At 36.4% G+C, this 132,666-nt stretch overlaps 2 protein-coding genes and 3 long non-coding RNA genes across 5 annotated transcripts; 2 read left to right on the forward strand and 3 right to left on the reverse strand.

The window, feature by feature from the left end:
• Nucleotides 1-13,170: 13,170 nt before the first annotated feature.
• On the reverse strand, nucleotides 13,171-16,452 carry LOC148253337 (uncharacterized). The gene is made up of 2 exons (XR_015821575.1): nucleotides 15,850-16,452; nucleotides 13,171-15,094 (listed from the first exon to the last, which is right to left on the reverse strand). It is a non-coding gene; the product is annotated as an uncharacterized LOC148253337 (long non-coding RNA).
• A 12,927-nt stretch (nucleotides 16,453-29,379) lies between these two features.
• On the reverse strand, nucleotides 29,380-46,215 carry SAMTL (mitochondrial substrate carrier family protein). The gene is made up of 7 exons (XM_022041118.2): nucleotides 44,387-46,215; nucleotides 39,388-39,805; nucleotides 39,004-39,148; nucleotides 38,040-38,158; nucleotides 37,859-37,937; nucleotides 30,817-31,050; nucleotides 29,380-30,130 (listed from the first exon to the last, which is right to left on the reverse strand). The coding sequence occupies exons 1-7, from the start codon at nucleotides 45,549-45,551 to the stop codon at nucleotides 29,780-29,782; spliced, it is 2,511 nt and encodes an 836-aa protein (XP_021896810.2). The 5' UTR covers nucleotides 45,552-46,215; the 3' UTR covers nucleotides 29,380-29,779.
• A 20,101-nt stretch (nucleotides 46,216-66,316) lies between these two features.
• LOC148253338 (uncharacterized) lies at nucleotides 66,317-69,627 on the forward strand. Its single transcript, XM_088206280.1, has 2 exons — nucleotides 66,317-66,489; nucleotides 67,534-69,627. The coding sequence occupies exon 2, from the start codon at nucleotides 67,887-67,889 to the stop codon at nucleotides 69,606-69,608; it is 1,722 nt and encodes a 573-aa protein (XP_088062406.1). The 5' UTR covers nucleotides 66,317-66,489; nucleotides 67,534-67,886; the 3' UTR covers nucleotides 69,609-69,627.
• A 3,331-nt stretch (nucleotides 69,628-72,958) lies between these two features.
• On the forward strand, nucleotides 72,959-74,369 carry LOC148253339 (uncharacterized). The gene is made up of 2 exons (XR_015812860.1): nucleotides 72,959-73,100; nucleotides 74,145-74,369. It is a non-coding gene; the product is annotated as an uncharacterized LOC148253339 (long non-coding RNA).
• Nucleotides 74,370-102,276: 27,907 nt separating this feature from the next.
• LOC148253340 (uncharacterized) lies at nucleotides 102,277-104,083 on the reverse strand. The gene is made up of 2 exons (XR_015821638.1): nucleotides 103,748-104,083; nucleotides 102,277-102,505 (listed from the first exon to the last, which is right to left on the reverse strand). It is a non-coding gene; the product is annotated as an uncharacterized LOC148253340 (long non-coding RNA).
• Nucleotides 104,084-132,666: the final 28,583 nt, after the last annotated feature.

Consider the following 132,666-nt stretch of genomic DNA (forward strand, 5'->3'; position numbering starts at 1 on the left):
CTTTTGTTTTCATTCTGAAACATTATCCATATTTAATTTTTGAATCGCATTTTGTAATCTGCATCAACATTGCATAAAGAAACTTGACTAGCCGTAGAGCGTAGCTGATAAATTAGAGATAGTATAGGAAGATACACCTACCGATTATATCCATCGTGATTGATCGGATCCCTATGCATTAGTTCGAATTGTCGTTCTTTGTGATCTATTTTCCATTCTTTATTTTATACTTGTTCCATTGTGTAATTAAACGACTAATTATTACTAGTTGCTTAACACACAAAGGGCACACCATTTTTTTTTTCTGTGTGCTTATTTATGAGCTTCAATAAAAATCAGAATCCTTTAGGGTTCTTTGTTGTGTCATAAGGACTAACATACAAAGCCGATTCAAGCGATTCCGATTCTTAACACTCAACTCGACAAATGAAACTATCAATTGAGGGATTGCAAGGTAAACACGAGCAAAGGTGAGGGAGAGAATGTATTTTTTTCACTAACCTTTCTTGCAGGTACTACACTATGTCTCAATCCATCGAAGATACTCCACTTGGGAGTAATGTCTTTGTTGTCTGAAGAGCTCTCAACATGCAAGTTAGGAGTGAAGACAAGAAGTAGAGGGAGAACATTTTCCACAGTGATGTCTTATCAATGATAAGGTATATGGAATGATCATTGACAGTGGTAGCAGTGCTAATGTGATAAGCACTCTATTTCGTGGAAAGAGTAAGGTTGACATGCATCAAGCATCTAAATCGCTACTAGTTATAGTGGTTGAATTAGTGTGGTGAAGTCCAAGTTATTGAACAGGTCATAGTACCATTCTCAATTAGAAAATATCATGACGAGGTATGTTGTGATATCGTACCTATGCATGCTAGTCACCTGATACTTGGGAGACCTAGGCAGTTTGATAGACAGGTATAACATTTCAACCGCACCAATTGATATTCATTGTAAAAGGACGATCTGAATCATGTCCTTACCCCTTTATCACCAAAAGAGGCACATGAAGATCAGGTCAAAATTAAACGGTCTTTTGATGAACATTCAAGAAGGGTAGAAGAGAGAAAAAAGGCTGTAGAAAAAGTTAATGGCCCATTGAGCATAAAGGATGCTCAACAGATAGCTAAAGATCGTCCATTGCAAGAAAAACCAAGAGAGAAAAAAAGGGAGTATCCTGTAGACAGAGACAAAATGTTAAGGAATTTCTCTTATGAAAAGGGAAGTTTGATTATCCTTACCTACAGGGAGATTCATTTTGACCTTAACTACTCTTTTCATAATCGTCCTGTTTTTCTCTTACAGATAATTACCATGGCAAGTGGGCAACAAAGATTTGATCCAGATTCTGGAGGAATTGTGAATCAAGTCATGACATGCATCAACAACAAAGCGAACATGTCAGGGAGGTATGACGCATTTCCTATTGTAAGCACTAATCATTTCCTTGATGATGAAGGAGTAGCTTTGAGGACGAATCTTTTTGAAGCCAGATGATGTGATATTGGATAGCCCAAATTTTGTGTCAAGGATGCCAATTTGCATCAAGGAGGAATCTAGCAGATCTCGACTCAAACAGGAAAGTAAGTTCCAATTTCCTATTCAAGAATACCCAAAATAGGAAAGTAATTTCATCGTTAACTACTTTTCTAATTAGGATTATTCCAAGAGATGGACCAAATTTGTCCAAGACAAAAGGCTTACAACCCAAGTAAGATTAATGGTCTTAAATAATCAAAAGAGCTTCGACTTTTCTTTATTTTAGCATTTTTGCTCAAATTAACTTCTTTAAATTCTTCGAGAAGTAGGAGTCTTCAGAAGTCTTGTTGAGCCAAGGAGCGGGGATCAACTTTTCAGTAAGTCCGTGGTGGGAGGTGTTAAAACCAGAGCATTCAGGAAATGAGAGACTGCGAGTGAGCGTTCGTGGACATGTTAGTAATTATTCTAAGAGAGGGGCCACGACCCAAAGATATCGCACCCATGGGCAGCCCACACCTGAGGAAGACGGCCCACATGCGCACACTAAGTGCATATGCGCTACAAGGCCCGCAAGCATACAGGTTCAGGCCGGGCAGTAGCCCTACCCGCATGACCAAGAGACCCGCAGGTCCCACACACAAAATCAGCCGCATGCGCAAGCCCAAGAGGCCAAACATGCGCCCCGTGCAAACAGAAAAGTAATTTCATCCCTGACTACTTTTTTAATTTGGATTATTCCAAGAGATGGGGCACGACCAAGGATGTCGCACCCATGGGCAGCCCATACCCGAGGAAGATGGCCAACATGCACACACCATACATTCAGGAATGCGTGCACCACCTGCTCGCCCTCTTGGGCCTACATGCGCGGCTGATTTCGCATTTAGATGGCCTAAACGGTCCAAGCCCACCAGCTCGCGTTTCGTGCGAGCTCTCTCTCTCGCACCATTCGTACGGCCCGACCCAATCCGGGTAGCCTAACCGGCCGGCCCCTCTTCTCCTTATTTTAAATTATTATTTTTATTTAAATTACTTTCAAAATGGCTTGGGACCGATTTTTTGAAACCCACGTGTTAAAATTAATTTTTACATGTTTTTTTAATGAATTTCACATGGAATAAATATGAATTTAAATTAAATATTATTTTAATTATAACTCTATCTGTTAGAATTATTTAATTAATTAATTTAGGATAAGATAATTATTTTATTTTGTATTTATTCTAGATTAAGATAGAATTTTATCTAGGTTAATATTTTATTATTTATCTCAAGATTTTTGTACTCATCTAGATTACGCGAGAAATGCTATAAATAAACCTTTGCCCCTATGATGTAAAACATACCTTTGAGAATAAATTTGAGAGGATTCTTGAGAGCTTCGACTTTTTTTATTTTAGTATTTTTGCTAAAATTAGCTTTTTCAAGTTCTTCGAGAAGTAGGAGTCTTCAAAAATCTTATTGAGCCAAGGAACAGGGATCAACTAATCGGTAAGTTCATACCATTTTTTCTTTCGTTGTTTTATTTCCCTAATCTTTGTTTTTGCTTTCTTTTTAGAATTGTGGATTTAATTAGAGTGAGAGATTTTATTCTAGATGGTTAATGTTTTGATGTTGTATATGTTGAGTGGGTTTCAGGAGTAGATTCGATCCTCCCCAGACCCTCCTGCGTCATCTGGTATCAGAGCTTTGGCTCCTAAAAATTGTGACATCCCCAATGCAAATTAAGGTATAAGGGTGCCAGATACAAAAACGGATTACGAGTGCATGATAAAAATTGCATGCAACGGAGAAAATTATTACAAATCCTTTACCAAAATATATGAGTTCCAATTACACATATATAAAATTGAGGGCAAAAGTTCAACAAAATATCAAAATACAAAAGGGCTACTTCTTTCATTATGCAATTGGACTTATCAAAGTGCGAGACAAGTCATACACTTAAGGTTTGTGGATCCACAGGATCCTCATAGACTTCAAGTGGTAGGTCAGCGATCAATTCTTCACTATCTTCCTCATTTGGGAGGGCAATAGAAATGGTGAGTTCTATATACTCAGTAAGAAAAACAGTATTTAAATAACATCATAAGATTTTAAAAGTGAATAATTATGTCATTAATACTTACCATTAGGTCATATCAAGGTCCTTTCTTACTTTATGAAAATAATTTTATTTATTAAAAGAAACATCAGATCCATCATATCATAATTACAACAATCAAATTAAAATCGTACTTAATAATAGAGAAAATTAAATAAATCATGAAATGCTCAGATTTTCGTGTCATGCTTTGCGAAGTCGTTCCGACTTCCATCTTTAAGGGCAGAAATGGATTTCTAACTACCCATGTAGAATGACCAAATCAGATATATAATGCCAATTTGTTCAGGCATATTTCTGACTTGCCAAATCATGGTACGATCTATGACCATGGTCGTACCAACCACAGTAGTCCTATCATATATTCTATAGCCATGGCGGTACTTAGCCAAAGGTGACCTCTAATAGATATTCGCATCACCGCTCTCGTCAGAGGATACATCATCATCCATAGGGAGCGGTCCTCTCACAACTACCCATGTGGAATGACCAAATTAGATATATAATGCCAATTTGTTCAGGCACATTTCTGACTTGGCAAATCATGGTACGATCTATGACCATGGTTGTACCAATCACAATGGTCCTATCATATATTCTATAGCCACGGCAGTACTTAACCAAAGGTGACCTCTAATAGATATTCGCATCACCGCTCTCATCAAAGGATACACCATCATCCACAGGGAGCGGTCCTCTCACATCTTTTAAGACCAAATGGGGGAGGAAAAAATAGAAATCCCTTAGAGATAAAAAGTCTAACGAAACACTTGATTGAATCTCCTTGGATATTTGTGTAGAACTTGAAGTCTTATTTTTCTAGCTTACTTACTGCTATGGGAATGTAGAATCCTTCATATTTTTGAATTTCTAAAAGAGGCATGGCAGGTGATTCCTCTTTGACACTCAAGTCTTCCAACCTAGTCTCCTTAGGATTCCCGAATCTGGATTATTTTAAGATTCCATTGGTTGTGTTCTCAAAGGGGTCTTCTTCTTGATTTTTCCTCTCAAAATCATATTACTCATCTTCTTTATCCTCTTTGGAGTAAAAAACCACAAAACAACTCCTCTTGCGGCCAAGTTACTCCTTTCTTGGTGGAGTGCAAGTTCATCTTCTGGGTGGTTGAACCATTGGTGGCCAGTCTTCTTTAGCCTCTTTGGGCAGCGGCCTTGCTATCTTAGGGTCCTTGAGGTTGGACCTTGGGCTCAAGGCTCTTTTCTCCTCTCGAGTTGGGTATTGCAAGCCCATTTGGGCTATTTCTAGATGGGCCACTTCATGGGCCTCTAGGATTCGGCCTTTGGGTGCTTGAACAGCTTTCTTGGGTCCCCATGGTCTCCTCTTGATTACGGCCTGTGAGTTGGGCCTTGGAGAGGCCCCAACTGCTCGACTTTGAGCCCACAAAGCCTTGGCTTTGGACTTGGACCAATACGGCGTGGGACATACAAACGGGTACCCGCATGGGCAGGTCCATAGATGTGCAGGTAAGTGACCTGTAATTTGGTTGCTTTCTGTGGGTTTCCCTCTTGTCTTGGACTGGGATGCGATGCTTCCATATATCACATCAGATTGCTAGTTCATTCTGCATCTCACTTGAATTCATTCTCTTTATTGTATTCAACTGATTGTGTTTATCCCATTAAGAAAAAAAAAAGAAGCCAAAATAAAAAATCCAAAAATATCTCAATTGCACACCGTAAGACAATTGATATGTTGCTTGCATTCCAACCCAACAAAAGAAGAGTAATCGCCTTTTAATGTTAAGGAAAACCTTTAAAGTGTCAAATGAAGAGTAAATCACCTACTAGGTATGTGACGTTGTTTTAATTATTCAAAAGCAATGAGGTAAATATATATAATTACATAACTATAAACATGATTTGTATAAACTAGATCATCCATACAACTTAAAACTGTAATTACAATTGAATAATATAAAATGTACATGTAATCAATACTATATGTGTAGATAATTAAAAACACATGGTTATGTTACTTAAGAGAATTATTCAAAAAGCAATGAGGTTATAACATTCCACAATTCTAAGTCCTGATTTTATTTATTAAACCCAAAAGAAAACTTATAAAAATAAGAATAAACTAAAAAGAATAGTAAAATATTAAAAATACATTAATAAAAATTAATTAATAAGAAAAATATAAATTAACAGCTTAATTAATGGGCTTTATTTCAAGAAAATAGCGAGAAATAAACCGAAAAAAAATTAAAAATGAATTTAAAACCCTTAAAAATATAAAATAAATATTTAGGAGCTTAAACGAGGGAAATCAGTATGTTTGGGGGCCTTTTGGACATGAAAAGGGGCTTAGGTACCTAAATGCAAGAATTTTTAGGGAGCTGCTCTCTGCAATTTCTCAAAAGTGGGCCACGTCAGCATGTGACCTATTTGTAGCTATAGTGGGCATTAGACACATGTAGACACACCAGCATGCTTGACACATGACGCGTGCATGTGGAGGGAGTTGTTGGTATGGCAATCACGTGAGGGGACGATCAGATGGTTCAAGTTGTTTTTTGCCTTGCCCGATCCCGCAGTCAAGATTTGTTCCCACCTGAAATTTGAATGGACATCTCTGATTCCATCACGTATGGTCGATTGAACGGATGAGATCCATTTCCGCCCAAGGCATGATCTGATGGTCACGATGGATTCTTTCTCAAATGTGATCAATGGCTCATATTGATTCTCGTTAGAAATTCGAACGGATAGTCAGATCTGCCTTCTGTCCAAACTGATCGAACAGCTCATGAACAACCCATGTAACACGCCAAAACCTTTTCGTTTAACCATGTGCCAAACTCTATTATTTTGGTTCTCATGGCCATTTAAAATTCAGTTTGCATTTAAAATTATCAGTGTTTTTGCTTTACATTAACTATCGTTATTTTAATAGTTCTTATTTATTTCAATTATTTTCAAATTATATTTATGGAATTTTCAAGAAAAATTGGAAAATGAAAAGACAGAGATAAACCCCCAAGGCCCCAGGAAAGCAGCCTAAGAGCTGACAGCTTGCACGTCCACGTGTCCACGTGCTCCCACGCGCGCTCGTGAAGGTGCTGTGCACGCACTTGTGAGCACGCCCCTGTGCGGTCACATTGCGTAGGTGGCTTGTGTTAGGTGCCTATGAATGACACTATGTGTGTGTGTGTGTGCCAGCATGCCAATGCCTACATGCAGCACTGCACATCTACTGTGTGCCCTCTGTGTGCGCTAGCAGAGTGCAGGCGCGCCTTACCGCGTATGGCCCGCGTACCGCACGGACATGTCCTCCCTACTGTGGCAGCCACCTAACCACCAAGTGTCCCACTTAGATGTCTACCACGTGATGCACATCTAAGCTGCCTTCCTTTCCTATTTAAGGCCCCTTTTCCACTTCTTCCCACATTTCATTTTTTTCTTCCACTTTCACCTTCTAAAGAGATATTTTGAAGAAAAAAATAGAGGAATTTTAGAAAGAAAAAGAGAAAATTTCAGAGAGTACAGGAGGAAATTTTACACCTATGGCCAATGGCTAATAACTAAATAGAAGTGACATCTTAATTACCTAATGGGTAAAAAGGACCCCGATAACAGAAACATATACGAGTGTTAATAACTAGATTAACATTGAAGCGAAAAAATAAAAATCCATTACACAAAAATTAAGGTTCATTTTACACCCAAGGCTAATGGTTGGCTACCAAAATATGAATGTACAAATAAGAGTCATTTAAAGGTTTATAAAAGAGTGCAGACAATATAAAACACTCGTAACCATCCTAAGGATCCGAGAAGGGATCCAGACGGCTTCAAGAGGCAACAGAGTGAACGCGTCATTGCTTTCATCATCTGGTGGGGCACAAATTAGGGATGAGTTTTATATAAACTCACTAAGGGAACCAATATTTAGATTACACTCCTAAGGTTTAAAGAGTGAGTAACCTTGAAGAAGAAATGTTAAAATTCATAAATACAAGGTTTACCTCATAAGCTCCCACGAGCACATTTTAAATACTTATAAAAGATTGTTATTTGACTTATGAAAACAAATAACCATATCAATTTAGTAAAGATAGAGAAAGCATAAAACAATTCATGAACAAGTAATTCAACAAAAACTATTTGAACACTAAGATTTTAATAAAAGTACAATTCATAATTAACCTCAACTATATTCGTATTTTATTAAATCTTTTACTGACCTTTACGCGAAGCCATTTTAATATATATCCGCTGAGGATACAGGGGGTCCCTAACTACCATTGTGAATAACCAAATCATTTAAATTTCCCCATTAGGACTAGTTCATTTTCCATTTTTGGATAGTTTCATAACGATATTGGGTTAGTTCCATAACGATGTTAGGTATAATCTACAACTATGGTCGTACTTTGCCATTGTGGCCCTACATATCATTCTATGAATCCACTCTCGTCTGATGGAGACACCAATCATTCACAAGGAGTGGTTCACCAATATTTGTTCAAAGTAGGGGAAAGTAGAAAATCCTTATAGATAATAGTTAAATGGATTTTCATTCTTCTTTCATATTCAGTATCCACTTATGACTATCATGTTGTTATATCCATCATATACCCATAATTATTTCACATCCAAAACCCGGTAGGGCTCAACAAAATATTTGGCCAAAGACCCATTATACCCGGATTTGACCATCAGGATATTCTTTGAAGCTGAAGCTCCTTAGAGCAACCCTTTTTTCCATTACCAAAGGTAAGACAAAGGGTCAATCCCATATGTATCCCAAATCATCATTATAACACATTCATCAAGATTAAATATCATAAATTTAACAACCAAAATAAGCATAGCAATTAATTTAAATAAATCTCTAATTTTACTAAATTAATGAACTAAAAAGAGCACTTACAAATGTAAATGAAAATACTAAGGATCCCTTACTTTAACTGTAACATATCTAGATCCATTTCTCGGGTGAAGAAGTAAAGGGTCTTATGAGCTTCCTACTTCCTTCCACTTCTTTCTCTCTCTAAAATTCTTCTCTTTCTCTCTCTAATTTGTTAAACTTAAAAGAAGAAAATGGTGAAGAAATAAAAAGGAGAAGGCGGCCAAATTCATGCCACTTGGTGGAGATCAGAGAGGCTAAGTGGAGCAAAGTGGGCGGTTTGGGACTCACACGACAAGGGGAGTCACCTGACGTGACAGTCGGTCACATCACCATGGTGGCCTGCGACTGGCAGCAAGCAAGTTGCCCAGCCACCCGCACAGCCGGCCATGTCGTGTGCTATGCGCGGCGTGTGCGCACGCAGGCCGTTGAAGCGCGAGCCCATGGGTTTTAAATTTTGTTTTGTTTTGTTTTGTTTTTCTTTTCCTTCTCCTTTCCTTTTTCTAATTTTTTATAAATTAAGCTCAGATAGCTTAAATAAATTAAGAACAATTTTTTTGAAATACTTAACAAAAATAAAATTAAAGTAAAAATAAAATTTAAAGCAAAATACTGATGAAATTCAAATGGCGATGAGGCCCAAAAATAATAGAGTCTGATATCTTGGTTTGGTAGAAGGTTTGGGGTGTTATAGTGTTAATTATCGTTATTTAATAGTTTTTATTTATTTCAATTATTTTCAAATTATATTTACAGAATTTTCAAGAAAAATTAGAAGAAAAATTAAAAAATGGAAAAATAAGGACAAACCCCTTGGCCGCAAGAAAGTAGTCCGCAACCCGCATGCTCGCGTACCCGCACGCAAATGAAGGCGCTGTGCACGCACCTACGCACGGTGCTATGCCTACGTGCAAGCATGTCAGCGCCTGCGTGTAGCACTGAACACGCATTGTGTGCATTCTGTGCATGTACAGTGCGACACTGTGCTTGCTAGCGTGCACACTAGCACCTGACTGTGTGTTGTGCGTGCAAGTCATGCACGCTAGCAGTGCACATGTGCACCTTACCGCTCATGGCTCACCTACAGTGCGCATGTGCACCTTACCGCGCATGGCTCATCTACCCTGCGAACATGCTCTCTTATCGTGGCAACAACTTAACCGTCACGTGTCCCACTTGGATGTCTGCCATGTGGCGTACATCTAAGTCACCTCCTTTCCCTATTTAAGGTCTTTTTTCTGCTTCCTCCCACGTTTCATTTTTTCCTTTCATTTTCACCTTCTATAGAGAGATTTTGAATAAAGAAATATAAGAATTTTAGAAAGAGAAAGAGGAAATTTTAGAGAGAGTAAGAGGAAATTTTAGAGAGAGAAAAAAACAAGAAAAAAGAAGAAGAAATAGGAGTTTTAAGAGTTTGTTCGAGGATTACTAAAGTCCTTTTTGCCCCTTTTAAAAGACTAAATTGACTCAGTTTTGGTAAGGAATTCTTTAATATTTTTTCTTATATTTCTAATTGCACTTTCTTGTTAAATTAATTTGGGATATCAATGGTTTTGATGCATGGGCTTCTATGCTTGATTGGTGGTTGAGTATTTGAATATGATTATGTGAGATATTATGCAAGATGGTTGAGCTATATATAATGCATGAATTTCTATGAAGACTAACATTTGTTTGTTTAGATAGGTGACACGATCTTATTGAGTATGATGACTTGATGCATACATCCTTAGGGTGATGGATTATTGCTTATTGAGGAGGTATTGAGCATGATACATGAAAAATGAGCATGATACATGAAAAATAAAATGATTGAAAATTGCATACGGGTTTAACCCTTCACCTTTCCTTGGTGATGGCGAAGAGTAGTGGGCCTTTGCTCAAGATGATGACCCGAAGGTCAAAGACCAGGTAAATATGGGCCTTCAGGGTAGATAAGTGAAATAGGTCTTTGGGCTAGATATGTGGTTGAATTCCCGATGGATTCGAAATATGGAAATTGTTGTGTTGAACACAAAATATATAAATAAAAAGAATATGGAATTTGTTGTGAACATGGAGTAGATAAGTGAAAAGAATGGAAAAATCAGTCTGATTATTATCTTTAAGGAATTTTTGTTTCTCCCTCATCTGAATAAATATTGATGAACCACTCCCTGTGATGATCAACATTCCCTTTAAAGATAGTGGATTCGTGTTAGGATATGTAGGGCCATAGTGACGATATACGGCTGTGGTCATAGTTTAGATATGAAAATGGAATTGGCTTGATATGGGGGTCGATGATTCACAGTGGTAGTCGGGGATTCCCTCTACCCTCATGCATATATGTCGAAACGGTTTCCTACGGAGGTTGCTAAAAGACATAATAAAACATAAACATGACTTGAATACTTATTTAAAACTCTATAGTGATTTCATATAATGGTTCTTCCACTTATCTTAAGATTACTGATATACCATTCATTTGATTTCTGTGGAACATTTGACATGCTCGAATATGCTTGCTGTAATGTAATACACCTGTTTATGATATTGATTTATTGCTCTCTTTACTATGCTATATAACTGGTTCACTGGATTTTTTTAAGAATGACAAAGGGTTTTCTAAATATTTGAATGTATCCATCCTGCAACAGCTCTCTGAAGTAAGAAGTTTATATAAAAATATTAGTTTTTTAATTACCTTTTAAACTTTAGTTGTATGATTTTAAATACTATTTTTCTTACTGAGTTTATATGGAACTCACTCCTAATCCATGCTCCCCCAAATGATGTGGAAGTTGAGGATTTAGCTCGTTGAGTTGTCTCTTGAAACTTGTATGGACCCATTAACAGATCCTTGGTAATTCTTCAGGACATAATTCGAATGCAATAATTTATTCCACACTCTGATGTAGTAATTTACAAGGACTCTACTTTTTGTATCTAATACTTAGGAACTGCTAATTTATGGCCTCTATTGTAAGATTTAAACTTAGATTACTTATAAGGGATTTTTAATTTTTACTTCAATGTTAAACTTGTTTTTAGCAATCGTAACTACTTGGTAGTTGGCTTCATTCTACCCATTAGGTATTTGGGATGTTACATCCCGAATCGAAGATTTGATTGACGGTCTAGATCGATTGGAAATTGATCCAATAGTCAGAATTTTCAAAAATGCAAAAAGACCAAAATATCTTTAATGAAAGCCTTGATCTAACGATCACGATTTAAGGGATCATGGTGGGATGGTCGAGATTCACTCTCACATGTGAAAAATCAAATTGCCCCTGGACATTCTGATGACCTGGATCTTGTGGTGGAGATTTGACGACTGAGTGTGGGCTCATTTAAGGGGCCAATTAGGGTTTCCCCTCATTTGTTAGAGTGGCACGCAGTGGAAAGGATGACGGGAGAGAGATCGTGAGGTAGCAATCTCAACCTGATGAGTGAGGAATCGAGATTGCATGGTGGCGATCTCGACTAGAAGAAAGGAAAAACAATATCACATGATGGCAATCTCGATCAAGAAAGGGGAAGAAGAAGATCGTACAGTGGTGATTTCGATCGGAGAAGGTTTGCATGCGCACTATGATTGCGAGTACAGGTGGCATAGGTGTGAATCCACAATTCGGTCGCGAGATCTATAATTGCATTTGCAGGTTTGAGTGAAGGAGCAGGTCATGCGATTTCGGCCGCAGGTGTGGGTCGAGAGAGGAAGTTGATCCTCGGCTTCCACCGCAGGTGCATGCATGAAAAAGGGAAGTGAGGTGCGGTTTTGATCGCAGAAAAAGGTGGTGGCGAGTTCAAATGCCTCCAGCATGTGGGGGGTCCCTATGCTGCCATGAGGGTTCGTGTTTGTGTCAGAAAGGGGAGGGCCGCACCAAACAGGTCGCGGGACGGACTGAATGTGTGGTGGATCTACCAACCAAGGCTTCTTTGCCGTGGTGTGAGGTAACAATCTCCTCTCTAGTTTTTTCGCTTGAACTGACAGGTTCTAATCGGTTTTTGGAATTACAAGTGTCGAACCGAAACGATTCAACCTTTATGTCACAAACTGAGTGGCATTTTGGGAAACCCAAACCTTCAACCCATTATAAGTACGTAGATCTTGTGTTTTTAGATTTTGTGATACCAATTAAACGTACATCTGTACTGTTAGTTAGTTTAAACATTATAATTAGTTTGGTTTTAGGAAAAACATTATAATTAGTTTGGTTATAGGAAATATATATGTAAGAAATCAATTTTAAATACATGTTTGGATTTAGATCTCGGTTCATCCACTAACCGAGATGAGATATGTTACTATAGGGTTATTTTCCGTTACTGTGAGGCTTGATGAATGAAACATATTCAAAAATGGGAGTCGGTAAGTGTTAGATTTCCTAGTTTTGATTTCGGTAAAAGGATTCTATTAACGATCAATTATAGATTTGTTTAGGTAAATTTGGAGTGGGGAATATGACTGGGGTTAAATCTTTAGATTTAGTACAGAACCTTGCCATGGTTGAGGTAAGAACAATTAACGTATATAGGTGTGTTTTATAGATTTGCATGTGATCAGTAATTATTTTAGAATAGCTAGCATGCATTTACTTTGTTGGTTAGTGATTGATAGGTGTGTGTGTACTTACACATTTTAAATTGAATGGTAATTTGATATTCTTGATTGTGTGTAATGTTTTTTGATGTCCCAATGCCCACGAGGCAACGACATCCTACTAAATAATCAAAATCTATGCGTTTGATTATAAAATGCATAATTATATATATCCGTTACAAAATACATAGATTATATATTGAGCTAACATGATATCAGTTCTTATTTACAATGTGATAGATAACCTATTTTTTTTACATTTAATTTAGCCTCACAAAATACAAAAGAGTCTTCTCCTCTCTCCTAGTCATCCTGTAAGGGATCCAGACTAGGGTCAGCTGGAAGATTTATAAAATCATATGAGGGGATTAAATTTGGGTGAGTTCTAATAACTCAATAAGATAAACAGTAATAAAGCAATACAACCAATATTTTAAAATATATATTTAAATCAACAATGAAAAACATAACCTCTAATTTTACATTAGCCAGATCATTTTATCACACTGTTTTAACAATAAGCCACATAGCGCATAACACACATATCAATTACGCTCAATGTCATATTCGATCAAATTGTTGATTCACGCGCACAGGATTTAGACTTTGACTCATCTTTGAAAGTGTTAATACAAGTTATTAATCTTAGTGTCATTTCATTGTTTACGTTCCTACATGTGCAGTCGCTTAAACCTGTACCAAGGAGGATAAAAGGGACACCAAATATCAATGTGAATGGGTACCGTAATCATTCATAACATTACATAGCATAACTCGTAAAACAGTTATAAATCATTCGGTCACTCAGGGTGTTGTCCCATATAATTCACTCTAGTTGCCTGGTCCAACTCTTTTTAGAGTATGAATAACATAGATCCAGCTCAACCATCAAAGCTGTAACCAACATCCAACCAATGGCACATCACCCATTCACAGGATGAAGGCTTTGACATAAACATGCATTACAAAACCCCTCCAAGGTAGCAAGGTGAATAAATTTAATTAGACAACTTTGTTTGTTGTGTTTTATTATACACGAGGGTTTATTAACTTTTTGAACATTTTTAAAAAATGTAGACCTAATCCTAGACTTGCTTCCCATCCCTCATTTCCTTTTCTTTTTAATTCCCTTTATCATTATATTTCCTTTTTAGTTAACTTCAATTCTCATTTTCTTAAATTATTTAAACCATGCATTTGAATTAACTTAGCCAATTCAATCCACTTAGCTTTCCCATTTTCTTTTCTTAATTTCATTTAATCATAATTACATAAAATAAACCAAACCTTTTATCATCATAGCCAATTAATTTCAAAATTTTTCATTTTTAAGCATTTTCCTCATTTTTCCCATTTTGATTTTAAATTTTCTTCTTATTAATTTTAATCTAAAATTCTTTTTTTTTTTTTTTTCCAAGTTGTCTTTCTTATTAATTTTCATTAAAAAGTCTATTCTTTTTTGTTTTCCAAATTGTCTTTCTTATTAATTTTCATCCAAAGTCCACTCTTTTATTTTTCATAATTTTATTTCTTTTATTTTGTAAGTCAGCCTGTGGATGTGGGATTTTCGCATGCCTGCACTTGTGGCATAACGTTCCAGACCTGTGAGGCCCTCTCGGCATGCGTACGCCTGACAGAGCTTGCTACGCGTAACAGCATGTCAGTGAAGCATGTGCCTCGGCACAGTGGGCACCCAAACACACGTCCCTGTGCGTATGTGCGTGCACCTCACATGCGGTACATAGTGCCCGAATGCAAACCCTCTTGGCGCAGCAGGGGCGCCTAACAAAGCCTCACGCCTACGGCAGCGTGCAACGCTAACGTAGCCTGTCAGTGGACCTATCCTGATGCTTTGGGTTGCCTAGAAAGTGTCCTGCTTGCGCCTTACACATGACCATGCCATGTCAGCCTATTTTTATTAACATTTTGGTGCCTAGACAATGCAGACAGAGGCAACGGGCCTCTTATGCCCTTTTTCTTCTGTTCCTTTCGTTTTATCATTTTTTCAATCATTAAAATCATCCTTAAGCTTTTACAAACATAATCCAACCTAAATCATCAACGAAAACACATTTTAATCATCAAAATAAAGCATGAACATACAAACTTCTACTTCAAGTTAAAACAGTAAATATGCATGATTTTTTAGAAATTGTTCAAAGTAAATGCATTAAAAAACTCAAGTGCTTGTATTGAACTGATTGCCACAAATCTTACCTCACCATAGACAGCTAAAGAAGTTCAAACACATGAGAAATTAGATCCCTAAATAAAGAAAACAATCTGTAACATGCCTGTGCGGCAATTCCAGTGTTAGACGCGGTTTAGGAAGAATCCACGGATTTCTACAACTAAAACCAACTTAATCTTAACCTAGAAATTGAAAAAAACTAAAAAAATTTTGAAAGAGGGTCGGTTACCTAAAACAATCCCTTAAGTTTGTTTGTAGCAGATTTGAGCTTATGTTGAAGGTACTAGAATGATTTGCTTAGTTTAGCCGTAATGGACAATATGAGAAGCTAAAGGAGAAATTGTAATAGATAATGTGATCACATAGGTCTTTAGGGGTTAAGTCTTTATCTAACTTAATTAAATAATAAAAAATAATTAAAATAGATAATAAAATAATCTTCTCTCTGTATCTAAATTCCCAAGTGGCTTGATCTTCCTTGAACTTCTAATTTAAGTAGAAATTCTCCTCCAATTTTGTGTTTTAAATACATGAAAATTTTTGTAGAAGTTCTTTATTGTAGAATCCTTGGAAAATTAGGAAAAATGGGAGAAAATGAGTAAAAAAAGACTCACACAGTTGTTGCCCATTCAAGTAGCCTGCAATTGGTGCGTGGGTTGCTGGTTGCAGGCTTGCGGGTTACGTGCTTCTTACGCATGGGCGCATTGTTCTTCCTCGTGCGCGTTGGGTTTTCTAGGCGTGCACTTGGATGTGTTCATAAATACGCAGGGGCTGCACATGTGGCTTACTATGTGCGCACTTATACCCGCGTATTATGGCGTGCGACTATTGCTGCTCATATGTCCCGCGTGCTACTTCATGTGGGAAATGGTCCTGCATGTGCGGGTTAGTTTTCTTGCACATGTTGTTGTCCCACCACATGTGCCAAAAGATGGTCACATGTAGGGCACATGTTATCTGCGGGTCTTTTGGGTCGGATGTCACTCTTAGGCTTTCTTTTAGGCTTCCTAATTGAGCTCCTCTTTTTGAGCCAAGGCTTTGCTTTGCCTCCTTTTTAGGTATGCACCATTTTTCTCTCTTTTTCTTCTCTTCTTTTCACTGTTCTTTCTCTCTCTAACTTTCCTCTCCTTCACTCCAGAATGCACTTCCATCTTCCCACCCCTATTTATAGGGGAGGGAAGCCAAAAAAGTCAGCCAAGAGGGGTTTAGGTGGCAAATTGTGCAGTTGCCACCTCAATTCCTCATGCTTATCATTTTTCCCTCTTTTTGCCTTCCTTCACCCTTAAGTAATTTTAGAGTCTTCCATCCTTATTCAAACTTGATACACCATCCTATTCTCCTTCCACGAGCTTCCATACCAAATTTAGATTACACTAAAGCTATTTTGCGTCACCTTTGGCATACATAAACCCATAAGGACCAAAACCTCACTCCATGCAAATGTTGTCACTTCAAACAACCATAACTCTATTGATTCTTATGAGTTTTTGACCCCCTTTACCTTCACTTGCTCGTCACTTACTAAATAAATTTAGGCTCAAAATGACCACAACTGTACCATCTAAGGTTCACTAAAGGCCCAAAAGTCCAAAGAGTAAACAAAGTTAGGCCCATGCCTATACCTTTACTTCAAAGCTCCATAATTTGCTCAGTACTTTATCTTTTTGCCAAAATTTGTGCTTTAATGTCCCTCAAGTAGGCAGCTATCATGTGGTTTTAGTTTGGGCTTCATCCAAGTCTGTTTGGCCCATTTATGGCCCAAACAAGCCTTGAAGGTCAAAATTGTTCTCCATGTGTATGCCTCTCGAGTTTGGCCTTATTTCTCCCCAATATTCTTCTATGGACATTTTTCCTTTTCTGTAAAATTCTTCTTTAATGTCTTGGCTAGTCCTCAGCCAAATTTGAGCCTCCAATTAAGGCTTTCTAGGGGATTTTGTCCCTCACTTGAGGCATTTTCTCCTGCACATAGGGGATTCTCTCTTGATTCTTAATATGATAACTACCTCATGTTCCTGAACCATTTTCTCATATTCTCTGATGTCTTTTGGCCTTGAAAGGCATTCTCGGGTGTAAAAAATTTGATTTTCTATTTGAGAGAGAGTTCTTTTTCTAAAGGGTTCCTTTTACGTAAGTTCACTATTTTTTGCTCTATTTGGCTCGAAACTTAGTCCTTAACCTTATTACATCTTCCTTCATATATATACATGCTTAATTAACCACACCAAACACAAAGAGTCCAGACCGGAGAAATTTTGGGTTATTAAAGTGCATTTTTTAAAAGAGAAGTTAGATGCCTTTGAAGTATTCAAAACATTTAAAGTCATCATGGAAAATCAAAGTGATTGTAAAATTAAAATTTTACAAAGTGATCGAGATGATGAGTTTACCTCAAAAAAACTTCGATCGTTTTTGTAAAGAACGCAGTATTCGGCAACAGTTGACAATAGTATAGACGTCTCACTAAATATTATCGTTGAGAGAAGGAATTGCACGATTGTTGAGATGGCTAGATTGATACTCAAGGAGAAAAATATGCTTATCACTTTTTAGGCAGAAACCATTAATATAACAGTTTATATCTTGAATAGCATTCCAACAAAATCAATTCTAAATTGAACTTCAATTGAAGTATGAAGCAGTATCAAACCAGTGATTAATCACATGAAGACTTTTAGTTGTGTATATTATAATTATATACCAACCAAAAATAGATCAAAATTTAATAATAAAAGTGGAAGATGTATTTTTGCTAGTTATGCTAATGGTACAAAAGAGTACATGGTGTACATTTTGGAGAAGAAAAATCTAATGATCAACAGAGATGTCATGTTCAATGAGAATGCTTCTTGGAACCGTAAAGAAGAGAAGATTCAAGAAAAATAGTCATCACCAACTATTATTTATTGAAATTCAAATTCTCGTACTAAATTAATGAGAAATATAAGCAGAAGTGTACCTGAATCCATTGTAGAAGATTTGTTCACATTTGGCTGCAGGATCTTCTGAATCAACACGGTGCCTCGAAATTAGATTTTTTTGGTGATAGAATTTCAGAAAAATAAAAATAATAACCTTATGATTTGGGGGCCATCACTTTTTATATCGACAAATGTTTGCAATTTTTATTTCACCCATCATAAAATGAGAATATTACAAAAATAGTATCTGCACGTTACAAGCTCGTACTTAAACCTAATGCATTAAGGCCCAATATTATTTAATCATATTTGATCACTTTTAAACAAACTCATTAAATTGATAACCTGATACTCATACCAAAATCCACATTAAGATCACACGTTAGAAAAAATCCAACAATCTCCCACTTGGGATTTATGTGACACCTTAACTATGTATTAAATAACCATATGAGTACTTAAAATTATGCTATCAATACCTAAATGCACCACTAAACAATCTCGTCCATCGATCATAAAGACATAGGATCGAAGCAGCTTTTGCTACAGCTAACATAGCTAAACCCATCAATGATCACGTATATCAGTATAACCGAACGACATGAATCAAGCATGGATGTGCAGTATGAAAATTACATGTTATGTGATCTAAGCATACCTATTTTCAACTAGTCCTACCTTAATTTTAGTGATCAACTACAAGAAAATTCAGAGATAATAATATATATAAACATAAACACAAAAAACTGAAATAAAATCATATATACATAAACCAAACCAAAGTACAAAGTTTATGATTTGTCTTACAAAATAAATGCAACTATGGTACAAGACTCCTATTGAAACTACACATCATCTATGGATACAACACCCATATGAGCAATGTGCTCATGAAAAACCTTAGGTGGTAATCCCTTAGTGAGCGGATCCGCAATAATGGAGTTTGTTCCAATGTGCTCTATCGATATCTCCTTACTCTAAACTCTTTCTTTAACAACGAGGAACTTGATATCTATATGCTTTAACTTCGTTGAGCTCATGTTGTTATTGGAATATATAACTGCAGATTTATTATCACAAAATAACTTTAATGTTCTTTCTATGCCACCAACAATATGCGACCTAGTGACAAACTTTCGCAGCCATATTCTATGATTGGATACCTCATAACAAGGTACAAACTTTTCTGCCATAGTAGAAGAGACTATAAGTGTTTGTTTAGCACTCTTCTAGGAAATAACTCCCCAGCAAACAAGAAAATATAGCTTGATGTAGATTTTCTACTATCTTGACATCCAGTAAAATCAAAATTAGAATAACTAATGATCTCCAACTGATCTGACCTTCTATATGTGAGCATATAACCTTTTGTTCTCTGTAAATACTGCATGACACATTTGACTGCTTTCCAATTATCCATGTACCCAATATCTGGATGTGTACAATCCTGTGCATACATAAGACTCCCTACAATAGAAGCATTAGGAATCTTTTGCATCTCCATAGTCTCTAAATCATTCTTGGGGCATTGACTTAAAGTAAACTTGTCTCCTTTAGAAACATGGGAGTCACCTGGTTTACTAACTTGCATGCCAAATCTTTTAAGAACCTTTTCGACATAACTATTTTGTGATAATCTAAGAATACCCCTTAAGCGATCCCAGTGTATCTAGATCCTTAATATGGAAAAGGCGTCATCAAGATCTTTCATTTCAATTTTTTTTTGTTAGAAATCTCTTAGTTTCATGCAATAAGCCTATATCACTACTGACAAACAGTATGTCATCGACATATAAAACCAGAAAAATATACTTACTCCCACTAAACTTATGGTATACACAATCTTCTACTAAATTCATTTTAAAACAAAACGAGATGATGACTTTAAAAAATTGTGATACCATTGACGGGAAGCCTACTTAAGTCCATAGATAAATTTCTTTAGTTTGCAAATCATTTGTTGTGCATCTCCGAATAAAAAATTTTCTAATTGCACCATATAAATCATCTCATCAATGTCACCATTGAGAAATAATGTCTTAACATCCATCTGATGTAACTCAAGATCAAAATATACCACTAGAGCTATTATAGTCCTAAAAAAGTCTTTCGACGAAATTGGAGAGAAAGTCTCTTTATAATCGATACCTTCTTTCTGTGTAAAGCCTTTAGCAACAAGACGACCTTTTTACCTCTTCACATTACCTTTCGAATCCCTCTTACTCTTAAATATCCATTTGTAACCAATAGGTTTCACATCCTTAGGCAATGGGACAAGATCCCAAATGTCATTATCCTTCATGGAATTTATTTTTTCATCATGGCATTAATCCACTTTTGAGAGTTACAACTTTCCATGACTTAACAGAAGTTGATAGGATCATCTGCTAATGTGCCAGTGTCAAACTCATGTTCTTTGAGATATACAATATAATTATTTTGACATAAGTTCTTGAGGGTGTAAAGTTTGTGTTTCAAGAACAGTTTCCTAAACAAGAACAGGAGATACTATGACATTGTCTTGATCTGGAGTTGCTTCTTGAACAATGCAAGGTATAATAACCTGATCTTGATCATTGTGAAGAGAAACTGAGGGAATAGGAATATCGACCCATTTCTCTTCAAAAAACAAAGTCGGGAACTCTTTCTCCCTCTAAAAACTCAGCATCTTCAAAGAACTGGACATTTCTCGTCTCAAAAATTATCTTAATAGTGGGATTATAAAACTTGTAACCGTTGGATTCCTCAGAATAACAAATAAAATAACAACTAATAGTCCTAGAGTTCAGTTTCTTTTCTTGTGATCTATAAGGTCTAGTCTCAGCTGGGTATCCCCAAAAATGTCTCAAATTAGGCTTCTTACCCATCCAAAACTCATAAGGGGTCTTTGTAATTGCTTTAGTTGGAACTCTATTGAGTAAATATGTTACGGTTTTTAATGCTTCTCCTAAGAGTGATTAAGGTAAGATAGAATGACTAATCATACTTCTCACCATATCATTAAGTGTTCTGTTTCACCTTTCAGCAACACCATTCATGCTAGGAGAACCCGCCATGGTGTACTGTAGAACGATACTGCATTCTTCTAGGAATCAAGCAAACAACCCTGGATGTTGCTCACCTGATCCATCATATCTACCATAGTATTCACCACCACAATCAGATCTAACAATTTTAATCCTTTTGTTGAATTGATTTTTAATTTTTGCTTTAAAATTCTTAAACACATCTAGGGATTGGGACTTCTCATGAATGAGATATAGATAGTCATATCTTGAATAATAATCTATGAACATTATGACATATTGTTGACCATTCCAAGAAGCCGTAGGGAATGGTCCACTATGAATGAGTTCTAATACATTTATAGCCCTGTTGGCACCAATTAGTGTTTGTCTATTTTTCTTTGATACAATAGGCACATCATTAAAATATAAAAAATCAAGGGGATCTAGAATTTCTTCTAACACAAGTCTCTCAATTCTCCTTTGGGAGATGTGACATAATCTCTTGTGCCATAAAGAAGTGAAATCCTCCTTAGTTAATTTTTTTTTATGTCTCTTGTACCAACATGCAAGGATTTATTATAAGAAGCAATTGTATTAAGTAAATAAAGATTATCATGTGTTGATAAAGAACCAGAACCAACCAAATTTGAATTAAGAAAAAGACTAAATTTTTTATTTTCAAATGAACATGAATAACCATATTTGTCCAATACAAAAACAAAAATCACATTCCATCTAAACAATAATACAATAAAACTCTCATCTAAATCCAAATAAAATCAAGTCCTTAACAACAATTTAAATTTATCAATTGCTTCCACATCGACTGGTTTGCCATCACCCACATAAATGAATCTGGCACCATCACTTGGCTTGCGGTAATAGAGGCAACCCTGCATAGACTCATTGATGTGAGTTGTGGCACCAGAATCTATCCACTAGGTATGTGTAGGCACAGAAGTTAAATTAACCTCAGAACAAATAAAATTAAGAAGCATACTTTTCTTTGCGCGTTATATATGATAATTAGCGTATTGCTTTTTCTAGTGTCTCGAAGCTTTACAGAAGAAACAAACATTTTCGGTTTGAACCTTCTGTTGCTTCTTTTATTGTACTGGAGCCACAATAGATTTATCTATTTTTTTCTTGTTCTTCTTATCCTTTGATATCACTACGAAATGAGCATTCTCAGTCCTCTCAATTTTGAGCCTTTTCTTATCTTGAACACAATGTGCAATGAGTTTATTTAGATTTCAGAATTCTTTTTGATTGTTATACGTCACCTTAAAATGATTAAACTGTGGTGGAAGAGAAATCAAAATAAAGTACACAAATACTTCTTTTGATAATTCCACTCTTAGTGCCTTGAGTTTTGCATGCATATGTGACATCTCAATTATGTGTTCTCTAATGTTTCCATTTTCTTTATATCTCATGCAAACAAGAGTCGACAAAAGTGTACATGCCTAGACCTTATCACTTATGGTGAAACGTTGTTCTAGAGAATAAACAAAATTTCTATATATTGTGATCTCATTGGATATAGTGCCCCGAAAATCCTCTAGAATGGCTTGTTCCATAACCAACATACTCATACAGTTTGACCGATCCCATCTTTCAAACTTCTTCTTTTCCTCAGGAGTACTGTCAGGAGTAATCAAATCAGGTTGATCAACTTGTAAAGCCCAATCCAGATCTATAACTCCAAGCACAAGTCGAACACTGTTATTCCATTACTTGAAATTTGTGTCGTTCAACATTGGGATGGAATTAACATTCGCGGTAATACTTCCAATAGAAAAGGAAGTTGAACAAAGAACGTACAAAAAATATAAATTAATTAATACTCAAATAAAACTGTAAATAATAAAATTTAATAATGAATTTTAAATAAAGTTATATTCTCATATCAAGATACCGAGCACTCCATAACACTTTATCTTTGAATAGAATATTAACTTGCAAATGGTACCCTATAGCAGTAATTAAATACAGATAGTAGAAACACATCAAACAATAAACCTTCTTTCTTTGGGCCGATTTAAAGTTTACATGTTATACTAAATAACTGTCATGCATTCATTACTATAAAAATAGAATGCAATAATATTAAATATTAACATTCATTTGTGCCAATTAACATTCATATAAATTATACTCATACAACTGTTTATATTATGAAATAAATAAATTATCCATAAGAGAGGTCACTTTGGTGACATGTTGCGTAAATTAATTTATTTTAATATGTATATGCACATACCAATATTAAAATTTAAAATTAATACTAAATTTAAATTGAATTAAAAAGAAAATCAACTACAAAATTACCAGAATTTCCAGTTGTTACACATAAAATTTGACAGTCATTTTGGCTGCCAAACGATTGCATAACCGCCGAACTTTCTTCCTCATACAATGACAGTCAGCCACTGCTCTTCCTTCTTGTTTTTCTGCTTCGTATACATAAATATATATATATGTATATATACATCCTTAAAATATATATATATATATATATATATATATAAAGCTAAACTTCTAAATACGTATACATATATATTTCTTAATTTTCTGCATATATATATATATATAAATATGAATTCAAATAAATAAAAATAAAAACCAAAATCTAATATTCTGCATCGGGTTTAAGTATGGGCTTGTAATGTACAGATACCATTTTTGTAATATTCTCATTTTATGATTGGTGAGATAGAAATTACAAAAGTTTGTCGATATAAAAAGGGGTTATGGTCCCAAATCACAAGATTGTCATTTTTATTTTTTGAAATCCCGTCACCAGAAAAAACTAATTTCAAATCACTGTGTTGATTTGGAAGAAAATCCTACCACCGAACATGAACAAATGTTCTGTGATAGATTCAGGTATGCTTTCTACTTATATTTTTCACTAATTCAGTATGAGAATGTATGTTTAATTTTTACAGATCTACGGATCTGAAAAGAATTTTTATTTCAAATATGAATTCAAATAAATAAAAATGAAAACCAAAGTCTAAAATTCTGAATTTAAAATCCAAAATTACATAACAAAAAAAAAACTCTCAAAAATTCAATACGAGAAATGACTCTGATACCAATTGTTAAAATAAAAATTCTTTTCAGATCCGTAGATCTGTAAAAATTAAACATACATTCTCGTACTGAATTAATGAAAAATATAAGTAGAAAGCATACCTGAATCTATCACAGAAGATTTGTTCACGTTCAGTGGTAGGATTTTTTTCCAAATCAACACGGTGATTTGAAATTAATTTTTTCTGGTGACGGGATTTCAAAAAATAAAAATGACAATCTTTTGATTTGGGACCATAACCCCTTTTTATATCGACAAACTTTTGTAATTTCTATCTCACCCATCATAAAATGAGAATATTACAAAAATGATATCTATACATTACAAGCCTATACTTAAACCCGATGCATTAAGGTCCAATATTGTTTAATTATATTTGATTATTTTTAAATGAGTCCATTAAATTGATAGCCTGATACGCATACCAAGGTTTACATTAAGTCCACACATTAGAAAAAATCCAACATTATCTCATTAGGCCAACCAACTAATTAGATGATCGAGCCACATGATCATGTTAGTACTCTAAGACAAGATTAATCTAACTCAAGCTCAACTTCTAGTCGAAGTTCAAACCCTAGTTTTAGTAGAAATGTTAGAGAAGAATAAATTACTCCAGAGTTAGCTCCAAGATGAGTAATAAATTTAGTAGAAATTTATGAGTCATATAATATCTCGCTAGCTGAGCCACATAGCTTTGAAGAAGCTAAGAGACAATATAATTAGGTACCTTTAGCTAGTTGATATCTTTATAAAAGAATTGGCCAAAGAAAAGTTCATACACAATCAGAAACTAATCGATGTATCAAAGAAAAAAATAGAATTAAAGGGGGAGATTGTTATAGTTAATTAATTTTCTTTATGAGAAATCATAAATTGTTGATTACGAGTGAAAATTGTAAATAGGCTGTTATAAGAAAATTAAAATAAAATAAAAGTAAATTAAATAGTAGTTCAATAGAATAAAATGACAATTATGAAGATGAAGATTAATGGGCAGTTATAACCACTTATATATAGGTAACGTATTGTTGTGTACTAGCATCCCATTTTGATTAAATAGGAGTTTTGTATTCTTTGCTCTTAATATCTTTAAACAATTAGCATTAATAAGAACTTGTAGTCTCCATTTTATTTCTAACAATATATACAGTATTGGTATATATATATATATATATATATATCTATATATATATAATATAAACAAATTCACCTCTTAACCTCCTCATATCTCTCTCCCCCTCTATATATAAAATATATCCCCTTTTCCCACTCTTTAGATAAGTTTATTTATCTCTTAACTGAAAGAAGGACTATAAAAGATGAGCTTCCAAGATCATGACAATAACGATTTCCTCAAGCAACCTTCAAGGCCATATGTTACCTCAGCAGGACGCACACACATGTTGTAAAGGAAATCAAGCCTCTCTTTGAAGAAGGGAAGTTACACGCAAGAACACAAAATTTGGAGTTCTTTAATTTTTTATCTTTGCCAATTTGGCAATCATATGTCTATCATGTTAGCAATTCTTTTCACACATCATGTCCATATAAACACACTGTCTATCTCATGGACATAACATTAATAAAAAAAAAGTGCATGAGCCAATATAGATTAATTTTGAAGAACTAATTCAGACCAATTATGAAGAAGAACTAATTTAGACTAATTTTAAAACTTTAGTAGTTTATTTCATTTAAAAAAAGTACTATTATTTAAATAGTACAAACACTTTTTAATTATTATTCCCATTATATTTCATCTGCTTTGACTCAAACAGAAAAATGTATCATTTTTTAGATTTACTTGTTTTAATGCTTATTCACTTTATTTATTATCATTTATTCATTTAAAGGGTCATTCACTGTTTGATCATCATTATTATTGTCTTCCATTAAGGCAAGAAAATATGCATTTAACTTATTTGGTCATTGTGACGCCCCGTACCTTTGTGCTTCATGTGGTATTAAGACTCCATTTTATTTGAGCCTCTGGCCATTAAATTTCTGTATTGTAATATTTTTTATTTTATTTTATTTTAAATTTCTACCGTTTTTCGTTAAATTATAAAAATTTATTTTAATTTTCATATCATCATTTTATTTTGTTTTCAAAATTTAAAGATTTCAAATTAACTGACAAAAGAAAAAAAAAATGGAGAAAAGCCGCGAGGGAAAAATACTCCAGCTCGCGCGAGAGTGCCCCGCGCGCACGCGCACAAGACAGGCTGGGCATGCGCACGACTCATCCGCCTACGTGTCGTACCACACGCGCATCTCGTGCAGAACAAGCTGTCGCGTCAGGCACACGACAAGTGTAAGAGGAGAGGGCTTAACCTTGCACGTGTGTCAGCGCGCCATCCAAGCGCGCAGGCTAGCTACGTGTGCGCTAGGCCTAACCTATTGCGTGCGGCAGACTTGGACCACGTGCGGCTCATTAGGCCCGGTGCCGTCGGTCTACTGCTATTGGCCTACTACCACCAGCCTACTGCCGCCGACCTACCGCCCCCGTCACCACTGCCGCCATCGCCGCCTTAGGAGTCCTGCCTCCATTGACCATTTGACATCGATGATGTCATGATGACATCATCATTTTCTCTTTCTTCACGTTTTCGCAACATGTGTCGCAAATTCGATGGTTCTCTCCTTTTATAAATTGGACCTCTTCTCCCAGTCTTCCTCACCCATTTTTAGCTTTAAAGACCAAATTCTAGAGATAGAGAGTTAGAGAAGAAAGAAAGTTTGAAGGAAAAGGGAACTAGCTTATAAAGAGTTTAATATTGGTAAAGAATTTAATATTTTCTTATGCATTCTAATATGTGTTTTTAGAAAAATAAAGAAAAGTCAATTTTGATTTTATTGCATGATTGTGGCATGATTTTTAAAGAAAAGAATGTTGATTTTATTGCATGATTGTAGCATGATTTTGAGTGTGTGATGAGTTATTAATTATGATGATTATTTAATTATATATGCGTCGTGTAAAGGCTTAATTATTAGTCATGAACGAAGTTGAGATGCACTTGATATAAAACGAGATTACATGAAATTGTTGCATGACATGAAAGATATGAAGGAATATATGAAACATGAATTAATCCGTTAGACTATTTTATCTACTTCTGTTGTTACCATCTTGCCTGAAAAAATGTGAGATGACAACTCCTTATAAATGATGATGCGAAAGCTTGTAGGATATTTTATGACCACTATAACGAAGTACGTCTGTAGTCATAGTCTTTACGAACATAGTGGTTAACACAGTCGTTATCATAATCATGTTATGGTGTTATGAGCCGCAAATCAACTATGGTGTGGCGAGTTACAAATCAGCTATAGTATAACGAGCTGTAAATCTGTTGTAGTTGAGCAAGCCGTAAGTTACCATTAGAGTCACCACAATGGTAGTTAGGAGTTCGTATTAGCCGATAGATAAAAAGTCATAACGGGTTTCGCGTGAAGTATGGTAAAAGACTTAATAACAATATCTGTCTAATTTGTTTGATTTTCTCTTTTGATGCACTATCTTTATATTATTTGTTGATCTTAATATTAAATGTTTTTTCTTATATCTATAGATCGTTAAAAAATGGTAATCAGAAAAAAATATTTTCTTAAATGCTTTTAATTTCACAAAAAAATTTTGAGTTGTCATTTTAATACTGTATGTCTTACTGAGTTTCATAGAACTCACTGTTTCTATGTTAGGCCCTCCCAGATGACATCGAAGATGATGTTTGCAATGAGCTGTCCAAGTTACCCCTTGAAGCTTATTTGGATCCCGTGGATCCTTGATCGTTGACGAATGCATGTCTTGTTTCGCACTCTGATGATTCCATTTACATAATGATAGACGTGACCATCTTTTGTATATTTTTATTTTTTGTATTTTATTATCATTTCTGACCTCAGTTGTATATGTAATTAGAAACTCATATATTTTGTAAGGAATTTTGAAAAATAAAATTTTTTACTGCATATATTATATTTAATGCATTCGTATTCTGTATTGATATCTGACACTCTTATGTTATAATTAGTATTGTTGATGTCACAGTGATGCTCCTACATTGCTTCTTGTTATCTTGAAAATGATGAGATCAATATTATATTCTGGATTAATAAGATACAATATTTTTATTTTAGCTTAGTGAAGAGATAATATCATTTGAATTCATAAAATAAAGGAACATATACTTCTTTTATTCAAATGTAAATCATTAATTATTTAAAATAATATTTACTAGATTGTTTGAAAGAGGCTTCTCAACGTTGTTCCTTGGAGCCCATTGAGCTTGAGTGTTAGCTAAAGATATTATGTTGTCAAGAGGTCCATCAAATTTTATAAAAATTAAAATGCTTTTAATAAACCCTAATTTCAAGTATGATATTCTACACCCTTTAATCTAGGGTTTTGAACAACCATCTGTCACAAAAGACCTGGAGACGATGAATATCATTCGCTTTAGATTCCACAATATAAGGATCTGGATTAGGTATGCAATCAGTCCATGCTTTTGGTCCTTCTTCATAGTCCTAAGTAGAATAGATAATGGTCGCGTTCTCCCTAGGCACAGCATCACAGTATATACGAGTGATTATCAGTTTGTTAGTGGAACCTTGTGGGACTCATCTATACCTGCTAGCAAAATGAAATGTTGAAAATAAAAGTTTTTATGTAAGTGTGTCTAACCATCTGACAACATCAATCCTTAGCAACTAAATTTGCAAATAATTATAGTTAAATCTATTAAACAACCATGAAATGCCCCAATCTTCAGTAATTATTTTTAAAAAATAAAAATGAAAGGAAAAAAACTTTAAGAGAGACAGAGGGCTTATGGAATAGACTTTGTTCAAATAAGATCTTAACCTTCATTTCTCCTTGTCATATTGTACAAATACTTATTTTACTCGATGTAACAATTAATCTAAAACTCTAAAGTTCCTCCTCTTGATTTAATTTAATGGTCACTTCACCAACTATGTTATCTCCTTATAAGTTACATATCAATTTAACATGGGTTTGTCTTTGGTAACTAATGACCATTTCTATTCAAGAGAGAAGGGACTACTTGTGTATAAAAAAATAAAAAAAAAATTCTCAGTAACTGAAAATCTCTCCAAAAAAAAATTTTTACTGCAATTTCTCTTGGACTCGAAGTCTTCATGACACTGGACAAGGCCACTGATTTGTTTGTTTCTCTCTTGCCCTAAAGATGACTGTACAAATGTACACAAATGGAAATCAATTTGTAAAATACAAAAATTAAGCCAATTAAGATATTTGAACAAACCATTCCCGGAAGAAAAGACAGTATAGAGAAAGGAAAATTTTGAGGAAAAGAAAACGAGGAAGAAATTGTAAATGTCTTTAATCAAGGTAGATTTGTCGACAGATAAAATCTTGAACTTCATGCAGCTTTGAGTTTCAGAAAAAAGCACCAGCAGAATTTTGTTGCCATCACCAAAAAACAGCATAGCTCGAAGGCTGTAGTTGAAGGCAACATCTTTTTTTCTATCTAGAACTAACCAGTTTTCTCTGGGACAACTGGTCCCCAAGAAGATCCTCGTTTTTAACCATAGCTTTCCTTGCAAGCTCATACCCTGCAAAGTTCATCGCACCTAGCGGAGCAATCCAGAAAAACCTTGGCACTGCTCCCTTGAATAAGCCAAGGGGTCCCTCATGGCGAAGTATGGAGAAAGCTACCATCGACATTGATACAGGTCGGCCCTGTGGAGCAGTCATCATCCTAGTTTTCATAACATCAAAAGGTGTGGTTATAACAGCTGCTAGCCCTCCAGACAAAGCGCCAACCACAATTGTTTCCCACGGCTCCAGTTCCCGACCTAGAAGTTTCTGGGCAACCTAGAAACACCACATGCAAACCCATAAAATTATTATTATCAATCAATTTAGTAGAACCATGAACGTTAATTGAGAATAGATAATAAATTAACTGAATTGTTGTTGGGGAAACAACACATTTGATGTATTAGCAATAATTTCAATAATCTAGAAGCTGTTAAACCAATTTCAGCCAGGTTTATACCACAGTTCAAGAGTGGAACTCAAAGGGGATAGAACCGATTCCTGGCTGATACCTCTATAGAGGAATATTTTCTCTTTTTCATCAGATTAGGGTAAATGAATATATAGAAACCCGTACTATCTATCTACTTAAGAGAAGTTACTCTTGGCCTTTTCTATGAAAAATTATCTTTTACTTCTCTTACAGGATTAACGAGTCACCCTGTTCTTGTATTTATGTAATTCTATTAGATGCATCTCCTTTCTTAATAATGCACAAATTCTATTTCACTGATCAATTTATGAAGTTCAGAAATGCAAATCATAAGGAAAAAAACACCGCATAACTGAGATTTATCAGGAGAATGAAATCCCTTTTTATATGTTGTAATGATCAATACATGTGGAAGGGATGGGAGTGACAACAGAGAGAAACTAAAACTGGCACCTGCATCAATGCACTCAAAATTTTTTGCAAGTTGGAGTAATATATTGTAAGTCTTGTTCTAGAGAAAATTGATTACCTTCTTAGATTCGGCATAGAGCCCCATGCCAGCAACATAAAATGGAACCTCACGGCAAAGCGTCGCTCCAGTCCCACGGAAGAAACCCTTTAAGCCATCTTGATGCCAGGTGCCAACAATAGCCTCCTGAACATTGTCAAAAATACCAGCCTGCAACCTCTGCTTGAGTACCTCACATGGAATCCGTACTGCTGTCCCCAAAAATGTGCTGCATAATGATGCTAAAGATTGAACCTACATGAAATGCACTTGCACATAAGATTTCATAGTACTCTAAGGTCAGATTGAAACCTAAGAAACGCCAGAAGGAAAACAAAAGGACTAAAAGAGGAGTCAAGTTGTGGATTTAAAGTTAGAACTTCGAACTTTTGCCAATGGTGTTGGATAAAAAAGCACTCAGAGCCTAGAATTCTCAAGTGTTACACCTCCATATCTTTTTTGCATTCTCTAAGTGGCAACCCTAATATCCATATCAATTATTTATTCCAGAATTTTTGGAAGGTGAAAGTTCCCACTAAGGTTGGAGTTTTGCTTGGACCGATGTTCTGAAAAGGATAATACCAAATTATGTTCTCCAAAATTGGATACTGCCTAGAGCTCTTTCTCCAGTCATTAGTTTGATGTGTTTCCATGGTTTGTAGAACAGTTGTCACATTTATCTCCATTTTTTTCTAGTTTGGATATAGAACTTATTATTTTATTTAGTTGTGGTTTAATGGGTGCATCTCCCTAGTGTGGAGATTTATCTCTACTACCTTGTGGGGTATAGGGACAACAAAGGAGAATAAGGTGTTGCTATGAGGGATTATTTTAGCTGGTTTTTGGGTTCTTTAGTTGGAAGGGTTGCAAGAATCTTCAAGCATCAACTACAACCGCATCAGAGGGCTTGGGACAGTATAACTTACTAAGTGAAACTATGCTTCACTTTGTGTTGAAGCCCACAGTTTCTTTTCAGGGTGCATAGAAACTGAATCTCTATTTGTCTAAAGAATTTTTATTTTTTGTTTTTGTATTCCTTGATTCATTTTCTTTTGTTTGAGGATACCTTAGGTAATCTTAACTCCGTGTGTGTGTGTAGCTGTGCAGCTCCTAGAGAGAAAGCACTCAGGACTCAGTGTGAGGTAAAAATCAAATCTAATGTGATAATAAATGAGGACAAGATTTGTGACAAGCAGGAGACCCATGTGACAACAGAAGGATAAAAACGATCATGCAATAATGTGCTTCCAGGACACATTAGGAAGTACTCCCGAACAGAAAGTGACCACGAAGGATCTATACAGAACCAGGGCAACAAAGAAAGTGAACAGGGACCTCGAAGGAATTAAACCAACATTGAGACAATCTAGAAGAAGAAGAAATATAAGAGGCGACTTAAAACGAGGAAGTTATTGAGCAACACAGCTAAGGAGAGGCTTGGCCCAAGGATTCCACCCCAAAAGCAAGCCCAAAACACCATTTGGGTATGGTACTGATTGGATACACGTGTGGGCACACACGTGTGAGCCAGAGTACCCGCACATGCAGAAAGAACGCCCACGCAAGAGAGCATGCAGAATGCACGAGACAGCCGCACCCATGCGCAGCAAGATCGCGCATACACACACACATGCATCAACCACATGTGCACAGAAAGAGACGAATGCCGATCAGGCTAGTCACATGTCTCAAGAGCGCACATGTGTGTGCATGCCCAGCCAGCCCTGCGCTGGGGCGCACATGCACGAGAAACCCTGCCTCATGCAGCAGACGCATGCCATCTGCAGACGCGCATGCCAAATGCACGTGGACAACCTGTCTGCATCCTTTGAGTCCGATTTGGACTCCTTTTGCTTTTCCTTTTTGCTTTCTAATTCCATTGCAGATTCCTAATTAAACTCCAAGCAATTTCAGCAAAAAAAAGAGCAAGGAGAGGATCGGCCAAGAGAGAATAAGAGTTTTAGTGAAATTTAAATTAGCATATTTTATTAATTTCCTTTGAATTTTATATTAGGATTCTTTTATTTAATTAATTTCCAGCAAGAGTCCTAGTTAAATTAGTGTTTAAGACTTCAAGTAGGAATACGTAATCCTACTACGAGTCAGATTAGACAATAAAGATCTATATAAGGACCTTAATCCTTAAGTTGTAATCGCAATTCAAGAATTCCTAAAATTAATGAAGTGTCAAGTTTTTCCTTGCTTTCTTAAAATTAGTTTTACAATTTTGTGAGTGTTCTTCAAGTTCTTCAAACTAGTAAACTTTCAGAAATCTTGTTGAGTTAGGGAATCAGGATTGACTTATTGGGTAAGTTGTGGTGTCCTTCCTTTTTCGTTTAATTTTTCAATTATCTAGATTATTGTATTCCATATTGGTGAGTGTAGTTTCAAGTAAGGCGAGTGAATTAGGTGGTTAAAATATTCTGATCATACATGGTGTGGGTTCTGGGAGTATTATGATCCTTCCAAATCCGTACTGCGTCAAAATCCCTAACCGAAATGAAAATCTTAGGATTTCTTTACCACTTCATAAGCATTCCTTAGAACTCGATGCGAAGTGTCCTAGATTAATTAAAGGAGATTTGAGAGAAAGATACAATTAGGAGAAATCAAACAGGCCGTAGAATGCTAACATTAAACGTGCATTTTGTTCATATTTGCTGTAGGCTAAACAGAAAAGAAAGCCAGAATTCTAATCCCCATTTTGAAGTAATTTGCAGCCATGTTCAGGTAAGAATTGGGTAGTTTCATTTGCAGACCTTCATATTTTATAAAATTGTTTATGTATTTAAAAATTCTACATATTATTTCATGTTTTGTTTTGGTATATTTTTCTGAAAAATTAGCATTTGAATGTGGACTGTGTGAATGGTTTTCTGTGAATTATATACTGATATACGAATGTATAACTAAATGTTGAATTATATATATGTATGTTAGTCATTGTGGATGTGCAAATATGCGTGTGTATGTGTGAATAATCGTATCGGTATATGTATAAATGGTGAACAATTACGTATAAATTAGGATATATGCATCAGTATGTGTGAGTGTATAACTTGTATACTATATGTATAGAATTCAACTGTGAAATTGTGTGTATGTGTACAGATGGGTGACTGTGTGGAGTATATTGTATGAAATGCATGTAAGTAAATTGCTAAGTGTGTGTGGTAGGTACTGTGTAGGTTGTGTGATTTGTGTTGTTCTGTGTGTTGTATTGTGGGAATACGCAAGATAAGTTGTATCTATATGAATATATGTATTATGTAAGGGAATATGGTGTTTGAACATATGTCAATACATATGAGAGTCGGTATATATGTAAGTATATATGTAAATGAATTTAGTGTATTGGTTGTATGTATATGTGCATAAATTAGGTGTAAAATGTATATGCTACTAAACTGTGCAGTATATGCGTGGGAATGTGTGTATGTTTGTTAGTTGGAGTTAGAGGAAGCAAGCGTTTTAAGTTGTGCATCTAGGTGTTAAGAGTGATGAATTTGATTGACAAAATAGTACAATAAGAACCTTTAAAAGATGAGGAAATCCGTTTAGCAGGAACCAAAGAGCCTTGTGTGAATATGGTGTTTGTGGCAAACCCTACAGTGGATACAGCCTCAGTCGGACGTGACTGAGAAGTTCTATATCGAATGGGGTTGAAAATTTGTTATCTGGTACCCATAGTCCTTTGGGGAATAGGGTTCTGAATATGTTATCTAGTACTTATACCCCTTCGGGAAATGGGGTCTATTATCTATTTGAGTATCCACATATACAAAGGACCCTTATCTGCTCTTGATGGTTCTAGTAAAAACGGCATCGCACAGTGAAACACTACATAATAATAAAAAAAGAATATTTAAATTGTGAAAATTGTGCATAAGTAATCGTGTTTGTGATTTTTTATTAGTGTTATGCAATGATGTTTGTGACTTTGAAAAATGTTATATGAGTTTGGTTTGAAATATTTGTGATTTGGAAAAATGATGTATGAATGTGAAATCTAATTATATAAAAGGAAATTTGATTATGTGAAAGAAAATCTAATCATGTGAAAGAGGATATGGAATTTCGATTTGTGATATTAGTATCTGTTTAAAGAAAAGAGATATTTGGAATGGATAATGAAAACAATGATTGTTTTTCCTATTGGACTTTTGTCAATAAAATTTTTATTTGTTTTATCAAACCTATGTAAATGTTTATTTGCATATCTCTATTTTGGATACTATCTTTTTCTTATTGAGATAGTGGAATTCTCACCTCAAATTTCCACAGTTATTTCAGATTAAGACGGGTTTGAAGTAAGCTTCAAGATTAGTAAGAACTTTGAAGAAAATTTCTAGTTTTGTTTTGTTGTAAAATAAACTAAGATAAGATATTTATTGTAAAGAAATTTTATAGAACCTCATGTATTGTAAATTTGTACAAGGGATGAATAATTTTAAATTTTATCAAATTGTTGTGCAATAGGTGAATTTTACACGTGTGGCAGTATTTTCTTCTGAAAAGAGAAGCTGGCACATTACACATATATGCTTACCAATTCGCAACCAGCAGATGTATTGACTAAAAGCTCAAACAATCTAGCACTCTGAACTCTTATCGACAAGTTAGGAATTGCCGACATCTATTTCCCATCTTGAGGAGTGTTAGAAAAATGGTGAATTAGGTTAAAGGGTACAAGAGTAAATTACATCCTACGTAATTGAAGTAGTTAATTGTATATTTTATTTTTTGTCCTAAAAGGCCTATATGTTAACAGCCATAATAATCAATAGAATACACATAAACTATTCTTTCTTGACAAGTTCATCATTGCATTGAACTTCCATAAAACTTTCTGTAGGTAGTGAAAGATCTTAAATAACAGTTCTTCTAGTTTCTCTACTTCGACTCTTTATCTTTTCCATTGACAGCAGATGCTCTAGGACATTTATATTTATTCATCTCTTCTGTAATTGGAGACTGTAAATTTACATTCTTTATGCCAAGCATAAAATGGTAAATGTTAGTAATGTTATCATGCTGAGCATTTCGATCATAAAGCTAAGGTTGACCTAGAAGAACAAGTGTGAATATCACAGGAACTACATATCACCAGATTGGACCATTGAGGTATGATGTCAAATAGAAACAAGACTTTGTTGAGTTACCAAAATGCTCGAATCCATCCAAGCTAGTCTATATGGTTCTGGACATGGCTGTGTCTAAAGATTGAGTCGTTCAACTGTAGATATTGAAACAAGATTTCTGCAACATTCTTCATGAATAACAAGTTTCTTATATTTATTTCTACAACGAGCTACAGTTTGGAAAATTGGATAACACTTCAGATTTTTTTTTACTTGAACTGCAAAGTTGCGCTTAACCACAGTCAAGAAAGAAAGTTGCACTTAACCACAGTCAAGAAAGAGTTGTCCCTTCTATTATCCTCGAGCAACAACTCATTCTCTTCCTTACAATTTGAAATGTTGAAATCTTTTCCATCACACTAACTTTTGTGAAAGAGACTACAAAATAAGAAGAGTGAACAAGAATACCTCGTTTTGAACTGCTAAAAATGGGCCTGGAACTGGATAAATAGGTCTAGGTAAACCGGTCTGCCCAAACCCAGCACAAAAAGTCAAAGCAGAGCACTATATTTAACTACCCACTAGCCGGTGCACACATGTGGAGTCCATGCACCGACTTCCAGTGACCAGTCAACAACGATATTGGGTCAATCAACTTGAATGAAGGTGGCAATAGTAGATCGGAGGTGGGTGTAAGACATGATTATGCAGAAGTATGGGAATGAGGGAGACAGCGGCTGGGAGAACTTGCACTAGCTATTATAGTGGTATCTGATGGAGTTTCGCAGCGGGGCTTCAGGAGTTTGCAGATCAGAACCTTCTGGAGCTAATGGCGGTGGCAGAGCTGACCACCTTCAGCGATATCTGGTGAATGGTGTTCCAGTGAATTTTTTGTTTAGGTAGCTTTTTTTTCAAATGGATTTGGGATTGTTTGGGTGTAGTGTAATGAAAATTTAGGCGTATTACCAAATTGATGTCGGACAAATAGGATTCATGTGTCAAATTAGGGATTCGGAGATAAAAACACACGTAGGGTTTCTTAACATTGCATCTAAAAAGTTTTAAACATCATATTTAAGGGTTTGATTGCACCACACAATCAAAATTTTGTGAAATTATAAATATATTTTATTAAATAACTTGAATGATGTCCCAAGAAGTAAAATTACAAATATATTTATAGTGCTTCCTAAGTAACTTTTACTAAGTAGGAGTAAACTAAGAAATAATAAATTAATAAGATTAGGAAACAATGGGAAGGTTTTAATCTCAAAAAAAAAAAAGGAGACGAGGAAAACTAATATTAACACAGATGTGGGCTATTAAAACAAATAGGAAATCTAAATATTAAAGAGAATAAAATCCTAAAGTTATACAAACCTATAATATTAGACTTTTAAATAATATAATAGTTTTACATTTAAAAGAATTATATCCCCAATCTATCTAGGTATAACAACTTCTACACAATGTTTCTATTTAGCTTATTTTTCTATTTACTCAATTTTCTATATTTTCTATTTTTAATTGCATTTGGTGCCTGTAAGTAAGGTACCCTAACTTAGTTATTAAGTAAACGATTAATGATTACTATTCAAATGTGGAGATATATTGCTTTTATTTTTAAGATCCGCGATTTCAACATTTTGTTCTTAATAAATTTCTCTAAGTTTTGTATTCAAGCTTTCTTGTCCAACATCAGTAACATTTATGGATAAATCATGAGTTACTCTAAGACTCTCGGATGGAATTGTTAAAACATGAGCTAAAATTGAAATCTTGATGCAGAAAACAACTACTATGATAAGAGACAGAGTACTTGTTTTTCTAGAGTTTAGTTTTTTAGGACTATTGCTTATCCTAAAGACATGAGCATTCACAAACTCCGGGCCAGAAGGCTCCAAAATGCAAACAGAAAAAGAATTTCTATTGCATGAAAAGAAAATTCAAGGAAAACCAAATAGTACAAAAGTAGTAATTACCTGGATTTCCGGGAGTGTTGGAGCAACATTTATCAACACAAGTTTACTTGCCTCAAATATTCCTGTTCGCAGACCATGGCTGCAAAGTCAACAACAATAGCTGTAGGGATAAGTTCATGCCACAAAGCAGTAGCAAAAAGAAAAAAAAAAAAAGAGAGAATTAGGGTAAAAAGAGAGGAACCTTGAAAACTGTCCAAGAATTGCTGGAATTGATCCCCTGTATAATCCTCGAACTCCAATTTGAGGAAGCTTTGAAATTATCTCAGGAAATGTTGATGTTGATGACGCTTGAACCCGTGTCTGGTAAACCCAAAAGAAGTAACTTCATGACATCACCTTACGAAACAAACAAATCTATGCAATCAAAGATTGTACCAAGAAAATCAACAATCACATGCTTGAAGATTTGCATGCATACCAATATCTTAATCCTAAGTGACACAGAACAAAAACTGCTTAACAGAAACTTGCCTTTGTGTCCACTATTCTTGTGTCGCAGAAAGGAACACCAAGCAGCATTCTCTTTTTCAAGTGAATTGACATATGTTTACGTGATTCAAAATCTAGGTTGGCAGCTACCAAAAAAACAAGGACCTTTTTCCACAGCTGATATTTTGAAGTATATCTAGATTGCTTGCACATGCTTTTTTTGTACATAGGTGGCATCCCTAGGTGCTTAGTGAATATCATTTTTTTCTACTAAAGAACATTAACAGGACCATGAGCTATCAGTTACTAAACTGCACCAGCCATCAAATAGGCAAACTATCCAAACCAAACAGAACACATCAAGGAACCTTTTTCTATGATTGTACAGAGTGCTTGCAACTGGGCTCCTTAGCACTACAATTACAATTTCCATGAAAGTATTGCTACCATCCACAGGCTCTGCTATCACATATAGCTGCAACTCAGAAAAGGTCTGATTACATCGGGCAAATGCTCATGTAAGACCTCAATGTGCCAACAAAATTCTGTGACAGCATCCCGTCTAAATAGTTTATCCACAACTAAGAACTTTGAACAAATATCTAACATACTAAAGCTATTGTAACAGATTGATTTAGGGCACATTTCAACAGAAGATTTTGTTATATGAAAATTTCACGTGCATGATTATCCAACTATAAAGCTGTAAGATTTGCCTTAATTGTATCAATCGGGTGCAGTAAAGAAGTGGACAGGCCACTGGCAAGCCCTCCTGCTAATGCTGATTTCAGAACACTTCCAGCAGGTATTTCCACAGGTGGTGCAACAGCAACAACAGTCGCAGCTTCAAACCAGATATTCCTATACAAGTTACAAAGATAAGTGATCACCAAGGAAAAAAAATGATAAGTAATCTGTGTGATGCAAATCCTCTAAAAATATTGGTGAAAGTGGGAGGGACAAGAAACAAGGAAACAAAGATCAAGTTGGTGCAACTATAATTGTTCTGTATTTCCCATCTCAATGCCAAAGACATTTGGCATAAACTATGTATTTAACACTGAAAAAAAAAGTGCTCTCATTAGACAAATTCATCTTACCGAGGATCATCTTGTAGTATCTCAGAAGGCAGCAGGAGCATAAAATTCCGGAAATGTCCATATGAAATAGATTCTTCAGTATCTGCATTTAGAAACCGCATCATAGCAACAGCATTGTCTTCATTGGCAGGAAGCCCAGCATTCTTGAGTGATGCCAGTATCTCACTCTTTTGCAGTGTCCCAGACTTGCTTAAACATAAAGTCGTATAGGCACGGAGAATTGTTGGTTCCTTCTGCTCCATCAAGGATAAAAACTGTTTCCAACCAAATGATTTTGAAAATAAGTGACTCCTTGTGCGGTGCATAAATTCTCTAGCATATCTCCGTGGCAATTTTCTTTTTCTCATTGCAATTTCAAGATCCTCCAAATTCACTTGGCCATCACCATCTCTATCTAGTTCTTCAAAGAATCTCCTACCTGCAAGCACAGACCTTAAGTTTTGGTGATAATTTGCATCACTAATCAAATAAAGAAAATATTGAACTTCCAACTGAAATCAAAAACACAAATCAACCAGGTGATTCCTTTTTCTCTTTTTAATTTCTTTTCTTGCCTTCTTCTTGATAATTCTGTCCTTGTAACAAGAAAAAAAAGGGAGAGAACAACTTCCATGACTGTTAATCAGAGATGGCTACAAGAAATATCATGGGTAATCACAATAACAAGCAGCAAATTATGGTAATTAAAAGAGCAGTACCATAAGAAAGTATGCATTACCAGCAACATATATATTATATTCCAAAAGCACAACCCCAAAATTTTTCAGAAAACAAACTAGTTTCAAGACTGCATAAGTTACCAAACCTAAGTTCTATATGTGGACTTCTGGGTACTGGCTAACATCAATTTCTAACATGGAATATTGCTTAGATGACAAAAAAGCTATGCAACTTTACATTTATGATCATTAACCTCCAAAAACAATTCTCACTATCATTAGCCAGCAAACACTACTTTTAAGATAGCATGACTGTCCAAAGGCATGGGATTTGCAAAAAGACAACTTGGTCACTGAATTTCACTGTTACTACCAAGCATTGACCCACAAGGGATAATCCAGCTGGCAAGGAGATAATCTTAGTCATCTGAATCTGATTCTTGTAAGTAAAACTCGTGAATCTAATAAACCCCAGATTGAAGCAAACTAATATGAAGGACTGCAGTAAACTTCATATTGGCTAGCATCATAGCTTAAGTTTGAAAGCAGTACATGCATCTATTGGTAAATTCCAGTGTAATGTTTCGAATTTATTGCTAATCCATAATTTATGTATATCAATTATATTTAGGCACATATATAACTAATAAGTAACACTATTATTTTAAATTAAAAAACCATATTAAGTATCTTCCCTTCCTTAAAAGTACCAAACAATATAAATAATGTTTACACACTCAAAATACAAATATAATAAATAAGTCAAAGTTATTTATAAAACTTTATCATTGAAGTTGTAATCCTGCAAAAAATTATCAAGGGCGAATTTATTAAAGTATTATCAAGGTTTAGCATAATATACAAAAACATGACTCTTTTGGAATTATACAAAAAGGAGATTTTACCAAATCTGACCCTTAAAACTCCTTAATTTTGTTAATTTTTCTGTCAATCACCCATTATTCCCTAATTTATTTTTCCCTCCAAAAAAAGATTAATAAACCAAAGAAGATTTTCATGAAACATATGTTACCTAGAAACAACATTGATTTGCTTTTCAAAAAAATTTGCCACAAGAAGGAAAGAAAGAAAATTGATTTATTTTCTCTTCATTTTTCGTTAACTTGCTCTCGTTCTTTCTGTGCCTAAGATCATGTCCCATTCACCACAAGCTTATCACCGTCACCAACCTTGTTCTCATCAACACAACTAAAAGCCACAAAAACACAGTCAAAGAAGCAAGATAGCAACAAACAGCAAAAATCACACCAGATAATACCAGTAACAGGCAAGCTCAGCAACCATAAGCAGAAGTTAGCTCTTATTTTTTTGAAATATCAAAGAGAGCGACTTATGTTTTGATTTAAACAGCAACGAATCACACAAAAAATTAAACCGCTAGCGACCATAAAAGAGAGCTTCTTGAAACACCCAAAACGATATCCCTATGTCTTGCATGGCATCATGGAACCACCTCGAGCAGAAGAAACAAAGCAGACTACAAGAACCCCATCCCGCGAACAAAACTAAACTAATGAAAAACACGGGATCTTAAATTTCAACAGAACAGTCTTTAATGCCCAAGATGTCCTAAAGCCAATACTACTCTTATTGAGAAGTAAAGAAATTACATTAATAGACACTGATAATTTGTAATAAGACCCAAATCATCACCTAAGCAACAGTAAAACCTGTAAGCACACATATATCATACCTGGTTGGAATTGGCCTTACAAGATGCAAGCATAACCAAACCAATAAAGCAACAAGACAAAATCCTGTTAGGCCTCCAAGAAAGCAAGGAGAACAATAAAAAAATTCAAAACATCTTGCAATGGTAAAGATTCTTCCTTCCCAGCAGTCTTGGACCCAAGAAAGACAGCCAAAGACAACAACTGATCGCCCAGCAGGAACATGCAGAAACTGACCACAACTTGAACAACAAATCATTGACCTCTCCACCACTAAAAGACAAAAAACTTTCTATTACTGCCACAGCTGAGAAGAACTATCAAAACCAGCAGCCTTATGAACAACAGGTTTACAACAGTGAGTTGAAGTTGAAGCTCAAACAGAAGTACAGCACACACAATTTCAATATGAACCAGAGGACCTAAACCCAATATTTAAACAGTAGCTGCCCAATCTTTCTCCATATATTAAATTTTACATTTGATTTTCCATAAATCCAAGGTTGAGGATGACAAAAGACAAAACGTAGGACCAGCGCAACTTTCTGAAGATCATGAAAACACTTACTAGAGTGCTTACCAAGGAAAGAGATCTTTACATTCAGGGCTTGAACAGGTGTCCAACAAGATCGACTTACAGCTCGAATTACAGTGTGGATTGTAGAGAAGTTTTAGCAATACAGTGGTGAGCTTGTAAAGGGCTAATGATGATGAGGATTACAGGGAGCTTATGAGGCCGGAGTTCAATTTTGGAATCTAGATCACGAGAAAAAGAAGATGGTTTTGGAGCAGCTATCAAGACAGCTGGTTGTCAGATCTCACAAGTTGCATTGTGGGGATGGGGAAGATTGATAAGTGGGAGAATAGAGGTGGTGTATCATACGATGGTGAAGACAAGCATCATGTTTTGATTGCAATCATCTCAAGAGTTTCAGGAATTGAAGAAGAACAAGCAGCAGCAGAAGATTGAAGACAGAGGCAGGGTAGCTGACCATGAAAGAGGGGAGAGGAGAGAGGAGAGAAGAGAGAGAAGAGAGTAAGAGAAGAAGGAACTGCCATGTGTTTTTGCTTAAAAATTAGGAGGTAAAAAATGGACCTCCCATTTTTGGTTTCCTCTTATTTCACCATTAACTTTAACAACTGTGATCTCACTTTTTTTGTAAGACAAATTTAATTTGTGCAATATTAATATTGTTTTTGTTCATTCAAATATGTAATCATGTTTTTGTAGAAGATGATAAACCTTAAAAATATTTGTGTAATTTGCCCTTAATTTAATTTTTTAAACTAACTACACTTTTAGGTTCAATTTTGTATCTTTAAATTACTAATTTTTTTAGTTTCATTTTTTATTTTTAAATAATAATTTACTCATGTTTAATTTTTTGTTTAAAAAACATTTTTGTATTGGTATGTCACTGCTTGCACCGACTAGTGTAATTAGTTTTACTAGTTACTAGGTCTCAACCAATATTTATGTGGTATAGAATTTTATTTACACTATACTGCCATAAATACATCAGTTGGAATGGAACACGACGGCAGGCCTGGTATTAAATACATTAATTTAGTCTCAGTGCAAAAAGGAAAACCTGGAAATACCCTAACCCATAAAACCAAAAAATAAATAAATAAACATATAGCAATGCAATGATGTTACAAACTGTAGCCATCCATCTAAAATAGACTGAAGCTACGCCTTGTAAAACCTACGTTCATAATCCACCAAAATCCAATATGCATTCAGAAACATGCTTCAACAATCTCTAAAGATTTTTATCCAAAACTTTTCTTATTGAAGAACCTTTTTCTCTAAGCTTTATCAAAATTTTGAATAAAAATCCACTCTCAACAGAACTCTGTTCTCAAATATTTAAACAAAGGAATTGAACTAAAATATCAAAAGGATAATGCTCAGTTTCGTAACTTCTAAGATTCTAAAAGCAGTTGCCCAAATATCAGCAACGCAATCTAAACTTCAACTTTGCATAACTACAAGGGAATTATTGATGGAAGTTCATTAATTGGAACCCAGTTAAAAGAAAAATGAATTCCAATCCTAATTCAATTGTAACACAGTAAAGATGTTGTATCAGACAATTGAAACTTCTATAATATAACAAAATCTCTATGTCGTTATCTCATAGTATTCCAGAACAAAATGCTATAGAAGGAACCATATCTTTATCATGAAGCTGACGTCAGGTAAAGTTTACAAGCTAATGAACTTTTGTGTAAATTTTTCCTACATCAGAAGAAAAAAAGAGCAAAAGAAAAGGTATCTCTCTGGATTTATCCCACAAATCAATAAAATCTACCAAAGATTATAATTTTTATAGGAAAAGGATAATGAACGTTCCAAGTAAATACACCATTATCAGAAGAAATGTGCCATTTACAATAGGATCAAACACTTTTCATCACTAACCTAGAGTCCCATTAAGAATAGAAACCTTCTACCATTTCATAATATATCTCATTTACCAGTCAAATATTTTCAATTTAATGGCAACTGATCTCATCAACAGCATAAAGAACTTCTTTTAGCCCAATAAAACAAATAAATACGATATAGAGAATTTAGGTGATTGAAATAATAAACAATAAATAAAATAGATAATTGATCACAGAGCAACTGAGAAACCATACCTTCAGTTTCTGTGTATCTAAAGAAATCCTGAACAGAAATTAGTTTCTTCTTGTCAGGATGATCTTTAGAAGATCGTCCAAGCTGCGGCAACAGCTCAATTAGTTCCGTCAAAGAAACAGTAGATAATGTGGATCTCAGCCGCTCCACATTTGACAGAGGAATACTAAGTATCCCAGTTGCTAGCTTCTGCGGAGAAGTAACCCCAGTTTCTTCCTTAGTTCCAGTACTAACACCATCATCATTTGGTTCATCTACAGAAGTTACTCCAACTATACCTGAAGGTATTCCTCCCACTCTTGCAAACTTCAAATTCCCCAAGAACACATTTACATCTGCTTTTCGACCTTCCCAGATGCTGGTTACAACCTTCAGATGACCAAACCGAGTCGAAGGCGGGGATGAGGACGAGCAAGGACTATCATTGAAATCACTTTGAGGCATAGACCAGTCAAATCTCTGAAGATTTTGAGACAAATGATCAAAAATAAAACCTATAAAGCATTCGAACGGCATCAGCTTCAGTTCCTTATCTTCTACTCCTTCGTTCTTCGAAAAATTAAAAAACTGACCTCTTGTTTCCCTCTGTTTAACTTCAGAAGAAGCTTTTGATTTTGATCCATGTCCAGACAAATGCATGTACTCTTTATCATCAACTCCCTTTTTTTGAATCCGCTTCTTCCCAGTTCTAAAAGGGCTTGGAAAAGCTTGAACAAAACCATTAACCAACAAAGACCAAGTCATCGCAAACTGCAAACAATTAACACAAGACCCATTATCATCTTTATTTGCATCCTTCACTTTTGACTCTTTCCTAATCCCCTCAACCTTACCATGCTCATTTCCGATATTCTGCGAAAAAACTCCTAACAACGTCTTGAACGGAACCTTAATGGACAAACCTCTTTTTCTCTCTTCACCAACCATACACTGCGCACCAGTACTGCCCTTCTTCTTTACCCCGCATATCTGCACCTTACCGTTCCTGTCACCACCATTAAACTCTGCAACTAATTCAAGATTATGTCCCCTGTTTCTATTGACTCCCCATCGATTTTCAAGATCCTTTGCCGCTTTCTTCAACCCATGTTCAAGCGGAGAAAGAGCTTCCTTAACTACTTGAATCGAATTGAAAATCGATTCAATTGGGTCATTTGCAGACACCATTACTACTCTCAAGAAGAGAAATCTCAAAATCCCCCACTTCCTTATCTCTCCCACTTGCTTTTCAGATTTCAACAAAACGTTTACACCGATTCACAAAAATGATGACCAGCAGAACAAATAAATACAAAATCAACCATAGACGAAGCCGCAAATCAAAATGAACTGCAAATAAATGAAACCCCAAATAACAGAAGAGAATTTACAGTGAGTGAAATGAACCAGACAGTGAGATCCGTTGAAGATAAGGTGGCAGTTGTATTGAATCCCCAGAACCCGATAAGCCCTAAGAATACGGAGAGGTAACCAAGTGCGCAACTTCCATATCCATATTTTCTCAATTTAACGACCCAGAAAAGAAATCAATCCATTTTTTCTGTTTCCTAGAAAAAACATTTAGGGAAAAAAAACTTGAAACTAAGACCATTTTGTTTCGTTTTCCATTGTACGGACTGCAAGGTTTGGTATAAAAGGCAGCAAAATTTTCAGATTTAAAAAAATAATAAGGATAAATTCGAGAATTCAGAGCCGATATGAAATTGTGAAGTGAAATTTTTTGTTTCTGGATTTTGCGATCAGATAGAAATAAATGGTGGCAGAGGAAGAAGATGAGAGCCTGTGGTTTCATTTAGTTGTATTTTATTTTATTTTTTCAACAAAATTGTCGAACATTGAATTTTTCAAAAGCAAAATAAATAACAAAAGAATTATACTTTTATTTAAAAAATGAATAATTGATGTGAATGGATAAAGGCTGACGTAAGACCATGTAGGAAGTATTTAATTGAACGGATTAAAACTTTATGTTTCAAATATTTAATGACAATTTTAAAACTAAACTATCTTATAGATTTTCTAGTTTAATGTTTTATCCGTTCACTAATAGGCATTTTGTTCTTTTATAGAAGAATCATAGTTTAACGTAATTTTGGTTTGCCAATTTTTTAAGGTAAATAAATGTTAAATACAAGGAGGATGTTCTCCAATTTCTTCTTTTTCAAAAAATATTAACAAGTTAAGGCTATGCATTTATAATGTTTCCTATTAATTTGATTCATCCTATTTTGCTAGCTTTATTAAGATTTTTCTTTTTTTAATTATAAAATTAAAAATAAATAAATTAAAATATGTATAAATAAAACATACACTAATAATAATATAAATAATTAATAATACTATAATTTTTAAAAAATAAAATATAAAACTCATAACTTAATTTGAATTCATATTTCTAAGTGTAAATATACACATTAATAATAAAACAAATAATCAATAATATCGTAATATTTTAAACTATATTTTTATAAATATATATAAAAATATAAATCATTCAACCATTAATTAATTTATAACAATAATAAATTAACTAAACCAAATAGAATCCCCAAGAAAACAATTCAATTAGATCAGAACTGTAGCGTTATTCTGGTTGTTAGTGAGTTGATGACGTGTACATAATAATTTTTTTATTTTGTTTCTTACGTTTTCCATTCATTAGGTGTGCAGTCTTCTGTTATCAGGTTGTTAGCCAGCTCATCCATTTATCTTTGTATATATGGACTGTAAAACCTCCTGTACAGACAGATTTTGGGAGAGAACTAAATTTTCTTTTCCATTCACATGGCCCTATCTCTACTCTATTCTTTTTTACTCTCATTTGTTCTTCATTAAATCACCATACGTACATGGTATCAGAGTAATCGATCTGGTGATATCTTGTACTGTTGATTCATTTACTGGACATGGCAGAGGAGCAAGGATTTGGTTCACAGTCTTCTCAACCTCAAGCTGTTAGTGTAGTTGATAATAGTGATCCATTATCTTTACACAGGTCAGATCATCCAGGTATGAATCTGGTTACTATTCCTTTAACAGGAAACAATTATTTGTCATGGGGTAGGTCAATGAAAATAGCTCTTGGAGCTACAGTTAAACTGGGTTTCATAAATGGAAAATGTGCAATGCCTGATGAAACTTCTCCAGAATATGAGAAGTGGATTCAAGTAGATTGTACGGTCTCTTCTTGGATTTTAAATTCTATTTCTAAGGATATTGTGGAGTCTTTTCTATACACCGCTAGTTCTAAGCAAGTATGGGAAGAAATTGAGGCTTAATTTGGAGAGTGCAATGGCCCTATTATTTATCATTTGCAGAAGAGAGATAAATTCTATTACACAGGGAAATCAAATAATGGTGCAATATTATACAAAGCTTAAGAGACTTTAGGATGAATTAAGTTGTTTAGTTCCTTTTCCTGAATGTACATGTGGGGCTGGGAAGTCTGTAGCAGACATGAATTCTTTTAATAGATTGATGCAGTTTTTAATGGGACTTAATGATTCTTATGATCACATTAGGAACCAGATACTGATGATGGAAACCTTTCCTAGTGTAAGTAAAGCTTATTCAATGGTTTTGAAAGTGGAAAAATAATGTGAAGTTCATATTTCTTATAAAGATATAACTGATAATGCAGCAATGCTAGCTAGAACTTCACAGTCCAAAAAGGATAGGTATACTTCAAAAGAGAGTCAAATAGGACTGACAAACACTACACTCACTGTGGGAAGGATGGTCATGTGAGGGACAATTGTTCTAAATTATCTGGTAACTGCACACACTGTGGAAGGGAAGGACATGTCAGGGAGCAGTGTTTCAAATTGAATGGCTATCCTGAATGGTACAAGGAGTACAAAGAAAAGAAAGGGAAACATATGGTTAACTGTGCAAATGCATCACTCCCCCTGCAAACGGATGCAGACATACAGAAGAAAGTGGATTGGAATAACGCTTCTTTAGCAGATATAGTTCAGAAGGAAATCAACAAGTTCATGAAGGACAAACAGGTGGAGGCCAACCAAGTTAACTTTGCTCATTTCAACGATTTTGCAGATTCAATACTTCATTATGCTTATAGTACATTGTCTCTTATTGATAAAGATTCTTAGATAGTGGATACCGGTGCTTCTAGCCATATATGCTCAAACATTAACTGACTTTCGCATTTTACCAAAGTTCATTCACCTACACCTGTATACTTGCTAGATGGAATTGTGAAAATGGTTCAAAATACGGGTACTGAATCACTCACCCTTAAACTACAGCTACAAAATACCTTGCACATACCTGAATTCCAATACAACTTACTTTCTGTTAACAAGTTAGCTGCCTTCTTCCATTTTACATTCGGAAACACCATTTGCTAAATTATATGGTAAGCCCCCAGATTATCAACGTCTTAAAGTGTTTGGATCCTTCTGTTTTGCCACAAATACTTTTTCCATCAAAGATAAATTTGCCCCTAGAGCCTTCAAGTGTATTTTCCTTGGTTACAATGTTGGTAAGAAAGCTTACGAAGTGTATGATATTGAGAATCATAAAATTCATTTTTCTAGAGATGTTATCTTTCATGAAAGTAAATGTCCCTTTTCAGCTCATACATCATCTAATTATGAATTATCTTTGCCTCTTCCCATTTCGCTTTTAAATGATCCTATTTCTAATCAACCATCCATTTCAGTCTCTTCCCCATTTTATTCATCAGATAACCATCAATCTCCTGCTCCTTCTAATCACTCCCAAGTAGTTCAACCAGTTAGACAAAGTTTGAGATTTAAAAAGAAACCTGCATGGCTTCAAGATTTTGTTTCTAATGTTCATGATCAGTGCACACAACAGACTTGTCCTAATACTTTCCCTTCATTTAATCTTATTACACATTCTGCAGGAACTGTTTATACACCACCAACTTATTCATATCTTCACACTAACCGTTTATCTAACAACTCGACATAAATAATGCTTTTCTCCATGGATTTATTGATAAGGAAGTGTATATGACTCCTTCTGCAGGTTATAGCAAAGCTAAACCAGGTCGAGTGTGTAAATTACTTAAGTCTTTATATGGACTTCAGCAAGCTTCAAAGCAATGGAACATTGAGTTTACTAAGCAGCTGCAGATTTTTGGATTTCAACAGTCAAGTGCAGATCATTGTCTCTTTGTCAAGTCATCCTCTACTTCATTTCTAGCTTTGTTAGTATATGTAGATGATGTACTTATAACTGGTACTAATGCAGCAGATAGTGAAGCAGTTAAGAAATTTCTTCATGCCAAGTTTACTATTAAAGACCTTGGAGCAGCAAAGTTTTTCCTTGGCATTGAAGTTGCAAGGTCTCCATCAGGTATTTTTCTTAATCAATGGAAGTATGTACTGGATATCTTGGAAGATACAGGACTGTTGGGTTCAAAACCAGTTTCTACTCCACTTCTAAGGAATTTCAAATTCATAGCAACAAGCACTCCTCATTATGATCCTGAACGTTATAGAAGACTAGTTGGAAGATTGTTATATCTAAATCTCACCAGGCCAGGCATCAGTTATACTGTTCAACAATTAAGCCAATTTGTTAACTCTCCTTATCACCAGCATTGGGATGCAGCAACTCATCTTCTTTGATACCTTAAGAGTTGTCCTTCTAAGGGCTTATATTTTTCTGCTGGTGGTGACCTTCAGTTAACATCATATTGTGATGCTGACTGGGCCTCATGTAGGGATAGTAGACGATCTCTCACATTCTATTGTATCTTTCTTGGTTCTTGTCGCATTTATTGGAAAACCAAGAAACAGTCCACCGTGTCACATTCTTCAGCTGAGGCTGAATATCGAAGCATGGTATCTACAGTTTGTGAACTTATTTGGCTCTCTTATTTGCTACGTGATTTGCAGATTCCAATATCCACACCTGATTCTTTATTCTGTGATAACAAGGCAGCAATTCATATCACAAAAAATCCTATTTTCCATGAACAAACGAAGCACTTGGACATAGACTGCTATTTAGTACGTGATCATTTCAAACAAGGCTTCATTCTGCCACAACATGTTCCTTCTACATCACAATTGGCAAAACTTTTCACAGTCTCTTTCTGCCCCTGGCATTCACACACCATTTATCCAAGTTGGGCTTGTGTGATGTTCACCAAACTCCAACTTGAGGGGGGAATGTAGCGTTATTCTGGTTGTTAATGAGTTGATGACGTGTACATAATAATTTTTTATTTTGTTTCTTATGTTTTCTATTCATTAAGTGTGTAGTCTTCTGTTAGCAGGTTGTTATCTTTGTATATATGGACTGTAAAACCTCCTGTACAGACAAATTTTGGGAGATAAATAAATTTTCTTTTCCATTCTCATGGCTCTATCTCTACTCTATTCTTTTCTAGTCTCATTTGTTCTTCATTAAATCACCATACGTACAAGAACTTATTGCTACCATTCATCTCATTATTGGTCAAGCTTTCAATACATATTTTCTTGACATGGATTTCAACGATGAGATATCATTGCACATTATTGCTACTCTTTAAAAAAATTAATTATTCAACATAATTAATTTAATGTTTTTATATTTTTATCTTAAAATTATTAAATTAATAAAATTATAAAGTTGATAAATATATTTATTAAAAATATCATTCATCTCTTATATTACAAGTCATACCTCAAAGATGTTTAGTTTAAATTTTGACTTATTTTTCTGTTAAAATTTAAAACAAATATTCTGTTTTTATTTAAAAAGATTTTTGTATTTAACTAAAATTTTTTTCTTTATGATAAAAAAACCAAAGCAGATTTTAAAACATAAGCCTAAAAAAAATATTTTCAATAAATCCAAAACTTGTGCGCAATTTATTTATAAATTTACTCTTTTTAATTCCAATAAATATAAATACAACTAGGAAATTTTACACAAGTAAATAAATTCAAACAATTAGTATGCTACTATAAATAATAAATGACACTAAAGAATATGTGATTTGATTAATTGAACTTATTTGTACAGAATAATTTTATTATTACAAATATGTTATATCTCTTATAGCGTGACACTAATTATATTTATAATTTTATAAAGTACATATACATAGTAATTTTAAAAATATATATTAAAATAACATACATAAAAATGTTCAAATTCTTGATATTTCATATTATGAAATCTTGCATATATTAGCAGCATATAATAAATTTTGATCTAAAAAAATTATATAAAATCTTAGAGGAACTCAGTTATTACAATTACAATTTAAATTTTCTACTATTTTTTGTTTAAATAAGTATAAATTTAAAAATAAATCAAGTCTGCATATATAGAATTATTCCCCCATATTCATAAAGAGATGGAGAATTTAGTTTTATTCAAATGTAATCAATTTGATTTACTGTAACACCCCCAAAAGTCGAACAACAAGTCTCAATGCATTTTGCTGAGTAAAATTAAAAGAGAGAAAAAAATATATACAATTTTTGTGGGAAACTTAACGTAAATAAATTTTTGAAGTTGACCTGAAATAGGTCGTGAGGTGTAGGATTACCAAAATATTAATTTTCGAAAAAATATTAATTTAATATTAACATTTTATTAATCTAATTTAACCTCACGAACATAAATTTCTTGAAAAATAATCTTAAAGACTCAAAAGAATTAAGAAAATTAAAATTAGTGTTTGGAGAAAAATAAAAAAATTTCGGGATTGGGAAATTATAATTAAAAACTGGAAAAAGATATAAAAAGTTTAGATACTACAAAAATAGGGAGAAGTTAATTAGAAATAATGAAGGGACCTTATTGTAAGATTTTTAAAAGTGAGGGGAACCTGGAAAAAACTAAAAGAAATTAGGCAGTAGTAAAGAAAGGAAAATGGACGGTTGGGATCTGTTACAAAGGAAGATCCAACGATCCTGAAAAAATAAGTCATAACCCAGGGAAACGAAATCGAACCGATTTCAAGTTAAAGACATCAAATGATCAAGATCGTTAAAATTAATGAACGATCCAGATCACACAAGAGAGAGAGAGAGAGAGATCTGACGGCTCCGAGAGGATACTTAAATTAACCCTAAGTTGTTTCCTCTTTGAGATGAGAGGACTTCGAACATAAAAGGAGAAGAGGAGATACGGTGGCCGAAAGAAAGACGGCGTGCAGGAGAGAAGGAGATCAAGACATAGATCGGTATGCGCGAGAGAGAGAGAGAGAGAGGCAGACACAATCGAAGAAAAGGAAATGAGAAAACTCGAATCCAAGCACCCCTTCGGGTTGTGAGAAATGGAACCCCAACCAGATCTCATCTTCCAATTAAGAAATAAACAACCTAGTTGTTACGAACTTCGGGGAGCTAGCCAAGTTGGATTCAATAGTGGGTAAGAAAGTAGAATGTTGTTGATTCTAGGATTCATCTCTCTAAATCGATTAATAAACTCTAACCAAAGCTTTAATTATTTAAGAAGCTTTCATGCAGGCAAGAATCCGATGAGAATGATTTTATTTTCCTTCAATTTTTTTTTTTTTTTGCGTTTAAATTTCCCATATGCATTATGTTTAAATTATTATGTGAATATATATGTAATTTTGGTATATTTATACTGTGATGGATGAAAGGGGGAGGCGAGGCAAGGAATCGTATGAGAGGTTAATAATTGACTAACATATATGTATATGTGTGCTTATATATATGCGTATATGTGTATATATCATAATCTCTGTGTGTGTGCATATAAAGGTATATATATATATATATATAAATATGTGTATTCATGAATGTATATATATTATATATATATATATATATATATATGAGTGAGTGTGTGTGTGTGTGTGTGAGCATATATATAAGTGAATATGTATGTTGTGCAATTTTGTAACCACCTACATATATATGTAAATTTGTGTGAGGTATGTAAATATGTGTGTATGGATGCATGTATATATGTGAAAATATATATAAATCTCTGTGAATATGTTTATTCAATCTGTGTGGGTATATACAATTTGTGTGCAAATGTGTGTGTATGTGGATATATATAGGTAGATATAAATCTGTATGTATATAGATGTGTGTACATGTAGATATATATGTGTATACATAAATCTGCGCTATGTATTTGTGTATGTATATATAATTATATGTATATATAGATGTATATAAAATATAAGTGAAAATGGGATTTTGAAGTTATTAAAAAAGAGAAACAAATTAATTAGTGAAATTATAATTAGAATTAAAGTAAAGGGTAAATTGGGCAAGGGAATATAGATGTTAATCTAAATAAAATTTGCTTGTTTGAATGATGGTTAGATGTTTATAAATTAGTGATGAATTAAGGAGTTCGGGTTATTATATTATTAAAGAAATAATTGTAGGAATACGATAAAACAAATCATGAAAGATAAAGAGCATAGGTGAAATAATGATAAAAAATGAAAAATGAAATAGGTTAATAGGTAAAATTTAACTCAATGAAATAAAACCATTTTGTGGAAACAGTAAATGAACAAATAAAGTTAGTTAAATAAAAGAAGAAAAGTAATTAACATAAGTGACGCAGAAGGGTATGAGAGAGAATGATTGTCTTGACTTTTGAAATCTCAATCCAATGGCATGCAATATCAAAAACTCAACTATCTAATTAAATTGTAAAATTTACAATTTTAAAATTAAAAATGTAAAAACAAAAATTAAGAAACAAAAATGAGAAAAAGAAAGACGTCAAGAACTTGCTCGATAAATCAATCATAACTCCTCGACTCAATCAAGACTTCAACAAGCTCACATAACTTGGAAGAACTTGAAGAGAAAGAAAATTAACATTAGACTAATTTAGATAAAAGCTCAAAGCTTTGAATTTTATCAATTCTCAATATATGATTCTAATGCTTGAACTAAAGCCTTTATTTAAGCTCTTAATTTTTAATTCTATTTGGAATAGGATTTAGGATTCCTATCCAAACTCTAGTATTTATTTTAACTAAAAATCAAATACTTAAATAGTATAATAATTAAATCCTATCCTAATTTAAATTCAAATACATAAAACAAAATATTTATCTTTACACAAATCCCAAAATAATAATTAAAGAACCCTAGAGATAAGGTTTTACATGAAAAAAATTAATAAATAATAGTTCTCTTCTCCCAAATCTTCAAGGATCATTTTTCTTCAATTTCAAATAGAATTCCTCCTTGAATTTAAGCATATTAATCACATGGATTAATTTATAGATATTGTTGCAGCTTGGACACCTTGTAGAAGTAGAAAAAATAGAAAAAGGGAGTCCAAAAAGGACTAGGAAGACCTAGTCATGCGGGTGGACTGATGGGCACACGGGTTGGGCTGTGGGTCGCGTGGGCAGGCCAAGCTAGCCACATGGGCCTCCTGCTTAGACTTGGATTGCGTGCGCGCACCGGGCATGCGAGATTGTTTGTTCACACGCCTCACGTGCTATCTCACATGGGTGGTGGACTCGCGTGCGCGAGTGGTCTTTTCTACACATGTGGCAACCCACACATGTGAAATAAGAGGACTTGACGCAGGAGGGCATGGAAAGGATCGAATCAATTCTTATAATCCACTCAATGTATGCAATACCGAAACTTTAACCACCTAAATAAATCCTCCATCTAATTGAATTTACAATCCTAAAAAGAATGCAAAAATAAATATTAGAAAAAATAAACAAAAAAATGAAAAATGTCACAGACTTATCGAGAAGTTGATCCCCGCTCCTTAGCTCAATAAGACTTCTGAAGACTCAATACTTCCTAAAGAATTTGAAGAAGCTAAATTTAACAAAAATGTTAAAAGAAAAAAAAATATAAACTTTCAAGAATTCTCTCAAATTGATTATTATTGGTGTGTTTACAACCTATAGGTAAAGATCTATTTATAGCCTTTTTCAGTGAGTACAAACTCTTAGAATAAATTAATAAAATAATATCTTATATAAAATTCTCTCTAATTTTAAGATAATTACATAATAAAACAAGTATTCTATCCCAAAAAAATTAATTAAATAATACCAAGGGATAGACTTACATAATAAAATAATATTAAAATATCATAATATTTATCCCATATGATTTCCATATAAAACACAAGGAAAAATTAATTTAGGCATGTGAGATTTATTTAAAAAATATGGAGAATTAAAATGTGGGTCCCAAATCTTTTCTTTAAAAATAAAAATTAAAAAAATTAATTAATTAAAAGGTGGAGGACGGGTTGTTCGGGTTTAGGCAACCTGAGCGGGCCGTCTACACGGGTCGCAGATAGCGGGCCCGCAGGTTGGGCTGTGAGTTGCATGTTAAGCCAGCTAGGTCAGTTCTGGGCCCGTTCGCATGGGACGTTTGCGTTTGACCCCTTGGGCCTGCGAACATGCGGTTGTTTTCGCGAACGGTGCTGGCGAGCCTTCTAGGTCGTGCAGCGGAGCAATTGGGTCCACCTGCGCGTAGGTCTTGTTGTGCGCATTTGGGCTGTACACACGTGGTTCATATAGGCCATCTTTCTCGGGCATGGGTTTTTTTACAATTCTTCAAGGCCATTAATTTTACTTAGGTTTTAAGTCTCTTAACTTGAACAAACTTGGGCATCTCCTAAAATAATCTCAATTAGGAAAATAGTCAAGGATGAAATTACTTTCCCACTCTGGGCATTCCCATTTAAGAAACTAGAACTTACTTTCATGTTTGAGTCGGGACCTACTAGATTCCTCCTTGATGCAAATTGGCATCCTTGACACCAAATTTAGGCCATCCAGTACCACATCAGGAGCACATGTACAACACATATTGTCCATGAATCTCTTTTGGATCTTGACCCACTTTGGACATGAGGTCCTTGAGCCACTTTGGGTTGGGCCCTAAATGAGCTTTTCTTCTTATGTTATAACTTATCCAAGCCTATGACATCCCAAATGCTAATTAAGGGATAAGGGTGCCAGATACAGAAACAGATTACAAGTGTGTAATTAGCGATTAGTTCTTCACTATCTTCCTAGTTTGGAGGGGGCATGGAAATGGGTGAGTTCCATATGCTCAGTAAAGAAAATAATATTTAAATAACATTATAAAATTTTTAAGGAAATTAAAAATATAATTATTATTTACCATCAAGAGTCGTGTCATTGTTCTTTATTAATTATGAAAATAATTTATTTTATTAAAAAAATTTCAAATCCATCATGTCATAGTCATATCATGTCAATCAAATCAATCATACTAAAAATAGAGAAAATCAAACAAATAATGATATGCATTATCTTTCATTTTATTCTTCACGTGAAGTTATTCCGACTTCCATATATTGAGGGCAATACGAATTTTCAACTACTCAGGTGGAATTATCAATTCATTTCATTTATAAGAGCAATTTGTGGCTTGCCAAACCAACAATTTATTTACAGCTTGTCAAACCATGACACGATTTATGACTACGGCCATGCCAACCATAGTGCTCATATATGTTAACTATAACCACGGTCATACTTCGCCAAAGGTGACCCCTATAATCATATCACATTACTACTCTCATCAGAGAGTATGATGTCATCCACAGGGAGCAGTCCTCTCACATTTTTTCAGACCAGATAGGGGAGAAATAGAAACCCTTAAGAGAAATAAGCCTAACGAAATATTTTAATAATTATACATGCCAATACCAATACATATTTCTCATGTTTATACATCATTTTATTATTAATCATTTTTCCATTGTCAATTGAATCGTATCAATATTTATCTCAAACATTAAATCATTTAAATTATCACATGCAAATAATAAGTTCATATACATTTATAAAACATGCATTAACACATAAAATTATCTCGTTTAAATATAAAATTTAATCATGCAGTTATTAATTTAAACTTTATTAATTTTGTTCTAAAAATGCTCCTTAAGATGTTTAAAAATAAATACTAAATTTCTTACTGAAACCTTAGAGTTTCCTATGCCTTTTCTTTTTTTTCTCCTCCTCTCTCTCTCTCTCTAGATCACTCCATTTCTCTCTAAAGCTCTTTGTTGGATAGAAGAATGAAATGGAAGTGATGAGTAAATGGTGAAGTGAGGGTCCCTATTTATAGAAAATGGAGACCATTAAATTTGTGTCAAGTGACAAAATACTGTGAAGAGAGAGAAAGTCAATGGAAAATGTGAGATGTGACGACTGACGGATGTGATCGACAGATGTGGTTGACAGATGGACGATGCGATGTGACAGCGGCACAAAAACCAAAGGCATGCCACCCAAATGACGAACGTCACCTAAGTGACGACAGTAGGCCGCCCAACCAGTGGCTTATAGAGCCTGCGTTGGTGGGATCCCTCATGTGGGCGTTCCTGCGGGATTTTTGCATTTTTCTCTATTTTTTCGAAATCTTTTTACATGATAAATTAAAAATATGATTTTCTTAAAATAAAATAAAATAATTAATATCAAGATTTTTTAAACCCAAATAAAATACGAAGTTAAAATATGAAATATGATATTCATCTGAAAAATTAAAAATACTAAATATTAAAAAGTTAGATGGCCTTTAGGCCCGAATAAATAGGGGTTCACATTACAAATTAAGTACGAAGGTTTTTCGGGGTGTTACATTCCCCTCACCTTAGAAAATTTAGTCCTTCAAATTTTTCATGAATAGGTTTGGGAACTTCTCTTGCATTTTGCTCTCCAACTCCCACGTCATCTCTTCTAGAGTGTGGTGTTGCCATTGCACCTTCACCATAAGAATCATTTTGTTGGGCAAAACTTAAGTCCAACCAAGGATTTTTGGAGCTCCTTGTACGTCATATTAGCTTGAACCTGCATCTCTTGGTGAGGAATAATATAAGAAGGGTCAGGGCGGTACCTTTTGAGCATGGAGAAATAAAAAAATCATGCAGACCTGCAAACTCTTGAGGTAGAGTAAGGCAGTACACCACAAGTCTAACATGTTCCAAGATCTGAAAAGGTACCACATAATGGGGGCTCAACTTTTTTTTTTACCAAATAGTATTTTTTTCCTTGTAAGGAAAGATCTTAAGGAATACTTGATAGCCAATAACAAATTCTAAAGGTCTTCTATGGCTGTCGACATAGCTTTTTTGGTGACTCTTGGTGGTGGCTAAGTTCCTTCAAATGATAGCAACTTCCTTGATAATTTCTTAGATGTAATCAGGTTCTAAACGACGCTGATTTCATACTTCATTCCAACAAGTGGGAGAATGACAAGGCCTACCATATAGGGCTTTATACGAAGCCATGTCGATACTGAAATGATGACTGTTATTATAAGAAAATTCACACAGGGGAAGATACTCATACCAGTTACCACCAAAATCAATAACACAAGCGCAAAATATGGCTTTTAGTATCTGGATAGTATGTTCAGACTGGCCATCGGTCTAGGGATGATAAGTAGAAAGGAAGTACAATTCTGAATCAATACTTTTTGAAAGCTAAAAACCTAGAAATAGGAGGTGAACCAGGGATCTCAATCTGACACAATGGATGAGGGGATGTCGTGGAGTTGAACAATCTATTTGACGTATAGGCGAGCAAGTCTATTAGTGGAAAATGTGGTTCTGATTGGTAGAAAATGAGCAGTCTTGGTTAATCTATTAATGATGACTCATATTGCATTACGATCAGAACAGATCCTAGGCAAACTAGTGACAAAGTCCATGGTCATCTGCTCCTACTTCCATTCTGGAATAGGGAGGACTTACAACAAACTGCCAGATCTTTGGTGTGATCCCTTAACATGTTAACAAGTAAGGCATTGAGAGACATAGTCGACAACGTCCTTCTTTATTCCAGGTTACCAATATTGATGTTTCAGGTCCTGGTACATCTTAGTACTCCTGGGATGGATAGATAATTTAGAGGCATGGACTACCTTGAGAACATCTGTCTTGACAGCAACAGGGACCCAAATTCAGTCCCAAAATCTACACAATCCATCTTCTGAGAGTCTAAAATCAGGAAACTCATCATAAGAGAACTTACTTAAATTTTTGGTAATTTCTTAGTTTGTGGATTGAGCTTCTCAAATCTTCATGAACAGATTAGGCAAAGCTCGGATCTGGGTGAGGTATGCATCATTGCCATAGTGGTTATGGCAGAGTACCTACATAGCACCAACTGGAGGCCATGGTTTGGGCTAACAAAATAGACTCATTCCAATTCAAAGCATATGCAATAACATTACCTCTATCAGGGTAGTTGACGATCTTGCAGTCGTAGTCCTTCAGGAGGTCCATCCAACACTTATGTCTCATATTCAGTTCCCTCTGTGAAAATATATATTTTAAACTTTTGTTGTCAGTATAGATTTCAAATGTCTAACTGTACAAATAATAGTCCATATCTTCAAGGCAAAAATTATGACTACCAACTCTAAATTGCGAGTAGGGTAGTTGTACTCATGGGGCTTCAATTGTCTGGATCCATAAGCAACCACCTAACCATGCTACATCAAAACACAATCCAAACCTACGTGAAATGCATCACAAAAAACCTAAAATCTTCTAGTATTATCGGGGAGGATCAACATTTGAGCAAAGGTGAAATAATACTTTAACTTAGTAGAACTTTCATCACATTCGTAATCCCATATGAAAGGTACAACCTTTCTGGTGAGACGGGTTAACGGAGCTGCAGGCTTGGAGAACCCATTGATGAATCACTAGTAATAACCTGCCAAACCAAAAAAACTACGTACCTTAGCAACATTAGTTGATGAGTTCCAGTTAATCATGATTTTGACTTTGGATGAATCCATAGAAACTCCTTCGCTCAAAATTACCTGGCCAAATAAGGAGACTCGATCCAACCAAAAAGAGTACTTGCTAAACTAAACATAGTATTGATTCTGACGAAGGGTTTCCAATACCCAAGACAAATGGACTGCGTGTTCTTTTAGGCTCCTAGAATACAATAGGATGTCATCAATAAACACGATGATGTATTGATCCAGTGCATATAAAAAACCCTATTCATAAGATTCATAAAAGTAGCAGGGGCATTAGTTAGTCCAAAAGGCATGACCTTGAACTTGTATAGACCGTATCAACATCGAAAAATAATTTTCAGAATATCTTCTTCTTTGACCTGCAAAATCGTCCCGATTTGAGATCGATTTTTAAAAAGACCGTAACTCTTTATAATTGTTCGAAGAGATTATTGATACAAGGCAAATGATACTTAATTTATACTATTACCTAGTTGAGTTATCTATAATATATGCACAGTCAGAGGGAGCCATCATTCTTCTTTACAAATAACATTGGGGCACCCTAAGGGGAATGATTGGGGCAAATGAATTTTTGACTAAAAAGTTCAAAAAGCTAGTTTTCCAATTCCTCGAGCTCAGTACAACCCATGTGATAGGCAGGTTTTAAGATAGACTATGTTCTAGGAAGTAAATCGATAGAAAACTCTATCTCTCGTAGGGCAGGTAGATAGGTAGATCTTCTGAAAAACTTCCAAAAAGTTACAAACAATATGAATGGTGTATACAGCAGGATCAACATCCATATTCCTTTTTATTCAGAGGTTAGATAATAACAAAACTAGATTTTCATTTCATTTTGGTGATCGTAAGGTTGCAACTTTACTTTCACAGTTAATGATTGCCCTATATTTCTATAACCAATCTATTCCTAAAATAATGTCAAATCCTAAAAAATCTAAAAGTATTAGATCTACTAACTGTTATAATTTTGAAGCTTTTATTTTATAATTTTGATACACACAATGAGCTTCTAATAAACCCCTAGAGGAAGTTTCTACTACTAACAGAGTAGATATGAGTACAAAATAAAGTATATAGTAGAGAAAAATGATCCCTTACAAAATATTTGATGTTCAAATACACTTAAGACCAAGAAGATGGCTGACAAAAATATACACAATATTATTCGAGCTACTTCTTTCATTACAAAAGTAATAGTTTATTAGAGTACAGTTATCCAAATGCATTCAAAAGTCCACTACAAATCTGTGAATGGATCCAGAAAAGCTTGAAGGGACAGCTTGGGAAGCATTTCCTCACTATCATCATCGTTTGGGGGAAATGAATTGGGGTGAGTTTCATAAAACTCAGTAAGTAAAATAGTATTCAAACTACACTACTAAAGTTTCAAGTTTTATTTATTTTCAAAAGATGTTATTATCTTAGAAACAAGTAAAAGAGGGCTTTAAATAGGCTGAAGGAGATATTGCATATGCGCCATGTGCGGCAGGCATGCGCACAACGTAACAACGCATTGACGCATAGGGCAGTGTGTGCACAATGATGTGATTCACTGCAGTTTGTTGGCGGCACATGAAGGTGCGACAAGATATGTGCACAGGCACATGCACGATGTTGCATGCACACTGTGTGCACGCAGTGGGTTGTACGCACAGTGCGCAGGTGTGCGGACATCGTGCGCGTGCTGCATACGGGCATAAGCACAGTGCGTGGGTGTTTGGCTTGCGAGCACTCCCCTATGGGCTGGTCCTTGGGTTTTCCTAATATGAGCAAGGACATGGAAAAGAATTTCTTTAAAGGGAGAATCAACCAAGAGGGAAGACTTCTTCCTAAACCATGTGATATCTTAAATGAAGAGAAAATTAAATCTCATTTATTAAAGAATTAATCCCACAGTTTAGGAAAGATATAGATGACCTCTTTGCTCTTTTAATGACCAACCATAATTTACATTATTTATTTCCCCTAATTCCTCTACAATTAATAAAAATCTTCTCCATTAAAATAAAAGATTCACAAAAAAAGATCCTATCTAGCTTATTTTAGTCAAAATCTTCTTAATTTTTATTATTTTGCATTCAAGGCAAGATTCGTTGTAGACTGTGCGCGCGCCGTCCGTGCAGTAGGCATGCGTGGATAGACCCTGCCTGTGCCTCTGGGGCCTGCGCTCATGGCGCTTAGCTCACTTAGGCCTTGCATGCGCAATAGTAGACCTGTGCACCAACAGGCTAGCCTGCAGTGCGTCGGTCGAAGCACTGCCACCTTAGGCAGTGAACCGTCGCTTCTTTGGGTGGCGCACCACCGTCAGCGATAGAGGAAGTCCTCCTCCCTCGTATTTCATGCGAAGAATATTTTTCTGCTCTCTCTTCATCGGATTTCACCACTTGGTGCGAATCCAACAGTTTTAAAATTCTATAAATTGCCCTTCTTCTTCCCTTCTTCTCCACACTTCTATTTCTTCTATTTTTCAAAGGTTTAGAAAGAGATAGAGAGCGAGATAGTAAATTAGTGAGAGAAGAAGAGAAAGAGGGAAAAACAGTGAAGAAGAAACATCAAGGTTTTAGTAAGGAATCTAGTATTACTTTTAACATCTTAAGGAGTATTTTTAGATAAGCAAATTTAATGTGAATGTTATTTTGCCTGTTTTGTATGCCTTTGCATTCAAATGAGTTGAATTATTCTAGGTTTCAAGCATGATATGTGAATTATAGATACTTAATGAATTTACATGTAATAAATGTAATATCTAATCTATAATAACAAAAGTAAAAAGAAAAGGAAAAGACAAAAGTTGAATGAAGCCTGTATGATCGAAAGTGTATTTGTATTGACATGCATATTGCATCAAGTTTCTCGTTAGGCTTTTTTATCTCTGAGGAGTATCTATTCTCCTTTCCCTTCAGAGCATCTGTTTCTCCCTCCCCTATTTGGTCTGGAAAGACATAAGAGGACCGCTCCTAGTGGATGACGACTTACTCTCTGACGAGAGTGGTATCGCACTATCTGTAGGGATCACCCGTGGGTAAGTACTGTCATGACTGTTGATATCTGTTAGGGCCACTATACTTAGTACGACCGTGTCCATCAATTGTACCATAGTTTGGCCAGTTGAAAGTGGGCATGAGTAAATTGTCGTATTTGTATCTGATCTAGTCACTCAACTTGGGTAGTTGAAAATCTGTATCTGCCTTCAGAGATGGAAGTTTGTAACGACTTTGGGAAGCATGACATGAAAATCTGTGCATTTCATGATTTATTTGATTTTCTGTGCTAATGTACCATTTTTGTATTCAAATAAATAGTTTTCATAACTCTGAGTTAGGTAAATGAGGAAACTAAACGGTAAAATAAAATAATAAACTTTTGAAATCTCATAATATTAATTTAATACTGCTTTTCTTACTGAGCATATGGAACTCATTCTTTCCATGCCCCCCCAGATGAGGAAGAAAATGAGGAACCGCAGGCAACCCTACCCATGGAAGTATATGAGGATCCCGTGGATCTACAAGTTTGACTACATGACTGTTCCCACACTCTGATGAACCCAGTAGCATTGTAAAAGAGGTAGCCCTTATGGTTTGTATTTTGTAGCCACTTTTGCCCTCAGTTTATGTATGTATTTGGAATATTATATATATTTGTAAGTGATTTGTTATGGTTTGATTCTACTGCATAAAGTTTATCATGCACTAGTTATTCTGAATCTGTATCAACACCCATGTGCCTTAATTAGCACTTGGGATGTTCAGATACATATCAGAGTAGAATTTCACACAACAAATCCCTTGCACTGAAGCCTAGGGTAGATAAACCTTTTAGAGCACCTCGGAAGAAAAATTTCTACTTTTCAAAGATTAAACCTCCAACTTGTGTTTTTTTTTCTTTTGTAGGAATGACATGGGGAAAACCATCCGTAGAGCGTATTGAACGACCTGAAGCCCTGGATCATCCTACTAGGGCTGAATTTACAGAACTTTTCTGAGCTATTTAAGGATTAACTGCAGCCGTAGAACAAAACCATGCCAATCCTTGTCCACTCCTTGCCCCTAAATGCTGAAACACAGATCAATTTATCTCCCACAATATAACAGAACCCATACATTTTGAAGATGGTCTTGATATGTTAGTAGCCAAAGCTTGGATTCTACAAATAAAAAAACTCTTCTCTGTACTAGATCTGACCGAAGAAAAAAAAGTCCCTTTTACAGCTTTAATGTTAAATGGTGAAGCTGAACACTGGTGGCAACTTAAGAAAGAAGTCCTGCCTACCCCTACTACCTCAGAAGTTTTCATGGACGTTTTCTTTGATAACTTGTCCACTGCTTATGTTTGTGAAAAGAAAGAGGAGGGATTCTAGGACCTTCACCAGAGAAGCTTATCTGTAGCCCAATATGTAGCTCGATTTGTTCAGCTGTCTAGATTTGCCCCTTTGATGGTCACCCCCAAAAGCTGAAAAGCTAGAAAGTTTCTCAAAGGCCTTCGTGCAGAATTTATGATCGAGTTGCAATGCTGAGACCTAGGTCATATGCAGAGGTGCTTGAACATGCCCAATTGGCCGAAGATCTTATCTCGGTTAAGCATCAACGCTTTATCTGAGTTTGTGCCTAACAACAGCCCCAATAGCTTAGAAAAAAATTGTCTGACCCTGTAAATAACCCTCCAGAAAAACGAACCAGAATTGCCTTTCCTCCTGCCCTTCCCCCACCTATAGCTCCACCTACTCGAGCTAACCAACCTTGTCAACATTGTGGTCGCTCGTATGGTGACCTGCCATGTCGGTGTATCAATAATGCCTGCTATCAATGCGGAAACACCCAACACCTTATAAAAGATTGCCCTCAGTGACCGAAGAATGTAGCCCGACCCATAACACAAGGTCGAGTGTACCATTTAAATGAATCTGATGTACTTCCTGCTCTTGTTCTCATCCAGGGTATACTTTCTATTTATAATACTTTAGCCAAATCTTTGATCAATACTGGTGCAAATCATTCTTTTATTTCCTATGCATTTTCTTGTAACCTAGAATTTAGACCAGAAACTTTAGGGAAAATAATAGTGGTGGAAACTCCCTCTAAAGGACTACTAGAAGCTCATTGTGTATATAAGGATTGTAGGATAAAAAATTCAGGGATATATATATGTGTAAATCTAATACTATTAGGTTTTGTAGGATTTGATGTAATATTTGGAATGAATTGGTTGAAAAAGTATAGAGTATAATAGACTGTGAAAGTAAAATTTTAATTTTATGAGCCTCGAAAAAAAAAACAAAAGTTGTTGCTATCATTTTTCTAACAATTGAATGAACATGAATGTAGCGCCCGGACCGAGGGAAAAAAAAAAAAAAGAAGAAAAAAAAAAAGCCACGTCGGCAGCCACGTCAGCAGGCCCGGTCAGCAGTCCCGGCCAACCGGGGCCTGCCACGTGGCAAGACCACGTCGCTCCTGAACGGACCACGTTGGCGATCCGCGTGGGCGCGATCGGACGGCCCAGATCAATCGCGCGATCAGACGGCCCAGATACAATCGCACGGACGGCCCAGATTTAATCAAAAACGGACGGCCCAGATTAAAACAAAATGGACGGCTGAGATCAAAGGGCAAGGGGTTATAAATAGAACCCCCACACCAGACCACAAACCCTAGCCGCCTGTCGCTCGCCGGAGAAGACGAACCAGAGGCCGACCGCCGCCACCCGCCGCCGCACCGGGGAAATTTTCGACCGCCGATCGAGGTAAATTTCATACCCCCGACTCGTTTTTCCACGCTGATTCCTCCTATGGCCAAATTGAAGCCAAAATCCTGGCCAAACGGCCGGAATACGCGGCCGAAGACCAGCGGCGCCGCCGCGCCCCCTCTCGGTTTTTGCCTCCGACGAGGCCCTTCCCGGCCTCCGTTTGATGCAATTTTTATATCACCGTGATCACCATTCTTTTCTCTACAGGTTAACTGGAGCCGAATCACCAAAACACGAACCTCGCCGGAGAGCCGCCGCACCCGAGAGCGCCGCCGCCGGTAAGCTCCATTTTTCTGTGATTTTTTGGCCCCCCGAGGGCCCTAGGGTTGTTTTCTCACAGGGACCGATGCGAGTGTGGCCGAATTCAGCCGAAAATGGTCGAAAACAGCCAACCCGAGGCGACTTGCCGACGCCAGCGGCGGCGCCGTCGCCGGAGCACGGCGGAGCCGCCGTGCCGGAGTTGCGATTTGGGCCGAAAGGGGCCCTGGGCCTAATTTGGGATTTTTTTGGAACACGTGCAGGTACCAGTAGTGCGTTTCAGTTCCCCGAGGAAAATTCAGGGGAAAATTAGGGATAGCCTGCAAGCGCACTGCAAAGCCGTGTTCGGACCCCGAAAACGAGTAAGGACCCCTCACCCTATTTCCTATCACGGTATTAAAGTTCAAAATGATAAAATGGTATTTCTTGAATTAACGAATGTGTGAAATTGCTTAAGGTTGCTAATGGAGTCCGAGTCTAGTGTGATTGGTGATTTACTGTTATTTGGCCTGTTTACAGCTTTAAATGCAAAATGAGGTTTGATGTGTTCATTTTACAGATTCGTGTGCATATATTACGTTTTTATTGGTTATGGGTTGAATGACTGAAAAACTGATACCGTATGTTGTCTGTTTGGCATGAATTACGATTTGCTTGTTTAAAATGTGAATTGATAATGCTTACTGAGGAAGAGGAAAATGAAAGATTGTGTAGACTGATAATTGTATGATGGGGTCAGCCTGACTAGACATCCTGGGAGATGGTGGACGGACCGGGTCTGTAGGGAACCCTACCGGGATTGTGGTCTCACATGCCGGACGGGGTATGGAGATTTTATGTGTTTTGGCGCCCATACCGGACGGGGTATGGGGACGGCCCGTTTCACCCTCATACCGGACGGGGTATTGAGGTTTATGGTTTTGGCGCCCATACCGGACGGGGTATGGGGACGGCCCGTTTCACCCTCATACCGGACGGGGTATTGAGGTTTATGGTTTTGGCGCCCATACCGGACGGGATATGGGGACGGTCCTGGAAACTGATTATGAATGTTAAAGGTTAACGGGTAGCGGGACCCCTATGGACCCCCATGGATACTAGTAGGTTGGTAAATGAGAAAAGGATATGTGGTATAATGATTGAATTACAAAAGGCGTGATAAGTGCTATGTTTTACAGCTTATATTATTCCATGATTGTGATAATGTTATTGTTTTCTTATATTGTTTCATGAATTCCACCGAGGTAAGTGGATGGTAAAGGTTTTATCATGAATAAAAGGATTTGTTGTAAATCATGCTCCATTGGTCTTTTGTGTTTTTCTACCCACCTTTACCTCCGTGACGGTGAGATATCGTGATGTTCTTACTGGGCTAGTGTAGCTCACTCCTTAATTAACCATTTCAGATCAGGAAGACATGGTTCCCGAGCCCGTTCCGTAGGAGGACGACGAAGGGGATGCCTAGAGACTCTGTAGTCACACTCATAGTTTTATTTTCGAGTTTCTCTCTTAGTTAGTTTAATCTTTTATATTTTAAGTACATTTTTGGGTTTCTGTGTAAGGGATGTTAACCGAAATTTTGATCTCGCTTCCGCATTTAATATTTATAATATAATTTCCATGTTGAATTACCGGGGCTGTTACAGTTGGTATCAGAGCCGCATTTCCTCGGACCCATCCCTTACACGATAGTGCCTTAGATAAATACTCACCGATATATCGTTACTCAATCATTCCTTGTGAAAACAAGTACACGGGAATGAGGGGAGGGAGGCCCCCACTAAACCGAGCGGCTCAGGATAATTCACTTCGGGAGGATCTTGACAGACTGTATGAGATGGTGGAGGCTCTCGTAGCTGCCCAGCGAAGGCAAGAGGAGAGAAGGGAGTTACCGGGACCTCCTCCGCTAGCGCAGGTTGAGCCCCCGCTACAGCAGGCTGATCCCGTACCACCCCGGCAGGAGCCTGTTCCTCCACAGTACCAACCGGCACCACAGCCGCGGTACGACCCGGTACCACAGCCACAGTACCAGCAAGCGCCGCCACAGCACTTTCCAGTGCCCCCACCACATCAGCAGGTTCCACCACAGGGTCCCCCAATTCACCCTCAGCCCGTCCCAGTCCCTCTGCCCTGGGACCCTGCTCATTCCTTGATCGACCCCGGCTTCATAGAGAGGTACAGGAGACTGAACCCTTCTACCTTCTCAGGGGGATCCTCGTTCGAAGAAGCCCAATACTGGCTAGCAAAGACTGAGAGAGCTTTCGAGACCTTGGGAGTAATTCCTGAGCAGAGGACTGCCATTGCCTCCTACATGCTGGTAGGGGAAGCGGTACGCTGGTGGGAGCTCAAGTGGGCCACCCTGCCTGTACCAGTTACTTGGGAGCAGTTCCTAGCGGCCTTCCATGCGGAGTATCTCCCTAAACACATCCAACATTTAAAGGAATTGGAATTTGCTCAATTGGTCCAGGGTAATATGACAGTGTCGGAGTATGCCCACAAGTTCCTGGAGCTGGGCCGACATGCCCCGGAGACATTGTTGGATGAGGGCCGAAAGGCCAGGAAATTTCAGTGGGGCCTCCGCCCGGCGATCAGACATCACTTATTGGTGATGGAGCTCGAGACATATTCGGCAGTCCTGGCAAAGGCGCAGATCATAGAAAGGAGCTTCGACACCCGCCCTCAGTTAGCGGGAAATTCCCGACCCTCAGCCCCGCTCCGCAGGCCAGCGCCTACCATGCCTGTCCAACCCAGTAAGAGGCCCAGGCCTGCCGTTCAGGCCCCTCCTCAGGCTATGGGGGCAGCACGTGGGAAGATCTGCCAGTACTGCGGCAGGGATCATGGGGACCGACCCTGTTACCGCCTCAACAACACCTGTCGCATATGCGGCAGTGCCCAGCACTATGCGAGGGAGTGCCCTAGAAACCAGAATCAAGGGAGGCCTCCAATCCAGGGCAGAGTTTACAATCTTACCCAGAAGGATGCCGACGCAGACCCGGACGTGGTACATGGTAAACCCAAGAAAGAAGTTTGTATCCAAGAGATTCCAGTAGTCCGAGACTTTCCAGACGTATTTCCAGATGAACTGCCCGGTCTACCAAGGGACAGGGAGGTCGAGTTCACCATAGACTTACAGCCAGGTACCCAGCCCATCTCAGTAGCTCCTTACCGAATGAGTCGCATCGAGATGGAAGAACTAAGGAAACAGATCACTGAGCTACAAGACAGTGGCTTCATTAGGCACAGTGTTTCCCCATGGGGTGCCGGGGTTACTTTTGCAAGGAAGGGAGATGGAATGTTGAGACTGTGCATTGATTACAAAAGGATAAACAAGGTAACAATCAAGAACAAATATCCTCTTCCTCGGATTGATGACCTTTTCGATCAGTTGCAGGGTGCACAGATCTTTTCTAAAATAGATCTACGATCAGGTTACCATCAGGTAAAGGTAAGAGCGGAGGATATCCCCAAGACGGCATTCTGAACCAGGTACGGACACTACGAGTTCTTGGTTATGCCATTTGGGCTAACCAACGCCCCGGCCATCTTTATGGATCTAATGAACAGAATCTTCAGAGAGTTCTTGGATCAATTTGTCATCGTGTTCATCGATGATATCTTAGTCTACTCAAAAAGTAGAGAAGAACATGCTCGTCATCTTGCCCAAGTCCTACAGGTACTCAGGGAAAAGAAGTTGTATGCAAAGTTGAGCAAGTGTGGATTTTGGCTCGAGCAAACCGCCTTCCTAGGACATGTTATATCGAAGGAAGGGGTATCGGTGAACCCCGAAAAGGTTGAAGCGGTACTTGGTTGGGAAAGGCTGACAACAGTTAAGGAAATTCGCAGTTTCCTAGGGATGGCAGGTTATTACCGCCGATTTATTGAAGGGTTATCTAGTCTAGCAGCTCCTCTAACCCGACTCACAAAGAAGAATGCAAGGTTTGAATGGAATGAGAACTGCGAGAGGAGTTTTTCAGAATTGAAGAAGCGACTGACTACTGCACCCGTGCTGGCTCTACCGAGTGGATCAGGAGGGTATACAGTTTATAGCGATGCCTCCTATCTGGGTCTGGGTTGTGTCCTGATGCAGCATGGAAAGGTTATAGCATATGGGTCTAGACAGCTAAAGAATCATGAGAAGAACTATCCTACCCATGACTTGGAGCTTGCCGCAATCATACACGCCCTGAAAATCTGGCGCCATTATTTGTATGGAGAGACCTTTCAGATCTACACCGATCATAAGAGTTTGAAGCACATCTTCACTCAGAAGGATCTCAACATGCGTCAGAGAAGGTGGATGGAACTCCTCAAGGACTATGATTGTGACATCCTATATCATCCAGGTAAGGGCAACGTAGTAGCCGATGCCCTCAGCAGGAAAAGTGCAGGCACCCTGGCCCATCTGATGGTTTCAGAATGCAAGTCCATTGGGGACACGCAGCAGGTTCGACTGCGAGATCTGAAGAGGGCCACATGTTTGAGCCATCTAGCAGTCCAACCCGAGTTAATCCAAAGAATAAAGGGAGCCCAGTCAATCGACCCTGCCCTAGTAACCCGCAAGAAGGATGCAGAACAGGGAGTGAACTCAGAATTTCAGATCTCTGCCGACGGATTGATTCGTTTCAGGGACAGAGTGTGTGTCCCAGACGACAGTGAGTTAAGAAGAGACATCATGACAGAATCCCATAGTTCAAGGTTCGCCATGCATCCAGGAAGTACGAAAATGTACCAAACTATGCGACCTCGGTTCTGGTGGAATGGGATGAAGAGAGATATAGCCGACTTTGTATCTAAATGTTTGGTATGTCAGCAGGTCAAAGCAGAACATCAACGCCCGGGCGGGTTACTTCAGCCTTTACCGATTCCGGAGTGGAAGTGGGAACATATCACCATGGACTTCGTATCGGGACTACCCAAGGCACGATCGGGACATGATGCTATATGGGTAATTGTTGACCGATTCACTAAGTCTTCCCACTTCCTGGCCATCAAAATGACTGATCCCTTGGACAAGTTGGCAAGGATGTACATCCGGGAGGTAGTCAGACTACATGGAGTTCCAGTAACAGTGGTATCCGACAGGGATCCCAGATTCACTTCTCGGTTTTGGAATAGTTTCCAGCAAGCTATGGGAACAAAGCTGTCTCTTAGTACTGCCTTCCACCCCCAAACCGATGGATAATCAGAGAGGACAATTCGTACGCTGGAGGATATGCTCCGAACCGGTGTCCTTGACTCCAGGGGCCATTGGGACGACCACCTACCCCTGATAGAGTTTGCTTACAACAACAGCTACCAAGCAAGCATCGGCATGGCCCCATACGAGACGCTATACGGGCGTCCGTGCAGGTCGCCGATCTGTTGGGAGGAAGTGGGCGATAGAAGATTGTTTGGCTCGGATTTGGTAGAAGAAACCACGTCCAAGATAGTTAAGATCAAGAAGAACATCTAGACAGCTCAGAGTAGGCAAAAGAGTTATGCCGATACCCGGAGAAGGGACCTGGCCTTTGAGAAATGCGACTGGGTGTTCCTTAAAGTCACCCCCTTCAAGGGAATTAGCAGGTTCGGCAGGAGGGGAAAATTAAACCCCAGATATATTGGACCCTTTGAAATCTTAGACAAGATTGGTACCACTGCCTACAGACTTGCACTGCCTCCTGAGCTCTCCCGGGTTCATAATGTGTTTCATGTATCTATGCTACGTAAGTACAATCCGGACCCTTCTCATGTCTTGGCTCACGAACCGCTTCCACTCCGAGAGGACTTGTCTTATGAAGAAGTACTGGTCAGTATCACAGACCGAGAAAGCAGAATACTCCGCAACCGGGAAATATCATTTGTGAAAGTCATGTGGCAGAACCACACACCCAGGGAGGCGACTTGGGAACTGGAATCAGAATTTAGGGCCCAATATCCCCATCTGTTTGATCAAGAGTAATGAGGCAAATTTGGGGACCAAATTTCTTTATGGGGGGGAGAGTTGTAGCGCCCGGACCGAGGGAAAAAAAAAAAAAAGCCACGTCGGCAGCCACGTCAGCAGGCCCAGTCAGCAGTCCCGGCCAACCGGGGCCTGCCACGTGGCAAGACCACGTCGCTCCTGAACGGGCCACGTTGGCGATCCGCGTGGGCGCGATCGGACGGCCCAGATCAATCGCGCGATCAGATGGCCCAGATACAATTGCACGGACGGCCCAGATTTAATCAAAAACGGACGGCCCAGATTAAAACAAAATGGACGGCTGAGATCAAAGGGCAAGGGGTTATAAATAGAACCCCCACACCAGACCACAAACCCTAGCCGCCTGCCGCTCACCGGAGAAGACGAACCAGAGGCCGACCGCCGCCACCCGCCGCCGCACCGGGGAAATTTTCGACCGCCGATCGAGGTAAATTTCATACCCCCGACTCGTTTTTCCACGTTGATTCCTCCTATGGTCAAATCGAAGCCAAAATCCCGGCCAAACGGCCGGAATACGCGGCCGAAGACCAGCGGCGCCGCCGCGCCCCCTCTCGGTTTTTGCCTCCGACGAGGCCCTTCCCGGCCTCCGTTTGATGCAATTTTTATATCACCGTGATCACCATTCTTTTCTCTACAGGTTGACCGGAGCCGAATCACCAAAACACGAACCTCGCCGGAGAGCCGTCGCACCCGAGAGCGCCGCTGCCGGTAAGCTCCATTTTTCTGTGATTTTTTGGCCCCCCGAGGGCCCTAGGGTTGTTTTCTCACAGGGACCGATGCGAGTGTGGCCGAATTCGGCCGAAAACGGCCGAAAACAGCCAACCCGAGGCGACTTGCCGCCGCCGTACCGGAGTTGCGATTTGGGCCGAAAGGGGCCCTGGGCCTAATTTGGGACTTTTTTTGGAACACGTGCAGGTACCAGTAGTGCGTTTTAGTTCCCCGAGGAAAATTCAGGGGAAAATTAGGGATAGCCTGCAAGCGCACTGCAAAGCCGTGTTCGGACCCCGAAAACGAGTAAGGACCCCTCACCCTATTTCCTATCACGGTATTAAAGTTCAAAATGATAAAATGGTATTTCTTGAATTAACGAATGTGTGAAATTGCTTAAGGTTGCTAATGGAGTCCGAGTCTAGTGTGATTGGTGATTTACTGTTATTTGGCATGTTTACAGCTTTAAATGCAAAATGAGGTTTGATGTGTTCATTTTACAGATTCGTGTGCATATATTACGTTTTTATTGGTTATGGGTTGAATGACTGAAAAACTGATATCGTATGTTGTCTGTTTGGCATGAATTACGATTTGCTTGTTTAAAATGTGAATTGATAATGCTTACTGAGGAAGAGGAAAATGAAAGATTGTGTAGACTGATAATTGTATGATGGGGTCAGCCTGACTAGATATCCTGGGAGATGGTGGACGGACCGGGTCCGTAGGGAACCCTACCGGGATTGTGGTCTCACATGCCGGACGGGGTATGGAGATCTTATGTGTTTTGGCGCCCATACCGGACGGGGTATGGGGACGGCCCGTTTCACCCTCATACCGGACGGGGTATTGAGGTTTATGGTTTTGACGCCCATACCGGACGGGGTATGGGGACGGCCCGTTTCACCCTCATACCGGACGGGGTATTGAGGTTTATGGTTTTGGCGCCCATACCGGACGGGATATGGGGACGGCCCTGGAAACTGATTATGAATGTTAAAGGTTAACGGGTAGCGGGACCCCTATGGACCCCCATGGATACTAGTAGGCTGGTAAATGAGAAAAGGATATGTGGTATAATGATTGAATTACAAAAGGCGTGATAAGTGCTATGTTTTACAGCTTATATTATTCCATGATTGTGATAATGTTATTGTTTTCTTATATTGTTTCATGAATTCCACCGAGGTAAGTGGATGGTAAAGGTTTTATCATGAATAAAAGGATTTGTTGTAAATCATGCTCCATTGGTCTTTTGTATTTTTCTACCCACCTTTACCTCCGTGACAGTGAGATATCGTGATGTTCTTATTGGGCTAGTGTAGCTCACTCCTTAATTAACCATTTCAGATCAGGAAGACATGGTTCCCGAGCCCATTCCGCAGGAGGACGACGAAGGGGATGCCTAGAGACTCTGTAGTCACACTCATAGTTTTATTTTCGAGTTTCTCTCTTAGTTAGTTTAATCTTTTATATTTTAAGTACGTTTTTGGGTTTCTGTGTAAGGGATGTTAACCGAAATTTTGATCTCGCTTCCGCATTTAATATTTATAATATAATTTCCATGTTGAATTACCGGGGCTGTTACAATGAATATAGATGCTGATCCTACTATGTGTCCATACCAATTCTTTGTAATTTTTCTGATGTCTTTCCCGTCAAACTTCCTGGTCTACCTCCCACATGTGAGGTAGAGTTCCTGATCGAATTATTACCTAGGACCCAGTCGATCTTGAAGCCTGCGTATCACATGAGTCGCACTGAGCTAACAGAGTTGGAACATCAACTTTATGATCTTATCACTTGGAAATTCATTCGCCCTAGCCATTCTCCTTGGGGTGCTCCGATGTTGTTTGTAAAGAAAAAGGATGGTACCCTTTGACTCTGCATGGACTATAAGGAACTTAACTTAGTGATCGTTAAAAGTAAGTATCCTTTACCCCGGATCGATGATCTCTTCGATCAACTGCAAGGAGCCACTGTCTTTTCTAAGATTGATCTCAGAACTGGGTATCACCAGTTGAGAGTTAAAGAAGAAAATATTCTAAAAACTGCCTTTCAGTATAAATATGAATTGTATGAGTTCAGGGTGATGCCGTTCGGATTGACCAATGCCCTAGCAGCTTTCATGGACCTAATGAACTGAGTTTTCTGACACGCATTGGATCGGTATGTCATTATCTTTACTAATGACATTCTGGTGTAATCCAAAAGACATGAGGAACACATTGTGCATTTGGCTGAAGTGTTGGAGACTCTCCACTAAAACCAACTGTATGTGAACTAAGTAAGTGCTCTTTTTGTTTAGATAGAGTTTCTTTCCTCGGTCATGTAATCTCAAGTGAAAGAGTTTTTGTAGACCCGTCTAAGGTAAAATTAGTGACTAGCTGGAGTCTGCCCACCAATGTAGCCAAGGTACGTAGTTTCCTTCGCTTAGCATGCTATTACCGACAATTCATTGACGGATTCGCCAAGATTGCTACCCCTACGACTCGACTCACCAGAAAGGGAGTACCCTTCATTTGGAATTATGAGTGCAGTGAAAGTTTTATGGAATTAAAGCACCATCCCATCTCTTCCACTGTGTTAATCCTCTCTGATAATGAGAGGAGATTTCAAGTTTATTGTGATGCATCTCATATTGGTTTGGGGTGTGTCTTGATGCAGCATGGTAGAGTAGTCACATTTGAATCCTGACAACTCAAAGTTCATGAGCGGAACTACCTTATCCACGGCCTGGAGCTGACAACCATTACCTTTACCCTGAAAATATGACGGCATTACTTGTATCATCACACTTTTGAAATCTACACTGACCATAAGAGTCTCAAATACATTTTTTTGCAACGAGAGTTAAACATGAGGAAAAGACACTGGATGGATCTTCTGAAGGATTATGATTGCTAGATCATTTATCATCCCGGGGAGGGAATGTAGTTGCTAATGCTCTAAGTCGATGGGAGCCTGCTATGCTGGCCCAAACCATGGCCTCCAGCTGGAAGATGATGGACACTGTACAATTACTATGCCTTAGCTATTATGGTAAAGGCACCTATCTCACCCAGATCTGAGCCCTACCAGATTTTTTTATGAAGATTTGAAGCACAAGCCACAGACTTAGAACTCATCAAGAATCTAGATAAGTTCACTTCTAATGAATCTCCTAATTTCAGGATATCTGATGACGGATTGTTTAGATTTCAAAACTGAATTAGGATCTCCGATGTTGTACGTACAAATGTACTCAAGACCACCCATGCTTCCAAGTTATCCATTCATCCCGTAAGTACCAAAATGTACCAAGACTTGAAACGACAATATTGGTGGCTAATAATGAAGAAGGATATAGTTGATTACGTCTCCTGATGCCTTACTTATCAATGGATAAAGATAGAACATCAGAGACCTGGTGGCTTGCTATAGGGTCTTCCGATTCTCGAATGGAAATGGGAGCACATGGCTATGGATTTTGTCACCATATTGCCTAGTACCTATTTTGGCCGAAATGCCATTTGGGTAATTGTGGATAGGTTGATCAAGATTGCCCATTTCTTGCCTATTCGAACCACGGACTCCACCAGTAAGTTAGCTCGCCTATATGTTGATGAGATTGTTCGACTTCATGGAGTTCCCTAATCCATTGTATTTGACCGCGACCCTCAGTTCACTTCTCACTTTTGGACAGCTTCCAAGAAGCTCTAGGGTCTAGGTTATACTTCAACATCGCTTATCATCCTCATACGAATAGTTAGTTAGAGCGTATGATTTAGACATTGGAAGACATTCTACGTGCTTGCATTCTCGACTTTGGTGATAACTGGTGTAACGGCCCCGGAAATTAAAAGAAAATGTAAAAATTTATTCTAAGTGTGGAAGCGAAATAAAATAGATTATGATTAATATCCCTTACACAATAACCAAAACGAATTAAACGTATGAAAGAATAAACTAACTAAAGGAAATACTATAAATGAATACTATAAGGAAAACTAATAAATTCTTAGGCTTCTACTCGCTGTCTTCCTGCAGAACGAGCTTGGGAACCAAGTCCTCCTGATCTGAAATGGTTAAGTAAGGAATGAGCTACACTAGCCCAGTAAAGGCATCATACTATCTCACTGTCACATAAGTAAAGGTTGGTAGAAAATAAAAATGACCAATGGAGCATAATTTATAACAAACTCATTTATCAATAATAAAAATCTTTACTATCCACTTACCTCGGTGAGATTCATGAAAACAACTTATGAGAAACCATAACATCATAAACATCATAAGATCATGCACACTCTGTAACATAACACATATCATATTTTTGTATTTTAATCATCAGGCAATAAATTTCATATTTTATCAGCCTACTAGTATCCATGGGGATCCATAGGAGTCTCCGCTATACGTGAACCATTCACATTAATAACTTAATTCTAGGGCCATCCCCATACCTCGTCCGGTATGGGCGCCAAAACCATAAACCTCAATACCCCGTCCGGTATGAGGGTGAAATGGACCGTCCCCATACCCCGTCCGGTATGGGCGCCAAAACACATAAAGTCTCCATACCCCGTCCGATATGAGAGACCATGTTCCCGGTAGGGTTCCCTATGGACCCAGTCCGTCCACCATCTCCCACGATATCTAAGGAAGCTGTCGACTTATCCACTTATAAATTCATATACCATCTTTATTTTTCTTAGTCTCAATTACCCAATCAGCATAAATACGTAAACCAGCAACGCACACCAAACAAGGCAACACAACATCGGGTTCACAATAATTCAAATCATAATAGATTAAACAGTTATTCATGCATACGGAACCACATAATAAACAATCGGATACTATACTGCATTTAGACTGTAAAATACATCAAACAGAAATAGACCGACAAATACATCAGGTTTGCGCCCCAGTAACAATCTTAATTAATTATACATATTTATAAATTCATAAAATACCTTTTAATCATTTATTAAGCTTTAATGTTGTGATAGGAAATAGGGTGAGAGATCTTTACTTGTTTTGGAGTATGAAATCGGGTTCTCACTGCTCCTACGAGCAGTCCTTAGATTCCCTGAATTTTTCTCCGAAAACTGAAACACACTTCCCGTACCTGCACATGTCCCCAAAAAACCCCAAATCAGACCCAGGGCCTTTTCGGCCAATTTCAAAATTCTGGCACAGTGGCTCCGTCGTGCTCCGGTGACGGCGCCGCCGCCCACGGCGGCGATCCACCTCGGGTTGGCTGTTTCTGGCCATTTTCGGTCGAATTCGACCAAAATTGCTTTGGTTCCTGTGATAAAACACCCCTAGGGCCCTTGGTAGGCCAAAAAATTCCAGAAAACCAAGACTTACCAGCGGCGAAGCTCTCGGGTGCGGCGGCTCCTCCGGTGCGAGTTGCAATTTGGTGTTTTGCTCCGGTCAACATGTAGAGAAAAGGACGGTGGTCACAGTGGTATAAAAATTACATCGAACGGGAACCGAAAAGGGCATCATCAGAGGCAAAAATTGAGGAAACTCGCGGCGGTGCCGCTGGGCTTCGACGGTGCAGCGGCATCGGTGGTGTTTTCTGACCAATTGGCCTGTGGTTTGGCTCCGATTTGGCCACAGGGAGGTTTAACATTGAAAAACGAGCCAAGGGGAAATATTTTACCTCGTTTGGCAGCCAAAAAATTCTTTGGTGCGGCGGCCGGTTCCTCCGGTGGCTGGGTTGTCTTTTCCGGCGAGGGTTCTGGCAGCTAGGGTTTGGGGTTGGGTGTGGATGCGATTATTTATAACCCCCCCTTTTAATCTGAGCCGTCCATCATGATTTAATATGGGCCGTCCAATCGCGATTAAATTAGAAATAAATCTGGGTGGTCCATCGCGATGCGATCTGGGCCATCCGTGCGTGATCAAATCTGGACTATCCGCACGCGTGAGATCTGGGCCTTCCACGCGCGCCTTTGATCTGGGCCATCTGTGCGCGCGGGAACAGATCTGGGTCGTCCGATCGCGCGCACGCGGATCGCCCATGTGTCTCCGTCCCGCGTGGCTTCCCGCGTCAGCGTCCCTGCCACGCAGCGTGTCTTGGTTGGCCGGGGCTGCTGACGTGGTGTTATTTTTCTAAATTGCATTTTGACCCCCGATTTTTGATCTTCTTGTCAAAAACACCCCTAGAATCCAAATTTTCACCCATTTTTCTCAAATTTAATTTCAATTAAATCCCAAAAATAATTTTATCCCATTTTATTATTATTATTATTTTTATTTCTATTAAATTAAATTAAATTAAAACCTTATAAATTAATTATTAAAATAAAATAAAATAAACAAAATTCCAAATTAAATTAAAATAAAATAAAAATAAAAATAAAAGAAAAATCTTTGGGTGTTACAACTGGTATGAGTATCTTCCTCTTTGTGAATTTGCTTATAATAATAGCTACCATTCCAGCATTGGTATGGCCACATATGAAGATTTGTCTGAGAGGCCTTGTCATTTCCCTACTTGCTGGAGTGAAGTCAGGAACCAGAGCCACTTAGGACCTGACTTCATTTAGGAGACCATAGAGAAGGTCACAATCATCTGCAAGAATTTGACAACTGCCCAAAGTCTCCAAAAGAGCTACGCTGATAATTGTAGGTGACCTTTTTAGTTTGTTACAGGAGATCAAGTTTTCCTAAAAGTCTACCCCTATAAAGGCAAAATGCGATTTGGAAAGAGAAAAAAGTTGAGCTCGTTATGTGGGACCTTTTTCGATCATCGAGTGTATTGGACTCGTGGCATACCACTTCACTCTATCCCGAGAGTTTGCAAGTTTGGATAATGTCTTTCATGTCTCGATGCTTATGAGGTACCACCCTGATCATTTTCATGTTATTCCTCGTGATGAGGTGTAGGTACATGTCGATATGACCTATGAGGAGGTTCCTCTGAAAATTCTCAGGTGGACTGATAAGGTCTTACATAACAAGACGATTCCCATTGTGAAGGTATGTTGGCAGTATCACACCTCGGAAGAAGCGACGTGGGAGTTAGAGGACGAAATGAGGAAAAAATATCTAGACTTATTCGAGACAAATTTGGGAACCAAAAGTTTTTAAATGGGATGGATGTAATGCCCTGCCCATCACTGTGCTAAAATGATTTGAAAACTCTATTTATTCGAGCCTTTGGCTGCCTTAAACTTAATTAATTTACGTTGTCTAATATTTCTCATGATTCTTGATTTATTTTTATTTTTATAAATTTTTATTTTAAATTATTTTACGTATTTTAAATTATTTTATTTTATTTTTAAATTAAAAGGAAAATTTATAAAAAATAAGAAAACGGCAAAAAGAGAAAAACATACTCGCGGGAAAAATCCTGCGACAGGGCGGTTTGCCTGTGCTGGTGCTGGGCATTGTGTGCGTGCGCATGCACGCACAGTGGCCACAGGACGTGCACACAATGTGCAAGTCCCATTTGCACACAAGTATGCATGGGATGTGCGCACAACGCGCACGTTCCCTCCGCGGGCACGGCGTGGGGTTAGGACCTGAGCGCGCTTTTTATCGTGTGAAGGCTGGCCGTCTTCATGTCGCCTTGCGCACGACTTAGTGCTGCACACTGTATGCACACCGTCCGTGCAGCAAGCCTTCACAGATAGGCCATGTGCGCGACAGTAGGCCTGTGCGCCTATAGGCTAGCCTGCAACGAGCTAGCAGGAGCACTGCCACCTTAGGCAGTGCACCGTCGTTTCCTTAGGCAGCATGTTGCCACCACAGATGGAGGAAGCCATCATTCATTTTTCGTGACAAGAATCTTTTTCTCCTATCTCTTCACCAGATTTTACCACTTGACACAAATCTAACGGTTCTAAAATTTTATAAATTGCCCTTGCCCTTCCCTTCTTCTCCATACTTCCATTTCTTCTATTTTTCAAAGACTTAAAGAGAGAGAGAACGTGAGAGATAGTAAATTTGTGAGAGAAGAAGGAAAAGAGAGAAAAACGATAAAGAAAAAAACATTAAGGTTTCGGTAAGAAATCTAGTATTATTTTCAACGTTTTAAGGAATATTTTTAGATAAAAAAATTTAATGTGAATGTTATTTTGCCTTTTTTTGTATGCCTCTATGTTTAAATGAGTTGAATTGTTCTGATTTTTGAGCATGTTATGTGAATTATAGACACTTAATGAATTTGTATGTAATAAATGTAATATATAATCTGTAATAGTAAAAGTAAAAAGAAAAGAAAAGGAGAAAAGTTGAATGAAGCTTATATGATCCAAAGTGTATCTATATTGACATGCATATTATATCAAGTGTCTCGTTAGCATTTTTATCTCTGAGGGGTATCTATTCCCCTTACCCTTCGGGGTATCTATTTCCCCCTCCCCTATCTTATTTGGAAAGACGTAAGAGAACCGTTCCCAGTGGATGACAGTGTGTCCTCTGACGAGAGAGGTATCGCACTATCTGTAGGGGTCACCCGTGGCTAAGTAATGTCGTGACTATAGATATTTGTTAGGGCCACTATGGTTGGTACAACTGTGGTCATAGTTCGTACCATGGTTTGGCCAGTTGGAAGTGGGCCTGAGCAAATTGCCATATCTATTTATGGTCTGGTCACTCCCTCATTTTTCATGCGAAGAATATTTTTCTGCTCTCTCTTCATCGGATTTCACCACTTAGTGCGAATCCAATAGTTTTAAAATTCTATAAATTGCCCTTCTTCTTCCCTTCTTCTCCACACTTCTATTTCTTCTATTTTTCAAAGGTTTAGAAAGAGATAGAGAGAGAGATAGTAAATTAGTGAGAGAAGAAGAGAAAGAGGGAAAAACAGTGAAGAAGAAACATCAAAGTTTTAGTAAGGAATCTAGTATTACTTTTAACATCTTAAGGAGTATTTTTAGATAAGCAAATTTAATGTGAATGTTATTTTGCCTGTTTTGTATGCCTTTGCATTCAAATGAGTTGAATTATTCTAGGTTTCAAGCATGATATGTGAATTATAGATACTTAATGAATTTACATGTAATAAATGTAATATCTAATCTATAATAACAAAAGTAAAAAGAAAAGGAAAAGACAAAAGTTGAATGAAGCCTGTATGATCGAAAGTGTATTTGTATTGACATGCATCTTGCATCAAGTTTCTCATTAGGCTTTTTATCTCTGAGGAGTATCTATTCTCCTTGCCCTTCAGAGCATCTGTTTCTCCCTCCCCTATTTGGTCTGGAAAGACATAAGAGGACCGCTCCTAGCGGATGACGACTTACTCTCTAACGAGAGTGGTATCGCACTATCTGTAGGGATCACCCGTGGGTAAGTACTGTCATGACTATTGATATCTGTTAGGGCCACTATACTTAGTACGACCGTGTCCATCAATTGTACCATAGTTTGGCCAGCTGAAAGTGGGTATGAGTAAATTGTCGTATCTGTATCTGATCTAGTCACTCCACTTGGGTAGTTGAAAATCTGTATCTGCCTTTAGAGATGGAAGTTTTTAACGACTTTGGAAAGCATGACATGAAAAATCTGTGCATTTCATGATTTATTTGATTTTCTCTATTATCTGGCATGATGTATATTTGATTTTCTGTGCTAACGTACCATTTTTGTATTTAAATAAATAGTTTTCATAATGGTGAGTTAGGTAAACAAGGAAGCTAAACGGTAAGATAAAATAATAAAATTTTGAAATCTTACGATGTTAATGTAATATTGTTTTCCTTAATGAGCATATGGAACTCACTCTTTCCATGCCCCCCCAGATGAGGAATAAAATGAGGAACCGTAGGCAGACCTATCCTTAGAAGTCTATGAGGATTCCGTGGATCCACAAGTCTGAGTGCATGACTGTTCTTGCACTCTGATGAACCCAGTAGCATAGTAAAAGAATTGGCTCTTATGTTTTATATTTTGTAGCCACTTCTGGTCTCAATTTATGTATGTATTTAGAACATTATATATATTTGTAAGGAATTTGTTATGGTTTGATTTCGCCGCATAAATTTTATCATGCACTTGTTATTCTGAATCTGTATCTAACACCTATGTGCCTTAATTAGAACTTGAGATGTCACAGCCATAAACTATAACGCATGAAAAACTTTTTTTCCAAAGCAACTAGGGAAAGATTTGTAATGTGACAATACATGATTTATATTCTACGACCATACTTAAGACTAATAACTTTAGACCTTTGAAAACTAAAGGTATGATACTTACCCTTCAAAAGATTAAAACAATTAAAGTGAAGTCGACCTTAGCAAGATCGTGAATTAACTCCTCTATCAAAGAATTTTAAAGATTTTTAGAAAATATTAACTATGGAATCTTTAGAACAACCTTAACCCTCATATTAATTAGAATTTTTTTGGAAAAAATAAGACATTGGTAGCCCAAGGTAACTCCTCTAGTCTGGAAACATATGTCTAACTCCTACCAACATCCCAAAGTTAAACCTCGGGGCAGACACAAATAAAACAAAATAGAGCTGGTGACACAAAAAGGACCAAGAAGTAACCTTAATCAAATCTCTGCCAATGTCATAAAATGAATTTACGTTCAGTGTGGACTCCATGTAAATGCAATTTGGAGGATCAATTTCTTTTAAAGGGGGAGGGAGATAATTGTACCACTCCAGAAGTCAAATGACAAGCCTCAAGATATTTTATGAGTAAAAAGAAAAGAAGGAAGAAACATGTATAATTTTTGTGGAAACTAATGAAAATAAATTCCTGAATTGTCCTAAAGTAGGGCCTGAGGTATAAGAATGGTGAAAAATTAATTTTTTTAAAAAATATTAATTTAAATTAACATTATATTAATCTCATTTAACCCCGAAAACAAAAATTTCTTGGAAAATAATTTTAGAGACTCAAAAGAACTAAGAAAACTACAATTAGTGTATGGAGAAAAATAATAAATTTTTTGGGATTGGGGGAAATTAAAATTAAAAACAAGGAAAAGAGATGAAAAATTTAAATACTACAAAATCAAGAGAAATCAATTAAAAATAATAATGGGACCTGATTGTATGATTTTTAAAAGTGAGCAGAACCTAGAAAAAAACTAAAAGAAATTAGGGAGCAATAAAGAAAGGCAAATGGTTGGTTGGGATCTACCACGAAGAAAGATCCAATGATCCTGAAGAAGTCAACGATAACCTAGAGAAATGGGATCGAATGGTCCTTATTTCAAACTGAAGACACCAAACGACCAAGATTGTTCAAATTACTTAGCAATCCAGATCACACAAGAGAGAGAGAGATCTGACAGGTTCGTGATAGGATATTTAAAATAAATGTAAGGTGTTTCCTCTTTTAGATGAGAAGATTTTAAACAAACGAGGGGAGGAGGAGAAAAGATGACCAAAAGCAAGGCAAGGAGTAGGAGAGAAGGAGATAGAGAGAGATCACATACATAAGAGAGACAAAAATGGTGTTAGAAAAAGAGAGAAAGGCTGAGACAATCAAAGAAAAGGACTAGGAAGAATTTGAATCCAAGCACCCTTTCGAGTCGCGAGAGATAGAACCCAAATTGGATCTCATCTTCTAAGGAGGAAATGGACAACTTGGTTATTGTGAACTTGAGAGAGCTAGCCAAGTTGGATTCCACAGTGGGTAAGAAGAGTGCTATTTTGACGCGAGCAGCATCAAAATAAAAATTCCTTGATCATGAATCCACTATACACTAGCATGCAAAAACTTAATTCCTAAATAAACCCTCTTTACTTGAATCACAATAAGCAATTTGAAGGCAACTCAAAGTAATTGAAAAAATAAAAAAGAATAGAAAAGACTCCATGGTTTACCCGATAAGTCGATTCAGATTCCCCAACTCAATAAGATGGTTGAAATAACCTCCTTTGAAGAACACTCACTCCCAAAATTAACAAAGCTAATTTAGGTACAAAACTGAATAATTTTATTGATAAACTAAATTATGAATTACAACATGAAGTGAGGCCTTTATATAGGCTTTCACTTGGATAGTTCTAAATAAATATAATTACTTGTATTTAATTGAAACTCTAATCAAAATCTTAACTTAACTTAATATGAAATTTAAAAATAATTAATAAAATAATAGGTTATCCTAATCTCAAACTTGAAATAGTAATTTTAGATAGTTAATTAAGTAATAAAATATTAAAAATAGATTGTAATACTCAGCTAGTGCACAACTGGTACAAAGAAAAGAAAAAAAATAAAAAATATATATACAACTAATTATAATTAAAAAGAAAAGAGAAAATAAAAAAAAGGAGAAGAGCCTAAAGGCACACGCCTCTAAAAGAAGAAAAAAAAACAAAATATGTGGAATATATATATATATAATGTATATGTATATATACAATTAAATATAAAAAAAAAGAAAGCAAATAAGACATGTGGGATGCATATATATATATATATGTGTATATATATAATTAAATAAAGATAAATAAAAGAAAAAAATGAAAAAAATGATGTAGTGAGCAGGAGAATAAGACCCAAGCAGCAAATATATATGTATATATATATATGTATATGTATATATATGTAATTAAATAATAAGAAAAGAAAGAAAAAAAGAAAAGAAAAAAAGAGAGGAGAGAGCGAGGAGAGAGGTGCGACTGTGAAAAGGGAAAAAGGGTCGAACAGCATCGACGGGAAAAAGAGAGGGTTCGCATGGTGTTGTGCGATGCTATAGCCAAAAGAGAAAGAAAAAGGTGGAGGGTCGCACGATTTGTGCGATCATGTGACTAGAAGAAGAAGGAGAAGAAGAGAGAGTAGATTCATGGTTGGGTAGAGAGAAAAAGAGAGAGAGAGAGAGAGAGAGAGAGAGAGAGAGAGAGAGACAGAGAGAGAGAGACAGAGAGAGAGAGAGAGAGAGAGAGAGAGAGACAGAGAGAGAGAGACAGAGAGAGAGAGAGAGAGAGAGAGAGAGAGAGAGAGAGAGAGAGAAGAAGAAGAAGAAGAAGAAGAAAAAAAAAAAAAGAAGAAGAAAGAAGAAAAAAAAGAAGAAAGGAAAAAGAAAAAAGAAAAAAAAAAAGAAGATGTGGGAAAGGAGAAAAAAGAATAAGAAAGGAAAAAGAGAAAGAAAAGAAAAAAAAGAGAAGAAAAGGGAAGAGAAAAGGAAGCACAACAACCAGATCTGCTGCTGGTACGCTGCCCTTGGCGACACACGTTAATCCCAATACTGGGGCATGGCATTTCCAGTGTTACGTATGTGATGTGTGGTGATGGTAGAAATTGGGACCGGATGTTCCAAGGTAAAATCCACTCCTCCTTTTGCATGTATAATTTCCAAAATTATTCATAAATTAATATGTGTATTTTTATTATAAATAAGAAAATTACCTCGATGGTATCTGGATTTTTGAGAGGATTGTAAACCGAGTCAGAAAGGATTCTAAAGCTTTTCTGATTACACTGTAGATAAGAATTATATGTATTTCGTACAGAGACATAAATTATATGTTTATGTAAATGTGCATATATATAGTACAATATGGGTAAATGTTTAAATGTATGTGTAATGTAATATAAATATAATATGTCTAATTTGTATTTTTGTGTGTTTATATAGTATATATATATACGTTGTTATGCATGTGTGTGTATATATATAAAAATATACGATGAATGAGATATGAATTGATAAGGACATAACTGATAAGAATAGAATTGATAAAAACAAATACATGAATAATTATATTTGGTGTGCTGTGTGTGATTGTGTATACATTTTTAAGTATGAATGCATGTATATGTATCGGTAGAGATTGTTTATGTGTGAATATAAATATATATTCTGTGCGCGACATGTAGTAAGGATGCATGTCTACATTATAATATGTGTGTGTATTGATATATGTGTAAACATGTTATGCATGTGAATATGTAATATGTGTGTATGAACGGTGTCTATATTTGTGTTTAATTATGCATAAAAATTAAGATCTTAAGTATGAAATAAGTGAATTAAAAATGAGAGAGATTTGAAAAGAGTATAGAGTGTAAGGACCTTGAGTATGTTACTCGTTTAATTTGAATTGAGGAGGGGATGGTGCGTGTGTGGCTGAAGTTCAACGGGTGTGGTGAATCTGCTCATAGATTGTTATTTGAAACCTAGTCCAGACATGGATAGGTATTTGCGAGCGTGTGGGTCACCTAGCAAATGTAACTACTGTGGCCAATATGAGATTGTGTGTCTTATCCATGTGATAAGGGGACTCTTTTCACCTCTCCTCGATGATGATATAAACAACACCACATGATGAAACATTAGATGTGATATTCTGAGTATATTGTAATATTTTGAGTGTAGATATGATATCTGAGTGGATGTGTGATATTCAAGTAGAGAAATATTATGAAGAAAGAATGTGAATAATAAGGAAAGAATGATTTGAATTAATTATAAGATTTCAGAAATAATCTATAGGAATAAGAGTATAACATAAAAAAAAGATTAAGATAAGTTTTTGTTGATTTTTTGTTTTGTATTTATTTATGATGTTTTGATTGATATTTTTCTGCATTATAAAATGTCATTATATCTTGCATTTTACGTGAATGTGTGTATGTAAGCCTCCATTATAGAATCATTTTTCCTGCTGAACTTGTGAAGCTCATCCCAATTCATTCCCACCTAGGTAAGAGGAGATGAAAAATAAGTCCAAGATCAATAGAAGATGGTGAAGAAAATTTTATTACTTTTTATTTTAAAATTATAAATTAATTTAAATACATCAATTATTTGTAAACAAATAATTATTCTATCCCAAGGGATGTGTGTTAAAATATATTTTTGTTAAGTATTTAATATTTATCGATTCCACTAGCTAAAAATATTTTATAAACTTCTCTACCCACCGATATTAGGATTTGGGTTGGTACACAAATAATCTTCCTCTCCTTGGCCAATTAGACTAGAATTGTTCCTTCAGTCTAATTCTTCTTACTATTGCAATTTATCCATAAAAAGCATGTGTAAAATAAGGGAAAAATATAGGACTCAACTCGCACGACAAGCCTCCGAGATTATCTTATCGCAGGTTGTAACGCACTAGGATTCTTCTTATTGATCTTTTCTCCAATAAAGTCATTGAGAGTGAATATTGACCTGTAAAAAAGATTAAAATAACAAGATAACAATTTGAAAGGAGATTCCTTATGTGGGTGAGCCTCTCTCGGATAGGTAGGAGTCTTCTTCATGCATGATTGTTTTCCCAAATGACTCTTCATGTTGTAGAACTCTTATTTCCATCAATCTTCATCCTCTTCTCATCTAGATCTTCCTTATTGCAAGTTGAAGACTAAAACAAGTCAAATATTCACTTAGAAAAGGAGTACGAATCAGTGAGGATGATCCTCACACATGGGAGCTTCTTGTATGCGCGAGCTCCCTTTCTCGCACTTGTACATTCCCGCACATGCACGTAAGGCTGCATGCTTACATGACCTCCCTTGGCCGAAAGGCTTGGGCTTGTTTCCCTTTGGGCCTTTAAAGGCTAACACTCCTTGGGCCCTCTCATGAGCTCACGGTTTGGGCCTTTAAGAAACCCCTTAGTTTGGGCTCTATGGATCAAGACCAAGAACCCCATTATCTTATTTAAGCTCTCCTAGAGTGAATCACCATGGGCCTTTTTGGATAGAGTTGGGGCTAAACCCAAAATAGAATTCTTGGTTGGGCTATACTCCATCTTCCTTTGGGCCTTAAATATGCGGGAAGCCTTGTCGAGACAAACTTGCTCTTTCCCGTAGGTGAAGTCCTTTCTGCATGTGCGTATTGTGCAGGCTGCCATGGATGTCTATGCATGATGTATCAATTGTGTATGTGCATGCAACGTGACATGGTACTTGCTAGCTGTACCTTGCTCGTGCTTTGCCTGTTCACCTAGGTGATAATCCCATAAAAATCCTAAGCTCCGCGGGATTCTGCTTTCATATGGGATTTTCTTTTCTTGCTTAAATGAGGCCTATCCAGTATCACATAATCTCCTCATTCTTGAAAAAGATTCGTCCTCGAATCTAACTCCTTATCATTAATGGAAATTAGTGACAGCAACGAAGCTAGAAATAGGTGAAAAGAATTTGGTTGGTACTAGGGAATACTGAAGCACATCCTCATATAGAATTGTGCTAATATTTCAATCTTTGGACCCATCTTTCCCTCACACTTCACTCATGTTCACAACACTCACACTTCACTTATTTTCTAAAGTGCACACACGAATAAAGAGATGTGATGCTTTACATAATGCTTATGGATGCAATATGAAGCAATGGTTTTTGCACACCTTTATAGGTGGTTAATCTTCTTTGCTTGTGCAATGCAAAAACAAAAGTTTTCCCGCACACCTGGTATGTGAAGTAATCTTTCTTTGAAACTCAAAGGTTTTCGCCACACTAGTAGACAATTAATCTTCTTTTGTTTGTAAAAACAATAGAATGATTGACGAATTGCCTTATGATGTGTACTCTGTTTCTTTGGTTTTACATTTTTTATTTTTTTGACTAATTGGATGAACAAACTTCCACTTAAAAGAACAAATTGGATAAGGTTAAGTGGGATGCAACACAACGAATTAGTAATTAGGTGTTTGATTGCTAATTATGTAAGAACACTGTGCAAAGTAATTAAAGATAATATACTCAATAAGTGTCTAAACTCTGATACCAAATGATACGAATAGTTCCAGAATCTAAAACACCTAGATCATGAACCCATTATGCACTAGTATGTAGAAACTTATTTCCTTAATAAACCCTCCCTACTTGAATCAAAATCAGCAATTTAAAGGCAACTCAAGGTAAATGGAAAAATAAAAAGAAATAAAAAAGATCTTACAACTTACTCGATAAGTCGATTCATGTTCTTTAACTTAACAAGATGGTTGAAACAACCTCTCTTGAAGAACACTCACACTTAAATTAGCAAAGCTAATTTAGGAACAAAACTAAATAATTTTATTGATCAGTTGAATTGTGAATTATAATATAAGGTGAGACTTTTATATAGGCTTTGACAGAGATAGTTCTAAACAAATACAATCACTTGTATTTAATTGAAACTCTACCCAAAATCTGGACTTAACTTAATCTAATACTTAAAAAAATAATTAATAAAATAATAGACTATCCTAATCTCAAACTTGAAATAATAATTTTAAATGCTTAATTAAGTAATAAAATATTAAAGATAAATAATCTTCCTCTCCTTGGCCAATTGGACTCGAATCATTCCATGAGTGTAATTCTTCTTCCTATTGTAATTTATCCATAAAAAACATGTGAAAAATAAGGGAAAAAGTGCCCTTGTTTTGGTGAGACTCAACTTGCGCTGCAAGCCTTTAGGATTATCTTGTCGCAGGTTATAATGCACTAGGATTCTTCCTCTTGATCTTTTCTCCATGTAAAGTCCTTGTGGGTGTGAGTCTCTCCTGTATGGGTAGGAGTCTTCCTCTTGCAGGATTGCTTTTATAACACCCCAAATCTTTGTGTTTTAGCGAGTGGTCAAAATTCTATTAATTTGGGCCTATTGGCCATTTTAAATTTATATCAGTAATTAATTTCTTTATATTTTAAATTATTAATATTTCTATATTTTAATTTTTACTATGTTTTTTTTATTAAATTTGATACTTGTTTATTTAAAATATTTAAAATTGATTTATCTTTAATTTGTAGTTATGAATTTTTAAAAAGATAAAATAAAATAAAATAAAATAAGGGGTGAAAAAGAGAGAAAAGAAAGAAAAGAAAGGAAAAGCGAAAAGAGGAGAAGCCCTATATCTGCCCCCATGCCTTGCGGGTCCCATGGTCACCCACTCCTCACCCACTTCTCAATCACCCACTTGGATTTAAAGGCTCTTTTTTCCTCATCTTCCCACACTTCATTTATTCTTCCATTTTTACTCTTTAGAGAGAGATTTTAGAGCAAGAAAGAGGAAATTTTAGAGAGAGAAAGAAAAAAGAAAAAAGGAGAAAAAGTAGGAGTTTATGGAGCTTGACTAAGGAGTGCTTAAATTTCTTTTGTCCCATTCCAAAAGACTAAATCGACTTGGTTTCAGTAAGAGATTCTTCAGTATTTTCATCTACATTTTTAAATGCTCTTCTTAATTAATTAATTTGGTAAAATTGGATATTTGTTGAAATGAATTTTTATGCTTGTTTGGTGATTTATTTTTGATAATCATTCATGATAAATGTGTGATAAAGACTATTTGAGATACATGTGGGATTGACCATTTGTCTTATTATTGGTAATTCTGCAAGTAGAATTTTTTTTTATTTCAGACCTAATTGAGGAGGTAGAAGCAATTGCCGAGTGTAGCCAATCTTAGCAAGACCTTCGATGGACCCCATTACCGAAGGATTCTAATAAATCTTGATAATAAGGAATTTTATTCTTAGACTCTCCAGAGAAACTCGATCAATGGTTGAGATTTTGGGTGTCACCTAGAGTTTGACAAGTTGTGAGGGTAATATAGTAACTTTGTGGAAGGACTATGTAAAATAAAATGGAGAGTTTTAGAATATATTATAGTCAACCACTTAAGTTTTGAATCTATGAGACTCGAATACAAGTTCTTAGTGAATGAACCTTAGTTTTGGAGTACTTAGAAGGAAAGTAACTAACGTAGGAGGCAAAAAAGAGATGACCCACTTTGGAAGCATCCTCATTTTCTCATTCAGGAAAGACTGTAAATTTTCCTAAGCATTAAAACAATATGTTCGAAATCTACTCAACCATGCTTCGTAAACATATATATATATAATAATAATAATAAAGAAAGAATGCAATCTTAGATCCATTATCCAAAAAGATCAACAATAAGGATAACACAAACCGACCTCCCTAAAAATAAAGTTTCTAAAACACAAGTACTACTATTAACAAATTCAATGATGTGAATTAATCCAACCAAACCTTCAGCAGTCATTAGCCATAGCGATTTATTCCCAACTCATAATCGAACTTCTAAAGAAATAAGACTACCTGACTAGGATTCTCTACAAAAACACCTTACTCCTCTTAAATTAATACTTAATGAGAGTATTTCTGGCAACATTTTCTAATAATAAGGCCTTTGGTGTGACAACCCATGCATATCTTTTTTTTACTCCCAAGTTGGAATGTAAAAGTACGTGTTATACAAATAAATCAAGACGGATCCTTTAGGTAGACCCAATCAAAACTAAGACACAATCACCATTAAATACATAAGGAATGCTTCTTTAAATTGACCAGCACAAAATAATAATATGACAAACTCACGAATTCCATCTTTGGGCCTTACCTAAGGATAAGTCACTTGAAGCCATGGGAGGCGAAGGATGTAGTACCTAGCCCTAAAAAGATTAAAATAGGTAGAGAATATAATCAACCTTAATCAGGTTATTATTTGACCATTTGATGAAGGAATCCCAACAATCATCAATAAGAAGTATAAATCCGTAAGAATTACTAATATAGATATATTGTGTCAAGTCCATAAATAATTCCTTGAGGTCAGAAAACTACCACACCAAACATGATTCCGAATTCCAAATATTAAAGACAACGCATATATTTGTGTAATTAAAAAGTATAAAAGGAACGTATTTCACGTAATCCGTACTAATTCTCAAAGGTTAGAGAGTAAATGAAATAATTTGGATGCATGAATTCCAGAAGACACCTCCTGTCAATTATACCTTAGGTGTGTTAGAAAAGAAGAAATGCAGGACCAATTTCCAGAATTGTTTTACCATCTTTCCATCAAGCATTCATAATACCCATTGCACGCAAAAAAAATAAGAAAAATGAAATCATTTAAACATAAGAAAACTAGCATCATCAAACATTTGTCAAGCACATATGCACACTGCAATACCCAAACCAACATGCATGCATCTCAATTTTTAGATAGTTTTATAAGCGTAAAAAGAGCATTAGAAGGTTAAGAATAATTCCAAACCCCTTACCTTTTGCTATGAAACTCTCGAGTTCCATAGAAAATAAAGTTACTTGTAGTTTGTAAGAGAAGGAAGGCTCGTTGCAGCAACCTGTGGATTTTCAAAAGGTGTTCTGAAATTTTGAGGAAACGAAGAGCTTAAGGGTGAGCTCTTGTCACCTTAAGTAAAGAAGGGAAATCAGGAAAAAGAAATGGGAAGCTTACCATGCAACTAAAGGAGGATGGCACGACGACTTCACATCGGGGGAGGAAAATTTCTAAGGTTTCTTCTGTTCGTAGTCATACTTCTCTCTCTAGCCTCTTCATCTCTCGACCAAGTGAAGAAGAAGAAATAAGAAGAAAATGGAAGAGAAAGAGTATAAGTCAGCTTTAAATAGCCAAGGAAGGACGCATGGTGTGACATCCCAAATACTAATTAAGGTATAAGGGTGAGATATACAGAAGTAGATTATGAGTGCATGATAAATAATTGTATGCAGCAAAACAAATTATTACAAATCTCTTATCAAAATATATATGAATTCCAATTACACATATATAACTGAGGCTAGAAGTGACAACAAAATACAAAATATCATAATACAAAAAGGACCACTTTTTTCATTACGTGAATGGACTCATCACAGTGCAAGACAAGTCATACACTCAAAGTTTATGGATCCGCGGGATCTTTATAGACTTTAAGGAGCAGGTCAGTGATCGGTTCCTCATTATCTTCCTCATCATATGGGCATGGAAAAGGGTGAGTTCTATATACTCAATAAGGAAAACAGTATTTAAATAATATCATAAGATTTTAAAGGTGAATAATTATGTCATCAACACTTACTATCGGGGTCACATTAGGCTTTTTTCTTACTTTATGAAAATAATTTGTTTATTAAAGAAAATATCAAATCCATCATATCATAGTCACAAGAATCAAATCAATCATGCTGGTAATAGAGAAAATCAAATAAATCATGAATGTTTAGATTTTCATGTCATACTTCACTAAGTTATTCCAATTTCCATCTATTAAGGATAAATACGGATTTTCAACTATACATGTGGAATGACCAGATCAGATATATAATGAAAATTTACTCACGACACATTTTCATCTTGCCAAACCATGGTATATGACCGTGACCTTACCAGTACACAGACGCTCGCGCAGGCAGCTTCCCTTCCCAGCGGGATTTTTTCCCAAAATTTCTCTCGTTTTTCCGTTTTCTTGAAATTTCATTTTTTTGTACTGAAATAAAATAAAATAAAATAAATACAATATTAAAATTAAATATAATTAATTTAAAATTTAACAAAATTAAAATAATTAAAAATCAGCAAAATTCATAAATTACGATAATAATTTTCAGAGTAAATTAAATGAGTTCAATGTGGCCTAGAGACCCGAATAAATAGGATTTTTTTCAATTAATTAAGCATAGCGATAGAAGGAGGGTCACATCTATGATGCGACATGTAACACTGTTCCTTCACGTGTAGTGCCGAAGGCAGGTGGCATCACGAGCTCACGGGTATTCTTGCAGGCTGTCTTCCCATGAGGCTTGCCCCTAGGGCTTCCCTCATTTTTTTTTTGGCTAAAATAATTATTTAAATAATTCTTTATAATATTTTAAAGTGCCAAACTAAAATTAAAATTTGGAAATACAACATAGGTTCAAGGGTGTCATATCCTCCCCTCCTTACAAAAATTTTGTCCTCCAAATTTAAAACAGATCGGGATGTTTATCACGCATTTCATCTTTGACTTCCCAAGTAGCTTACTCAGGAGAGTGGTATCACCACATCACCTTGACCATGTGAATTCTCTTTTTCCTCATGATCTTTTCCTCTTGATCAAGGATCTCAACAGGATACTCCGTGTAAGACATGTCTAAGCGGACTAGGAGTCCTTGATTCAGAATAATGTGAAGGATCATGGTGACACTTCTTCAGCATTGAGACATGAAAGACATCATGTAGACCTATAAATTCTGGTGGTAAAGCAATATGGTAAAGCACTGGGCCAACATGATCTAGTATCTCAAAAGGTCCTACAACATGAGGACTTATTTTTTCTTTCTTCCCACACTGCATTCTTCCCTTGTATGAAAAGATCTTAAGAAAAACACGATCACCCACAGCAAATTCCAAATCCTTCCTTTAATTATCAAAATTGCTCTTCTATTGACTCTAAACAGTGACGAGATTCTTGTGAATGGTGATAATCTTGTCAATTGTCTCCTAAATGAGATATGTTCCTAGGAGATGTCTGTTTCTGACTTCATTCCAACAAATAGGGGATCGATATGGCCTACCATAGAGGACTTTATATGGAGTCATGCTAATATTAGAGTGATAGCTGTTGTTATAAGCAAATTCTGTTAGGGGTAGATGTTGGTCCTAACTGCCACAAAAATCCAGTACACAGGCATATAGCATGTCCTCTAATATATGACTGGTTCGTTCAAACTGACCAACAGTTTGTTGATGGTATGCAGTGCTGAAGTAAAGATTAGAGGCAAGAGCTTCTTAGAAGCTTCCCTAAAACTAAGAGTTAAAATGAGGATTCCTGTCAGACACCACGGAAACTGGCTCGCCATAGAGCTTAACAATCTCCTTAATGTATAATCTAGCCAACTTACTAATGGAATCAATACTCTTGATTGCAAGGAAGTGAACTGATTTGTTCAATCTATCAACAATGACCTAGATCGCATTACGATATGAACTAGTTCTTAGTAGTCCCATGACAAAGTTCGTAGTCACATGCTCTCATTTCCACTTTAGGATGGGAAGACATTATATAAGACCACTGTGTCTATGATGTTTTACCTTGACTTGTTGGCAAGTGAGGCATTTGAAGATAAAGTTAACTATATCACTCTTCATACCCGACCACCAAAAACGACACTTCAAGTCTCGATACATCTTCGTGCTTCCTGGATGGATAGCCAACTTAGATGCATGGACTTCCTTTAAAACATCCAATCGGAGTTCGAGGTCATTAGACACCCACAATCGATCTCATAACCTAAAGTCCCCATCATCAGATATTTTAAAGTTACGCAATTCCTCTTATTCCTTCTCTTTTAACTTCGCTATCTCGGGATCTATAATTTGGGCTTCCTAATTCTCTGGATAAGAATGAGCTAGATTCGAATTTAGGCAAGATAAGTGCCCTCACCATAATGGTTCAGTTAGAGATCTTAGATTATCTCGAGCATTGTCTACTTAAAAACCAAAAACCATCATCTGGGTCGATAATGTTGAGTTCTTTCTGCTAAGAACACTAGCGACTACATTATCCTTATCGAGATGGTATAGGATTTTATAGTCGTAGTCCATCAAGAGGTCCATCCAATGCCTCTATCTCATGTTTAGTTCTTTTTGGGAGAATAGGTATTTTAAACTCTTATAATTGATGTAGACCTCAAAAGTTTGACCATACAAATAGTGACACCATATCTTGAGGGTAAAGACTACGACTGCAAGCTCAAGGTTGTGAGTGGTGTAATTCCATTCATGTGGCTTTAGCTATCTGGAACCATAAGCTACTACCTGACCATATTGCATGAGCACAAATCTCAGACCAACGTGAGATACATCACATTAAACTTGAAATCGACTGGTATTATCAAGAAGAACCAATATTAGAGTAGTGGTTAGTCGACGCTTGAGTTTGACAAAACTTTCCTCACAATTAGGGTCCTAATAAAAAATAACATTCTTCCTGGTGAGGTGAGTCAAAGAAGCGGCAATGCGGGAAAAGCCTCCAATGAAGGGGTGATAATATCCAACTAAGCCCAAAAAGCTACAAACTTGAAAGACATTTGTTGGCTAATTCCAATTAATTACCACGTCAACTTTCAAGGGGTCCACAGAAACACCATCACCAGAAACAACATGGCCAAGAAAAGAGATCCAGTCCAACTAGAAGGAGCACTTGCTAAACTTGGCATACAGTTTATGTCGTCTAAGTGTTCTTAGAACCTAAGTCAGGTGGACAACATGCTCTTGATGGTCCTTAGAATATAGTAGGATGTTATCGATGAAAACAATGACGTATTGATCCTGTGCAGGCTGAAAAATCCAGTTCATAAGGTCCATGAACACTGCAAGAGTATTGGTTAACCTGAAGGGCATGACCTTGAATTTGAAGTGGCCATACCTACAACGAAATACTGTCTTGAGAATATCTTTGACTTTAACCGTCAACTGGTGATAGATCAATTTGAGATCAATCTTGGAGAAGACTGATGCACCCTATAGCTAGTCAAACATATTGTCAATGCGAGAAAATAGATACTTGTTCTTGATTGTTACTTGGCTAGCCTTCCTGTAATCAATAAAAAATGGGAGGGTTCCATCATTGTTCTTGGCAAATAAGACTAGAGCACCCTATGGGGAATTACTTGGTCTTTTACATCTCTTTTCTCGTAATGCAACAATCTGATTACCCAACTCTCAAAGTTAATATGTGGCTTTAGAGATGGGTTATGTCCATCTTCGGCCTAGGTGGTAGACCTAGAACCTCAACAGGAAAAATGTCAAGGAAGTTGCAGATAATTGGAATTTTTATAGAGTTATCAGAGTCCATTTGTCTAAACATCAAAGATGTTAGAAAAAGACAGGTAGTTTTATTTTATATTTTTTTTCATGCATATAAACTCGAGGATTGTCAAACACAGTTAATTGAAAACATTAAATTTTATTTACAAAATATATGTTTATACAAAATAAAATTTCCCATTATCTTGTGTCCTAAGAATGTTTCTTCTCGGGGGGATGAAGGGTTACAGTTTTATCATAACAATCAATAATGGCATGGTAAGCATCCAGCCTATTCATAACCAAAATCACATTAAAACCAGAAAAGTCTAAGAGTATAAGGTTTATAGTCAACTCTTTACTCGAAACTTTCACCTTATAAGCCTTATAGACTACATGGGCTTCTAAAAGTCCTTTAGACGATGTCTCTACAACTAAGGTTTATCTTAAAGGTTGAAGCTCAACTATCAAATTCTTAGCAAATTCACAAGATACAAAGGAGTAAATGGCACCAGTATCAATCAAAGCACGAGTAGTAAAATTATGAATAGAAAGCTTACCTTGACTGATAGTCGGTGTCACTATAACACTAGCCTCGTCGAGGTGGAAGACCTTTCCTTTAGCAATAGGTCTTGCAACATCCCTAGGCTTTTGAAGACAGTCTTTCATAAAATGTTGTGTACTACCGTAATTGTAGCAAACATTGTTCAACTTACAACAGGGTTACTTACCATGGTTTCAACCACATTGTTGACATGCCTAAGCATATTAAAGGGGATTACCAGGAGGTAGAAGTGGGCAAACAATTACGATAGGAGCCGTTTTGGTTCACTTGTCAACATAACCCCGGTCAATATGTTTTCTCTTATGTTGATGTTGTGCCCTGATATTATTAATGTGTTGATAACAAGTAACAAGAAGTTCCTTGGCCAAATGAGCATGTTCGAGGACTTCAACGTAGGTGTTAGGCTTCATCATGGCCACTCGATCAAAGATATTGACCCTTAAACCCTTAAGAAACTTCTAGACCTTACTATTCTCTATGGCTATGCTCTGGGGTGAACCTAGACAACTGAATAAATTCGGTGACGTACTAACTCATAGTCATGCTTCCCTGTCACAGGTCCTAAAATTCTTTTTCTTTCTTCTTTCGAATATAAACTGGAAAGAAACTCTTGAGAAAGGCATCAATAAATTGGTCTCAAGTAGTTGGAGTAGGCAGGGTGCCTTTCTTGAGATGCCACCAGTGCTCGGCCTCTCTGAAGAATATTAAGGCTGCAAGGGGAAATTTTTGCTCTTCAGCTCAAGAACGGAGAAAAGCTCTATTTGCATGATCTATGCTTTTGTGACCATGGGGTGTGGTCCATAATCAAAATGAGGGTTCAAATTTTGAAATTCTAGGATATTGTGCAAAATAGCACGATCAATGTGACGGTGGTTATTTGCAGGATGAGACTGGCCAGCTTTATGGACAAAGTTATGGCCCAGAGCAATGGTCAAACCCTGAATTACCCAAAAAACTCTGTGAACTTTGCCCAGGTTGGGGCATTCAAAGCACTAAGTCTTTCTACTAACAGTCTCCATCGAGTCATATTTGCCTATAAAAGGGAGAAAGGTTTTGTACAATTGTTGATCACTAAGGTCCAAAGGATATTATTGCTCTAAGAAATATCTAGATTTTTAAACTTAAATCCTAGGTCTTAGTGTAAGGGATGCCCAGAAATCTTGCTTTGATACCACCTGTGACATCCCCGTACCTAGTGGGGTAATGGTGTTCGATGATAGAATAAATATGGGTGCATAAAAGAATTATACAATGTAAGTAATATTCATCCCTTACAAAATATGATGTTAATACACATATGAGGCTAAGTAGTTGGCTAACAAAATATATACAAAAATTGTTCTAGTCATTTCTTTCATTAGAAAAATGTAGGTTCATCATAGTATAATTATCCACATACACTCAAGTTTTCCACTACTGGTCCACAAACGGATCCAAACAAGCTTTAAGGCTTGGGGAACGATTCTTCACTTTCCTCATCATCTGGGGGAAAATGAATTGGGATGAGTTTCATAAAACTCAGCAAGAGAAATAGTATTTAAACTACACTAGTAACATTTTAAAAGTTGTTTATTTCAAGAAATGTGTCATACCTTTATAATCAGTGGAGCTTACCGCCAGATACCGTTACAGATTAGATTCATTTAAAATATAATCGAAAATGTTGTACTTTTAATTAACTGAAATACATTTTGAAATATCAATTTTCAAACATAAGCAATAAAATAGAATAGTGAGAAGCATATTTGAAACTAGTAGAACCATCTAAAGTATAGCATGATGAGAAAGAATTGTGCGAAACATAATAGTCTTAACTAGACAGTCAAAATATTTGGTTTAGTTATAGTGTTTTATAGATATTCGCGTTAAGCCGTTTTGACCTATATCAATAGAGGGCAGAGGGGATCCCCGATTGTTACTATGAATGGGAAATAGATAAGCTCGATATACGGTAGTACAGTTAGCAACTATGACCACGATAATATCGTTATTGTGACCCCTACAATTAGTCGTGATTGGCTCTTATCAGTAAAAAGGTAAGTATCATTCATAAAGAGTGGTTCACCAACAATCGGTAGCAGTCATATTCAGTCACCCTCGATGATAAAGGTCAAATAGATTTGAGTCTTTTCAGTTTTTCTTAACAGTTACAGAATCATTGTCAAATTCACAATCCCTAACATTTATTTCGACCCATTGGGTCCATTAAATGGTTCTTAAAAACCATCGTTTACTCGAGTTGTAAACTATCCTGAATCTCAATTGATTGGGTCACTATGGCCCAAAAAATTAAACTGATAGCCAATAAGGCCCATTAACCAAATCGGACTAAGTAGGGGTCATTTGACCAACACGACCCAATAAGGGCCAAAACTACCTAACCTGAACATGGTCCACTAGACTTAACCCAAACCCGATGGGAGTCCATTGAACCTAACACAGAGCTGATGGGGCTCCACTAAGCCTCTTGGCCTAATGAGGCCTCACCCTAGCCTGATCCACTCGAGCTTATAACCTCAACCCACAAAGGCCTTCTAACCTGGTCCATGAGGACCTAAATACCTTTTGGCCCAAAAGGCCTACTAGCATCCTACACTAGCCAAGCCAGTAAAAAACATAACAACTCACCTCACCCACGGTCCAATGAGGACCTCGCACTCACTCCGCCTATGAATGCCTGACTATCGGTTCACTCATTCGACTCGAAGAGAGCCTCACCTCAACCCAATCTATAAGGGCTCAAACACTTACCTTACTCGAACCCATTGAGCGTCCAACAACCAAACCCGAACCATGGACTGGTAATGATTCTCTCGTTTGGTCCTGAGCCCAAAATAGGGGACCTTAAACCTAGTTGGGCTCTCGGGTTTCCTCTTGGGCTGAGGCCTAATTTGGCAAATCCTCTCAGCTTTAACCATATGGGTGAGGCTGAAAGCCTAACTTGCATGGCTAGCTCAGAACGTAGGGGTGCCAAGTCAGGTTATGAGCACCCGAATTTTGCTTTATATCAACAGTTATGTCTTGGCACCGTAGTGCCTATTGCCAAAAACTCATTCAACACTCCCTCATAGAATCATTCCAGACCTAAACTTGTTTCCATCAAGCATTCATAATACCCATTGCGCACAAATAAATCAACAAAATGAAATCTTTTAAACATAAGAAAACCAACATCTTCAAATGTTCGTCAAGCACAAATGCAAACCATAATACCCGAACCAACGTGCATGTATCTTAAGTTTTTTATATAGTTGTGTAAGCTTAAAAAAGCATTAAAAGGGTAAGAATAAATACCAAATGCCTTACCTTTTGCTACCAAACTCTTGTGTTCCAAAAAAAAAATGAAGTCGCTTACGGTTTGAAGGAGAGGAAATGCTCGTTGCAATAACTCGTGGGTTTTAAGGTGTTCTGAAATTTTTAGTAAAATAAGAGCTTAGGGGTGAGCTCTTGGCAGCTTAAGTGAAGAAGGGAAATCAAAAAGAAGAAATGGGAAGCTTACAGTGTGACTAAAGGAGGATGGATCAACGACTTTGCATCAGAGGAAGAAAAGCTCTCAAATTTCTTCAGTTTGCAGTCGTGCTTTCTATCTCTAACTTCTCTCTCTCTCGGCCAAGTGAAGAAGAAGAAATAAGAAGAAAATGGAAGAAAAAGAGTGAAAGTAGCTTTAAATAGCAAAGGAAGGATGCATGGGATCCGTCAAATCACATGCAATGCCCTTTGGCTGTGGATCGAACCTAGCAGTCGATCGACCATTGCATCATGGCATGCATGCATGCCATGTGGCAGGTTGTGGCTGCAGGCGGACCAACATTGGTCAGGGATGGGACGTGGAGCACTATACCTCTACGTATAGTGCTACAAGCACACAGGCTCGTGGGTATTCTCACAAGTTGTCTTCCCACGAGGCTTGCCTATAGGGCTTTCCTCTTTTTAATTTTTTTGGCAAAGATAATTATTTAAATCATGCTTAATAATATTTTAAATTGCCAAACTAAAATTAAAATTTGAAAATACAACATCCAATGTTAAATAGGTTCAGGGGTGTCACACGCGCATGGTTAGAACCTATGTGCACACAAACAACATGTCACACGTTCGCCAGAGCAGCTCACATGGGTGTATCGCGCAAGAAGAAGTCGTGCATGCCAAAAGGCTTATGCACACGAGAAGAAGTCTCGCACGCCCAATGCCCTGCACATGTTTGACCAAGCTTACATGCTTGTAGGAAAGCATGCATGGGGGCGCCCACTATATAGGAGTCATGCTACCGAAAGATGTTGCTGCCAAAAAAAGAGTCTCTTTCTCATTTTCTTCGTGTGTTTTAAACCAATTTCACATGGGATAATATTCAAATTATTTTAGTATTAACTTTTTTTTAACATTTTATCATAGTTCTGTGATATCCCAAATACCTAGTGGGGTAAAAAGGAGCCTGATAATAGAACATATTCGAGTAAAAATAACAAAAATATATGCAGTGGAAAATAAAATATGAGTTTCAAATTTTACAACTAAGGCTAAGAAAATGGCTTCCAAGATACATATGTACAAAAGTTATGGAGACACTTCTTCCATTATAAGTTTGTTTCATCATAGTGCACTCATAATCCTCCTAAAGATCCGAGAAGTGATTCAAATAAGCTTCAATGGGTAACTCAACGAGTGAATCGTCGCTGCCATCATCTGAGGGGGACATGAATTGGGGTGAGTTTCAAATAACTCAGTAAGAAAAATAGTATTTAAACTACACTACTAAGGTTATCAAATGTTATTAAACTTTGAATTATAATGTATTTACAAAAATGAGTGATTTATCTTTGCAACTTGTGCGTAGTGGATTTGTTTAAGATATTAAAAAAATCTTTATCTTTCTTTTAAAATCCATTTTAAACATTGATATCATAATAAAATGTAAAGACAAAGTGTAATATAAGATAATCAAGACACAACCAGGCAGTGTAATTGAAACTAGTTGAACCAACTAAAAGCACAACAATGTTATGATAAAATAGAAAACAATATATCATACGAAACTACTAAAACATGAAATATCAAACAACTATTCTAGCCATTACATCAGATGATTAATTTTTATTTACGTCTTTTATAGATATTCGCGCAAAGCCGTTCTAACTTATATTAACTAAGGGCAGAAGGGATCCCTAAACTACTATTATGAATGGCAAACATATTCATTTCTATATCAGACATTTCATATATAAACTAATGACACAACTGTACTTCGCCCATGATCGTATTTTGCTGCTGCGGCCCCTATAAATTAGATTACAAATCCACTCTCATTAGAGGGAATGCTAGTATCATCCACAGGGAGTGGTTCACCAACATATTTAGATACAGATTCAGATGCATAAATAGAAACCCCTAAGAGATAACGGTCAAAAATATTTTCTATTCTTTCCTCTTTCTTTACTGATTTTCATTTATAATAATAACATTATTAGGACCTGGTGGGTGTATAATAACATATTCAGGCACAAAGTCATCTTTTTGAGGCAGGGCCCAACAGAATGACCCTTTCCACCATTACCAAAGGTAAGGCAAAGAGCCAAACCGATACATGCTACAAATCATCATGCGTCGAATCAATCATGTTACATGTTCATATTCATATCAGATAACAAATAAATCACATTTCAAATTCATGCATCAAGGTAATTCAAATACTCAAATTAATTATCTAGAAAATTCACTTAGAAATGTATGAGAAAATACTTAAGAAATCCCTTATTGTTAAGCTTTTCAAGATCAGTTTGCTTTTTAAGGAGGAGAAAGGAAGGTTGTTTGGTAGTGTCTTTGCGTTAAATAGCTTTTCTAATATTTATGTGAAGGAAGAGCTTGAGGGTGAGCTCTTTTAAAGTTGTAGTGTGAAAAGAAAACCAAGGAGGAAAGAAGGAGAATTACCATGTGAAGATCGAAGGCCTTTCGGTCTCTTCCCAAGACTTTCTCTCTCTTCTTAACTTTCTCTCTCTAAATTCTCTCTCTCCAAACTCTTGGTCAAGTGAAGAAGAGAAGAAAATTGAAGGAATGGGAGAAATGAGTGAATGAGAGGGTTTTAAATAGCCATGAGGGAAAATACATGCTTGCCACATGGCAGCATGCATGGTTGACATGTGGTAGCCGATGGAGGGGTACAACCGGGGACGACAACTAATGGGACGGTTATATGCGACGTGACGACTGACTGTGCAGGAAATTGATGAGACGCGTGCTGACAGTGCGCAGTCGTGCATGTGCAAGCAAATATGTGTGCAGGCATGCAGAAATGCAGGCTCGTAGGCCATTTCCGTGATTCACAGGATTTTTCCATGCTGTTTTTCATTTTTTTCAAATTACTTTCATTTTTCTTTTAATAGTTAAAATAATTTTTGACAAAATCAACAATAAATAAAATAAAATAAAATAAAATAGTTTCTATAATTTAATAAAACAAAATATTAAAAAATAAAAAAAAAACTAAGTGAAATAAATTCCAATTTCTGATAGATATTTATATTAATTGTTAAAGACCATAATGTCTGGAAAACATAGAGTTTAAAAATATCACATTTAAACGCAAAAGTTTTGGGTGTTACATTCTCTCCACCTTACAAAAAATTTTGTCCTCCAAATTTTAAAATTTTTTTTAGAAAACTTGTGATACTTGTCCCGCATTTAATCTTCCAATTCCCACGTTGTTTCGTTCAGAATGTGATGCTGCCATAACACCTTGACCATAGGAATCCTCCTGTCACATAGAACCTTCTCCATTCGATTAATGATCTTGGTAGGGTACTCTGCATAAGCCATGTCTGAACGGACAAGAGTTTGCTGATACCGGATAATGTGAGAAGGATCATGGTGATACCTTTTGAGTATGAAGACATGGAAAACATTATGTAGGCTAGCAAATTCCATGGAAAATGTAAGACGGTACACCACATGACTTATAAATTCCAAAATCTCAAAAGGCCCAACAAAATAAGGACTCAACTTCCCTTTCTTTCCAAATTGCATTCTTCTTTTGTATGGAAAGACCTTGAGAAAAACATGGTGACCAACAGCAAATTCAAAAGCTCTCATTCTCTTGTCAATATAACTCTTCTGACAGCTCTGGGTAGTAATGAGCTTTTTACAGATGACGGAAACCTTGTCAATAGTTTCTTGGACGTAATTCATTTTAGGGAGACGCCTGTTCCTAATTTCATTCCAATAGGTTTGGGATCGACAGGGCATACCATAGAGAACTTCAAATGGGGCCATATCAATGTTGGATTTATAACTATTGTTGTATCTAAGCTCAGCAAGGGGAGATGCTAATCCCAACTACCACTAAAGTCTAGTACACAGACGCGTAACATATCCTCCAGCATCTGAATGGTCTGTTTAGACTATCCATTAGTTTGTGGATGATAAGCAATGCTAAAGTACAGACTGGAACCAAGAGCTTGAAAACTTTCTCAAAAACAAGAAGTGAAACGAGGATCCTTGTCTAAAACCATAGAAGCTGGGACACCATAGAGTCAGACAATCTCCTTAACATACAATTGAGCTAACTCGCTAGTTGAGTCAGTAGTCTTGACTGCAAGGAAATGGGCAGATTTGGTCTATCTATCTACAATGACCAAATAACATTGCGATATGAACTTGTCCTTAGCAAACCCATGATGAAGTACATTGTCACATGCTCCCATTTCCATTATGGGATGGGGAGACCTTAAAAAAGGCCACTGGGCTCTGATGCTCCGCCTTGATCCTTCGGCACGGGAGACATTGGGAGACAAACTCAACAATATCTTTCTTCATATCAGGCCACAAAAAATAATGCCTTAGATCTCAGTACATCTTGGTACTTCCAGGATGGATAAACAACTTGGATGCATAGATGTAACACCCCACCCATTGTTGTGCTTAATTAATTTGAAAAACCTTATTTGTTTGGATCTTTGGCTGCATTAAAATCATTTAAATTATACCGTGTATTATTTATTATAATTCGTAAATCTGGTTGATATTTAATTATTTTTCTTTTATTTAATTTTATTTAATTTTAATTTTTATTATTTAATTTATATTTAATTTTATTTAATTTAATTTTAAAAAATTGGAAAAAATTAAAAAACGGCGAAACGAGAAGAAATCCCACGGGAAAGAAGAGCTGTCGGCGTGGATGCTGCGTATTGTGTGCACGCATATGGAGGCACGACAGATGCAAGACGTGCGCATAGCGCGCCCGTTCCATCTACACACGCACACACAGGACGTGCGCATAGTGCGCATGTCCCATCCGCGTGCACGGCATAGGGACAGGTCCTGCGCGCGTCACCTCACGCGTGGACTATCACCTTGGGCAGCACGACGCCACCACCAGTGGAGGAGGCCCTCCTCCCTTGTTTCTTGTGCAAAGCATCTTTTTCTCCTCTCTCTTCACCAGATTTTGCCACTTGGCGCGAATCCAACGGTTCAAAATTTTTATAAATACATATTCCCATCCCATTCTTCTCCACACTTCCATTCTTCCATATTGTTAGACTTAGAGAGAGAAACAGAGAGAGAGTAATCTAGTGAGAGAATGAGGAAGAGAAAAGAAAAACAGTGAAGGAGAAAAACATCAAGGTTTCAGTAAGGAATTTACTATTTTTTTTACATCTTAAGGGGTATTTTTAGATAAAATAAAATTATTAAACATGATGATTGTCACTTTACCTGTTTTGTATGCTTTTGTATTTATAGTTCAAATAAGTTGAATTGTTCTTGTTTTTAAGCATGCTATATGAATTATAGACACTTGATGATTTGCATGTAATAAAATATAATATGAATTCGGTATTGTTACATCAAAAAATGAAAGAACAAAAAAAAAGAAAAGTGGAATGAAGCATGAAAGGTCCGAAGTATGTATATTTATTGACATGCATAATGCATCAAGTGTCTTGTTAGACTTTTTATCTTTGAGAGGTATCTGTTCCCCTACTATTTTGAGGTATCTATTTTTTCTTCCCCTATGTGGTTTGGAAAGACGTAAGAGGACTGCTCCTAGTGGATGACAGTGTACCCTCTGATGAGAGTGGTAACACGAATATCTGTTAAGGGTCACCCTTGGCTAAGTACTATCGTGACTATAGATATCTAATAAGGCCACTATGGTTGGTACGATCGTGGTTGTAAATCGTACCATGGTTTGACCAGCCGAAAATGGAACTGAGTAAATTGTCGTATTTGTATCTGATCTGGTCATTCCACTTGGGTAGTTGAAAATCTGTACCTACCTTCATAGGTGAAAGTCGTAACGACTTCGCGAAGCATGACACGAAAATATGATTTCATGATTTATTTAATTTTTTCTATTATTTGGCATCATATATGTTTGTTTGTTTATATTAATGTACCATTTGCTAATAAATAAATCGTTTCCATAATGTAAGATAGGTCTACAAGATGACCAATTGGTAAGCTTCTAAATTAGAATAATTCACCTTTAAAACCTTAAGATGTTAATTCAATATTGTTTTCCATAATGAGCATATGGAACTCACTCTTTCCATGTCCCTCCCCCCAGATGAGGAAGAAAATGAAGAACCGCAAACTAACCTACCCATTAAAGTCTATGAGGATCCTGTGGATCCATAAAACTTGAGTGCATGATTGTCTCTGTACTCGAATGAGTCCAATAGCATAATGAAAGAAGTGGCTTTCTTTTGTATTTTGACCTTGTATTTTGCAGTCATTTTTAGCCTCAGTTATATGTATGTAATTGGAACTCATAAATATTTGTAAAGGATTTGTATTAATTGTTTTGCTACATAAAATTTTATCATGCACTCATTATTCCATTGCCTTAATTAGCATTTGGGATGTCACAGATTGTAACAGAGTAGAATAATTGCAGATCAAATCCCTTACACTAAGGCCTAAGGTAGATAAAGCCCTTTAGAGTACTTAAGAAAAATAAGTTCTCTTTTCAAAACTAAACCACCAACTTGTGTTTTCCTTTATTTTGTAGGAATGATGCGAGAAAGACCATCCGTATAGTGTACTAAGCGACCTGAAGCCCTAGATCATCATAACAAGGCTGAATTTGCCGAACTATTTTGAGCTATCCAAGGATTAACTGCAACCATAGGAAAAAAATCAAGCCAACCCTTATCCACCTCCTGCCCTCGAATTCTGAAACACCGAAAGATCTATTTCGCACAACATAGCAGAGTTTAAGAAATTTAACCCCCCACGCTTTGAAGGTGGCCCTGATCCCTTAGTAGCTGAAGTCTAGATCCTATAGATAAAGAAGCTCTTCTCTATCCTAGACTTGATCAAGGAACAGAAAGTTCCCCTTGCAGCCTTCATGCTAAACAGCAAAGTAGAACACTTGTGTGACTTAAAAAGGAAGTCTTGCCTACCCCTACCACCTATGAAGTTTTCATGAATGCATTCTTTGATAACTTCTTCCCTGTCTATGTCTGGAAAAAGAATGAGGAGGAATTTTAGGACCTCCACTAAGGGAGTCTGACAGTTGCCTAGTATGCAGCCTATTTTGTTCAACCATCTAGGTTTACCCCTCTAATGGTCACCCATGAGAGTTGAAAAAATAGGAAGTTTCTCAAGGGCCTTCGTGCCGACATCTATTACCAGGTCACGATGTTGAGACCCAACTCGTATGCGGAGGTGCTCGAACATGCCCAATTAACTGAAGATCTCATTTCGGCTAAGCACCAATGCATTACCCGAGTTCGTACCCAATAAGAACCTCAACAGCTTAAGAGGAGATTACCTGACTTAGTAAGTAGCCACCCTGATAAATAAATTAGAGTTACCTTTCCTCTTACTTTGCCTTTACCTATAGTTTAACCTGCTCAACCTAACTAACCCTGTCAGTATTGTGGTCACTCACATGGTGACCTATCCTGTCGACGTATCAATAATGCATGTTATCAATGCGGAAACACCCAACACCTTATAAAGGACTGACCCCAACGACCAAAGGAAACTACCCGACCTATAGCACAAGGTCCTGTGTACCACTTGGATGAACCTGATGCTCTTTCTACTCTTGTACTTATCCAAGGTATGCTTTCTATTTATGACACTTCTACCAAGGCTCTGATTGATGCAGGTGCTACTCACACTTTTATTTTCTATACATTTACTTGTAATCTTGATTTTAGACCAGAATCTTCGATAGGAATATTAACGGTAAAAACTCCCTCTAGGGGACTATTAGAGGCTCATTGTGTATATAAGGACTGTAGGATAAAAGTTTCAAGGGTAGAGGTATTTATAAATATGATATTGTTAGATTTTGTAGGATTTGATATGATATTAGTAATGGACTGGTTGGAAAAGTATAGAGCTATAATCGATTATGAAAGTAAAATTGTAACTTTACAGTCCCTGAAAAAGGAATAAAATTTTTGTTATTATTTTTCCTAATCACTGAATGAACTGGAAATGGGTGTTGATCCTGTTGTGTGTGTGGTACCAATTATTTATAACTTTTTGAATGTCTTTCCCATCGAACTTCCTAGTCTACCTCCCCTATGAGAAGTAGAGTTCTTAATTGAATTGTTGCCTGGAACTTAGCAAATCTTGAAGCCAGCCAATTGTATGAGTCGTGCTGAGCAAACAGAGCTGGAACATCAGCTTTTTGACCTTATTACCCAGAAGTTTATTCGCCCTAGCCATTCTCCTTAGGGTGCTCTGGTGTTGTTCATGAAGGAAAATGATGGTTCTCTCAGACTTTGTGTGGACTACCGAGAACTCAATTGAGTGACCATTAATGCAGTGCACTTGATTGAAGTGTTGGAGACTCTTCGTTGGAACTAACTGTACACTAAACTAAGCAAATGCTCTATCTGGTTGGATCATGTTTCCTTTTCGATCATGTAATTTCAAATGAAGGAGTTTACGCAGACCTGTTAAAGGTGGAAACAATAGTCAACTAGAATCTGTCCACTAGTATGGCCGAGGTATGTAGTTTCCTTGGCTTGGCAGGTTATTACCGATGGTTCATTGATGGATTCGCTAAGATTGCCACCCCACTGACTCGACTTACCCGAAAGGGGTTACTATTCATCTGGAATTATGAGTGTAGTGAAAGCTTTATAGAATTAAAACATCATCTCACCTCTACCCCTATATTGATTCTCATCGACAATACGGGAAGATTTTAGGTCTACTACGATGCATATCATATTAGCTTGAGGTGTGTCTTGATGCAACATAGTAGAGTAGTCGCTTATGGCTCTTGACAATTGAAATCTTATGAGTAGAGCTACCTTACCCACGACTTGAAGCTAGCAGCCATTATCTTTACCCTGAAGATATGGCATCATTACCTATATGGTCAGACCTTTGAAATTTATATTGACCATAACAGTTTAAAGTACATCTTTTTGTAGAAGGAGTTAAACATGAGACAGAGACGTTGGATGGATCTTTTGAAGGACTATGACTGCAAGATCATCTATCACCCCGGAGAGGAAATGTGGTCGTTGATTCACTAAACTAAAAAGAGTCTGCTGTGTTGGCTTAAACCATGGCCTCCAATTGGAAATTGATGGACACTATACAATCTCTATGCCTTAACTATTATGGCAAAGGTACCTATCTTGCTCAGATCTAAGCCCTGCCGGATCTCTTTATGAAAATCTAGGAAGCTCAATCCACAGACCCAGAACTCACCAAGAATCTAGGTAAGTTCACTTCTGACAAATCTCCTTATTTCAGGATTTCATATGATGGACTATTTAGATTCTGGAACAGAATTTTTGTCCCGGTTGCTGTAAAGGTGGATGTTCTCAAAACCGCCCACGTTTCCAAGCCATCCATCCATCTCGAAAGTAGAAAAATGTACTGGGACTTGAAGCATCAGTATTGGTGGCCAGGAATAAAGAGGGATATGGTTGACTACATCTCTCGATGCCTTACTTAGCAGTAGATTAATGCAGAAGATCAGAGACCCGGTGGTTTATTACAAGACATTGTCGACTATGTCTCCCAATGCCTTATTTGCTAGTAAGTTAAGGCTAAACACCAGAGACTCGACGGTTTGTTGTAAGGCCTCCCTATTCCAGAATGGAAGTGGGAGCATGTGACCATGGACTTTGTAATCGGTTTGCCCAAAACCTACTCCGGTCGCAATGCAATATGGGTCATCGTTAACAGATTGACCAAGACTGCTCATTTCCTACTAATCAGAACCATAGATTTCACCAATAGATTAGCTCACCTATACATAGAACAGATTATTTGACTTCATGGCATTCCCTCATCCATTGTATCAGATAAAGATCCTCGATTCACCTCCCATTTTTAAGATAACTTTTAAGGAGCACTTGGTTCAGGATTGTACTTCAACACTAGCTATCATCCTCATACCGATGGTCAGTCTGAATGTACTATCCAGACGCTTGAAGATATGTTGTGCACATCTATCCTTGACTTTTGAGATAACTGGTATAAGTACTTTCCCTTGTGTGAATTTGCTTATAATAATAGTTATCATTTTAGCATCGGTATGGCTCTGTATAAAGCCCTATATGGTAAGCCCTGTTGTTCTCCCACTTACTAAACAAAGTCAAGAATCAGCATCATTAGGGACTATATTACATTTAAGAGTGTGGCATTCCAAGTGCTATTTAAAGCAAATGGGTATCACATACAGTTTCAGAATAACGAGTGCATGATAAAATTTACACAGTGGAACAAAATTATTACAAATCCTTTACAAATATTTTTGAGTTCCAATACATACATATACTGAGGCCAAAAGTGGCTGAAAAATACAAATCAAGACATAAGGGCCACTCATTTCACTATACTATTGGACTCATCAGAGTGCGGGAACAATCATGCACTCAAACTTTCGATCTACGGGATCCTCATAGACTTCCAAGGGTAGGTCAGCCTACGGTTCCTCACTTTTTTCCTCATCTGGGGAGGAGGGGCATTGAAAGAGTGAGTTTCATATGCTTAGTAAGGAAAAAAGTATTAAATTAACATTATAAGGTTCCAAAAATTAATTATTTTAACTTAAAAGCTTACCATTTAACCTCCTCATTTACCTATCTCACGTTATGAAAATAATTTATTTATTAAGAAAATAGTACTTTAATACAGACAACCAAATATACATCATACTAGATAATAGAGAAAATCAAATAAATTATGAAATGTTCAGATTTTCGTATCATGCTTAGCGAAGTCGTTACATCTTCCATCTCTGAGAGCAGATACAGATTTCTAACTACCTAAGTGGAATGACCAGATCAGATATAAATTCGATAATTTATTCAGGCCCATTTCCAATTGGCCAAACCATGGTATGATTTATAACTATGGTCATACCAGCAATAGTGACCCTAACAGATATCTATAGTCATGGCATTACTTAGCCACGGGTGACCCCTATAGATATTGCGATACCACTATCATCAGAGGGTACCCCGTCATTCATTGGGAATGGTCCTCTTACGTCTTTCCAAACCAGATAGGGGAGGGAAAAATATATACTCCTCAGAGATAAAAAACCTAATGAGACACTTCATGCAATATACATGTCAATACAAATACATTCCGGACAATACAAGCTTCATTCCACTTTTCTCTTTTTTTTTTCTTTTGTACTTTTATTTTTATTTTTTTTTACCAGACAATTATACCAGTTTATTACATGCAATTCATCAAGTGTCTTCAATTTATATAGCATGCTTAAAAATAAGAACAATTCGATTCATCTGAACATAGAGGCATACAAAATAGGAAAAATCACAATCATATTAAATTAGTTTATTTAAAAAATACTCCTTAAGGCATCGAAAGAAATACTAGATTCCTTATCGAAACCTTGATATTTTTTCCTTCACCGTTCTTCTTTCATTCTCTTCTTCTCTCACTAAACTAATATCTCTCTCTCTCTCTAAATCTTGAAAAATGAAAAAATAGAAGTGTGGGGAGAAATGGAAGGGGAAAGGCAATTCATATAAATTTGAAACCATCGAATTCGCACCAAGTGGTGAAATTCGATGAAGAGAGAGGAGAAAAAGATGTTTAGCACAAAAAAACGAGGGAAGAGGGTCTCTTCCTCTTGCAGCGGTGGTGCGCCACTCGAGACGACAATGGTGCACTATCCGAGGTGGCAGTGCCCCGATCGGCCACTACAAGCTAGATTCCTTCGTATAATAGTGAATTTCTTAATAGTCTCTTTGTGACACCCCATTCATCACTGTACTTAAATAATTTGGAAAACCTTATTTATTAGGGCCTTTGGCCACATTAAACTTAATTAATTTACTCTACTTAATATTTATTGTGATTTGTAAATCTGATTAATTTTTATTTATTTCTAAATTTTATTATTTAATTTTTCGTTTAACTTCTTCAAATTAATTATAGAAAATTGAGAGAAATAGAAAAAAAAAATAGCGAAATAATAAGAAATCCCGCGGGGAAGCAGATTACCTGCGTGGGTGCTAGGCACTCTACGCACACGGCGTGGGGTAAGGACCTATGCACGTCTTGTTGCGCGCAGGGAGGCTATCCACGTGTCACATCGCGTGTGGACAGGCACCGCACACTGTGCACGCGCGGACAAGCGCCACACACTGTGTGTGCGCCATACATACAGCAGGCCTGTGCAGATAGGCCTTGTGCGCTTAGGGGCTATGTGCAGTAGGCCTGCATGTGACAACTAGTGCGCCTAGGCCCTGCACGTGCGGCAAGAGACTTGTGTACATGCAGGTAGCCTACAGCACGCCATCCGGGGTACTGTCACCTCGGGCAGTGCGTTGCCATCACCTCGGGCGACACACTACTGCCGCTAGGGGAAGAGACTATCCTCCCTCATTTTTTATGCCAAGTATCTTTTTCTCCTCTCTCTTCACTAAATTTTTCCACTTGTCATGAATCTGATGGTTCCAAAATTCTATAAATTGCCTTCGTGTCGACATTTATGACCGAGTCGAGATGCTGAGCTTGTATGCGGAGGTGCTCGAACATGCCCAGTTGTCTGAAGATCTTATCTCAGCCAAGCACCAATACATTGCTCGAATTCGTACCCAACAATATCCCCAAAAGCTTAAAAGGAGATTGCCTTACCTAGTAAGTAACCCTCCAGAAAAACAAACTAGAGTTGCCTTTCCACCTGCCTTGCCCCTACCTATAGCTCCACCTGCCCAATCTAACCAACCCTATCAACATTATGGTCACTTGTATGGTGACTTGTCTTGCCAGCGTATCAATAATGCCTGCTATCGATGCGGAAGCACCCAACACCTTATAAAGGACTGCCCCTAGCAACTAAAGGATGTAGCTTGACCCATAGCATAAGGTCAAGTGTATCACCTTGATGAATGCAGTGCCTTTCTACTCCTTTCCTTATCCAAGGTATACTTTCTATTCATAACACTTTTGCCAAGACTTTGATCGATATAGGTGTAACTCACTCTTTTATTGTCTGTGCATTTGCTTGTAATCTAAATTTTAGATCAAAACCTTTAAAAGAAACACCAGTGGTAGAAACTCCCTCTGAGGGACTACTAGAGACTCACTATGTGTATAAGGACTGTAGGATAAAAACTTCAAGAATAAAGATATATGTAAACCTAATACTGTTAAATTTTGTAGGATTTGAAGTGATATTAGAAATGAACTGGTTGGAAAAGTATAGAGCTATAATAGACTGTGAAAGTAAAATTGTAACTTTACGATCCCTAAAAAAGGAATAAAAATTATTGTTATCATTTTCCTAATAATTGAATGAACATGAATATGGGTGTTGATCCTGCTGTGTGTTCCATACCAATTGTTTGCAATTTTTCAGATATCTTTCCCATTGAACTTCTGGTTTACCTACCTTGTGTGAGGTAGAGTTCTTAATTGAATTATTGCCTGGAACCCAGCCGATCTCGAAGCCCTCTTATTGCATGAGTCGCGCTGAGGTAACAAAGCTGGAACATCAGCTTTCTGACCTTATCGCCCAGAAATTTATTTGCCCCAGCCATTCTCTTTGGGGCACTTCGGTGTTGTTTGTGAAGAAAAAGATGGTTCCCTCCGACTTTGTGTGGACTAAAGGGAACTCAACTGAGTGACCGTTAAAAGCAAGTACCCCTTACCCCAAATCGATGACCTCTTCAACTAACTGCAAGGAGCCACAATCTTCTTTAAAATCAATCTTAGGGCTGGATATCACCAGTTGAGAGTTAGAGAAAAAGATATTCTAAAAATTGTCTTTTGATGCAGGTGCAGTTTATACGAGTTCAGGATGATGCTGTTCAGATTTGATCAATGCCCCAACAGCCTTCATAGTTCTAATGAACCGAGTTTTTTGCCATGCACTAGATCAATACATTATCATTTTTATTTATGAAATTCTAGTGTGCCAAAAGCATTGAGGAACACACTGTGCATTTGGCTAAAGTGTTAGAGACTCTCTACCAAAATCATATGTATAAAACTAAGTAAGTGCTCCTTTTGGTTGGATCGAGTTTCTTTTTTCGATCATATATTCTTAAGTGTAAGAGTTTCTGTAGACCCATCCAAGGTGGAAACGATGGTTAACTAGAATCCACTCACCAACATGATTAAGGTACGTAGTTTCCTTGGCTTAACACACTACTACTAATGGTTCATTGATGGATTCGTCAAGATTGCTACCCTTATGACCTGACTCACCCAAAAAGGCATACCCTTCATATGGAATTATGAGTGTAATGAAAGCTTCATGGAACTGAAGCATCGTCTCACCTCTACTCTTGTTTTAATCCTACCTGATAATATTGGGAGAGTCCAAATTTACTGTGACGCATCTCATATTGGTTTGAGGTGTGTCCTGATGTAGCATGGCAGAGTAGTCGCCTTTGGGTCTCGACAGCTCAAAACTCATAAGTAGAACTACCTTACCCATGACCTAGAGTTGGCAGCCATTATCTTTACCCTAAAGATATGGCAGCATTACCTGTATGGTCAGACTTTTAAAATCGACACTGACTATAAGAGTCTCAAGTACATCTTCTCTCAGTAGAAGTTAAACATGAGGCAGAGGCGCTAGATGGATCTTCTAAAGGATTACGAATACAAGGTCATTTATCACCTTGGGAGAGGGAATGTAGTCACTGATGCACTAAGCCAAAAAGAGTCTGTCGTGCTACCTTAAACCATGGCCTCCAGTTGGAAGTTGATGGACACTATACAACTGCTCTACCTTAGCTACTACGATAAGAGCACCTATCTTGCCCAGATCCGAGCTATACCAGATCTCTTTATAGAGATCTGGGAAAGCCAGGTCAAGGACCCAGAACTCACCAAGAATCTAAGTAAGTTCACTTCTGACAAATCCCCTGATTTTAGGATCTCAGATGATGGACTGTTCAGATTCTAAAATTGAATTTGGGTTCTCATTGCTGTACTTGCAGATATGCTCAAGGCCGCCCATACTTCCAAGTTATCCATTCAATTCGGGAGTATAAAAATGTACCAGGACTTCAAGTGACAATATTGGTGGCCAAGAATGAAGAAGGATATAGTTCACTACGTCTCCTAATGCCTCACTTGTCAATAGATAAAGGCAGAACATCAGAGACCTATTGGCTTGCTATAAGGTCTTTCGATTCCCGAATGAAAATGGGAGCATGTGACTATGGACTTTGTCATCGGACTGCCCAAGACCTGTTCTGGTCAAAATGCCATTTGGGTCATCATGGATAGGCTGATTAAGACTGCCCATTTCTTGCCTATTCAAACCATTGACTCCACTTATAAGTTAGTCCGCCTATATGTTGATGAAATTGTTCGATTTCATAGAGTTCCCTCATCCATTGTGTCCAACCACGATCCTCGGTTCACTTCTCACTCTTGGGACAACTTTCAATAAGCTCTAGGGTCTGGGTTGTACTTTAGCATCGCTTATCATCCCCAGATAGATGGTTAGTCATAATGTATAATCCAGATATTGGAAGACATATTGCGTGCTTACGTTCTCAACTTCGGTGATAACTGGTATGAGTATCTTCCTCTTTGTGAATTTGTTTATAATAACAGTTATTATTTAAGCATCGGTATGGCCCCATATGAAGTATTGTATAAAAGACCCTGTCGTTCTCCTACTTGTTGGAGTGAAGTCGAGAACAAACACCACTTAGTACTAGGCTTCATTCAGGAGGCCATTGAGAAGGTCGCGATCATCTGCAAGAACTTAGCAACTGCTTAGAGTCACCAAAAGAGTTACACCGACAATCATAGGTGACATTTGGAGTTTGTTGTGGGAGATCAAGTTTTCCTGAAGGTTTACCCCTACAAAGGCAAGATGCAATTTGGAAAGAGAGCGAAGTTGAGCCCTCGTTATATGGGACCTTTTCTGGTCATCGAGCTATTGGACCCGTGGCATACTGTCTCGCTCTATCTCGAGAGTTCGCGAGTCTGCATGATGTCTTTCATATCTCGATGCACAAGAGGTACCACCCTGATCCTTCTCATACTATTTCTCATGATGAGGTGCAGGTACAGACTAATATGACTTATGAGGAGGTTCTTGTGGAGATTATTGGATGGATCGATAAGGTCTAGCGTAACAAGACAATTCCCATGGTGAAGGTACGATGGCAGCATCATAGCCTAAAAGAAGCAATGTGGAAGTTAGAGGGTAAGATGAGGGAAATGTATCCAGATTTATTCGAGAAAAATTTGGGGACCAAATGTTTTTAAGGTGGGGGGATGTAACACCCTGCCCATCACTGTGTTTAAATGATTTTGAAAATCCTATTTATTCGGGACTTTGGCAACATTAAACCTAATTAATTTGCTCTGCTTAATATTGATCGTGATTCGTAAATTTAGTTAATTTTTATTTATTTTACTTTTATTTAAATTTATTTAATTTTAAACATTAATATTTAATTTTGCATTTAACTTATTCAATTTAATTATAAAAAATTGAGAGAAATAAAAAAAAATGGTGAAACAGGAAGAATCCCGTGGGAAAAATCCTGCGAGGAAATATATTGCTTGCATGAGTGCTAGGCACTGTGCGTGCAGGCATGCAAGCACAGGAGCTATGGGACATGTGCACAATTCACACATCCCATCCGCACACATGCATATATGAGACGTTCAAACAGTGTGCACGTCCCTTCCACGAGCATGGCGCGAGGTCAGGACCTGCGAGTGTCTTGTTGCATACAGGTGGGTCGTCCATGCTGCGTTAACGTCTTACTGAGAAGCAGATTGCCTGCACGGGTGCTAGGCAAAGTGCGCGTGCATATGCACGCACAGTAGCCACGAGAAGTGCTCACAACCCGCACATCATATCCACACGCATGCACGCATAGGACTTCGCACAGAGAAGTGTAGGGAGAAATGGAAGGGGAAGGGTAATTTATAAAATTTTTGAACTCTTGGATTCGCACCAAGTGGCAAAATTTGGTGAAGAGAGAGGAGAAAAGATTCTCAGCATGAAAAATAAGGGAGCAGGGTCTTCTCCACTGGCAGTGATGATACGCCACCTGAGGCAACAATAATGCATTGCCTGTGGTGGTAGTGCCCGACCGACGCTTTACAGGCTAGCCTACAGGCATACAAGACTCCTGCTTTGTGCACAGGGGCTAGCCTGCATGCTCGCAAGACATAGGTGCACTGGACGCCGCACACAACAAGACGACCCACCTGCGTGCGACAAGACGCTCGCAGTTCCTGGCCCCGCGTCGTGCGTGCGTACAATGCCCAACACTCATGCAGGCAATCTGCTTCCCCGCAGGAAATTTGCTCAGTGCGAATGGCCCACCTACCCACAAATTTTTAATTATTATTATTTTTTTTTGTAATAGTTTAATCAATTGTTATAGTGAAATGTGCAGTTTTAATTAATTTATTAAGCCTAGCTAAATCTATACTTTTTATTTTTATTTTTTTTAATTAAAAAAAAAATCATTCTTAGTTACTAGTTAATTAACAAATAACAAAGCAATCAAAATAATTGGGGAAAAGACTCAAAATATAAAATAGTTAGTTGTAGTAATCTAACGGATATTTGATGGCAAACAAAGTTATAGTCGTTTATAATAATTACATTTCGATCTCCCTACAAATCCAGACGATTTCATTTTTTCTTTCAAAGCCGCCAGTATTTTCTTCTATTTTATAAGTTTTAAAAATATACCAACAGTAATAATTTTAATTAATCATTATGATATATTATTTTTATTAAATTAATCATTACAATTCTATAAATATATTACTAAATTAAGTAACTAATTTCATTCCATCAAACATCATAAAAAGAAAAAACCATAAAATTGTAGGTAAAAGTTAAATGCATGTACCAAAACATAAACCAAAGTGTATGATTATTTGGTGGCCCTAAATTAAAGATTCGCACTTTAATTTAATCAAAGATTTGGCCAGCATTTTTTTTTTCTAAAAGTTGGAGCCTACATTATGACTAATTAAAAAGAAATAATTAAATATGAGGATCGCGTGTTTTAAAATATAAATTACCCATTATGTATTTTATTATTAAGAGTCCTTTGCGTGCTTATTAATTAAGAATGTATGTTCCTATTGATAAATATATCTCCCCTCCAATTCGGCCTCTAATTGGAATTTTGGGCCGAATAAGTGTTGGCTTGCCTTGTGTTTCCCTTTCGCTTTATTTGTTTTTCAATCTTTATAGCCATGTGCACCATATCATTAATCTCCACATAATGTTGAAGCTCTAAAATGTTGGTTACAACTTTGTTAAGGCCATTTAAGAACCTTGCCATAGTAACTTCCCTATCCTCTTCAATATTAGCCCTTATCATGGCTATCTCCATCTCTTTGTAGTTGTCTTCTACACTCTTGTTCCTTTGTATAAGACCTTGCAATTTTTGATGTAAGCCCCTATAGTAGTGAGTAGGAACAAAGCGCTTTCTCATGATAGCCTTCATTTCAGCCCAAGTGGAAATAGATCTCTCTCCATTTCTCCTTTTACTTGTGATGATTTGATCCCACCACACAATGGCATACTCTCCAAACTCCACGGCCGCAAGCTTGATCTTTTTCTCCTCCGAATAATTATGGCACTCAAAAATAAGCCCTACCTTGCACTCCCATTCAAGTTAAGCATTCGGATCATTCTTGCCTAGAAACGATGGAATTTTCATTTTGATGCTCCCAATGTTTTTATCAAGATCGTTTCGACTCCTACTATAATTTCGACCTTCATTGACCAAAGTAGCTTGGTCATTAAATTCTTCCTCCACGTCTTCATCAAAAGGTGGTGTTGGAAGTCTTCTTGCCCCTGGATTGGTTTGGGAAGCTTCCCCTCTCATGGAATTTAACTCACGTTGTTGTTTCTCTAGTTTCTCATTCATGTTGCCAATAGCTAGTTCAATCCTCTCAAATTGTTGTTGCATTGCTTTGAGGATGAATTCTTGATCTTTTGATGTTCTTTCACTCCTTTGTGGCTCCATCTTCAAATCTGAAATTTTAATGACAAACAAAATAGATTGCAACCTGACAAATAACTCCCTCATGTGTTTACTCTCGTAGTATGGGCACTCGTGTTTTACTCAATTTTGGCTTTTACCTTCTTATGAGCTCACACACTCTTGTTTTTTACCACTCAAGCAATCTTTTATAACTTTATACAAAAGGGCCAATTCAAGCAACAATTAATTATCATTATGTACTCAATTTAAATTAAAGATAACAAAGAATTCCTAAAGAAACAAGATATAGGAATTCAACTCTATAAGCAAACCCAAACATTCTAAACAATCAATAGAACACACTTGATATAAAAATAAGTCTATAATGATTTTTATGTTAATTAGGCAACAACGAATCAATGTTATTACCTCAAGATGTAATAAGAAGCAAATGGGCAGAAATATTAAATGAAAACTAAAGATGCAAGAAAAAAATGGTTTATATGAAATTTAATTCACGAAACTTGTAATTCTCTAATAGAACCACAAATTATCATCCAAAACACTCAAATTAAGTGAAACAAATAGTTTTGGATGGAAACAAACTCAATTGAGGTGAGTTATTTCCAAACAGCCCCAAAATTTACACAAACAATCTCAACAAAATAAACCACCTTGAAACAAGTTTCTTTTTTAAATTTTAAATGTATTTGAATGTTATATGAGATAAATAAAAGAGAAATAACAGCAGGTGTTTCAATTACACAAGGTAGAATTGGTTGAAGTGTGTTTTGCACAATTAAGCAAATTAGGCTAATCTGATTTTTTTTTTTTGCCAAATGCAAATTTGTCTCTCTTTTTTTTGCAAGAAATAATGAAAATAAAGACAACAAAATAAGGATAGACTAATTAACTTGGTGAACTTGGGACCTGTGGGTTATCGGCCCATCACCAAGGCAAATGATGCGGAACCCCAAGACCCTTGCTTGAACCTTAGAACTCTTCAATCGGTATAGAACAGAATTTAGATCACAAGTAAAAAGGAATCAAATTTGTTCAATCAGCCAAATGGTATAAGTTAAATAGAACCCAAGAAAGATAAATGGTATCCCTTGAACCCAATCCAAACAAGCACTAAGAACAATTGAAATAGGAAATCAAAATTGAAATACAAGTGATAACAATTGTATTCCAAATAAATACCTTGTGTATAAAGTGAAAAGAAAGCCAAAACACTCTTAACTCAATTCTGAAATGTTCACAAAGAAGAGTTCCTTTGGTATTTATAGCCAAAGAAATCAATGATAAGTTACAATACAATAACTACAATTGTAATTTCTACAATAACTAGGCTAATTATGTGATAATTACAATTGTAACTCCAACAATAACTAGGCTAATTATAGGCATGTAATTGTTATGTAACTTGTAACTCCAATCTTCTTAACCAACACCACTAATTGTTTGTGGCACCATATAGTTATGGGCTCATTCTTGTAACAACACTAAGATAAGACTTAAACCCAAAATGAGTTACACTTGACTATATGGGCTTAATTAACTCAAACTAAAACAAAACAATCCAAAATACTTAAAACAACTCAACTAATCCAGCCCATACACAAAACTTATTCACTCATTACCAATAAGACTCAAACAAGCCTAAATTATCCCAAATCATTTAAACCCAATTAAAGTTACGAATTTGGGCTGTTCAAAAAGCTCATATTTGAACTTTCTATAATTGGCCAGCCCATCATTCACATGTTTTTGAGTGAAAACTTGGAGTAACTCTTTAAGTTTCTTTGCCTTTGATCTTGTTACTGGTCCATTGAAACTTTCCAGGTTTGGAACTCTATTTGTGTTTACATCATTTGAAATTTGCTCCAAGTCACCTTTTGATGCTCTTTGAGTATCTTAAGTACTTTTAGACTTGTTTGCATTATTATTTACTTGGTGAACATTGCTCTGACACTAAATGATGCAGAACCCCAAGACACTTGCTTGAATCTTAGAACTCTTCAATCGGTCTAGAACAGAATTTAGATCATAAGTAAAAAGGAATCAAATTTTTTCAATCACCCAAATGGTAGAAGTTAAATAGAACCCAAGAAAGATAAATAATATCCCTTGAACCCAATCCAAACAAGCACCAAGAATAATTGAAATAGAAAATCAAAATTAAAATACAAGTGATAACAATTGTATTCCAAATCAACACCTTGTGCATAAAGTGAAAAAAAAGTCAAAACACTCTCAACCCAATTCTGAAATATTTGATTACAACTCTTGATGTCCACAAAGAAGAGTTCCTTTGGTATTTATAACCAAAGAAATCAACGATAAGTTACAATACAATAACTACAATTGTAACTCTCACAATAACTAGGCTAATTATGTGATAATTACAATCGTAACTCCAACAATAACTAGACTAATTATAGGCATGTAATTGTTATGTAACTCCTTGTAATTCGAAATGACATAAACACAAATAGAGTTCCAAACTTGGAAAGTTTCAGCAGACCAGTAATAAGATCAAAAGGAAAGAAGCTTAAATAGTTGCTCCAAGTTTTCACCCACAAATATGTGGATGATGGGCTAGCCAATTGTGAAAAATTCCAATATGAGCTTTTTGAACAGCCCAAATTCGTAACTTTAATTAGGTTTAAATGATTTAGGATAATTTGGGTTTGTGTGAGTCTTATTGGTAATGGGTGAATAAGCCATGTGTATGGGCTGGATTAGTTGAGTTATTTTAAGTATTTTAGATTGTTTTATTTTAGTTTGAGTTAATTAAGTCCATATAATCAAGTGTAACTCATTTGGGCTTAAGTCTTGTCGTAGTGTTATTACAAGAATGAGCCCATAACTATATGGTGCCCCAAACAATTAGTGGTGTTAGTTAAGAAGATTGGAGTTACAAGGAGTTACATAACAATTACATGCCTATAATTAGCCTAGTTATTGTTGGAGTTACAATTGTAATTATCACATAATTAGCCTAGTTATTGTGGGAGTTACAATTGTAGTTATTGTGTTGTAAGTTATCATTGATTTTTTTTGCTATAAATACCAAAAGAACTCTTCTTTGTGGACATCAAAAGTTGTAATCAAATATTTTAGAATTGAGCTGAAAGCGTTTTGGCTTTCTTTTCACTTTATGCACAAGGTGTTGATTTGGAATACAATTGTTATCTCTTGTATTTCAGTTTTGATTTCCTATTTCAACTGTTCTTGGTGCTTGTTTGGATTGGGTTCAACGGATATCATTTATCTTTCTTAGATTCTATTTAACTTCTACCATTTGGGTGACTTAATAAATTTGATTCATTTTTACTTGTGATCTAAATTCTGTTCTAAACGAATTGAAGAGTTCTAAGGTTCAAGCAAGGGTCTTGGGTTTTTGCATCACATTTGCTCACTCTTTTTCCTTTGCTCTTGTTCTCTCACTTTGTATTTTTCTAAGCTCACCCTCATAAACTTCTTTTGGTGAAAGTGGTACAAGAGTAATTTTCTTTCCGTCTTTCTCAAAAGTGTAGTGATTTGTGAAACCGTTACGCATCACCCTTTGATCAAATTGCCAAGGGCGTCCCAACAACAGATGACTAGCATGCATAAGCACTACATCGAATAACAATTCATCCTTATACTTACCTATTTTGATTGCCACAATCATTGACCCACTTCAATTTGTACGGATGTGGATGTTTTGTAGTAGACAGCCCCAACTTCTCTACAAGAGTAGTACTAGCAACATTTGTCACACTGCCACATCAATTATATCACTTCACATACTCAATCCTTCATAAGACATCTAGTATGAAACAAGTTATCTCTTTCATCACATTCGTCTTGTTGTACTTGTATATTCAAAGCTCTTCGTGCTACAAGAACCCTCCCACTTTCTGCCATGGTAAATTATTCGTCTTTATCATCAATTGCATCTTCATAGGATGGTATTTCTCCTTCATTCTCTTCTTCGCTAGCCGAATAATACTCTCCATCAAGTATGAAAATAGTTCTTTGATTTTAACAGCCTCGCTTGTAATGACCTACACCTTTACACTAGAAACATTTAATATTTCTTTCTTTAGTAGTAGAGTCAAGCTTACTCTTATCTTTGCTAGAACCGGATGCTTTAGGAACCTCTTTTGATTCTGTCTTAGGCTTGGATGACGAAGCCTTATCACATTTCCTCCAATTTGATTTGAATGTTGAAGTATTGGAATAAAAATGACTTGTATTCCCTTTTCTCTTCAATTGTTTCTCAACCTTCAAAGCAAGGTGAAGCAAATCTTCTAGCTCCATATAAGGCTGCAATTCAACCACATTATAAATCTAGCCATTGTAGCCTCACTATCTTCTTCGACATTTGCTCTAATCATGGTCATTTCCATTTCTTTGGAGTACTCCTCAACATTCTTAGAATCTTGTGTAAGATTTTGAAGTCGTACAACTCTCTATAGTAATAGCTTGGTACAAATCTTCTTCTCATGATGGACTTTAAATCTCTCCATTCTTCAATAGGCCTCTCCTTATTTCTTCTTTATATCATCGCACCAATTCAAAAATAGCAACGGCAAGTTGTAGTTTCTTGGATTCAGTGTAGTTATTGCAATTAAATACTAGTTCAATCTTTTTTTCCTAATCCAAGTAAATTTCAGGATCCATTCTTCCATGAAAGGATGGAATCTTCAATTTAACACCACCAAAGTTACTATTATTGTTGTTTCTTACTCTTAGTTGCACCTCCTCTTCGTCTTCATTATCACCATGTAATCCATCATCTTCAAACTGATTATTCTCTTGAACTCTATTTGGAAATCTCCTGCCACACATGGATGGATTAGGAGCATTTGGTCGCTGCCCCCTTGTAACCAAAACTTCTTGCCTCTCCATTTGATCAATAATCTCACCATATCTTCGTCAGTTCCGTTAAGGCTTGGAACCTGTCCATCTCGTTTTATGGATTATTTGCTTGTCCACTCATTTTATATTAAGCTATAAAACAAAGTTAGTAAAGCAAAAGAATAGTTCCTCACTTCACTCCCTCATGTGTTTCACTCAAATAATGGTATCGGTCAATTTTACTTGTGTTAAATTTTGGTTTTTCTCTAGATGAACTCACACTCGGCCTTTTACCTCTCCAATTCTCTTATTAAGATTCGTTGTAGAGAATCAAAGCTTATACAAACGTGCTGAATTATAATGAGGAATAGAATAAACCAAGTTAGAAGGAAATAAAAGATAATCTGAATGAAACTCAACCAAGGTATGGAAATGAAAGATAAACTCGAATTCTTTGAAAGAAATATGACTTAAAAGAAATTTTAATCTAGGAAGGAAAACTGAATTTTTGTTTTAACTCCTTTTCAAATCCTTTTCTTTTTTTAATCTCTTTGTTATCCTCTTGATATCCTTTTCTTTAACTTTTCTTTTCACACTTTTTCGATCTTTTTTCGTTTCTTTTTTAATGTAACACAATAGAAATAAACTTGAATGGACTAAGTTTTGGATGACAAATAGATCACAAGGAAATGGAGAACAACAAATGATTAAAAATAACAACAGAAAACAAGTTGAAACGAATGGAACAACAAAAGTAGACTAAACGATATACTTGACGCCAAACAATAAGAAAAGGATATGGAGGATGGAAATGGAAACAAAGACTTGAAACAATGAAATAGAAGTAAAAAGATGAAAAACAAAGGATATAACCCGATTTAGAGCCTAAGCTCTGATACTTAACTGATATGAACCAAGGGTTTATTAAACCCGAGACCCAATATCTTTGCGTTTAGAAAGCGAAATCAGATTTACCAAATCCTTGACTCAATTCAATTTGTGAAAGAGAACTATGGAATAAATCCGTAACCCAAATTCAACCCTTGAAAAGAACATTAGAATAAACTACTCATAAAGTAATTAGCTTTGCTCGTAGGAACCCTGATTCAAACAAGAATCAGAACAAGAGAAAAACTTCTCTTGAGAAACCCTGCATTAAGCAACTTCATATATCAACTTGTGTGTTTTTACAAAAGGGAATACTACCTATTTATAGATGGAACAACCCTGCAAGTTTCAAAACGTATAAGAGTCACAACTCTTCATATTACTAAGTAAATATTTCTGTTTAATAAGAAAAAGTAAAAGTCTAGATATAATAAATAAAGACAATTAGATCCAATGTATCAAAGTCAGAATTCATTCTGAAATTTAAGAGCCAATTATCTATCTGATAAAATCTGAATTTGGACTATGTTTCTTCATGAAAGTTGTAGGCCGAAATGTGTAGTTATTGAATCACCAAATTTGGAAACCAGAAGCCCAAGTTATGACCCATATAAGGAAACTGGTTCAACTTCATATTGGGCTGGTGTAACTTCCACTTGAGTTAATGTGACCAAACTTTGATTTATGTTATTCAGCCCAAGTCCGATACGTACTTTCTTGTTGCATTCTTGAATTTTGTTAATATCATTCCATAAGCCTTGAATGATGCGTCCTTGAGTTTCTTCAACCTCGCTCTTGTAATCAGACCATTAGGTAGCTGAATTGGATCAATGTTCTTGTATCTTGCCTTATTTGCATCACCAGTTCAATTTGTAAGAGAGAACTCTGGAATAAATCTGCAACCCAAATTCAACCCTTGAAGAGAAACTTGGAATAAACTACTCACAAAATAATTAGCTTTGCTTGTAGGAACCCTGATTCAAACAAGAATCAGAATTAGAGAAAAACCTCTCTTAAGAAACCTTGCATTAAGCATATTCATATATCAACTTATGTGTTTTTACAGAAGAGAATATTACTTATTTATAGATGGAACAACCCTCCAAGATACATTTCAAGACTTCTAAGAGTCACGACTCTTGATATTACTAAGTAAATGTTCTTATTTAATAAGAAAAACAAAATTCTAGATATAATAAATAAAGATAGTTAGATCTAATATATCTAAGTCAGAATTCATTCTGAAATTTAAGAGCCAATTATCTATCTAATAAAATCTAAATTTGAACTAGGTTTATTCATGAAAGTTGTAGGCCCAAATGTGTAGATAAGTCTAGGTTTTTGAATCACCTAATTTAGAGATTAGAAGCCTATGTTATGGCCCATAGGCCCATACAAACAAACTGGTTCAACTTCATATTGGGCTGGTGTAACTTCCACTTGAGTTAATGTGACCAAGCTTTGATTTATGTTATTCAGCCCAAGCCTGATACATGCTTCCCTGTTGCATTCTTAAATTTTGTTAATGTCATTCCACAAGCCTTAAATCATTCTGTTTAATGCGTCCTTGAATTTCTTCAACATCGCTCTTGTAATCAGACCATTAGGTAGCTGAATTGTATCAATGTTCTTGTATCCTATCTTATTTGCATCCCCAGTTCAATTCATGAAAAAGAACTTTGGAATAAATCCACAACCCAAATTCAACCCTTAAAGAGAACCTTGAAATAAACTACTCACAAAATAATTCGCTTTGCTCGTAGGAACCCTGATTCAAACAAGAATCAGAATTAGAGAAAAACCTCTCTTAAGAAACCTTACATTAAGCAAATTCATATATCAACTTATGTGTTTTTACAAAAGAGAATATTACATGTTTATAGATGGAGCAACCCTCCAAGATAAGTTTCAAGACTTCTAAGAGTCACGACTCTACATATTACTAAGTAAATATTTTTATTTAATAAGAAAAAGGAAAAGTCTAGATACAATAAATAAAGACAACTAGATCCAATGTATTTATGTCAGAATTCGTTCTGAAATTTAAGAGTCAATTATCTATCTGATAAAATCCGAATTTGGATCGTGTTTCTTTATGAAAGTTGTAGGCCCAAATGTGTAAATAATTTTTGCTTTTTAATCACCTAATTTGGACATCAGAAGCCCAAGTTATGGTCCATCGAAGCAAACTAGTTCAACTTTATATTAGGCTGGTGTAACTTCAACTTATGTTAATGTGACCAAGCTTTGATTTATGTTATTCAACCCAAGCTCGATACGTGCTTCCTTGTTGCATTCTTGAATTTTGTCAATGTCATTCTTCCACAAGCCTTGAATCATCTTGTTTAATGCGTCCTTCAATTTCTTTAATCTCGCTCCTGTAATCATACCATTATCTCGTTCTTGTATGCTGCTTTATTTGCATCACATCATTAGGGACTAATTTTAGAATGTATGGAGAAAGAAGAATAAATCATAGAGAAGAACCTTGATATCCATGAAGCCTAAGAAAATCAAGGGAGAAGAAAATTTCTCATGCAGGGGAAAGGGAGTCTTCCTAACAAATAAGCTTCTTACATTAGGTGGAAAGTATGTTGATTTCTGTTAGTGGTAAGAACATGATTAACTAAGTTATTGATTATTAAGGGTAAACAGAACTAAGCCCTTAATGTATGAAATTGATTATATGAATGAGATTGGTAATCGTTACACTATGATAAGTGTTATGTGTTGTTTTAAATGCTTCTTAACATTTGGGTATGGATGTATGTGTGATGAGGTATTGAAAGAAGAATTTATATTTGTTGATATATTGAATAATTATAGTTTCTTCTAGTAGGGGAAACTGCTCAAGAAACCTATAGAATAACAACATAAACTGAACATGATTTTGACTACATCCTAGGAAACTTTTGTGGTCCATTTTAATACACCTGAAAAAGACACCCGAATACAAGGGATTCTATTTAACAAGTATAAATATTTAATTCTACCTACAAAGGACAATTATAACTTAAGGAGTTCCATCATTACATTTATAGCATTTAATAATTATTAAGGGAAAAGGGAAATTAAACCATTAATGCTTCACACTTACTGAATTTTCAATCAACAAATACATCATTCATTTTTGTTTTTTAATTACTCTTAGTTAATTTAGCCATTACAAATCATTCGATAGCTCAAGTAATATTAAACCAATAAGTATTGTGTATTTAGAAAAAGAAAACTCAATCATTCTGGAAACACTAACTTTCTCATCATTTTATTACTTGTTCTGCTAATACACTTGCTAGTGTGGTTTGCTCATGTTATTTCATGTCTTGTCTAAAACCATATATCTAAAAGACAATCATTTTTTGTTCATGATTACATTTTCATAATTCCTGTTCAATGCTAATACTATAATAAATATAAGCACTGCTAATGCAAACAAGCAAAAAACACTCAATATACTCAAAGAGCATCAAAAGGTGACTTGGAGCAAATTTCAAATGACGTGAACACAAATAGAGTTCCAAACCTGGAAAGTTTCAGCGGACCAGTAATAAGATCAAAGGTAAAGAAGCTTAAAGAGTTGGTCCAAGTTTTCACTCAAAAATATATAGATGATGGGCTGGACAATTGTGGAAAGTTCAAATATGAGCTTTTTGAACAACCCAAATTTGTAACTTTTAATTGGGTTTAAATGATTTGGGATAATTTGGGATTGTTTGAGTCTTATTGGTAATGGGTGAATAAGCCTTGTGTATGGGTTGGATTAGTGTAGTTGTTTTAAGTATTTTGGATTATTTTATTTTAGTTTGAGTTAAGTAAGCCCATATAGTCAAGTGTAAGTCATTTAGTCTTAAATCTTGTCTTAGTGTTATTACAAGAATGAGCCCATAACTATATAGCGTCACAAATAATTAGTGGTGTTGGTTAAGAAGATTGGAGTTACAAGGAGTTACATAACAATTACATACCTATAATTAGCCTAGTTATTGTTGGAGTTACAATTGCAATTATCACATAATTAGTCTACTTATTGTAGAAGTTACAATTGTAGTTATTGTGTTGTAAGTTATCATTGATTTTTTTGACTATAAATACCAAAATAACTCTTCTTTGTGGACATCAAGAGTTGTAATCAAATATTTCAGAATTGAGTTAAGAGCGTTTTGGCTTTCTTTTCACTTTATGCACAAGGTGTTGATTTGGAATACAATTATTATCACTTGTATTTCAATATTGATTAGAGATAACAAAAAATTCCTAAAGAAAAAAGATACACGAATTCAACTCTAAAAGCAAATTAGAACAATCTAAACAATGAAAAGCACACACTTGATATACAAATAAGTGTATGATGATTTTTATGTTAATTAGGCAACAATGAATCAATATTATTACCTCAAGATATAATAAGAAGCAAATGAGAAGAAATATTAAATGAAAACTAAAGATGCAAGAAAAAAAATGGTGAATCTGAAATTTAATGTACGAAACTTATAATTCTCTAATAGAACCACAAATTATAACCCAAAACACTCAAATTAAGTAAAACAAACAGTCTTGGATGAAAACAAACTCAATTGAGGTGAGTTGTTTCCAAATAACTCCAAAAATTACACAAACAATCTCAACCAAACAAATAGCTTTGAAACAAGTTTTTCTTTTAAATTTTAAATGTATTTGAATGTTATATGAGATAAATAAAAGGGAAATAACAGCAGGTGTTTCAATTACACAAGGTATAATTGGTTGAAGTGTGTTTTGCACAATTAAGCAAATTAGGGCTAATCTGTTTTTTTTTTTTTTTGCAGAATGCAAATTTGTCTCTTCTTTTTTTTATAGTAAGAAATAATGAAAATAAAGACAAAAAAATAAGAATAGAATAATTTACTTAGTGATCCTGACTCTGATAGCAAATGATGCGGAACCCCAAGACTCTTACTTGAACCTTAGAACTCTTCAATTGGTTTAGAATAGAATTTAGATCATAAGTAAAAAGAAATTAAATTTGTTCAATCACCCAAATTGTAGAAGTTAAATAGAACCCAAGAAAGATAAATGATATCCCTTGAATCCAATCCAAATAAGCATCAAGAATAATTGAAATAGGGAATCAAAACTGAAATACAAGTGATAACAATTGTATTACAAATCAACACCTTGTGCATAAAGTGAAAAGAAAGCCAAAACGCTCTTAACTCAATTCTGAAATATTTGATTACAACTCTTAATGTTCACAAAGAAAAGTTCATTTGGTATTTATAGCCAAAGAAATCAACAATAAGTTACAATACAATAACTACAATTGTAACTCCCACAATAACTAGGCTAATTATGTGATAATTATAATTTTAATTCTAATAATAACTAGGCTAATTATAGGCATGTAATTGTTATGTAACTCCTTGTAACTCTAATCTTCTTAACCAACACCATTAATTTTTTACGGCACCATATAGTTACGGGCTCATTCTTGTACTAACACTAAGACAAGATTTAAGTCCAAAATGAGTTACACTTGACTATATGGGCTTACTTAACTCAAACTAAAATAAAACAATCCAAAATACTTAAAACAACTCAACTAATCCAGCTCATACACAAGGCTTATTCACCTATTACCAATAAGACTCAAACAAGCCCAAATTATTCCAAATCATTTAAACCAAATTAAAGTTACGAATTTGAGCTGTTCAAAAAGCTCATATTTGAACTTTCCACAATTGGTCAGCCCATCATCCACATATTTTTTAGTGAAAACTTTGAGCAACTCTTTAAGCTTCTTTGCCCTTGATCTTGTTACTGGTCTGCTGAAACTTTCCAAGTTTGGAACTTTATTTGTGTTTACGTCATTTGAAATTTGTTCCCAGTCACCTTTTGACGCTCTTTAAGTATCTTGAGTATTTTTAGCCTTGTTTGCATCATTAGGTAAGGCAAGAATAGGTGCCAAACAAAGCTTATCTTTTAATAAATTAAATTCTCGTTCTTGATCCTTATTCCACTTGTAAACACAACTCTTTTTTATTGCTTCCGTAAGTGGTGCAGTAATGGTACTAATCCAGCCTATACGCAAGGCCTATTCACCCATTACCAATAAGACTCAAACAAGCCCAAATTATCTCAAATCTGATGCAAATAAGGCTAAAAACACTCAAGATACTCAAAGAGCATCAAAAGGTGACTTGGAGCGAATTTCAAATGACGTGAACACAAATAGAGTTCCAAACCTAGAAAGTTTCAGCATACCAGTAACAAGATCAAAGGCAAAGAAGCTTAAATAGATGCTCCAAGTTTTCACTCAAAAACATGTGAATGATGGGCTGACCAATTGTGAAAAGTTCAAATATGAGATTTTTTAACAGCCCAAATTCGTAACTTTAATTGGGTTTAAATGATTTGGGATAATTTGGGTTTGTTTAAGTCTTATTGGTAATGGGTGAATAAGCCTTGTGTATGGGCTGCATAAGTTGAGTTGTTTTAAGTATTTTGAATTGTTTTATTTTAGTTTGAGTTAATTAGGCCATATAATCAAGTGTAACTCATTTTGGGCTTAAATCTTGTCTTAGTGTTATTACAAGAATGAGATTATAACTATATGGTGTCACAAATAATTAGTGGTGTTGGTTAAGAAGATTGTAGTTACAAGGAGTTACATAACAATTACATGCCTATAATTAACCTAGTTATTGTTGAAGTTACAATTGTAATTATCAC

This window comes from Carica papaya, chromosome 6, assembly GCF_054855325.1.
Source record: "Carica papaya isolate Zhongbai chromosome 6, ASM5485532v1, whole genome shotgun sequence".
NCBI classification, from domain to species: Eukaryota; Viridiplantae; Streptophyta; class Magnoliopsida; order Brassicales; family Caricaceae; genus Carica; species Carica papaya.

Coding starts and splice junctions, on each gene's coding strand:
- LOC148253338 (XM_088206280.1), top strand. CDS start 67,887: ATGAGGGGAGGGAGGCCCCCACTAAACCGAGCGGCTCAGGATAATTCA.
- SAMTL (XM_022041118.2), bottom strand. CDS start 45,551: ATGGTGTCTGCAAATGACCCAATTGAATCGATTTTCAATTCGATTCAA. Junction 39,149..39,387: donor ATACTACAAGATGATCCTCG/GTAAGATGAATT, acceptor TAACTTGTATAG/GAATATCTGGTTTGAAGCTG. Junction 37,938..38,039: donor ATTCTTGGACAGTTTTCAAG/GTTCCTCTCTTT, acceptor TTGACTTTGCAG/CCATGGTCTGCGAACAGGAA.